At 42.1% G+C, this 144,179-nt stretch overlaps 5 protein-coding genes across 5 annotated transcripts; 2 read left to right on the forward strand and 3 right to left on the reverse strand.

The window, feature by feature from the left end:
• Positions 1 to 491: 491 nt before the first annotated feature.
• LOC132900698 (protein naked cuticle homolog 2-like) lies at positions 492 to 16,822 on the forward strand. The gene is made up of 10 exons (XM_060942954.1): positions 492 to 675; positions 801 to 827; positions 922 to 1,004; positions 11,142 to 11,202; positions 11,380 to 11,471; positions 11,544 to 11,639; positions 11,736 to 11,868; positions 11,963 to 12,029; positions 14,136 to 14,263; positions 15,824 to 16,822. Exons 1-10 carry the CDS (start codon positions 651 to 653, stop codon positions 16,258 to 16,260), a joined length of 1,149 nt encoding a protein of 382 aa, XP_060798937.1. The 5' UTR covers positions 492 to 650; the 3' UTR covers positions 16,261 to 16,822.
• A 2,323-nt stretch (positions 16,823 to 19,145) lies between these two features.
• Positions 19,146 to 25,264, forward strand: lrrc14b (leucine rich repeat containing 14B). Its single transcript, XM_060942955.1, has 3 exons — positions 19,146 to 20,102; positions 23,287 to 23,646; positions 23,721 to 25,264. Exons 1-3 carry the CDS (start codon positions 19,198 to 19,200, stop codon positions 24,034 to 24,036), a joined length of 1,581 nt encoding a protein of 526 aa, XP_060798938.1. The 5' UTR covers positions 19,146 to 19,197; the 3' UTR covers positions 24,037 to 25,264.
• A 109-nt stretch (positions 25,265 to 25,373) lies between these two features.
• On the reverse strand, positions 25,374 to 34,520 carry LOC132900700 (cytochrome b-c1 complex subunit 7). The gene is made up of 4 exons (XM_060942956.1): positions 34,461 to 34,520; positions 26,060 to 26,125; positions 25,794 to 25,960; positions 25,374 to 25,551 (listed from the first exon to the last, which is right to left on the reverse strand). The coding sequence occupies exons 1-4, from the start codon at positions 34,477 to 34,479 to the stop codon at positions 25,474 to 25,476; spliced, it is 330 nt and encodes a 109-aa protein (XP_060798939.1). The 5' UTR covers positions 34,480 to 34,520; the 3' UTR covers positions 25,374 to 25,473.
• A 3,787-nt stretch (positions 34,521 to 38,307) lies between these two features.
• On the reverse strand, positions 38,308 to 61,772 carry mterf3 (mitochondrial transcription termination factor 3). Its single transcript, XM_060942957.1, has 7 exons — positions 61,087 to 61,772; positions 48,367 to 48,519; positions 48,087 to 48,276; positions 43,324 to 43,471; positions 42,923 to 42,994; positions 41,905 to 42,066; positions 38,308 to 39,704 (listed from the first exon to the last, which is right to left on the reverse strand). The coding sequence occupies exons 1-7, from the start codon at positions 61,430 to 61,432 to the stop codon at positions 39,510 to 39,512; spliced, it is 1,266 nt and encodes a 421-aa protein (XP_060798940.1). The 5' UTR covers positions 61,433 to 61,772; the 3' UTR covers positions 38,308 to 39,509.
• A 4,227-nt stretch (positions 61,773 to 65,999) lies between these two features.
• rad21b (RAD21 cohesin complex component b) lies at positions 66,000 to 85,114 on the reverse strand. The gene is made up of 14 exons (XM_060942958.1): positions 84,958 to 85,114; positions 82,483 to 82,671; positions 82,211 to 82,340; positions 81,413 to 81,512; positions 81,186 to 81,292; positions 75,855 to 76,064; positions 75,622 to 75,747; positions 75,399 to 75,530; positions 72,522 to 72,745; positions 72,129 to 72,279; positions 71,276 to 71,418; positions 70,833 to 70,994; positions 70,265 to 70,348; positions 66,000 to 67,303 (listed from the first exon to the last, which is right to left on the reverse strand). Exons 2-14 carry the CDS (start codon positions 82,624 to 82,626, stop codon positions 67,112 to 67,114), a joined length of 1,905 nt encoding a protein of 634 aa, XP_060798941.1. The 5' UTR covers positions 82,627 to 82,671; positions 84,958 to 85,114; the 3' UTR covers positions 66,000 to 67,111.
• Between the last annotated feature and the right edge of the window lie 59,065 nt (positions 85,115 to 144,179).

Raw genomic sequence — 144,179 nt, forward strand, 5'->3', positions numbered from 1 at the left:
AGGGTCCAAATGACAATGCCCCTGTGCACAAAGAGAGGTCCATGAAAACATGGTTTGACAAGGTTGGAATGGAAGGCAGATAGTGGCTTTCACAGAGCCCTGACCTCAACCCCACTGAACACCAGACTCTACTTCTTTGTGATGGAACACCGACTGCACTTCAGGCCTCCTCACCAACATCAGTGCTTAATCTCACAAATGCTCTTGTGGCTAATTGAGCACAAATACCTACAGACACACTCCAAAATCTAGTGGAAAGTCTGCTCAGAAGTGTTTAGGATATTATAACAATAATGGGGGAATAAATGTGGAATGGGATATTCAATAAACACATATGGGTGTGATGGTCAGGTGTCCACATGCTTTTGGCCATGTAGAATACGTAGGCTCCAGTTGCTGCTGAATAACCAATGAATGAAGAGAGGCGTGTCTAGTGAGGAGGGCGGGGAGCTTTCACAGATTTAAGATATGTGTTTCTGCCTGAAGTGGAACAGTCCCATGTAGGAATCATGGACTTCAGTCTGTTACTGTTACTGATGGTATGGACAATCCCAAGTGCAGCCCTGCCTCTGTAGTCGTCCTCCCACAGTCATGGCAAAGAGAAGCCTTCAGATTTTCCTAACAGGTTAATAAAATCATTAAAAAGGAAGATGGGGCTTTTGCAGTCGAAAAATGGTAAGATTTTTTTTTTGAGTAACATTTACCTGAGATATAGCTGAGTGTAGGCTAATTATATCATCTATAGTGTAAAGTCAGACTTTGTTATATCTTGCCTCACACATCTTTTCTCTTCTTTTTAGCATGTAAACGCAGGGAAAGTCCAGAAGGTAAGCTGTGTGAGTTTCAACATTCTTTCAGAGTTTATTGTGGATATTTTTTGTGTTGTTGAACAATTTTTTTGGGACGTTTCTGTAATTTTAGGTGGCACTTTGGCAACGGGCTTTCTGCTGCTGCAGGGAGAATCGATGCATCCCAACGATTCAGATATGATCCAAAACAAGCAGGTAAGAGTCACACACGGCCATTCACATTCAGGACTCCCCTTAACAGCATCCGGTTCTTATTTACGCATTGTGAAGAAGATAAAGGCCAAAAAAATGACTAGCATATTAAATCTTTCTCTCTCACATGCAAACCGACTATATGCTATATAAAAAATTGATGGGATAATACTCCTTAGGAAAGTTCCTAGGGAGTATTATAGTGAAATGGAACCTATGTGTAATCATTTCTATGATCCTCAAAAGTTCTTCAGACTGATTTGTTTGCCATAAATAACTGTGTAACTTCAGTACACTAGTTTTTGCCCATATAAGTGCTTTCTTGCATGTATACAAAATACCAGGCAGCAAGCACTTGTTTCAAATACAGTGCTTATTGCTTTTATCACCAAACTTTGGGTGCATTTGTGATTTTTTTTTAAAGCTGAATTTTCAGCAATTTATGGAGACCCTAAAATCCCAAAAGGTGATTTATTTTTTATTTATTATTTATTTATTTTTAAATATCATGCGAGCAAGTTATTATCTTATGTGCACAAGATAATAACTTGGGCATAGAAGGGGAAAAAAATCACCTTTATTATTATATTATAATATGATAATTATTATATTATCTTATTTATTAGAAGATAATTATCTTGTGTGATTAAGATTATAACTTGTGAGTACAAGGTAAAGAAAAATATCACCTTTTGGGACTTCAGGGGCTTCGCGGCAATTTCAAAATTTACAGTTTCTTTTTTCGGTAAATGCTATGATTTGGTTGCTTTAAGTACATTATATTGGACACGCTATATGATTTAGTACTTCTTCAGCATTGATATTCAACTGTTTTGCACCCTTTTCTGTTGTTTAACCTATTGTCAGCTTTTCATGATCGAATATATTCTAGCATTCTGCTCTTCTGCCACAGTGGATTTTTCAACTGGACACGCTTTGTAAAGCTTAGTCCATTTTCACCAATGGATAAGACACTTTTCCAAGTAGTTTTAACTCTAAACCTAAATTAATTACACCCAGAAACCAACTCTGTGCAGATGGAATAAGCTCTTTAATGGTGTTTGGGAAGGGTGCTCTTTCCTGTCTCTCCTTTCCTCTCATTTTCTCAATTGAGCCTGGAACCTTCATCACAGTGTGAAATGCATGTGGCTGGCAGCCAGAAGAGCAGGGCCCTTCAATGCAGCTCCACTGCACATCTGGTACTGGTTTTGAAAACAGAGAGGGGCTGTCCTGGGAAAATCGGGGGAAGTGGTTGGAGGAGGAAGAAGGAGGTGTAGTAAGTGGGAGGAGTGGCATGATAAAGGCTTGTGGGAGACCACTTATGAAATGGAGATGACTGAACTTGGGGAGTTGGGATGAGTGGCCTGGGGTTCGTGAGGATTCCTCATGCCCCAGCTCAATCAAGTCAATTTATTTGTATAGCGCTTTTAACAATAGACATTATTGAAAAGCAGCTTTAAAGAAAAATAAATATTTTAAACATAGGAACGAATACATTTATCACTAATAAATTTATCCCTAATGGGCAAGCCTGTAGTGGCAAGGAAAAACTCCCTGAGACGACATGAGGAAGGAACCTTGAGAGGAATCAGACTCTAAAGGGAACCCATCCTCATTTCAGTGATAACAGATAGCATGATTGTAAATAACTCACTTGTCATATGGTTAAAAAGTGCAACTGTGTAAACAGGAAATTCATTATAGTTTTAACATGAAGTCTATTTTGTTGAAGTTATCAACTGTTCATTGACGGAGACTTGAGTGCAGAACTGTTCATGACAACAGCAGTCCTAAAGTTATCATGGCGATTGTTGTCCTAAGCTCAGTCTCAGTCTATGAAATACCTGTTTCTGCCCTAAAATGTTATAGAATAGATAATTATGACTGAGGTATCTGACCAGGGCTAGTCCAAGAACTACAGTGCAAAATATCATACTGGCAGTATTTTTCTGCATTAATTTTGTGAATCACACAGGACATATGAAATCTTTTGAATTTGTTTGTACAATTTATTCATCAAAAGTAATGTGCGGGCCAGTTTTAACAGAGCTGGGGTTTTCAGAAGAACATTATTGACTACTTTTCTTTCAGTTGAAAGACTGCTTTCTTTCTTTCTTTTTCTTAGTGTGTAAATGCAGAACGTACAGATAGAATTAATCAAATTTGTTACATTATGGCTCTGATTTATATGCACTTTACTGTCATTAAATTTGTCATAAAACAAATTGGCAAGTGATTAGCTGGTAATAGTAATATTAATACTCCCAATTTCTGAGCATACTGTGTAGTTTCACAAAAAATATTAGTTTATTGGATTTCATGTCTTCTGGAGATGGGATTAGCATAGATGATCTGTGCGAATCTCTGGGTCTAATTATAACATTTCCTTTTTATGTGAATCATAAAGCTGGGGACACTTGAAAGGGCCAGACTCACTGTGCTCAAAGCATCCAGTGTTTTCTTGTAGAAGCCTGGAAGAAACCCCTCTTTCACCCTTTTTCCGCTCCCAGACGCACTTCAAAGGCCAGGGGGAGGGGCGCGTGTGCCATGGCCACTGAGCCGTGACTGTCTTGGGGGAATAAGCTTGGAGTTGTCCATAACTTTTTACTCAAATGGTTCAAAATATAAGCAGTCAATTTGGACGTGTAGCACATGATTTCTGTAGAACTAGAACCATTCAACCTACTATATTTTTCTCAAATTGTTTCCTTGCAGTAAAGCAAGTGCTAATACAGTTTGTTAGGAATTTGGTCAAATTGTTTGTGTAGTTAAGCTAATGTCCTTCCAGTTTCCTTAACTATTCTTTAAATATTTACCTGTTGGGCTTTTGCTCAATAAAAGAAAAAAAAAACCCCAATCTTTAGAAATTACTTCACAACATAGCAGTAAGAGCATAGCTGTATAGCTAGATACAGTGTTTGTATTATAAACAAAGCGGTTGTTTTTTTCCTTTTATTAAAGGGAAATGAGATATACTGGTTTATGGATTAGTGTCGATGTCCATATTCTTGACATCCTAGCAATGCTCTGAAGTCTCCCATCAACACTTCTGTAAAGTAATGTGAGTCATGCTGAAGTACTGATACTCACCAAACAGAATAACAAAGGCTCCATTCACTACAAAACCTGTTTGCTTTGACAGACTTGAAGAATCCTGGCATTAAAGACAATGGCATGGATTCTATTTACTGTGTAGTGAACTACAGAATATTTAATACCAATGTCTATATTGTTTACAATTCAAAGCCGAATCAAGTAATCCATTATTTTTCTGTAAGCAGTGACAGAGGAAAAGACACTGTAGTGTGATCTTCAATGCACTGTTGTTTATCTGACGTGTTTATCCATTTGCTTGTCTGAACACAGCAAGTGAAGCATGGTTCAGGTTTGCACGACAGTTTAGGGCACAAAATCAGTCAGGTTTAAACTCCACATCAGTGGAGACAGTATATCAGGACGTTTTAGCGTACCATAGCCCCTGACCGTATCCTAACCTGCTTTGGCTGAGTGATGATGCAATGACTGTGTTTTTTTTTCCTCCTCTCCCTCATCGTGTAATAAGGCTTTAGTCCAGGTGTTTGGTGACAGGAAGTGAACTGAAACAAAGCAGACCACTGTTCCCAGCACTGTGAGTGGGTTCAGAGAGTGGTGTGTGTGTGTGGGTGGGTGGTGGAGAGGAATCAGGGTTGGTGGGGGTGGCTGGTCTCGCGACACCCAGTGTAGGGCAGGAAAAGGCCCCCCTCATGTTGGTAACATGAGCACACATGAAAGGCCTACAGCAGGCCGAGCGTGGTAGTGGCTTGGCTGTGATGATGGGAGAAATCACTGGCAGAAAGGCCACTCACTCACTGCACTCGTCTGCAAAGAGCTTTGTTCTCCTGCACTAGGCCACAATTTAGACCTGTGCAACGGCAGTATAGGTTTTATGGTCATCCATTGTCCTTGCTCTTTGCTACCAGTCTGCATTATATTATCCTCACTGAGATGTAGCAATTCACTGTTTGTTTGAAGTTTAATTTGATGCAGGTCACTCATGTGTATGACAGATGTTTCCACAGGTTCTTGCCTCTTTTCATGGAAAGTGCAGTTGTGTTTGCAAAACATATGCCATGCATGTATTGCCCTTAAATGAGAGCATTCTGGGTGGTAATATTTACTTGGAATATAAGTGACTTAATGAGTTTGGTTTTATTGTACAGGCTGATGTAATGTCTGCCAGGAATGGTATAGCATTTAACATGCAGTTGTTTTCTGTAGAAGCCCTAGTTTTATTATTCTCTTTAACGCCGTATTGCATATGTTACAAAATTAATTAGTACTATTAGCATGAAGATCTGGATTGATTGTTGATCTGTTCTTTTTGATCAAACAATAGAGTGTATATTTGCTTTTACCACAGTGCCACTGAATGTATGATCCTGAGCATTATGTTTCCGAAAAGCACAAAATTTAGGAAATCTTAACTGGGTGTTCAGTGTGAGAGTGTTCAATGTGATGCTCACTCTACCATTTAACAGTTGTTAAATGGTAGATCTCTGTACTGCGATGTGTTTGGGAAACTCAACCCTTGATTGGTTGATTGTTGATTAATTCTCTATAATGGCAGCTCTGACTGTAGTTCCAGCTTTAAGGTTTATATTAAGGTGCTCATTCTAATATGTTATTTGTTTTTCAGTACAACTTACACAGGAATTTGTATGGACATGCTCATAAGTGGATTTAAAACGTATGTAATTGTGGATGTGGTAAAGTTTTTGCATTTTCGCAATTTAGTATTACTTTGTAATAGTCACCGTTAAAGCCAGTCTTTCGAGTCTTCTGATGTGGGAAAGTCTTCAGGACAGAGGGCTTTATGTTTTTGTAAGATGACAAAATGCATTTTTTATCTTATTAACTTTCAAGAGAGAGGAAAAGTTTAGTCGGTGGTGGAATCAATGTTTGTTTATAGCTGCTGTTTCATTCATATTCCAGAACATGAAATGTAACTATAAATGGAAATATAATGTATGATGTGTAAGTTTTCAATAAATAAACAATAGTTAGCATTGGCAAATTTTTGTAGTATAAGAGCAACAAGATACTTCAGGACATACTGATATTGGAAAATAATCAACTTCCTGGTGGTAACATAATTACACCACCCTGTTGTTTATGTACAATCTATGGGCATCTATAATAATTCCTGTGGATCGGCGTCTTTCTTACTGGCAAAAAATACAAATGCATCCATAGTATGTATGTAAACATTAATGTAACTGATATTTACAAATTGAATGCTACATTTTAAAGGAATGGAAAAGCCTGGATATTTATGTCACTTTATCACTAATCACTAAGTTATCACTAAGTTTTTAATCTATCACCGGAATTAGAGGATGTCTCATATTTTAGAAATTACACTTGCTTTAATCAACAGAAACCTATAGATTAGAAACACTTGTATACAGCATCCCTCCGAAGAATCGCCACCTTAACGTGGTGGAGGAGTTTGGGTGTCCCGGTGATCCTCGGAGCTGGATTGTCTGGGGCATTAGCCCCTGGTAGGGACTCCCAAGGCAACATTGGTTCCAGGGGAGGGGCCAGACTAAGAGCGATTCAAGACTCTAATGAAACGCCAAAAAAGGAGCTACAGCACCTTGCCTGGGAGCGGGAAACCAGGGCCTCCTCCTGGAGCCAGACCTGGGAGGGGAGCTTGCCCGTGAGCGTCTGGTGGCTGGGCCTTGGCCTGTGGGGCCCGGCCGGGTGCAACCCAAAGAAATGGAGCCGCTACCATGTCGGCTCACCATGCACAAGGACAGGCACTGGGGTTGGGTGCAGTGTGAGCTGGGTGGCAGGCAAAGGTGGGAGCTTGGGCATGCTGATCCTTGGCAGTGCAGACTAGTGATTGGGACATGGAATGTCAACTTTCTGGCTGGGAAGGAACCGGAGCTGGTGTGGGAGGCAGAGCGGTACCAACTAGATATAGTTGGGCTCGCCTCCATGCATAGCACCGGTTCTGGAACCAAACTCCTGGAGAGGGGGTGGACTCTCTCCTTTTCTGGTGTTGCCCAGGGTGAGAGGTGCCTGACAGGTGTGGGGATACTCATGAGCCCCCAGCTGAGTGCTGCTGTGTTGGAGTTCTCCCCGGAGAACGAGAGGGTTGCCTCTATGCGACTGCAAGTTGCTAAGAGGAAAACTGTGACTGTTGTTTGTGCTTATGCACCAAACAGCAGTGCAGAGTATTCGGCCTTCTTGGAGTCACTGGGTGGTGTCCTGGAAGGGGTGCCAACTGAGGACTCCATAGTTCTCCTCGGGGACTTCAACACTCACATGGGCAATTGATGGAGAAACCTGGAGTGGGTGATTGGGAGGAATGGCCTGCCTGATCTAAACCTGCGTGCTGTTTTGTTGTTGGACTTCTGTGCTTGTCATGGATTGGCCATAACAAACACCATGTTCGAGCATAAGGTGGTGCATAAGTGTACCTGGTAGTTTGCACCTCCGGCCAAAGATCAATGATCGACTTTGTGGTCGTATCATCAGGTCTGCAGCCATATGTCTTGGACACTTGGGTGAAGATAGGAGCAAAGCTGTCAACTGATCACCACCTGGTGGTGAGTTGGATCAGATGGCAGGGGAAGCTGCCAGACAGACCTGGCAAACCCAAGCGTGTAGTGAGGGTGAACTGGGAATGTCTGGTGGAGTCCTCTGTTCATGAGGTCTTCAATTCCCACCTCCAGAAAAGCTTTTCATGCATCCTGGAGGAGGTTGGAGACATGGAATCCGAATGGACCATGTTCAAAGCCTCCATTGTAGAGGTGGCTGGTAGGAGCTGTGGCTGAAAACTGTGGCTGAAAGGTGCCTATCTTGGTGCTAACCTAAGAACCCGCAGGTGGACACCGGCGGTGGAGGAAGCTGTTAAGCTGAAGAAAGAGGCCTTTTGGGCTTGGTTGGCCCAGGGGTTCCTTGAGGCAGCAGGTAGGTACCGGGAGGTCAGAAGGGCTACAGCTTCAGCAGTTGCTGAAGCAAAAACCTGGGTGTGGGAGGAGTTTGGAGAGGCCATGGAGAAGGACTTTCAGTTGGCCTCAGGGAAGTTCTGGCAAACTGTTTGGTGACTCAGGAAAGGGAAGTAGGGCTTGCCCCAGGCTGTGTGCAGCCAGGGAGGAGAACTGCTGACCCGACCTGGGGATATTGCTGGGCAGTGGAAGGAGCACTTTGAGCAACTCCTGAACCCATCCTACACGTCCTCCATGGAGGAAGTGGAATCTGAGGACTCAGAGGAAACTTCACCCATATCTCTGACAGAGGTCACTGAGGCAGTCAAGAAGCTCCTCAGTGGCAAGGTGCCACTGAGGTGCCTGAGATGCTGAAGGCTCTGGACATTGTTGGGCTGTCTTGGCTGACATGCCTCTTCAGTGTTGCATGGAGGTTGGGTACAGTGCCTTTGGAGTGGAAGACTGGGGTGCTGGTTCCTATTTTCAAAAAGGGGGACCAGAGAGTGTACTCCAATTATAGGGGTATCACACTGCTCAGCCTCCCTGGGAAAGTTTATTCCAGGGTGCTGGAAAGGAGACTCTGACTGATTGTTGAACCTCAGATTCAGGAGGAGCAATGCAGATTCCATCCTGGCTGTGGAACAGTGGACCAGCTCTTTACCCTGGCAGGGTTGTTGGGGGATTCATGGGAGTATGACCAGCCAGTCTACATGTGTTTTGTAGATTTGGAAAAGGCTTATGACTGTGTTCCCCAGGGGCTCTTGTGGGGGGCACTGCGGGAGTATGGGGTATTGGGGCCGTTGCTATAAGCCATCCGGTCCTTGTACTACCAAAGTGTGAGCTGTGTCTGAATTCTCGGCACAAAGTCAAACACGTTTCCAGTGGGCGTTGGACTCCACCAAGGCTGCCCCTTGTCACGATCCTGTTTGTGATATTCATAAATGGGATCTCAAGGCGCAGCCGGGGTGAGGAGGGTGTCTGGTTTGGGAACCTCAGAATCGCATCTCTGCTTTTTGCAGATGATGTGGTTCTGTTGGCTTCTTCAGAGTGTGACCTTCAGCAAGCACTGGGATGGTTTGCAGCCAAGAGTGAAGCAGCTGGGATGAGAGTCAGCACCTCCAAGTATCAGGCCATGGTTCTCTGCCGGAAAACGGTGGAGTGCTCCCTCCGGGTTGGGAGTGAGTTGCTGCGCCAAGTGAAGGAGTTCAAGTATCTCAGGGTCTTGCTCACGAGTAATGGTAAAATGGAGCATGAGATGGACAGGCGGCGTCAGCGGTAATGCAGGCATGGTACTGATCCATCGTGGTGAAGAGGGAGCTGAGCCGGAAAGCAAAGCTCTCGATTTACCAGTCAATCTACCTTCCAACTCTCACCTATGGTCATGAGCTTTGGGTAGTGACTGAAAGGATGAGATCACAGATACAAATGGCTGAAATGAGCTTTCTCTGTAGGGTGTCTGGGCTCACCCTTAGAGATAGGGTGAGGAGCTCAGACATCCAGAGGGACCTCAGAATAGAGCCGCTGCTCTTTCATGTCGAAAGGAATGAAGTGGTTTGGGCATCTGATTAGGATGCCTCCTGGGCGCCTTCCTTTGGAGGTTTTCTGGGTACATCCAACTAGGAGGAGACCTCAGGGTAGACCCAGAACACACTGGAGAGATTATATATCTCATCTGGCCTGGGAGCACCTTGGGATCCCCCAGGAGGCACTGAAAAGCATTGCTGGGCAGAGGGACGCCTGGAATACTCTGCTTAGCATCCTGCCACTGCGACCAGACTTCAGATAAGTGGAAGAAAATGGATGGATGGATGGATTGTATACAGCAATGATGTGTACTGTAGTAGAGAGCTGTCAGTGAAAAAGTGTGGGTTGAATGTAAACTAAATACTTCTTACAAAAGTAATGGCAGATTTTTTTACTGACTATTCCCATATTACAAATAATGCTATAATTTTTAGTCAGATTCTGATGTTCTTCTATTTAAAAAAAACTGATGTCAGTAAAATTAATATTTCTCATTTCAGAAATCTTACTCATGTGCCATTGTATAGTGACTTGAGATTATTTATTTACAGTCATTTAATCAACTGCTGAACAATCACCAGTCAGTTTAGAAGAATGATACAGATCTTTTTTCTGTTTTCCAGTGATAACCAAATCTACTTACAGAAAGATAATGAAATAATAATCTGGTTTATTATAAACTGGTTTAATATAAAACTGATGGTGTAAAGTCCACAAATTCCACCAAAATCACACAAACCAACACAAAAATACCCATTTTCCCCTAAACATTGCTTATGTTATGACTGCTTTCATACCTTTTATTTCGTGCACATGAAGGCAGCAACAAATATTTGCAGCTTCATCGCTGGATCACACAGTATGGCCTTTCTGTTCCGTAGTTTGTAAGTAAGATCTTTAGACCACCCTGTTTTGTGTTGTATAACTCTGGTTTGAGGCCAGAGAGTCAGCTTTCATATCTGAGGTGACCTGCGGGGATTTGAATCATCTTTTGCATCTTTGAGGGACACATGAAACAAATTACGACAAAGAGATTAGTTAAGATGGCAAGCTGTTTTGCACTGTAGGCTGTTTTACTTCCTCCTGCTAACATCAACAGTGCAAAGAGTCTGGAAACAATTGTGCTTGAGACCACAGGAGTGCAAAGAATGAAGTTAACTTTTTTCTTCACTTCATAGAGATTACATTAGGGGGTTGATTGTAAACTAAGACAGACAAAGTGCAGCAAGGTTGTGCGCATACTTTACATGTCCCAAGCAAAGACTAGGAAGACAGATAGATTTTTATCACTTAAAAATTAAATAAATAAACAAATAAAAAAATACAGCTTCATTGTAGTGTCTTGTGTTATACAAGAGGCAAAAAGTTATGGAAGATATGTGTATGTGTCTAGAAGGATTGCGTTTCAGAAAAAAAATGTATGTTTTCACAGCATTTTTTAAAATAGACATAAAATTGGAGCCCATATGAAAGAGCTGTCTTAAGCGTTGAGCCTCTCACATTGATATACAACAACTTTACAGATGTGCTGGATTCTCCAGTCCTCTCATCTGTTCGGGTCCCTGCCAGAGAGGCAGACAGACCAGCCAAACATGGTTATTTTCTCACTGTTTCTCCCACTCCTTCTGTCTTTTCTGTGCAGGATGTGTGTGGTGCAGAGCTCAGGGATGACCACTTCTTGGATCATGACTGCCCTCTGGAGGGTAAGTTTAGAAACCTGATGGGAGTGTTTTGGAGACCCTCTGTGTTACTGCAAGTTGTAAATCCATTATTTTAGTACTGGCAATGGTGTGGTTCCAGCTATGCTGTTTGAATCATTTGGACATAGAATATATGCTATTCAGTCAACTGAGCATTTTTGGCCTTGTTTTTATTTGCAGTGATCTTGCCACCAGAGAGAGCAGCTGAATGCCAAAGTTATAATGTTTCATCAGAAAATGGAGATCACCCGAAGAGGCATGCAAAAAATGATGTGAGTGAACGCCCTGAAAGGATTAGAAATGATTGACGTTACGACAGTCAAAATGAGAACTTTCTTTTACAGGATATGGAGTGTAACGTGCCTGTTGTGGATGAAAATCAGCAAGAGTGGGTGTTTACTTTGTATGACTTTGACAACAGTGGCAAAGTAACCAAAGAGGTAATGGCTATATTATTAACCTGTATGACTTTGAAAAATCCCCCCAAACAAACAGCACAGTGTCTCAAAGTTTGTGTGTGTTGTTTGATGCTGTAGGATATGTCCAGCTTGATGCATACCATCTATGAGGTAGTGGAAGCATCGGTCAAACAGTCTGCACTCTGTGACAGCAAAACACTGCGTGTCAAACTGACTGTAACACCTTTAATATCCAGTAGCAACAGAAGAGGTGAGTCTTTCCTCATGTTAATTTAGAACAGATTTTTCATTTTTAATGTGATTGAACAAAGTATTGATCAGGTACAACTTTAATCCCCTGTTAGAGCTAGATATTGGCCTTCCACAGAACAAGCAGGACCACCTGGACGAAAACCACCCGATTCACATCAGGTCAGCTCATTATTTAAAGTGTGAGTTCCAGCTTGAAGAATATGTGTTAAAAGACTTTTTGAAATGGGACTAAGTTGCCCATAGGTGTGAATGTGTGTGCATAGTGCTCTGCAGTACACTGGCATCCCATCCAGAGTGTGTTCCTGCCTCAGTATCACTGTTCTCAGGATAGGCTCCAGATCCACTGCCACCACCTTCAGCTGTTACTAAAGATATACAGTACATATACAGTATATACAGTACAAGTCAAAAGTTTGGCTACACCTTCTAATTCAATGGTTTTTCTTTATTTTTATTAATTAAAAGGCACTTCATGTCTTAATGATGCATGTCGTTTCTCTTTCCTTAGTTGAGCGGTTCTTGACATAATATGGATTACTACAGTATAATACAGAATAGGGCTATTTACTGTATTTTTATTATTTACTGTTTGATCTCAAACATTAAGAAGGCAAGAAATTGCACTAATTAACTTTTGACGAGGCACAACTGTTAACTGAAAAGCATTCCAGGTGACTACCTCCTGAAGCTGGTTAAGATAATGCCAATAGTGTGCAACAGTGTTGTGCAAGTTCACACTTTTTTTGAACTAGTTCAAGTTCAGTTCAAACATGTTAAAAGTGAACTGGTCACGTTCATAGTTCACAGTTTTAATTCTGAACTAGTTCAAAGTTCAGTTCATTTTACTTTTAGGCGGGATATGAAAATAAAGACTAAAATCATATGCTACATTCTAGCTCAAAACTGCTCACATATTATAGATATTATATTCTATCACACAAAATGGAAGTTATTGTACATACTATATATGGAAAAAGGACACTTTGCTTAGTGGTTGTAAATCTTCCACAATGTAGTCAATAATCAGTTTATCTACCTGCTGCTGGGAGACAGTGGTACTCTTGAAGGCTGCAGGCAGTGTGACTTGGATTTTGGGATTTTGGCAGGGGATCTTCTTGCCCTTTCCCTTCTGATCCTCGAGGACTTGCATATATGCTTTGAAATTGGACAGATGCTTCAACTCAATGTGTCGTTTCAAATTTGAGAACGACGTTGTCGATGTTCTTACTTGTTTTTTCAGAGCAGGTGGACAGAGCTTACACAGAAAGGTAAGGTTTTTACCGTCTGAGTCTTTGTGTGAAATTGTGCAAAATTGCTGTAAATAACCATGAGGAGAATCCGTCTCATCTGTGTTCTCCGTGCCGCTACTTGAACTTTCACTGGCCATGTTGCTGTGAGTGTGCGCCGGCTGTGGTGTGCGCTGTCTGCTGCCTGTAGCTAGGGAACGCTGGGTTACGCCTACTCTGCTCTGCTGCATCATGGGTAACGTAGTATGGAGCCAAATCATAGAGCCATCCACTATCTCCGGCTTCACACTACGTTATCCATGATGCATTGCACACACGCGGCACCTCAGGGCAGTGAGTGACAACAACATCAGACTGACAGTGAAGTAGTAGAACGTAAAATATCTTGCAAGTAGACGTGCCACTCGATTCATCAGGTTTCATGTTTCGTTCATCTTCATGTTTGTCGTTCATGTCGCATAATTTGAACGAATTCACGTTCAAGTTCTTTCATTACAAAGTTGTTGCGTTCAGTTCAAAGTTCATGGAAAAACGAGCGTGTTCAGTGAACGCGTTCTTTTGAACGCGTTCATGCACAACACTAGTGTGCAAAACGTCATTACTTTTTACTTTTACTACACTGGCTACTTTGAAGAATCTAAAATATGAAACATTTTGTTTTTTTAAACACTTTTTTTGTTTATAACATAATTCCATATATTATATGGACATGAGTGTTGTAAGTGGGAAACACGGCACTTTTATTTTTCATATTATTCATTTGAAGAATCTAAAATATCAAACATTTTGGGGGTGCTTTAACATTTTTTTTGTTTATTACATAATTCCAGATATGTTCCATATGTTATTTCGTAGTGTTGATGAAGACAGTACTGTTCTACAATGTAGAAAATAGTCAAAATACAGAAAAACCTATATTTGGGTGTCCAAACGACTGGTGTTGTAGCTGCAAAAGGACATGTCCATCTTGTTACAGTGTATTAGATGATATTTTTAGACATACTTTTTAACCCTGCAGAGGACAGAGCACAGATCCTGCTGTCAGCTCTGAGAAGAAACTTTACCGAATCGATGAGAACACAGAACGCAGAAACCACTATTTAGACCTAGCTGGGATTGAAAACTACACCTCCAGATTTGATGCAGGTAGGTTAATAGGACTTAATAAAACATTTCATGTTTGTCTTGAAAGAAGAACTTTTAATTCAAAGAACCTTCAGAAAAACTCAGCACAGTGAAGCAGCACAACCTTTCTAATAGTTTGCGATGATTATTTCAGTCAGCCATGTGACTACACATCAGAATTATGATATCCATTCATTATCTCTAGCTGCTTATCCTGCGCAGGGTCGCGGACAAGCTGGAGCCTATCCCAGCTGACTACGGGCGAAAGGCGGGGTACACCCTGGACAAGTCGCCAGGTTATCGCAGGGCTGACACATAGACACAGACAACCATTCACACTCCCGTTCACACCTACAGTCAATTTAGAGCCACCAGTTAGCCTAACCTGCATGTCTTTGGACTGTGGGGGAAACCGGAGCACCCAGAGGAAACCCACGTGGACACGGGGAGAACATGCAAACTCCGCACAGAAAGGCTTCTGTCGGTCACTGGGCTCAATCCCAGAACCTTCTTGCTGTGAGGTGACAGCACTAACCACTACACCACTGTGCTACCCCAGAATTATGATCAATCAGACTAAACAAAGTGTATGTAATGTCACACACAAAACGTGTGTATATATAGAGCCAGTCAAAAATAAGGACATTTGTGGATGGTTTTTTTTTTTGTGTGTGTGCTATTTTATACATTTTAGATTAAATTACACAAGTTATAAATAAGTTAAAATTATATGTTCTGAATCACATTCTTGGCATTATCTCAGCAGCATAGAGCAGCTCTGGGGAACCCTGAGACTTCTCTGTCGAACCCTACACCAGATTATTTTTCCTCCCAGAAAGGGCTCCTAGCAGTAGGGTGGCGCAGTGGTTAACACTGTTGCCTCACAGCAAGAAGGTTCTGAGTTTGAACCTAACTGCTCCCCAGGCTACTCAGGGTATGTTGTATGTCGCTCTGGATAAGAGCGTCTGCTAAATGCCTGTAATGTAATGTAATGTAATGTTCTCCCCGTGTCTGTTTTGGTTTCCTCTGGGTGCTCTGGTTTCCCCTACAGTTCAAAGACATGCAGATTAGGTAAAAATACCCAACCACTGCGGTTGTAGAGTGCATACTTAGTGCCAGTCTCAAGCCTGGATAGATTGGGGAGGGTTGCATCAGGAAGGGCATCCGGTATAAAACCTATGCCAGATCAAATGTGGTACAGAGCCGCTGCGGCGACCTCTCATGGAAGCAGCCGAAAGAAAAAGAAAGGGCTCCTAGCAGAAACATTTTAGGAAGGTAAGAAACCCTAGTTGTTGGGGATCCCTATTTTAGAAATATGATGATGTCTTTAGAAGCAAATTTCAAACATAAAAGCCTTTAGATCTTTTGAAATCTTGAATTCATTACATTGTCATTTGACTGCATTAAATACACTAATTACTTTTAGTAGCTAGCATAGCATTTTATGTATGTATGTATGTATGTATGTATGTATGTATGTATGTATGTATGTATGTATTCAAACAGCTATTCCAAAACATTTAGGAGAAGCTTTACAGATTGTCTCCTAATTGGTGATTGTTAATATGTATCTGATTTCAGACCACACACTCCAGTCACCCTATGAGGAGCAGTGTAAGGACAGCCCCGCACATGGCACCCGCTCTGTTCATCATCGATGGCCTCAGATTGATCGTGACGGTCTGTGGAAGTCCGGTGGCGGTCACCTCCCTTTTCTCAGGTCTCTGCGGAGCCGCAGCAAATCAAACAGGCTTCACGGGCATCACCCAGTTAGCTGGTGCTGTCCTCCTGCTCCACAGCAGCAGCCTCTGCACTATAGTCACAATAAACGTGTTCATGCTAGGCCTCGTGATGCCACATCAGCTTCTGTGCCTCATCCAGGGCTAGACTTGGAGCTGCAGCCTGGAACAGGCATTTCTTCTGGTGGGTTCATGCCCATGGCTCAGAGGCATGAGCACCATCACCTCCATGAGCATCACCACCACCATCACCACCACCACCATTACTATTCCTCCTGACTGCAGCCTCTCACAAAGAGAGACAGACTGAGAATGCACTTTTTTTTCTTCATAAATCACATCCAGGATCATGGAAAGGGACACTATTTCTTCATATTTGAAAGAAAAAAATTTGTCAACTGTCTAAGAAAGGGGAAAAAAACAAACTAACAACTATACAATATTGGGTGCTATGTGTAGTAATGCATTATTTGCTTTTTTCCATTATCTACTATTAATAAATATGTATTTTATTAACTTTCTTTATAAAGTTCAATAAAATAAGTTCCAATACATTCTGATTAAACCCCCCCCCCCCCCCCCCCCCCACCTTCTCCCTGTAAATAGAATTGTGCAGAGTTCTGTATTGGCATAGAATGTAATACATTAATGTATATTTCCTTCTGAAAAGTAGCTGATATGGCTGTTGTTTCAGAGGTCAACTCACTTTTCTAAGCCCAGAAGACTGATCGGAAATCTCTCGATTTTCTATAGAAATAACCACTCTTTTTTTATACAACCTGTATTTCTAATGTATGTTGAAATTGTTCCATATGTGTGCATTAAAATATATAACAATCAATGATTCAATAATCTTTTAACATTCATATAAATTGCGGGAAATAATTTCATAAATTGGAATTTTTTTTTTAAGAATTAGACCATCCAGGCTAGGGCGAGTGTATATTTTAGCATATAATCTGATTTTTATACACAATGGCTGATAAACTATGATGTAATATACAGTATGAAAATTATATGATAGTTGTGTAACACTTTTTAAATTAGGAAGGATGTGAAAATGATATAAACACAAGCACAGGGAATGAAATGGTATCAATACAATGTATAATTGACAATGTTATACATGAATTGCTCCTTAAATTGGTTTACAGAGCAGATTATATTATTACATGTATAGTTATTGAAAATGCATAGCTTGAGTTGCTGTTAAAATGACAGAATGCTCTCAGATATAATTTCATCTCATCTCATTATCTCTAGCTGCTTTATCCTTCTACAGGGTCGCAGGCAAGCTGGAGCCTATCCCAGCTGACTACGGGCGAAAGGCGGGGTACACCCTGGACAAGTCGCCAGGTCATCACAGGGCTGACACATAGACACAGACAACCATTCACACTCACATTCACACCTACGGTCAATTTAGAGTCACCAGTTAACCTAACCTGCATGTCTTTGGACTGTGGGGGAAACCGGAGCACCCAGAGGAAACCCACGCGGACACAGGGAGAACATGCAAACTCCGCACAGAAAGGCCCTCGCCGGCCCCGGGGCTCGAACCCAGGACCTTCTTGCTGTGAGGCGACAGCGCTAACCACTACACCACCGTGCCGCCCTGATATAATTTATTAAGGTAAAATCTGCAAATGTGGAGAATGTGACAGGTACAGCATTTCATTCTGCATACATACTATTATTAGTTACTGTATATAGTAGTTGCAGTTGTAGAAAGGAAAAAATATCTCTGGATTGGCCATGTGTTCTGAACATTTAAGGGGTTAAAATACAAAAACTTTTAATCATCATTCATTTGGCAAATATATTTATGTTTAATGTCATATAGAAACTGATGGAGATTTAAATGATCCATTCTTTAAAGGTTACAAACATCCATCCATCTATTATCTCTAGCCGCTTATCCTGTTCTACAGGGTTGCAGGCAAGCTGGAGCCTATCCCAGTTGACTATGGGCGAGAGGCGGGGTATACCCTGGACAAGTCACAGGGCTGACAGAGACAAAATTCACACTCACACCTACAGTCAATTTAGAACCACCAATTAACCTAACCTGCATGTCTTTGGACTGTGGGGGAAACCCGGGGAGACCATGCAAACTCCACACAGAAAGGCCCCCTTTGGCCACTGGGCTCGAACCTAAAACCTTCTTGCTGTGAGGCAACAGTGCTAACCACTACACCACCGTGCCGCCCGGCAGTATTATTCTTTGGTTCATTCTTAATCTTGCATTACCTTACATTATGTATATAGTGCATACAGTATACAGTAGGTAAATAAGGAAAACTCAAATAAGTCTCTTCTACTGCTTGACCTAGAGAATCAGAAATGTTGCTTGTTACCATCCTGTAGAAAAGCTCAATTTTATTCAAGTGACATTGGGCATACCTAACAACCTGTGTTCCTTCCCTCCGGTCTGTCCCTCTGAGTTACATGTTAATCCTGAGATCAAGATTCTCCTCTTCGGACCTGCCTGATCCATCCTGATGCCCTGTGTCTGGTCGGAGTCCCATCACATCGCTCCTGTGGAGGACGGCCCCATATGGACAGTCGAAAGTCACACTTGGAAGATGCTCTGGACACTTTCAGTAATGCTTTTATGGTTGAGGACTATAGTTAACTTGCTAACTTTAGGACTGCAGTTGTCATGAACAGTTTTGCACTCAAGTTTCCATCAATTGAGTTATTACATCAACGAAACTGACCATGTTAAAACTGTTAATGTTGTAATCATGTTGTCTGTTGTTGCCCAAATGAGGATGGGTTCCCTTTTGAGTCTGGTTCCTCTCGAGGTTTCTTCCTCATATCGTCTGAGGAAGTTTTTCCTTGCCACCGTCGCCACAGGCTTGCTCATTGGGGATAGATTAGGGATAAAATTAGCTTATGTTTAAAGTCATTCAAATTCTGTAAAGCTGATTTGCGACAATGTCTATTGTTAAAAGCGCTATAGAAATAAACTTGACTTGACTCAATGCAAGTCATAGTTTCAAACAGAATGATTGCCTGTGAGTCAGGTTGTGTCTGAGGCCACGAGACAGCTGATGCTAAAAATAAATCCCTCTCAACAACCACCTCCTCACTCCCACAGCCCAACACAACTTGACACATGCGAGTATAACGAAAAGGGGAAAAACACCTTCAGTAATCTTTCCACAAGGCCGACACGTTTCAGAAGAACGAAAGAGTTGCCAAAAAAACAGCATGAAAAGCTTAACATTCTTGGCAGCAGAGGGTTTCGTTCGAAGTGGTCCATGTGTCGGTAAGAATCTCAGTTACTTGTCTTACAATCTCTACCCAATCCTGTTTAAGGCAAGCTACTTGCTAGAAGAGGCAGATGTGCTCCATAACTTGGTCAAGACGTGGCCTCTCATTGAGCTCAATCTGCAAAAATTACTGGGAAAAACTCCAGACTGCCAGACAGATCTCACCTCGCGCACCTGCAGCCTCTGTCTCAAAGCCCTGCTGATGGGATTGAAGGACTATGTTCTTTATGAACCAACCACATACGCCAAAGTCCTGCAGGTGGTGGATCTGACTGGGCTGCAGGATGTCGAGCACCAGGCCTGTCCATGCAGAAGCTCTCTGGGCCGCTGGGCTCGCACCGAAATGCTCACACGTATGTGCTATGAGACCATGGTGGCCATGCAGGCAGATCAGGTAGCAGCATCTGCATGGGGTGTGGAGGTGGACATCCGACTCAACACCTTCGTTACAGGAAGAAACTATGAAATGGTGGCACAGGCACTACTGTTGCTCAGGCACTGCCCGTTGAAATTGCGCTGTGTGGGTTTGCGTGTGGACTCACTTCCTGTGAAGAACCTCTTCTATTTGCTGCACCTGGTCAACACTGAAAGCCTGCAGAAGTTAGAGGTGGTGCATAATGTACATCTGGAGGCTCCACATTTGGAGGTGATGCTGTCACAGCTTCATTTTCCTCAGCTGCGCTCACTCACATTACCAGCACAGGCACTGGATGTGCGAAAACTGACTCGAGGTGATGAAGACCTCCTCACAGTGCTGGGAGAACTAATGAGCAAGATGGGAGAGCTGAGAGAGCTCTACCTGGGCTTCTCAACCCTTACAGGACAACTGAGACGACTGCTCAGGTGAGGACGTAACTTTTATCCCCTGCTGTCAGAAAGGGGATTCGATCCAATCAAACAAATCATGCATTTGATTTTTTTTTTGCATGCTAGTAGTAAGACGTATCCAACTTTTAACAAATGCCAGTAATGCTACACCATTTAAAAATGTGTGAAACATAAAACATAAAAACATAATTGATTTTATTACTTTTGAATGGAATGTCAGCAGTATTAATATGCATATGTAATAAAGTTAACAGTTAAGATCTGGATGGGATCAAAAGTTTTCACTTCCCCTTTTAACCTATTGTGCATACATTTCTCTGTAAAGACCGACCATCCGTCCGTCTGACCTACTGACTGCCCACCCACCCGCCCGCCCGCCCGCCCTTCCTTCCTTCCTTCCTTCCTTCCTTCCTTCGACAAGCACACCTTCATGAAATTGTGAAAGTACAAGGTTATTAATCAAGGGCCACAACTCTGGTAAAATGCAACTGAATTGAACAAAATGACAATATGCATACTACCGACATATAACAATGCCTTTTGCCAAGTTTGGTGAAATTCCTCCAAAAATTGTGAGAGGAGTTGATTTCAGAAGGAGAAAACACTCTCGCGAAATTGTCAAAGTATAATTTTGGTAATCAAGGGCTGTAACTCTGGTAAAATGCGACTGAATTGAGCGAAATTACAATATGTGTACAACTGACATATAACAATGCCTCTTTTCAAGTTTCATGAAATTCATCCACAAATTGTGAGAGGAGTTGATTTCAGAAGGAAAACATGCTCTCATGAAATTTTCAAAGTATAATTGTGTTAATCCAGGGCTGTAAGTAAATGTGACTGGATTTTACGAAATTACAATATGCGTAGTACCGACATATAACGATGCCTCTCGTCAAGTTTCGTGAAATTCCTCCAAAATTTGTGAGAGGAGTTGATTTCATGAAATTATCAAATTATAATTTTATTAATCAAGGGCTGTAACTCTGGTAAAATGTGACCGAATTGAACGAAATTACAATATGCGTACAACCGACATGTAACAATACCTCTTGTCAAGTTTCATGAAATTCCTCCACATATTGTGAGAGGAACTGATTTCAGAAGGAAAACACACTCTCATGAAATTGTCAAGGTATAATTTTGTTAATCAAGGGCTGTAACTCTGGTGTGTATGCGATTTTACAAAATTACAATATGTGTAGTACCGACATATAATTTTGTTAATCAAGGGCTGTAAGTCTGGTAAAATGCGACAGGACTTAACAAAATTACAAATATGCGTAGTACTGACATATAACAATGCATCTTGTCAAGTTTCGTGAAATTCCTCCAAAATTTGTGAGAGGAGTTGATTTCAGAAGGAAAACACACTCATGAAATTATCAAATTATAATTTTGTTAATCAAGGGCTGTAATTCTGGAAAATGTGACCAAATTGAACGAAATTAAAATATTTGTATGAGCGACATATAACAAAGAATCCTGCCAAGTTTCATGAAATTCTTCCAAAAATTGTGAGAGGAGTTGATTTCAGAAGGTGAGCACCCTTCCTGGGATGGACGGATGGACGGACGTAATAACAATCCCCACAACATAATCTCCCTTTGGGACTTTCGGCCAGCGGGGGATAAAAACAACAACAATGACCTATAAATATTTTCTCCAACACAAAAATGCTTCATAGAAGAGAAACAATAGAACACAATGCAATACGTCATTACAGATGAAGTAATGAGGAAAATATACAGATGGGGTGTAGTTACTTTTGGATCTAAGGAGATGATTGGGGGCGGCATGGTGGTGTAGTGGTTAGCACTGTTGCCTCACAGCAAGAAGGTTCTGGTTCGAGCCCAGCGGCCGGCGAGGGCCTTTCTGTGTGGAGTTTGCATGTTCTCCCCGTGTCCGCGTGGGTTTCCTCCGGGTGCTCCGGTTTCCCCCACAGTCCAAAGACATGCAGGTTAGGTTAACTGGTGACTCTAAATTGACCGTAGGTAGGAATGTGAATGGTTGTTTGTCTCAATGTGTCAGCCCTGCAATGACCTGGCGACTTGTCCAGGGTGTAACCCCACCTCTCGCCCATAGTCAGCTGGGATAGGCTCTAGCTTGCCCACGATCCTGCACAGGATACGTGATTACGGATAATGGATGGATGGATGGATGGATGGATGATGATGTGTCCCACTTTTTTGGCATCAGTGACTTGTTACTATATCTTCAAAATATAAAATGTTTACACCAAAGGTTTCCTTCTAAACTGCTCAGCTGGTCATTATTTGGTCAACTGTCTGTGCCAACCATGAATCATTTTTAACTCACTCAAGCTCCATCCATGTAGTATCAACAGTATTTGTAATTGTTATTGGTTCATTCTTTAAAAAAAAAAAATCTATTACTGCAAGCTATCAAATTGTGCACAACATACTGTACATTATTCATAAGTTTCCCCACTAGACCATTCAATACAGACAGTTAACCTAGATAATATATCATAAATTATAAAAGAAGTAATACAATGTACAATTATACATATCCTTCTATACTCAATTATACATTGAGTATAGAAGGAGTATAATAATGACTCCTGTTGGACTTTTTTCCCCATATCTTATTCTTTTTTATATTTGTATATGTAAATACTTAATTTAATTTATCTAGAAGTTTTCTCTATTTTTTATTCTCTGCTTATCCTGTAATGATGCTGGAATTGAAGGAAAATCATCTTCGACATAGTAAAGGGTTTCACCCCGACATGGATGTTGCTCAAATATCCTTCTCGTCTATCAGTGAAGCTACCCAGCACTCCTATAACCATTGGGCTGATCTCCTCCCAAAGGGATCAATAAAGTTCCATCTAATCTAATCTCATCACCTTAGTTGTTTATGTCGGACAAGTCAGTTATTACAGTAGTTTTGTCCGACTGTTAGATTCCGGCAGCTGTTCCATGCTAAAGATAGATGACTCTGGCATCCGTGTGAAATCACTCTTAGTCAAAGGTTTGCAAAATGTGAACTCGGTAAAATAATAAATATAAAGCTGATAATAAATTTAAAGTAAACCGGAGGTTAAGACCTGGGAAGCTTGAATAACAACAACCTTCTTTATGCTATTCTTACTCACTCAAATTCTTTGCCTGGTATTTAGGACTTGTTATTGTATCATAATGTTATACAAGTGACCTATCTGTATTGTCCTCAGTCCACTGAACACTCCACTGCAGTGTATAGAGCTGGCGAACTGTTCCCTCAGCCCTGTGGACATGGCTTATTTGGCTAACAGCCTACACAGCGAGTTCCTAGTAAAACTGGACCTGAGTGGCCATGTGGTGTCTGATCTCTTCCCCAACACCTTCCGTAAACTGCTGCATCGCTGCTCAGTTACACTCAGCAGTCTGGGATTGGAGGAGTGTGGCCTTTCGGAAGAAAACCTGGACCTCCTCATTCATGCACTGGGACCTTGTAATGCCATACAAGAGCTTAAGATTCTGGGCAACCCACTGAGCACAGCAGCCCTGCGCCAGCTCTTTAACATGCTGGCACAAGGCTATCCAGCTCTGAGGTAAGGGCATCTACCAAAGAACACTACTTATAAACATATCGAAGCAGGTGTATACTGTTTTGTTTTGCTGCTAGGTATATAGAGCTGCCAGTGCCTCGTGACTGCTACTCTGAAGATGTAACCTACCCAATGGATGATTCCACACTACTGAGTTATGATCGAGAGAAGTTCCACCAAGCCAGAAGTGAACTGGTGGCCATTCTGGAGCGAGCTGGGAAAGGACATATTGAAGTATGCACACCGCTGCTTGGTGTCTATGATCCTGACATCCATGAAACAAGCAACGAGCTTGGGATTTCTATGCTGCACTCGTTTAATACAGTAATAGGGAACTTTATACACACTGTGACAAGCGTGACTGAACGGAGAGAACACCGCCTAAATGAGTGAGATCACGGATCCTACTCAAGATGCATAAACAGATCAGATTAAACTTGCAATTTGAGGTGCAAGAGCTGTAAAATATGGGAAGAGACAAAGTGCAAGGTGAAGTAAACGGCCGGAATTGTGCAATATGGAACTAGATTTAGATCATTGACTCATTAAGTGATTATGCAGATCGTAAATATCTCAAAAGAATTCTTGGTTTCGTTTCACATAGAACCAGTTATACACTCACCGGCCACTTTAATAGGAACTTGTTCTTGATTCTAAGATTCCTGTTCTTGGCTTTTAGGAGTGGAACCCAATGAGGTCTTCTGCTGTTGCATGTGGAGATGCTTTTCTGCTCACCATGGTTGTAAAAAGAGTTGCTATACGCTTCCTGGTAGCGCAAACCAATCTGGCCATTTTCCTCTGACTGCTGTTATCAACAAGACATTTCCACCCATGGAACTGTCGCTCACTCTGTTTTTTGCACCATTCTGTGTAAACTCGAGACTGTTGTGTGTATGAAAATCCCAGATCAGCAGTTTCTGAAATACTCAAACCAGCCCATCTGGCACCAACACCCATACCACAGTGAAAGTCACAGAGATCACAATTTTTCCCATTCTGAAGTGAACATTAATTGAAGCTCTTGATTTGTATCTGCATGATTTCATGGATTGTGCTGCTGTCAAGGGACTGGCTGATTAGAGGACTGCATAAAACAGCAAGTGTATGGCATTCCTAATAAAGTGGCCAGTGAGTGTACACACGAGTCAACAGTGCAAACAAGAAAATTCTGACAAGCGGGGGGGAAACAAAATTTTAGCCTCACTAAAAACACTACATTCTACATACTTTATCACTGTGGCAGTAGTAGTATCTTTCACCTGCAAAAACATGTCTTCCACATAATTGCAGGAAATCATAAATGCTATAGGTAAACTGGAAATGTTGGCACCTTTGCATAAGTAACCAGCCTTCCCAATACTAGCTTAACTGCTTTGAACTCTGATGTTCCGAGCATTTCAGTGGTTTATTTTTTTGAAGAAACATGCAGAACACATGAAAAAAAAAAGTTTAAACTTGTGTACAATTAATTAATTTCATTCAGATGCATAACTGTAGGAAAAACTTGGTGTTTTGTAAAGCTTGGTCTTATGTAAAATGCTGGGATTTGATGTCAGTTTATTTACAACGTATCCTACTTGAACAAATCCGTGATAAAGCGTTTACTTATGACATTTTATATGATGGCAAACTTTTTTTTGGGTGTGTAGAGAAAAATCTTCAAACAACTGTTTAAGATAATTCACTTTCTACTTTTACTTTCAAAGAAAGAGACGTGAGGGGGAAAAAACTTGACAGAAATCAAATTTAATAAGTACATGGACATCACATTTGATAAACTTTATCTTAAATACAAGCGAGCAGCCACCATCTCAAACAGTCCCCTTGATTCTATTTCTTCTGCCACTCTTCCCTTTCTTTTCTTTCACGAATAACCTCTTTCACGTAGGGCTCAAGGTATGGCACATCCTACAGGGCAAACACACAAGCAGCAGTTTTCAGTTATGGATATTAATATTGTTCCAACACGTTCTAGGGTCACTAACAAGGAATAAACTAAATCAATACTGTATGTGGTGAAGCCTAAAAGGTGTAACCCACATCATTTTGTTGGGGGATCACTTCAATTTTTTCACATTCAAGCTATTTTATGTGACAACTTAATAGATACCATCCCCAAGATTAATCAGATGCAAAGGTTTATTTCTTACTTCCTCAAATTTTGTCCACTGGTCCTTGGGAAGAATTTGATGCTTCAAGGAGAGATCAAGGGCTCTCTTTATGCGGAACATTCGATCGTTGTAGACTGGCTCTGGAAGCCGTTGAATGGCCTCCTTCACATCTGGGCATTCATAGATAGTGTCATCTCGCATCAGACCTGAAAGACACAAAACAAGATCGGGATCATGACTGGAGTATTTCCAATGTGAGCAAATTGAACATTGGTGCATTTTGTGAGCTTACACACATTACTCACCGAGCTTGTTGAACCCGGCTGCATTATAGTACCACTTCTTGAAGCCCAACAACAACCTGCCAGTCGCTATAGTATTTAGAGAAGGAAGCAGAAATAAAATGTTCAGTTAGAAAATCAAGATGATTTATGTTTGATAATGTTCAGAATTGCTTCATTATGACTATAATAAATTCATAGAAATCACTGTAATCAGTGTAAGACTATCACTCGGGGGGGTGTAATGCAGTCGATATGAACTACCCCAAATTCCTACAGAATAACCCAGAGAGATGGGTTAGTCACTGACATTATAACTAACCTGCTGGGAGAACAACAACATGTATTTTATTACCTGAATAAACAAGAAAACAAGCACTCACCTTAGACAATTCAACTACTGATTTATAATATGCAGACAAGCACTTTGGACTGTAACAGGTAATTAGCTACAGCGCAATATCAACAAGATATGACAAGAAGAACTCATTTCACTAAACATTCCCCTGTCATACACCTCTGACTTTTCTGATTCAAACCATCATCACCAGAGGTGGACAAAGTACCCAACTTCATTACTTCAGTCAAAGCACAGATGCCACTGGTCAAATGTTACTCCGATACAAGTGAAAGTTGTACAGTCAAATTTTTACTTAAGTACTTGCTTTTAAAAATACCTAAGTATTAAAAGTACATTTTCTGTCAACGCATCGTTGTATTATTGCCACAACGCTTACAAAACCTAATGCCGTTACCAGAGACAGAAATGTGAATTCACAAAATGAACGCATGCTGTGCCATCATGGTGGTTTAACGTTAAGCTAGCTCAGGGTTTCCGCTATGTACAATTGGCTGCAGCGGGCCACCGCACCTTGATTTTTGCCGCCGCACCTTCAGGAATTCCGTAGCACCCCTAGGCAGGGGCGTATCACCCGCGGGGGATGCGTATGTTTCATCCCCCCCACTTTTGTTGAAACACAATTTCATCCCCTGCACTTTTGTCAGATTAAAATGACATCATTATGAAAATTATACAGCTACTATAAAATGTGTAACAAGGAAGTAAACTATTGCCATAATGCATAGACCGCGGAACCGCCCGGGTCGGGGGGCAGTGGCCCGGGTAACTTTTTGAAAATTATTTAAAAAATAGGCTAAACCAATATTTTTTGACGCTGAGCGGACTCGAGCCTGGCATGAACCGCTCCGACGCGCTATAATGACACCAATCTATCACCAGCCAATCAGGAGACTTAATCAAACGCATCCCCCGCCCACCAATCTATCACCAGCCAATCAGGAGACTTAATCAAACGCATCCCCCGCCCACCAATCTATCACCAGCCAATCAGAAGACTTAATCAAACGCATCTCCCGCCCACTTGTGTCTGCGTCTGAGACGTTGAATTTTCACAGAAGGAGGGAAGAAGTTGACTGAGGTAAGACTGTGTGATAAATTAAACGAATAAGAGAGGAATTTCAACATATAGGGCTTAAGTTTGTTAGCGTTAAATAAGCATTGCTTGTACAGTAGCGTTATGTCGTTACAACGTTGACCCACTTTTAATGTGCCGAGTACCGACTGTAGCCGCTAACATGCTAATTAGCTTGCTGTCAAAAGTGCAAAGACCTTAAATTGCTCTGTGTAAATTAGAAAATGGCGCAACTTCCTCTGTAGCCGTCAACTCAACTTGTCTTGAGTTTTGAGCCAATCACAACAGGGCAGCACTGTGGCCTGAGGTAAAACATGATAGTTTTAGTTTGTTTAAATTACAAAAATGAGTACACCCAATGACTGTCTCATATACTCTTCATATACTCATACTGTTTAAGTAATGCAATAAAACTAATCTTTAACCTCCTAAGACCCAAGCTGTTTTTTTTACATGCATTTTTAATTTCTTTTTGCTATTTGGGCTTATTAGAACCTGATTAGAATAAAAACTAAGCATCATCTTTGATAAGATGTACTTTTTGAGAAAAAGTATGTCCACATATGTGGATTCTTGTTCTGAATTTCTAAAAAGTGCTGTCCACGTATGTGACCGCTAAGCCCTAGGAGGTTAAAAGTGGTATTTACTCAAACTGTTTGCATAGAATGAACTTTGGGGTTAACAGTGTAATAGTGTTGCGGTGTTCTGCAAATTTGCAATTTAATATTTCAGATCTTGAGACATGAAAGTGCTATTTTAAAAAATAAAAGGTCAGAAATGTTTTCTTTGTCGTCTATTTAGTTCATTTTATTTCCTCAATAATTTTCCTTGATTGAGAAATCGGTCTGGGCTCTTACGGGTTAATCAGTAGCCTGCATGCTCATATATGTTCCATTTACAGTCAAACATTTTGATGGACTCCTGGCTCAATTTTGATTAATCAAAAATCTGCGTAGTAGTACAGTCTGAAGATGCTCTTGCACATTTGGTGTCAATTGAACAAAAATTATGGGAGGATATAGGTTTAATAAGTTTTACAATTTTTGAAGTGAGTGATGGATTGATAAGTTTAGATGTGGTCAATATTTTCTTATCTTCAGACATAATATTGTAGATGTTTCTTTACCTGCTTGATAGTTTTGACCGGGACTCCAATCTTCCTCAGAAGAGTCATTAGTCCTTAAATTAAATTCATTATAGACATGAACTTAAAATCATTGTTTTATTTTATGGCCTCAGTGCCCTGGCTTTTGGCCTTCGTGCCCTCGGCATCAGCAGAGCGTTCGTTTTCCACACTTCGTCGACTGAAATCATACCTCCGATCCACAATGACACAAAAGAGACTGAATGACTTGATGAACTGCCATATTCACCGTGACATTCTGGAACAAACTGACATGACAGCCATCGCAAAGGAGTTCGTGCAGGCCAATGACAGACGCAGGCAGGCCTTTGGGAAGTTTTAAGGGTAAGTCATTGGTTACTTCTATTAGCACCGCCGAGTGCAGTGCTTCCTCTGTTTTCAATGTTTCTATACTGCATTGGTACTGATACAAGCAAGTTGTTTAAGTTGAGTTAGCCTACTACCGAGGTGCTTTTGTTGTGTACTGTTGGCTGTTTTAGCATTTTATTCTGCGCAGTTATGTGCTGGCATGTTGTGGGCTAAAGTCATGACCGATGGATTAATCTATGTATAGCCTTCTGTGCTGTTGGCTGTTTTTATCCTCGTACTGGGGTGGGACGTCTGAGCGCAGGTCTTGCCACCGCACCTTCAAACATTTTCTAGGGGAAACACTGTAGCTAGTCAGTGAAGCGCCACCTGACATGCTAGCAAACTCTTTTCAAACTCGAAATCATATTGGGTAGCTAATGCGACTAGAAAAGAAAGATTTCTACATTCTGTTCATTTGGCAAGATTATGCTAAAACATTTCTGAAAGGACTTAAGATAATTTAACGTTATTCATGTTAGCGTAACTCTGTTTTTACATGCTAACTAACAGTGTCCAAGTGAACTAGCTATGTGCAAACATGTACAATGATGTATGTACAAATATGTACAATGATTTAGCATCAAGGTCTACTGGAAACCCACACACACAGACCAGTACCTACTCTTCAACTCACACCACCCACTGGAACACAAATTGAGGGGTCATTAGGACCTTGCAACACAGGGCTCAGAACATTCCTTCAATGGTAGAGGGAAAAGAGAAGGAGCAGAACCACATCAAGAAAGCACTTCAGAACTGCGGGTATCCCAACTGGGCTTTCTTCAAGAGCAGAAAAAGGAACATAACAGACAAGGAGGATAACAGGAACAAATGCAAGAACATTGTCATTCCCTACATTTCTGGTCTATCTGAGAAACTCAGGAGGATCTTCTATAAACACAACATTCCGGTACATTTCAGACCCAGTAACACCCTGAAGCAGAAACTGGTCCACCCTAAGGACAGAATAGCCAGACACAAACAGGACAACGTAGTGTATGCAATTCAGGACTCGTATATTGGGGAAAAAAAAACAACCGCTTCACAGGCGCATGGCTCAACACAGGAGAGCCAGTTCCTCAGGCCAGGACTCTGCTGTCTGTCCTCATCTTAACAACAAAGGACACTCATTTCAGGACTGCAACGTACACATTTTAGCCAGAGAGGATCGTTGGTATGAGCGAGGAGTTAAAGAAGCCATTTTTGTCAACCTGGAATGGCCATCACTGAACAGAGGTGGGGGTCTAAGACATCATTTATCAGCCACCTATGCCGCTTTTCCACTACAAACGCGGCTGAGTCGGGCTGAGCCGTGCCGAGTTGGGCTGAGTCGAGCTGAGTGGGGCTGTTGGAGTTGCATTTCGACTACAACCGCGCTGAACCGTGCTGGCTGGAAGTGGGTGGACACATTGGGTGGAGTTAGCGAAAGTGGGTGGACGTCACGTGATGTCGTTAAGCGGCGTAAACAGTGACATCAGTGACCTTTTAAGCGGTAGTCTCACGACCCAGATAGTAAACAATAAACATGGAGGACATGGAGTCGTTAGTGTTGCTGGTCTTGGTGCTGTGGCTTGTTGTCACCGACAACGCCAACAGATACTGGCAAGAGCGTATAGATGAGGCGAGGCGCATAAGGCTACAGAAATTCTCGTAATTCTTCTTCTTCCAGGTTTACGGTGTTGACAGATCCCAGCGTGCTCGCGGGGCGTGTGGGCATGTGAGGACACTCCTCCTCACCAATCAGTGCACAGGGGAGTGTCTGCTCAAGCCCCCAGCCTCACTCAGCTCGGTTTGGCTCGCTTCAGCCCCACTCCAAAACCGTGCAAGTTTTGGGTGCTAAGCAGGGCTGAAGCGAGCCGAGTCGTGCTGTTTTGAGATAGTCGAAACGCGAGCCGTGTCGGGCTGAAGTGAGCTGAAGCGAGCTGAAAAAGGGTAGTGGAAAAGGGCCACTACAATGCAGTCCTTGGCACACTTCCCAGACAACTGAATGCACACCAAAACCCAGCTGTTTTCAGTCAGTGCGTTTACATGCACATCCAAATCGAGCTACTGTCGGTAATCGAGCTAAGGGTCCCAGCAGGGGTGCCAGAGAAATCCAATCCTACATGCACACAAGGAAATCGAGCTATTGTATGAGGTACATTGTGCACCCGAGCCACAGGTGGCGCTACACGCTCCATCGTGTTGGTACACTTCCGGTTGTCGTCATGAAGAAGAGCTATTCAAGAGTATAAACAAAGTTATCAGTTCCATGTTCACAAGAAGAACGACGACAGCAACATCAAGAGAGAGAAGATGGACAACAACGAAGCAGCTCAGCACTTGCTGAACATTCAGTACACCATCGCGTTGTACTTGAACTCACTCGTCACTTCCGGAAGGGGCAGTGCTGAAGTAAGTAGCTCGACTACGTAGCTCGATAGGGTTTACATGCACTAAGTAGCTCGGCTACAATCGCATAATCTAGGTCGTGTAGCTCGATTACGAGAAATCCAGTTCGGTTCGATTTCAGCCGAGCTAAGGTGTTTCCATGGCATTTAGAACTTCGATTTCAGTCGAGCAACGGCAGAAATTCGATTTTCTCTATGTGCATGTAAACACACCGACTGACTCAGGCCAAGTTTACATTAGACCGTATCTGTCTCGTTTTCTTCGCGGATGCACTGTCTGTTTACATTAAAACGCCTGGAAACGGGAATCCGCCAGCGTCCACGTATTCAAATCAAATCAAATCAAGTTTATTTGTACAGCGCTTTTAACAATAAACATTGTCGCAAAGCAGCTTTACAGAATTTGAACGACTTAAAACATGAGCTAATTTTATCCCTAATCTATCCCCAATGAGCAAGCCTGTGGCGACGGTGGCAAGGAAAAACTCCCTCAGACGACATGAGGAAGAAACCTCGAGAGGAACCAGACTCAAAAGGGAACCCATCCTCATTTGGGCAACAACAGACAGCCTGACTATAATATTAACAGTTTTAACAGGTATAACCCTCAACTGTCCTCATGGGGCCCGTCCTTCACAGGAGTGGGGCGATAAAACTCCGACCAGACACAGGGCACCAGGATGGATCAAGCAGGTATTCAATCCAGATCGTGTCAGCTCCGGTGCTGTGTAAACATTGAGAATACGCGGATACGCTGTGCTGAGCTCTAGCTGGCGTCGTCATTGGACAACGTCACTGTGACATCCACCTTCCTGATTCGCTGGCGTTGGTCATGTGACGCAACTGCTGAAAAACGGCGCGGACTTCCGCCTTGTATCACCTTTCATTAAAGAGTATAAAATTATGAAAATACTGCAAATACTGATGCAAATACTGCCCATTGTGTAGTTATGATTGTCTTTAGGCTTGCCATCCTTCCACTTGCAAGTGGTAAGTGATATGCGCTGGGATCACACACACAGCGGCTCAGTCCCGAATCATTGCTTGTGCGCTTCACTCACGCGCTCTGTGAGCTGCGCAGGGCCGGAGTGCGCACCCTCCAGAGGGCACTCGCTGTTCAGGGCGGAGTGATTTGGAGCGCAGGATGCCTGCGGAGCCGAGCGTATCCGTGTATTGGTGTTGCTGTGTGCACGCAAATCGTGTATTGGTGTTGCTGTGTGCACACTAATCGTTTTAAAAATGTTAATTTGATGATCCGCTGATACGGTCTAATGTAAACCCCACCTCACAGGAGGACAGACAGAACCAACAATCCATTGATCACCCCAACGACTCTAGGCCATTCACACCCAGCCCCCAGTGACCCACTCCAACAGGATGACTCGACGACACCTTAGGATTGCTTTTCATTCATGAGAGGATAAATACCTGATACTCCCTATTAAGGCCAATTTATGCTGACAACGCAGTCCTCGCAGATGGCATCGCAGATGGCGTCTGCGTAGCCCCCCCACCTTCTCAGACGCTCTGCGCGCACCTCCCAAAAATTGTGACCACCGCAGAAGCCTTGCAGACAGCGTCGCAGACAAGAGGGCTCTGATTGATCCACTCTACATCCGCTGTACATGCACGTCCGCTTCCCTACTTTCCCGGTTTGGTTTGTTTTCACGACCACCATTTTTAAAAACACGAGCGAAGATGGAGCAGCACGAAGAGTGGTTGATCGAGGAAGTGAGGAAGTACGTACATCTATACGACTCCAGTTCCAGTCATTATAAGTAACTGGAGGATTAAACATTCCACTAACCACACCCACCAACTACTCCTAGCGATTTTGCGACTTCGCGCCCCCTTGCGTCGTGGCAGTGAATAACATCGCACACGCCTATTACTCCCCACTCAACGATAAATTACAACTGTCTGCGAAAAGCTATCTGCGAAAGCCTTGTCGCAAGAGCATGCAGAGGCCCTTAGTCAGACAGAACTGAAGAAGCCTTTCGGATGAGAGGTGAAACGTCTTCAAGAATCTTCAAGCAAGTCCAGTTGCTCTCTTTTACCACCCTCTACGTGCAAACGTTAGCCGTGGACAAGGCGATGGCATCTTGATGGGCAAATCCATAGAAAGTCATTTGACGAACCAGACTGCATAGCTATTGTAGTGTTATCGGTAGCTCTAAAAGCACACACAACTTCACGGCAAGCTTTCTCTTGGAATAAAAATGTTTACATCCCTCAATATGCTTCCACAGGTTGGATGGCAAGTTTTTGTAGGCTGTGACAAACAAAGCAAACATTTAAAATGAAACAACTCTTTATTCCTTTCAGAAAAATGAAACAGGGGTTCTAGGTATGGTCATGAGGGCACACATTCTCCAGAAGAACCATCTTCTTCCATCGTGTTCATATAATACTGCTGAGAAATTGAACTTGATTTTATACAGTCTATGGACGTGATGTGATCCTAGTGATTACTGATAGGCACAGTGTCACCTGGGAAAAAGCCAACCATGTTTTAGAAAAGAAAAAACATCCACTTTCAAATCTGCTTCATAGTAATGAGTAACGAGGACCTTGAGAGAAATGTCTCATCTCATCTCATCTCAAGCCGCTTTATCCTGTTCTACAGGGTCGCAGGCAAGCTGGAGCCTATCCCAGCTGACTACGGGCGAAAGGCGGGGTACACCCTGGACAAGTCGCCAGGTCATCACAGGGCTGAGAGAAATGTAGTGGAGTGAAAAGTACGATATTTGTCTTTCAAATGTAGTTTAGTTAAAGTCATAAGTTTCCAAAAAATACTCAAGTAAAGTACAGATACTCAAAGTGTACTCAAGTAAATGTACTTCGTTACTGTCCACCTCTGTGGTACAGAGGCAGATTAGCCTCAATGCTGAGCGGGGCTCATTACTTTAGCCTGTTAGCTCGGTAAGCTAAGGGACACTGAGGCTAGAGGACACTGAAGTGCAGCATCAAACGAGCAAAAAGCACACAATAAACTACAGGACAAAACAAACAGAATGACCAGAAACTGCAAACACGTTCATTACAAAGTTTACGGAACATTACTTCGACTAACATTCTTCAAAAACAACATAAAGCTAACAGTTAATTACCTGGTGCCTTCGACGCCATTTTCAGTCTCAGGGACAGCCGCAGAGGATTGTGGGTACTGTGATGTTTCAGACTGCGACCGAGTTCATTACGCAATCATTGCGCGACTAGTGAAAGAACTCATACAATGTTTTGATTCTGTAAACGATTTTAACACAGTGGATAAGAAATGCAAAAATAATTTTATATGGCAGCTAAAAGCATTCCTGTAGCAACCTAGTAAAGTCAGAACTGCCACCCCATCTAATGATGCTCATAAATAAATGAAAAACTGTATAAGAAATTTGATTATAATACTAGCTCAAAATGACATTTCTAGAAACTTTACATAATTTTGAAATCTAGTGTTTACACTGTTTATATTGTCTGAGTGTTTAGTCTATGTCTAGTTCTTATCTAGTGTTTATACTATTTATTTATACTGTTTATATTGTTTGTCCGAGTGTTTATGTCTAGTTTTTACTAGAATTTACTAGAACAGTAAAAAGTTACTGGTAAAACCTGTTGTTAAAACAAAGTGTGGTGAAGCAGCTTTTAGCTACTATGCAGTACAGCTATGGAGCCAACTCCCAGAGGACATCAAAAATGCTCCTGCTGTTGGCAGCTTCAAATCTAGACTAAAGACCAAGCTGTTTTCAGATGCTTTCTGCTAAATTATTAATATTCCCATCTCTACATGTTTTAAACTCTTTACTTTTACAGTCTCTCCATGTTTTAAATTTTACTTAACTTTTATTCTATTTTATTCTGCTGTTTTTTTTAATTGAACTTTTGTCTCATTTTATTTTATTTCTACTATTGTTTAATTCTTATTAATTTTCTTCCCCATTTATTTTATGTAATTTTATTTTCTATTGTTTACTGTTTTGCTTTTACTTCTGTAAAGCACATTGAACTGCCACTGTGTATGAAATGTGCTATATAAATAAACTTGCCTTGCCTAGTTCCTATCTAGAGTGTTTATACTGTTTATATTGTTTGTTTTTTTCAATTATTCTATTTTTATTTTTTGCATTGCCTGTTTGCACCGTGGGCCAGAGAGGACTGAAATTTCATCTGTGCTGTATGTCGAGCATGTATAGCATATTTGACAATAAACTTGACTTGACTTGCTAGTTTTCCCACCCTGACCTACAGTAATAGTTAAAAACAACAACAAAACCTCTCCAACACGACATCAATTTCTGAAAATCCTCAAGGAGACGTCAATCTACAAGAGAAGGAAATTAGTTTTCAAGTTTATTTTTATAGCACTTTTAACAATAGACATTGTCGCAAAGTAGGGTGACCAGATTTCCCTAGTCTGAAACCGGGACACTTTTGCGCGCGACCATGCTCGTGCACGCACAGTTTTTTTTTTACATAAACGTGACACTCAGAGAGGTGCTCTTATTTTGTTGAAGCTCACATTTATCAACATCTCACATGAAATAAAACAAACAGGCATTTTGTTATCTAGTAGCATAGTGCTATACAGATCAGTTAAATTATGGTCAGACAACAGATTTTGTAATGGCTGAGAATAGGCCAGGCTATGTCCATAGGCCAAATTTAAACTGATTTATTCCACCTGTTTGTGAGAACACCAAGAAGAATGCATATGCACATGTAGGCTATATCTCTAAAATTGTATGCACTATAGCATGAACTTAAAAAGTAGATATGTGACCTCAACATAGCCTAGGTCAGAATCAACCTTACTAACCATTCCCCACCACTGAATGAATAAAGCAAGATGATGTGTACAAAAGTGAACACTTTAATGGAAGGTGCAACAAGCTGTTCAACACAGCAATATGGCCAAACTGTCAGAATGGTATGTTAAACAGAAACAAAAAAAGAGACAAGTGATTTGAGAATATATACTACGGAAGCCGAGAGAGGCCCTTCATATACGGTAATCCTTTTTTTTTATTCACCTTGTTATCCCGAGATAACGACATAATTAATTCAGGATCTCGAGAAAACAACACAACTAATTTGAGATCTCGAGAAAACAAAATTATTTCATGATCTCGAGTAAACAGCTGAGAAATGGTTCATTCAGGTGCGCCAAGAGACTTGTGATATGCTGTTGACACAGGGAGAGATTGCATTAAGTCTTTTAATAAGAGATAATTTCAAAATTAGTCCGCGGCACCTCCGCAGAAGACTGGCCCGGCTTCGTCTCTACTGACGGAGATACAGTGATCCAGCTGAGATCATGAAATAATTGTTTTGTTTTCTCGAGATCTCGGAATAACGGTTTTGTTTTCTCGAGATCTCGAATTAGTTGTGTTGTTTTCTCGAGATCCTGAATTAATTATGTCGTTATCTCGGGATAACAAGGTGAATAAAAAAGATTATATGAAGGGCCTCTCGCGGCTTCCGTAAATATACACTCAAACAAAACAGCAGTAAAGGAGGAGAAGGGCGACAGCCCGAGGAAAGCCCCCACAGGAGCGCACATCATTTGCAACATAGGCTGCCCAACTCAGTACAAGAACAAAACACTTACAGTGTGTGCAGTAGGCTTCGTGCGCATTGTTCTGCACCTCTCGGAGGAAGGGGTAGGTGCCCTGTAAACCTTTGGAAAAGGTACATTTTCTTTTCGGCATAATTGCTGCGGCATTACTGCTGCTAGCTGCTAGACAAAGAACATTCGTGCCAGTTAATGTTTATTTTATTGTTGCATGGCAACACGTTCTGTTGTCTGGAATAATGTGGCTAAATAAACACCCATGCCACAGGGCCAGGGGGCAGTAACCAGGGAAGTTTGCGATTCCTGTCAATTCATCAAAATAGTAAATGCAGACATTTCTCCGCTAATGATTCCCACGCTGCTCAGTCGCAAACGTCGCGAGTGGCGAAAACCGGGACATATCCATGTCCCGACAGACTTTTGTCGGGACTCGGGACACACAACCCCAAATCGGGACTATCCCGGTAAAACCGGGACGTCTGGTCACCCTATCGCAAAGCAGCTTTACAGAAAATTAAAAACTTTAAACATGAGCTAATTTTATCCCGAATCTATCCCCAATGATAGGCCTTAGGTGATGGTGGCAAGGAAAAAATTCCCTCAGACGATATGAGGAAGAAACCTCGAGAGGAACCAGACTCAAAAGGGAACCCATCCTCATTTGGGTGATAACAGATAGTGCGATTATAAATAACTTGCTTCTATAACAGTGTCCTATTGTATACACAATAGTATTCACAAAGTATAACTGTGAAACCAGGAAAATCATTATAGCTCCAGCATGAAGTCTGTTTTGTTGAAGTTATAAACTGTTCACGACAACTTTAGTCCTCAGACATAAATGTATTACTTTAAGGGTCCAGAGCCATCTTCCAAGTGCAACTTTTGACTGTCACTATGGGGCCATCCTCCACAGGAACAATGTGATGAGATTCCAGCCAGACAGAAGGCATCAGGATGGATCAGGCAGGTCCACGGAGCAGGATCAACATGTGATTCAGAGGGACAGAGTTAGAGGTTTTCTAAATCATTCTAAAGAAGCAAAACTAACTGACCAATTTTAATGATGTCTGGGAATTTGGACTACATATTTTCATTGGTTTAGACCTTTACTTTTATCCTAGTGACATGGTGAAACAGTTTACTTCTACTTTTATACTTCTAGGCTTCATTTCTAAAAAATAAAACAAGATAAAATTTTCAATATTTTCTAAAATTCAACCTGATCAGAACAAGTAAAAACCACAGCAGAAAATCTTCTACACAGTAGAAAGGTAAATACGTTTTTTTTAAGACACAGGCAAGTCTTCACAATGAGCCTTTGTGAAATGCATTTCTGTAAAATGACAAGTTACTGTTTCTTAAAAACAGAGAGCGAGCTCAGAAAATGACTTAAAAAAAAAAAAACTTTATTCGTCACATGCACACTTCAAGCACAGGGAAATTCATCCTCTGCATTTAACCCATCTGAAGCAGTGAACACACAAGCACACACACCCAGAGCAGTGGGCAGCCCAGAGCACCTGGGGAACAGTCAGGGATTAGGTACCTTGTTCAAGGGCACCTCAGCCCAAGGCTGCCCCACGTCAACCTAACTGCATGTCTTTGGATTGTGGGGGAAACCGGAGCACCCAGAGGAAACCCACGCAGACACAGGGAGAACATGCAAACTCCACACAGAAAGGCCCTCGCTGGCCGCTGGGTTTGAACCTGGACCTTCTTGCTGTGAGGCGACCGTGCTAACCACTACACCACCGTGCACCGTGTTATAAATGATAACAGGAACAAAATTGTCTTACAGATATTCCACGCTATTAAAAGGATGTAAAAAATGGACTAAAACATATGAAATGTCATCCTTGAATAAATAAGAATAGTAATCCTTGACAAATTGCTCTGGTACAAGAGGAATAAAACACATGGGTCATGTTGTTATTGGAAAATTATTATTTTGGGAGTGGTAATCACCCAGTCTCATTATTTTCCAATACAACACATCTCATTATATATTTTACTTCTTACTTGTTATACTTCATATAAATAGATTAATTCAGTATATAGTAGCAGCATGCAAAGGCCAGTTCTTATAATTTCTTTCCCTTTAAAGCTGCTCACTCACAGCAAGAGCGTAGCTGGTCAAACAAAATGATATTAATTTACCTTCCTATCTTGCTGACTGTTTTGGAATGAGTAATTTACAATTGTAAATTTATTGTAAGTTTCAAACATGTTTCTACATCATTGCTTGAACTTTTTTTTTACATAAATATATACATGAACATTATATCTAAAAGGGACCCCCCCCCAAAAAAAAAAAAACCCAAACAACAACAACAACAACAAAACCCCCAACAACCTTGGCATTCACATCAAGTCTTTAGGTATAAATTTATGTATCCATAAATCATGTACACTCAAATATATGCATACTGAAATATGACTATCAAGTCAACAAGACAAGTTTCGACTCTGACCCGACTAAAACTCTGTTTCTTTGCAACTAAAGTCCTGCTTTTATGGATTCTTAATATGAGACATTCAAAATAATTCAGACACCCAATCCCTCATAGACACAATGATACTTTTACTACTACAGAGTTTTCTGAAATTGTTCAAAATCATCCAGAGAAGCTAATGCTACTTTAGAGCAGAAGGTTTCATCAGGCAGGGCCACCAGGCACTCCAGAGAGATGTAGTTTGGATGAGTGGGTTCATAATGAGCACGGCCCAAGTACTCAAGAAACAGGTGTCGTTCTCTTATACGAAGAAATTTTGCATTCAGCACCTGATGAAAACCAGAAAATAAGTCATGAGATTTCATGCTACATTTTTTCCCCTTTAATGACAAGTAAAAAGCATTTTTTTTATTCCAACAAGCAACAAGTGGCTTGGAATAAGCAGAGGTGGGTAGTAACGCGCTACATTTACTCCGTTACATTTACTTGAGTAACTTTTTGGATGAATTGTACTTGTAAGAGTAGTTTTAATGCAGCATACTTTTTACTTGAGTACATTTGTGAAGAAGAAGCGGTACTTTTACTCCGTTACATTGGGCTATATTCTGCTCATTACTCGCTACTTTATTTTTATTGATCCGTGCGATGCGTGGTCTGTTTGTTTATGTTTTGTCGAGACTTCCAGCAGAGGCTCTGTCACATGACAGCATCTCACTGATCAAATGTAGCAGCCAGAGCCATAGTGGGAGGAGCTATGGTTTAACTCCGTTTCGCCAATCTAAAAGAGCCAAGCCGCCACGCGCGCCCACACACAAAATTCCCGCGGCAAGACCAGCCCAGGTGGAAAAGAGCACGGAAGCAGAAGAAAAATGGCAGAGACAGCGACCGGCGTTTCTCATCAAGCTGAAGAGGCACACCCCTGGCCACACAGACAAACCATGTTCACTCTCCAAACAACAAAAAATAATAGTTATGTTATGCGGTGTCACATGTGTCTCCCCAAACCAGTGGACGTTTCAGCTTATAAAAACTCAACGTCGAATTTGAGGAAACACATTGCGGTAAGTAGGCTATGTGCTTTTGGCTCTCTTCGTAGGCAGATGTTAGCCCTGTTGTAACATCATAAATAACTGTAAAATACATTGTTTTGTGGAAACGTATTGACGCACGGCGGCCTCAGACGGCAAGATAACACCCACCCACCAGAGAACCAAGAAATAAAACTACAAAAAATCTTCCTAACAATCACTTTTTATTGATGTGAAACCAAAAAATGCTCATGAAAATAAGGTTGCTCGCCTAATGTCAGCTCCTCAATAGCATTACAGTTGTACACGGCTCTGGTCAAAAACTGGGAATGGAAGACTGGTGAAAACTTACTAAATAAAACGCGTAACATATCGTTTGTGAAATCTCCATTTTTCAAGCTACTGTATTTGTTGTGGATTAGAGGGATTTGTGAAGACTTTAGGTGTTTTTTTCTGTGAGATTTGTTTTATTATTTGTCTGCAAGTGCTTGTTCACAAAAGGAAGGGCATTAGCTTGACCGCTTGCTAGCAATCCCCACCACCACCCAGCCAAGCTGGGCACTGGCAGCTAGTTAGCAACCTTTTTGCTTGTTACTTCCACTTGCTAACTCCTCTGCGAGATGGAGCCAGTAAACAACTTTTTGGAAGATGAAAGGATTAACATCGTTGATCGCATCTTACAGGATTATTTCCAGTCTTTTTCGTATGAGGAGATATTACGCTTGATGTTCAGCTGCTGTTAAAGCTGAACAGTCACACATGCACGTGCGCGCACACACACACACAATGCTATGGTTTATGTGCAGACTGCCTTTTTCTTCTTTTTCTTTGTAACCTCCACCCATTGTTTTATTATGTTACTTAGTAAAGATTTCATTAATTAATATTTAATTTATTATTGTTTTCACCTGTTCACAGCTAAAAGGTCACAGCTTCACAGTGCAAAATTGAGAGCCAGCTGCTGTTAAAGCTGAACAGTCACTTCATGGAGTGAACATGCACGCGCGCGCACACACACAGTGTTATGGTTTATGTGCAGACTGCCTTGAGCTTCTTGTTGTTATTAATACACAGAACTACACACACACACACAGTTTATATGTGTGAAATATATATGAAATCTCTGCCTGTTATGACATCCTGATCAATAAACAAAGAAGTTACTCAGCAGTTACTCAGTACTTGAGTAGTTTTTTCACTTAGTACTTTTTACTCTTACTCAAGTAATTAATTGGACGACTACTTTTTACTTTTACTTGAGTAATATTATTCTAAAGTAACAATACTCTTACTTGAGTACAATTTTTGGCTACTCTACCCACCTCTGGGAATAAGTTACATCAGTGGAATGAAGTTTTGATTAATAAATTCTCAAAAATAACCAGAAAGCTCTTGGGCTATAGAATTTAGTTAGCAGGACTACTTCTCTCCATTTCTTCACTCAGTTCTCTATTACACAGTAATAGTCCTTTAATAAGGAGGTGGTACAGGAGTTATATACCTGTGGGAACTTTGTAATCAGAGAGTGAGGTACACCCATAGTGTTGTGGACAAAGTCAAATATCTGTGTCAGTTTTCTTTTATTAGCTGTTAACACTTTTGGAACCGCAGTGACAATATGCTGGATTTCATTTCTGCGAAACCCGAACTCCAGTTCACAAACCTGAGTTAAAAAACAAAACAAAACCAGAAAGCATTTAAATAAACCTAAGAGTACACAAAAACTGCCCAGATTGTTTAAAGGAACAGTCCACCGTACTTCCATAATGAATATATTCTTTTCTGAATTGAGACGAGCTGATCCGTACCTCTCCGAGCTTTGCGCGACCTCCCAGTCAGTCAGACGCGCTGTTACTCCTGTTAGCAATGTAGCTAGGCTCAGTATGGCCAACGGTATTTTTTGGGACTGTAGTTAGATGCGACCAAACTCTTCCACGTTTTTCCTGTTTACATAGGTTTATATGACCAGTGACATGAAACAAAGTTCAGTTAAAAAAATTGAAACGTGGCGATTTTCTATGCTATGGAAAGTCCGCATTATAATGACAGGCGTACTAACACCTTCTGCGCGCTTCGACAGCGCATTGATACCGTCACTCCTGAGTGACGGTATCAATGCGCTGTCGAAGCGCGCAGAAGGTGTTAGTACGCCTGTCATTATAGTGCGGACTTTCCATAGCATAGAAAATCGCCACGTTTCAATTTTTTTAACTGAACTTTGTTTCATGTCACTGGTCATATAAACCTATGTAAACAGGAAAAACGTGGAAGAGTTTGGTCGCATCTAACTACAGTCCCAAAAAATACCGTTGGCCATACTGAGCCTAGCTACATTGCTAACAGGAGTAAACAGGAGTAACAGCGCGTCTGACTGACTGGGAGGTCGCGCAAAGCTCGGAGAGGTACGGATAAGCTCGTCTCAATTCAGAAAAGAACATATTTCATTATGGAAGTACGGTGGACTGTTCCTTTAAGTTAAACTAATCGCTCATATATTTGCTATAAGCAATGCACTGTACCCTTAGGTTCTCTTTTACTGGCTCTAAACTGCCACACAGTAACCTTGGCAGACGAGTCACAATATCTCGGGTCTGAAAGTATAAAGGAAATATTTACAAACACCAATATAAATAATAAAAGTCAGGAATTAACAAATAAAATACAAATGTGTTCTTATAGATGAGCACTTGGAACTGCAACAATATTACAATTATTTACTTGGAACTGCAATAACAGTACAAGTCTAATAATAATTAGACTTCCACAAAACTAAATTACCTACTGAAATGCATATTCATTGGTGTTTTAGGTTTACACACTGAGTTAGTACTAGTGTGGATGTAGCATTTCCTTTCATGACTGCAGCATTTACTTATATTTTCTATTTATTTGATGTCTGGAAAACACACAGAAGCCTCACCTTGTGAGCACTGAGGCCCAGCTGCTGCTGGAAAAATCCCAGACGGTTGTCCAACCTTTTCACACTGAAGTTCAGTAAATATGGAGCTTTGCTCACCATCACAGCAACAGACTCTGAACTGAATTTCTTCGACTTCAAATATGAAACCCTTTTACAGAAGCAGTAAAGAAACTGATAGGTAGATCATACAAAGTCAGTTACAGTTTCCAATTCACAATTCATACAGTGGTAATGGATAGGCATCAAACCCACAGTACCTTATATGAAAATCACATCATAACAATACCATTCTACAAAGTAAAAAGTTAAGAATCGGTATTTAACAACACACTTTATGACTGGATGTAAAATTCAAGTGTAGCTAACACACGGTAGCATTACCAAGTGTTTCGGCTTAGGCCGGTCACTGATATTACGTTATTTTTAATCCTAATTTTTTTTTAACGAGTGCTCTTCTCAATGAGCTCGTCAGTGTAATCAAATTGCTGTGCTAATGTATATAAGCATTATTCTTGGTCAAAGGCTTTGATCTATTACAAAATACAGTGTCCGGCCCAAAAAAAAAGTTGCAGTTTGGATTTAAATAAGCAAATATTTAAGAACATTTGATTAGATCATTACTGCACTGATTAATGTTTCAGCTGGCAACAATTTTTAACCCTAGATAATGCAATGAGTAGCTTCTCATTTCTTAAACTACCACGTCCTAAGATGTATCCCGTGGTTATAGAATAGAGGTTACTGTGTTTCAGAAGGTCAAATTATTGGCCTGCATCAAGCAAAGAAACCAACTAAGAAGGTTGCTGAAATGACTGGAACTGGGTTAAGAACCCAGTTAAAATCTGGAAGGATAGTGGTGAACCATCAACTTCATGGAAGAAATGTGGTCAGACAAAAATCTTAACTGATCATGATCAGATTACTTAAATGTAGTCGAAATATATATATGTTTTATAACAAAACCCAGAGAACAGAATTCATGTTTGTTTAATAGTGAAATTAAGAGCATTTCCACATGCACAATGCAACAAGAACTCACAGGACTGGGACTAAACAGCTGTGTGGCCATATTTAAAAAACAACAACAACAAAAAACCCATTTGTTAGTGAGACTAATCAGAAGAAAAAGCTTCAATTTGCTTGGGAGCATAAAGATTGGACTCTGGAGCAATGGAAAAAGGCCATGTGGTCCAGACTGACCCTATTCCTGAGTTATGGGTGTGTCAGGGTAAGAAGGGAAGCACATGAAGCGATGCACCCATCATCCATAGTGGCCGCTGTACAAGCCTCTGGAGGCAGTGTTATGATCTGGGGTTGCTTCGGTTGTTCAGGTCGAGGCTCAGCAACATTGTGTGGCAATAAAATGACGTCCGCTGACGACCTGAATGTACTGAACGACCAGGTTATCACAATGGATTTTTTTCTTCCCTGATGGTACGGACATAAAATTAGGGTTCAGATTGTAAAAGAGTGGTTCAGGAAGCACGAGGAATCATTTTTACACACAAATTGGCCACCGCAGAGTCCTGAACTTTAAAAGTCTTTGGGATATGCTGGAGAATAATTTACAGAGTGGTTTGACTCTCCCGTCATCAATACAAGATATCAGTGAAAAATTAATGCAACTCTGGATGGAAATAAATGTTGTGATGTTACATAAGGTTGGTGAAACAATGACATTGTGAATGTGCTCTGTAATCAAAACTAAAGGCAGTCTAATAAAATATTAGTGTGTGACAATTTTTTTTTTGGCTGGGCAGTGTATTTGTCATGTAACAAATTAATATTTAGTAAAGTCATAACTGTTGCTAAAAACTACAATGAGTACAAAACAGTAAGTTATAGATTTACATGTTTTCTGCTGTTGTACACTGTTTATTGTCCATTATACCACAATGCTGTTACATGTACATTATGTTATGTCTTATCCACACTGCATTGGCTCCCAATCAAATTTCGTATTGATTATAAAATACTACTATTGACCTTTAAAGCACTGAATGGTCTCGCACCACAGTACCTGAGTGAACTTCTGCTCCTCTATGACCCGCCACGCCTACTTAGATCAAAAGGTGCAGGCTATCTGCTGGTACCTCGTATAGTGAAGGCTACATCAGGGGGCAGAGCCTTTTCTTACAAAGCCCCACAGTTATGGAACAGCCTTCCAAGTAATGTTCGGGAATCAGACACAGTCTCAGCATTTAAGTCTCGGCTGAAAACATATCTGTTTAGTCAAGCCTTTTGTTAATGGTGTTTATGAGGTAAAGGTGTAGATCTGGAGGGTCCTCAGACATGGAGTGTTTTGGTAAACTGGGATGTATGGATGCTGTCAGTCCCTACTCACTTGCTCACTCGAGTTTGTTGACGGTGTAGTGGCTGCTGCTTTATGTCCCGGGGCTCCCTCATGCCTGTGTTACCTTCTGGCTCTCCCCTTTTAGTTATGCTGTCATAGTTAGTTTTGCCGGAGTCCCTGCTTGTACTCAGCGCAAAATGTATACTGTACCTACTTATTCAGGTGACACTGGGCATACCTAACAACCTGTGTTTTGAGTATTTGTATAGTGGACTTTACTAGTAAAAGGATGTCGTGTATATTTTTTTAAAAATACTTCACAAAGAGAGGGAACTGTTTCTAACTGCTATAACATAAGCAATAATAGGAACTCACTTTTCTGGCAGATGTTTCATAAAATTAAACGCAAGAAATGGTTTAAAAAGTTGGACATGCGAGTCACTGATAAATTGAAAATCGTAAGCACTGGCAAACTGATGTGGTGGAAGAGGAATAAACACTTTGGCACATGCTGGTTATAGAAGAATAAACAACTACTAGATGGTAATAAACAGCTTTCAGTTGGGCTGTATCACACAAATTCATCAGTGATAATTTTTCTATAACTGCATACCCCATTGTATTTTATCTCTTACGTTCCTATGCTTATTTCAGTAATAGATTTTTTTTTGGTAATAAAAGGCAAACTGAAATTTACTTTGTTGTGATAAACAGGCATGTACAGTGGTGCTTAAAAGTTTGTGAACCCTTTAGAATTTTCTATATTTCTGCATAAATATGATCTAAAACATCATCAGATTTTCACACAAGTTCTAAAAGTAGATAAAGAGAACCCAGTTAAACAAATGAGACAAAAATATTATACTTGGTCATTTATTTATTGAGGAAAATGATCCAATATTACATAACTGTGAGTGGCAAAAGTATGTGAACCTCTAGGATTAGCAGTTAATTTGAAGGTGAAATTAGAGTCAGGTGTTTTCAGTCAATGGGATGACAATCAGGTGTGAGTTGGCACCCTGTTTTATTTAAAGAACAGGGATCTATCAAAGTCTGATCTTCACAACACATGTTTGTGGAAGTGTATCATGGCACGAACAAAGGAGATTTCTAAGGACCTCAGAAAAAGCGTTGTTGATGCTTATCAGGCTGGAAAAGGTTACAAAACCATCTCTAAAGAGTTTGGACTCCACCAATCCACAGTCAGACAGATTGTGTACAAATGGAGGAAATTCAAGACCATTGTTACCCTCCCCAGGAGTGGTTGACCAACAAAGATCACTCCTAGAGCAAGGCATGTAATAGTCAGTGAGGTCACAAAGGAACCCAGGTAACTTCTAAGCAACTGAAGGCCTCTCTCACATTGGCTAATGTTAATGTTCATGAGTCCACCATCAGGAGAACACTGAACAACAATGGTGTGCATGGCAGGGTTGCAAGGAGAAAACCACTGCTCTCCAGAAAGAACATTGCTGCTCGTCTGCAGTTTGCTAAAGATCACATGGACAAGCCAGAAGACTATTGGAAAAATGTTCTGTGGACGGATGAGATCAAAATAGAATTTCTGGTTTCAATGAGAAGCGTTATGTTTGGAGAAAGGAAAACACTGCATTCCAGCATAAGAACCTTATCCCATCTGTGAAACATGGTGATGATAGTATCATGGTTTGGGCCTGTTTTGCTGCATCTGGGCCAGGACGACTTGCCATCATTGATGGAACAATTAATTCTGAATTATACCAGCAAATTCTAAAGGAAAATGTCAGGACATCTGTCCATGAACTGAATCTCAAGAGAAGGTGGGTCATGCAGCAAGACAACGGCCCTAAGCACACAAGTCGTTCTACCAAAGAATAGTTAAAGAAGAATAAAGTTAATGTTTTGGAATGGCCAAGTCAAAGTCCTGACCTTAATTCAATCGAAATGTTGTGGAAGGACCTGAAGCGAGCGTTCATGTGAGGAAACCCACCAACATCCCAGAGTTGAAGCTGTTCTGTATGGAGGAACGGGCTAAAATTCCTCCAAGCCGGTGTGCAGGACTGATCAACAGTTACCGCAAACGTTTAGTTGCAGTTATTACTGCACAAGGAGGTCACACCAGATACTGAAAGCAAAGGTTCACATACTTTTGCCACTCACAGATATGTAATATTGGATCATTTTCCTCAATAAATAAATGACCAAGTATAATATTTTTGTCTCATTTGTTTAACTGGGCTCTCTTTATCTACTTTTAAGACTTGTGTGAAAATCTGATGATGTTTTAGGTCGTATTTATGCAGAAATATAGAAAATTCTAAAGGGTTCACAAACTTTCAAGCACCACTGTATGTGCATCATTACACTACTGTTATGCATATGCGAATAAGAGCGTCATAGAATCAACAGAACATACAAATACATCATAAATTATAAAAAGCTATTGTGGCTTGCATAATTAAGGTATGACAGACATGTAATTAGTTCTGACCTGGATTGCAGATCTTCCAAGCTCTCAGTGAATAAAAAGGGGTTCTTCGTGAGCATCGGGCCCAGCTGAAAGTCCTGAACTCCCAGATCTTTCAAGAAAAGGAGCCGTGGTACTACGTCTTCTTGGAAGTCCAGCCTCACCAGCATAGAGCCCACATTAGGTCGTTTCTCTAGTTTTGACAGATCAACCCCTAAAAAAAACCAAAAAAACAACAAAAAACGGCATGGTCACATATGGGCTCACATCATATAAACATGTATTTACAGCAGGAAAAACATACCCAAGTGAACCAGATTTGTTAGGGTCTCTGATTTGTCCACATAATCTCTGAGTGTGAATGTGGTGGGTGGAAGGTTGGGAGGCACAAAGATCTGTATGGCATCTTCATCACTAATTTCTTCAAATGGAGATGGACAGGATAGTGCATCCAAATCTGTTCAGAAGACAAGATCAACACACATTAGGAGGTCAGCAAAACAGTTTGAGAAGTTATGCTTTATAAAACGAGGGTTATGTATATAACCGCGGTTCTATGAGTTTCGGATGACCGCCAGAGGCGGTGCTTTCAGCACATGGATATCCATCACACGAACGTGCAGGTCGAGTAATAGTAACAAAGTCACGTGTGACCTGGGTGATGTCACCCCGTGACCCCGGCATAAAGGACCGGTAAACCCAGGAAGTGACCTCTTGGCAAATCTTCTCGTGTACACTCCGAGTGACTGCCAAGCTCTGGCGGTCATCCGAAACTCATAGAACCGCGGTTATATACATAACCCTCGTTCTATTTCGTTTCTACTGACCGCCAGAGGCGGTGCTTTCAGCACATGGATGACTAATACCAACCAGGTCATGAGGAGTGCCTACCCGTACCCAGTGCTGCTGCGACGGGCCTGGAATGACAGCCGTCGCCACAGGATTATGTGGGACGACATTAAGACGGTAAAACCTGGTGAAGGTGCAGCTGGAAGCCCAGGAGGCTGCGCTGCATATGTCTGAAAGGGGCACGCCCTTCAGTGATGCCCATGAGGCCACCACGCCCCGTGCAGAGTGCGCCCTGACAGCCGGAGGAATCGGGAAGCCACTGTGCCTGTAGGCATGTAATATGGCCTCGACTATCCACTTGGATAGCCTCTGCTTAGAGAGCGCCAGACCCTTCGTCGGTCCTGTGTGGCACAAAAACAGGGCGTCACTCCTACGGAAGCCCTCTGTACGCGACACGTACACCCTGAGGGCGCGAACTGGGCACAAAAGTTCTGACCTCTCACCATGGCCCGCCTCGAACGCCGCAAGGCTAAGGGGCTGGTTGACGAAGGTAGCAGAGAGGGTCTTCGGGAGGAAAGAGGGGTTAGGCCACAGGGTGACCCCACTGTCGGAGTGCCACTGCAGGCACTCCCCGACAGCGCGTGTAGTTTCCCGACGCGCCTCGTCGATGTAATGGCCAGAAGAAAAGCAGTCTTCAGGGAGAGCCATGAAATGTCTGCCGTGAGCAGGGGCTCAGAACGGTGCGTCGCAGAGAGCCTGCAGCACCAATGAAGGTCCCATGTGGGTACCCGGCTCCGTCGGGGGGGTCTCAACCGGAGAGCACCCTTCAAGAAACGTGCCACCAAGGCGTGGGACCCCACGGTCCTTCCCCCAACTCTGGCATGCTGAGCAGAGATGGCAGCTGCATAGACCTTGATGGTGGCAGGGGTAAGACCCTTATCAAAGCAGAGACTGGCGGAACAGTCGAATGGTCGGCAGGGGGCAGCATGTAGGCTCCTCCCCCCGAGTTAAGCACCAGTTGGAGAAAAGCCTCCATCTGTTGGCATAGAGGGCATTGGTGGGGGGTGCCCGAGAGCTTGCAATGGTGTTGACCACTGCCGGCTCACAAGGACCTTGCAGGGGGTCCGGCCCTTCAGCGGCCATACCCAGAGCTGCAGACGGGCTGGATCCGGGTGCCAGATCTGCCCTCCCAGCTGTGATAGCAGGTCAGTCCTCACTGGCAGGCACCAGGGGTCACCGTTCAGAAGTTGCAGCAACTTGGGAACCACACTCGGCCCGGCCACCGGGGGGGCGACAAGCAGCAGCCCGTGGCGGTCCATCGCAACCCTGTGTAGGGTTGGCACGATCAGCAGCAGAGGGGGGGAGGCATACAGCAGTTGCCTCGGCCAAGCATGCGCCAGCGCATCCTGGCCCAGGGGACTGGGGCCGTGGAGGCTGAACCACAGAGGGCAGTGTGTCGACTCCTGGCAGGCAAAGAGGTCCACCTCTGCCCTGCCAAAACGTTCCCAGATGGCGAGAACCACCGCTGGGTTGAGTCTCCATTCTCCGGGATCGGGGTCCCGGCGGGACAGCAGATCTGCTGCCCTGTTGGCAGTGCCTGGCAAGTACATGGCACGCAGGCTCAAGGGATGTCGATGGGCCCACCGCAGAAGTTGGCCAGCCACTTCCAAGCACTGGAGGGACTTTGTGCCTCCCTGGTGGTTGATGTAGTACACTACCGTGGCGTTGTCCGTCCGCACCAGAACGTGTCTGCCGGTCAGGCCTGGGAGGAAGTGCTGTAGGCTGAGGAACACAGCCCGTAGCTCCAGCACGTTGATGTGCTGTGCCCGTGCAGCACCGGGTGGAGGTGGAGACCGTTGAACCACCTCTGAAGCGGCGTAAGTCCAGAAGTCCCAGCGGGACCAGAGAGGAGGCTGCCGTAAGCATGCCCAGCAGGCGCTGAAAGGTCTTCAGGGCGAGTGACCTACCCCGTCCGAAGCAGCCAAGCAGTAGGCGGATGTTGTGGATCCTGGTCTGGGAGGGAGTTACCATCAACGACCTCGAATCCAGGTGCATGCCCAAGAAAGTCGTCTCCTGGCTGGGCACCAGCGAGCTCTTCTTGTAATTCACCCTGAGCCCCAGCTCTACGACATGCGAGAGCACAGTCGCAATGTTGGTGCGGGCCTGAGCTGCTGACCGTGAACAGACAAGCCAGTCGTCCAGGTAAGGCAGGACACGCAAACCCCTTGCCTGAAGTAGTGCCGATGCCGCACACCCGGTGAACACACGGGGTGCCAGCAATATCCCAAAGGGCAGAACATTGAACTCGAAAGCCTGGCCCTCGAAGGCAAACCGCAGGAACTGCCTGTGGTGTGGCACAATGGGAGCATGGAAGTAGGCGTCTTTCAGGTCGAAGGTGACAAACCAGTCGCCTGCCTGGATGTGGTGTAAGACATCCACTGTACGCAGCATGCGGAATCTCATGGTCCTCAAGTGGGAATTGAGGGACCTCAGGTCGAGGATCGGGCGGATACCGCCGTCCTTCGGAACCAGAAAATACCTGGAGTAGAACCCACCTTGCTGTCTCTGCCTGTCGACGGGAGAGACTGCTCCTTTCTCCAGGAGGGTGGCGATTTCCTGCCGGGGGACGAGGGACTTCCCCGGATGGCTCACGGTGGTGTGTTTGACCCCATGAAACGTGGTGGACGGCGGCAGAACTGGATGCGGTAACCCTCGGTGAGGGTCACCAGCACCCAGGGGTCAACGCTCTCCAGCTTTGGAGCTGTTCGCTGGAAAAGCGGCCGACCGCCGGCGCGCTGATGTCAGCGCCGTCCAGAGCGCCCCCGTCGGTCACCATGGGGCGACGAGGAGTGGACTGGGTGTAGGGGGCGGCACCGCGGGTCCGGGAGGTGGTGGGGCGGCGAAAGTCATCAACCCGTCTGGTCTCCTGGCGGGTGCGTGGCCGAGACAGAGTCGGTGTGGGCCCCCTGAAGGACTGGGCAGCATTGCCATGGTGGTGGGCCTGGCGGGGGCCAGCGAACTGCTGTTACGCCTAGATGACCTGGGCACTCCGATCCAGGGCTTGCTGAGTGGCTTCGCCAAACAGCTCCCCGGGGACAACAGGGAGAGAGTGCAGCACACGCCGGTCGGGCTCGGCCAGAGGGGACTGTGCCCGCCCTATCTGCTGGCGGCCGAGGGTGAGATACGACATCAGCCGGCCCAGTTCCCGCGACGAGTAGGCAAAGGCCTGGAGCCGCGTCACACAGCTCCCGTGATGCCGCGCTCGTCCCCTCCAGCGTCTGGGGGTCCATGACACCTGGCTGGCAGAAGGGAACTTAAATAGGGCGAGAACGCTCCAAGTAAGTAGCCCAAAATAAACTATCAGGCGGAAATAAAAAATAAACGACCGGGCGAACACACCCGTGGTCAGGAATATTAACAAGGATGGCGCCGTGCGCTACAGAACTGATAAACAGCGGCGAGAAACACCGCTTTAATTCAAATGAATGAAAACCGCTTACCTGAGCGACAACAAACCGGCCTCCAGCAGCGAGGACATGCCTCGGGGGGCTAGTCAGCTAACTCCACCGAGCGAGAGCGCTCAGCTTAACGGAGTAACAAACAATACGAATAAAACACACAAGACAGCCGGCCCGTGAGCAGGCCGGAGACAAGGCTACACAAAACAAGCGGTTGATAATATTAACAAGGATAGGCACTGTGCGCCACAGAACTGATAAACAGCGGTGAGAAACACCGCTTTAATTTAAATGAATGAAAGCCGCTTCTCAATGTTGGGCATCTGCAGGAGGCCATAGGTAGGGGTGTCCTGCATTGCCGCCAGGGCCCTGCAGTCACTAGGGAGGTGGGAAGGCATCTAGGGTCCGCCCAACACCTCTGTAACTCCTCGATGTATGAGGCCGAGGGCGGAACAGACAACGAGGAAGGCTATGTGGGACCTCTGAAGGAAGCGCTCTGATGCTGGGCCACCGGAGTGTGTCCAACCCCAGACGGGCCAATGCAGCCCTCAGCGTTGGCTGGATGGATGAGCATCCGCCTTCCGACGCTGCCACGGTGCCATGGCTGGTGGCCTGGGAACCGGCCGGAGAGGTGGAGCCGTGACCATCGGACCCACCGCAGTCAAAGCTCTCCGAAGCCCTGGATCGACAGTTCATCCAGGCCGCGTGCATCAACGGCCGGTGACAGAAGCGGTGGTGATGGTGAACAGTCGGGCTGCCAGGCAGAAGGGGTGGCTGCGGGAACACTGCCCCCTGTGGCGGAGGCTGAAGATTCGCCAGCAGGGCCTTCATCTCCTCCAGCTCGGTGGACATCACCTCCACCTTCTGAGCCAAATCGCCCGAGCGCTTCTTTTTCGCCTTAGAAGCGAAGATGTGTGGGGGAGCCCACGGCGCTTGCTGGGCCCCGCTGCTGCAGCCGACACCGTGTCCTGTCCCCCCGAGGCCCGGGGGATGTCAGACGGAGAATCCAGCCGAGCCAGCCTGGCGGTCCGCGCAGCCACGCTCAGGCACATGCAGTCTGCGCAGGCCATGTCCGTCAGCCCCTGCCGCAGGTGATCAATACCCAGGCATGAGGGGCACTCGCGGTGGCCGTCCTCCGGTTCGAGGGGGACCGGCAGTTGGCGCAGCGAGAGAAGAGGTCCATGACGCCTGGCTGGCAGAAGGGAACTTAAAAAATAGGGCGAGAACACCCCCAAGTAAGCAGCCCAAAATAAACAATCAGGCGGTAATGAAAAACGACCGGGCGAACACACCCGTGGTCGGGAATATTAACACGGATAGGCGCCGTGCGCCACAGCACTGATAAGCAGCGGCGAGAAACACCGTTTTAATTTAGATGAATGAAAACCGCTTACCTGGGCGACAACAAGCCAGCCTCCAGTGGCGAGGACACCGCCCCGGAGGGCTAGTCAGCTAACTCCACCGAGCGAGAGCGCTCAGCTTAACGGAGTAACAATACGAATACAACCCACAAGACCGCCGGCCTGTGCGCAGGCCGGAGACAAGGCTACACAAAATAAGGCGGTTAATAATATTAACAAAGATAGGCGCAGTGCGCCACAGAACTGATAAACAGCGGCGAGGAACACCGCTTTAAATTAAATAAATGAAAACCGCTTACCTGAATGAGGACAAGCCGGCCTCCAGCGGTGAGGACGCCGCCCCGGAGGGCTAATCAGCTAACTCCACCGAGCGAGAGCGCTCAGCTTAACGGAGTAACAAACAATACAACACACAAGACCGCCGGCCTGTGAGCAGGCCGGAGACAAGGCTACACAAAATAAGGCGGTTAATAATATTAACAAGGATAGGCGCAGTGCGCCACAGAACTGATAAACAGCGGCGAGAAACACCGCTTTAAATTAAATGAATGAAAACCGCTTACCTGAATGAAGACAAGCCGGCCTCCAGCGGTGAGGACACCGCCCCGGAGGGCTAATCAGCTAACTCCACCGAGCGAGAGCGCTCAGCTTACGGAGTAATAAATCAATACGAATACAACACACAAGACAGCCGGCCTGTGAACAGGCCGGCGGCGAGGCTACACAAAACAAGGTGGTTAATAATATTAACAAGGGTAGGCGCCGAGCGCCGCAGAACTGATAAACAGCGGCGAGAGGAACGCCGCTTAATTTAAATAAATGAAACCCGCTTACCTGAAGCGAAAACAAGCCGGCCTCCAGCGGTGAGGACACCGCCCCGGAGGGCTAATCAGCTAACCCCACCGAGCGAGAGCGCTCAGCTTACGGAGTAATAAATCAATACGAATATAACGACAAGAAGAAAAGAGTTGGTGGACTTAGCGCAGTTTCTTGGAGGGTGCATAAGCACAGCCCCAACCCTACGGGTAACGAAACTACCACAGCGCTTTGTCCAAATTTCAATCCAACTCGCAACCTGCAAACGCGAGAAGATGTAAGAGGTCACTTCCTGGGTTTACCGGTCCTTTATGCCGGGGTCACGGGGTGACATCACCCAGGTCACACGTGACTTTGTTGTTACTATTACTCGACCTGCACGTTCGTGTGATGGATATCCATGTGCTGAAAGCACCGCCTCTGGCGGTCAGTAGAAACGAAATAGAACTGATGGCAGGTGTTGTTTGAGCACAATATATCAGCACATAACGCACATACATGACTTCAACAGTTTTTATTTCGAACGGTGCTGTGGGTATTGCTGCCTCACAGCTCCACAGTCCCGAGTTCGGGTTCTCCGGTTTTCTCACACTTCCCAAAACATACACGCCAGTAGGTGTTTTAGCTACTGAAACTTATGTGAATGCGTGTGTAATCATAGGTTTATATACTGTATGTGAGTGCATGGTGCCCTGCGACAGATAGACCAGAATCCCATCAGGGTATATTCCAAATTCACGTCCAGTATTCCTGGGATAGGTTCCAGGTTCACAGCAACTATGACCAGGATAAAGCGGTTACTGAATATTATTCTAAGTAATAACATAGTTAATTCCCTTGTAAACATCTTAATAAGACCACAGCAGAGTATAAATATACATTGGGGTTCAAAAATCTGAAACCACATTGAAAATCCGGGATTTTTAAAAAAATTAATTTTAAAATTGGAAATAAATAAACAGAGGGTTTTAGAATTTTGAAATATTTAAAACAAAGAAAGTAAATATTCAAGATTTTGCACTATTTCTAAGTCCCTGTTTAATTGTAAGCAAATCTCTGATATTGACCATGTTAACTGCTTAGGTCAGATTTTCCTCATATTATACCACAGCACTGGTGAATTCAGGAATCTAATTGGTCAGTAGGTCTTGATTCATTTTCTGGAACAGCGGTTTTGACAGTAGTGTTGGCTGTAATGCAAAGCATTACAGATTTGGGGACTTGTATAGCTGTTTTTTTTTTAAACATTAACTTCAAAAGATATATAAATCAAAAATCAAATTAATTTATTTGTATAGCACTTAACAACAGACATTGTTGCAAAGCAACTTTACAGAAAAATAAAAATTTTAAACATACGAGTTAATAAACGTATCCCTTATACAGTATCAGACAAAAGTTTGGACACATTTTCTAATTCGATGTTTTTCTTTATTTTTATTAATTAAAAGATGCTTCATGCCTTAAAGTAATGATGGATGTCGTTTCTCTTTACTTAGCTGAGCGGTTCTTGACATAATATGGATTACTACAGTTGTGGAATAGGGCTATTTACTGTATTTTTATTATTTACTATTTGATCACAAACACATTAAGAAGGCAAGAAATTGCACTAATTAACTTTTGACGAGGCACTTGTTAATTGAAAAGCATTCCAGGTGACGACCTCATGAAGCTGGTTAAGATAATGCTAATAGTGTGCAAAGCATCATCAAGATAAACACTGGCTACTTTGAAGACTCTAAAATATGAAACACATTTTGTTTTGTTTTTTTAAACACTTTTGTTTACCACATAATTCCAGATATGTTCCATGCGTTATTTCATAGTTTTGATATCTTCAGTATTGTTCTACAATGTAGAAAATAGTCACAATACAGAAAAACCTATGAATGAGTAGGAGTGTACAAACTTTTGACTGATACTGATATATATCCTCCTAAGGCCCAAGCTGTTTTTTTTACATGCATTTTTTATTTCTCTTTGCTATTTGGGCTTATTAGAACCTGATTAGAATAAAAACTAAGCATCATCTTTTGATAAGATGTACTTTTAGAGAAAAAGTATGTCCACATATGTGGATTCTTGTTCCGAATTTCCATAAAGTGCTGTCCACGCATGTGACCGCTAAGCCCTAGGAGGATATATATAAAAATAAAGGTCAGATTTTCCTCATGTCTAATCTCTTCTATTGAAGCACGTGTTCTGATGACACTCCTTTGATCTAAAATGGACCATAAGATTTTGCAAAAAATGTGTCATAAAACATGCCATACACTTTTCAATTATGTTATATTATCCTCTGAGATGCTTTTGTAAAAGTTTGAGAGGTTTTTTTTTTAAATTAAAATATGCCTTGGTTCTATTTCTCATGCTGTATGAAAACCCTATAGAATAAGACGGTGATATTCTGGCTGTGCGTTTAAACATTAACTTTGTAATTAGCTTTGCTCTGATTGGATAATATCTTTAACTGAGAACTCTGTTAATCACACCCACACCACGTGTGGAATTGCAGTTAAACTCTGAGAGGTAAGCAACGGCTTCTGTACCAGGATTACTGCCTTAGAAGTATGAACCTGAGTCAGTAGAAGAAAATAAGGGAGCAGACACTGAACCAGTGCCACAACCAAGACTACAGAAGCTCTTCTCCTTGGAGACCTGCTGCTGATATGGGTACGGTCTGGCATGAGATTTACACCCCTTCCTCTGGGTTATCAAGCCAGTGAGAGCTCACCAGACGCTTTGGAAGAATATGCAGACTCTGGTTTCCTTTTGTGCATCCTGTTGCAGCACACTTGTGCTTTCTCCTTGACATCTCTGCTTGTTCCTTCCAGGTATGTTTTGCTGATGGCTCCCTCTTCTTGATTCAGATTGCTATGGGAGTTCATATCTTAATGGCGGAAGGGGTAGTATCATAAAAAAAGAGAGTTGCTTCGATGTAAGATTACATTACAAGCATTTCACATCAACAATTTTTACCGAATCTGCATGTCTTTGAAATGGGAGGAAACCCACGCAGACACAGGAAGAACATGCAAACTCCACACAGAAAGGCCCCGTCAGCTGTGAGGTTCGAGCCCAGAGCCTTCTTGCTGTGAGGTGACAGTGCTAACCACTACACCACCATGCACAGATGCATGCACTTGTGTAACTAGCCTGTTCTCTTTCTCTGGCCATTACAGACGGAGAAGGGGAAGTACTGAGCCACTTTGAAAGGCTCAGTAACTTCCCCCAAGTCACATTGACAGAAACAACAAGATCAGTTTTTGAAACTGATGTCCCTATAGACCCCTTCGCAGTAAACGTCATTCATACATAAGAGGAAATTGCGCGCGCAGCCTGGACTCAAAAAAGACTCAGCAATGCCTAGTTGTTGTGTTGTCGGGTGTCAGAATCGTAGCAGTGATGGGGTTAAAATGTTCAGAATTCCAGCAGGATCTCGCCCATTCCAAAAAAAAATCGCCGACGTCTATGACTACAAGCCATCAAACATGTAGACTGGGATGAAAGCACCATCAAAAATGCGCGGGTTTGCAGCGCCCACTTCATCACAGGTAAGATCAGGCTATTTATTAAATCTTTCTTTTTTATTCTTTCTAGTCTTCGTTTACTGATGTAGCAAAATACTTTGGTAACATTTGTCTGATTAGCTGGGTCATAGTTACACAATGTAATGAATATTGTTAGCATGTTAACTTAGCTTTGCATGCAATTTTGTTTGTAGGAGAGGTCTCGCTTGACTCAAGCAGTCCAGATTTTGTGCCATCATTATTTGTGTATGCCGAAAATCACAATTTTAAAGCAAGGATGGAAAGGTAAAATTGTGTGCCCTCACTTTAAATGCCAACTTACGTTGACTGCTCTAACCTAGCTCCCGCCCCGTTCAGTTTCATTTCTGCTCTCTGCCTCTTGCTTTTTACGCAGCTCTGATTTCTCTTAGCTGCACTCTTTACACTATCATTCCTTTCATGCCATTACCTCCTGCAAATTGCTGTTTAGTGTTGGTATTTGCTGTTGTAGCTAAAGCCACATTGCCATCACATCACTGGCATAATTTGATTAAAACAAAATGAATATGAATGTCCCATTGTTAATCGAGTTGTACATGCCCGCACATAACAATCATATGCGTCTAAAGACTTGTAGGCACGAAGTTTTTCGTGGGTGTACACTGAAGTCTTGTCAATAAGGTACGAGTATATATCTGGCCATTGTATACCAGGGAACTTACTAACATCGTCCGTCCACTCTTTAATTAAATACAGATCCGGTAGGCGATGTCCACTTGTTAGAGTTAACTTATTTATGTAGCATTCTCGATCTTGTAACGACAATTGTTTGGCATAATCTGACAGCTCATAATGCCGGTCTATGGGCAGCGCCATTGTTTCTGAGTCCAGGCTGCGCGCGCATCCTGGCAACGGTCGGTTTGTTTACAAACATGCGAAGGGGTCTATATACTAAAATACTGGAATTCATGTAAATATCTCAAAACTTTTCACTCAACATTTTCTAATAATATAACTTGTAATGAAAACTGTTGTATTAAATTGATCTCTGTGTACGTGGTTAGCACTGTCGCCTCACAGCAAGAAGGTTCTGGGTTCGAGCTCAGCGGCCAGCGAGGGCCTTTCTGTGCGGAGTTTGCATGTTCTCCCCGTGTCTGCGTGGGTTTCCTCCAGGTGCTCCGGTTTCCTCCACAGTCCAAAGACATGCCGTTAGGTTAATATGGGACGGCCTTGGGCTGAGGTGCCCTTGAGCGAGGCACCGAACTCCCACCTGCTCCCCGGGCGCTGTTAGCATGGCTACCCACTGCTCTGGGTATGTGTCTGTGCTCATTGCTCATGTGTGTGTTCACTGCTTCAGATGGGTTAAATGCAGAGAGGAATTTCACAAGTGTGTGATTAATAAAGTTGTGCTTTCTTTCTTTCTTAAATATGACTGAAGAAATGAAATAAATCAGTATAAAGCTCTAGTGTTAGAGCTATAGTGGTGCTTGAATGTTTGTGAACCCTTTAGAATTTTCTATATTTCTGCATAAATATGACCTAAAACATCAGATTTTCACACAGGTCTTTAAAGTAGATGAAGAGAACCCAGTTAAACAAACGAGACAAAAATATTATACTCGGTCATTTATTTACTGAGGAAAATGATCCAATATTACATATCTGTGAGTGGCAAAAGTATGTGAACCTTTGCTTTCAGTATCTGGTGTGACCCCCTTGTGCAGCAATAACTGCAATTAAACGTTTCCGGTAACTGTTGATCAGTCCTGCACATCGGCTTGGAGGAATTTTAGCCCATTCCTCCGTACAGAACAGCTTCAACTCTGGGATGTTGGTGGGTTTCCTCACACGAACTGCTCGCTTCAGGTCCTTCCATAACATTTCGATTGGATTAAGGTCAGGACTTTGACTTGGCCATTCCAAAATATTAACTTTATTCTTCTTTAACCATTCTTTGGTAGAACGACTTGTGTGCTGAGGGTCGTTGTCTTGCTGCATGACCCACCTTGTCTTGAGATTCAGTTCATGGACAGATGTCCTGACATTTTCCTTTAGAATTCGCTGGTATAATTCAGAATTCATTGTTCCATCAATGATGGCAAGCCGTCCTGGCCCAGATGCAGCAAAACAGGCCCAAACCATGATACTACCACCACCATGTTTCACAGATGGGATAAGGTTCTTATGCTGGAATGCAGTGTTTTCCTTTCTCCAAACATAGGTAATGCTTCTCATTGAAATCATAAAGTTCTATTTTGGTCTCATCCATCCACAAAACACTTTTCCAATAGCCTTCTGGCTTGTCCATGTGATCTTTAGCAAACTGCAGACGAGCAGCAATGTTCTTTTTGGAGAGCAGTGGCTTTCTCCTTGCAACCCTGCCATGCACACCATTGTTGTTCAGTGTTCTCCTGATGGTGGACTCATGAACATTAGCCAATGTGACAGAGGCCTTCAGTTACATAGAAGTTACCCTGGGGTCCTTTGTGACCTCGCTGACTATTACACGCCTTGCTCTTGGAGTGATCTTTGTTGGTCGACCACTCCTGGGGAGGGTAACAATGGTCTTGAATTTCCTCCATTTGTACACAATCTGTCTGACTGTGGATTGGTGGAGTCCAAACTCTTTAGAGATGGTTTTGTAACCTTTTCCAGCCTGATGAGCATCAACAATGCTTTTTCTGAGGTCCTCAGAAATCTCCTTTGTTCATGCCATGATGCATTTCAATAAACGTGTTGTGAAGCTCAGACTTTGATAGATCCCTGTTCTTTAAATAAAACAGGGTGCCCGCTCACACCTGATTGTCATCCCATTGATTGAAAACACCTGACTCTAATTTCACCTTCAAATTAACTGCTAATCCTAGAGGTTCACATACTTTTGCCACTCACAGATATGTAATATTGGATCATTTTCCTCAATAAATAAATGACCAAGTATAATATTTTTGTCTCATTTGTTTAACTGGGTTCTCTTTATCTACTTTTAGGACTTGTGTGAAAATCTGATGATGTTTTAGGTCATATTTATGCAGAAATATAGAAAATTCTAAAGGGTTCACAAACTTTCAAGCACCACTGTACATACCTATGGAGGTCTGCTGTGCAGGAACTGGTCCTGATGCTCTGGAAGCGTGCTGTAGTTCAGAGTTGATCACTGGCACTAAACTGTGTTGAGGCTTTTCCTGCTCTCTGATCCTGCTGGATGTGTGACTTGGTGGTGACTCGGTTCGCTGGTCACTGAAGTACCGAACCCCAGATGGTCTCCATGTGTTCTGAGAGCGGTCCTGTGAGAGGCTGTGATGAAGCAGGGCTGTCGGGATGTCACTCGTGTTTTTAGGGAGACGGCAGAGTTTAACGACTGGAACATGCTGTGCTTTTGCTAACAATAGCCTCGACTGCAGATACATCACACATCTTCCACAAAGATACATGACTAATTCACTGGGAAGTAATGATGGGAAGCAGAATATAAAACTACCAACTATGCCTAGTTATACATGCCATACTGTGAAACACTGGCTGATACAATAACAGTTAGGACACCAGAACTACTGCACATGGACCCAAAGAAGCGTCATGAAAAAAAAAAAAAAACATGATCACAAATAACGTCTTCACAAAAACACAAGCTTACAGCCTTAAGCTCTACACCGGATATGGATGAAGTGAATCCATTTTCATTTTTTCATCTCTACAACCTTTACACCACTAAGAACTAATGAACCAACTATTCTTGTGCTTGAACTCATGCTGTCTCACGTTGATTTTATTTTTCTTCTGCACTGTCTAGTTTCTAACACATATCCCAATCCCTCATCACTGCCCTCTAGCGGCCCGACTTGAACACGACTTTCCTCCTCCTCTTCTTCAGCTGGCATCCACAATGTTGCATATTACTGCCATCTACAGTTTCTTTTCCTGCATCCTTGTCATCTCATCTCATCTCATCTCATTATCTCTAGCCGCTTTATCCTGTTCTACAGGGTCGCAGGCAAGCTGGAGCCTATCCCAGCTGACTACGGGTGAAAGGCGGGTTACACCCTGGACAAGTCGCCAGGTCATCACAGGGCTGACACATTCACACTCACATTCACACCTACGGTCAATTTAGAGTCACCAGTTAACCTAACCTGCATGTCTTTGGACTGTGGGGGAAACCGGAGCACCCGGAGGAAACCCACGCGGACACGGGGAGAACATGCAAACTCCACACAGAAAGGCCCTCGCCGGCCCCGGGGCTCGAACCCAGGACCTTCTTGCTGTGAGGCGACAGCGCTAACCACTACACCACCGTGCCGCCCTAGACCAAAGTCATATAAATAAAAATTGATGGTGAAAGTAAGAAATACCGGTCCCGACTTGCTCAACTAAGACTGATTTGACTTCATTGATTGTGGGTTGACTCTCATTAAAACAGGATAGGTGTTATAACTTATGCAACATACATGTACATGCATGCATTTTCACTGATAAAACGTAAAAGGCTAATTAAATAATCAGATGAACTGAGACAATCACATTGTGAAGCAAATTAAATAATCTTATACCCATAACTTAAACACACAAGTTACATGTATTACTATAAATACAGGTAAACAACGAGTGTTGTTGTTTTTGTTGTTTTGTATCCAAATGAGAGTCGGAGCTTACCTGTCTGTGTTCTCGCTTCTTGAAGGCTGATCTTATGGCTGATTATTCTGAAACAATCTGACTTTCAGTTGTTCGTTCAGTTCTCCGTTCATTCACTTCTTCCACGTAGGGGCGAGATTTTGCTCCTGAGGTAAGCATATCCAGCGGAGAAATCAGACGGCTGCTCTACTCATTCTCCATTTTCTCCATACTGAGTACTCCGCCATTACTGCTCAGCTCAGGCAATTACTAAAACCCGAGACGGGACATCACCGGTTTTAGCAACAACCACGGAGAGGTCACTGCCCGAGTGATAATATGTCACGTCCCGTCCCATCCCATCCTGTTCCATCCCGGGTTTTACCAACAACCCTCGGCTCACACTCCGGGAGAACTGGTGCAACTGAACTTACTTTCCTTTTCTTGTAGTTTTCTTTTCCTTTAATTCTTGGTACTACACCTTCTTTCAATACGGGCTTATTGCCAACGCTCCTCGACAGATCAGAGGTCTCGTACGAGTCTTCAGTAAAATGTGCAAAGCAGAGGAGAGACCACTTCATAGGCGCCCAATGTGCCCGTGAACTTCTCGCAAACCGCGTCTAAATCTTTGCAGTTTGAACATTCTTGGGCCATGAATGCAGTGTAAATCCACCTTCTGTCGTGTTGCTGCACCCGCCAGCAACACATCTACGTGGCATGGTGATAAATTAGCTCAAAATGGAAGCTCGAAGTTGCAGTCAGCACTGTGTTTTAGTATAACGAAAATGGCAATGAGACCGATAGCCTTCCTGCGGTGATGTCACAGATGTCAAGGTCATTCACTCAGACCGCTACCTATATGAATCATTTTAATCATAAAAATTATGATATTAGATTTATTGTTAATGCTTAAAACTATTCCTATGCCATTCTTGAGGTCTCAAGGCATTTATAAACAAAAAGTGAGGCCATGGTTCTGCATATCTCCTTTAAAAATGTAAATAACCATTTCCTCCCCTTAGCAGTGTCTCCATATTTTAATATACTTTTAATCAGTGTTGGGCACGTTACTTTCAAAAAGTAATTAGTTATAGTTACTAGTTACTTTTCCCAAAAAGTAACTGAGTTAGTAACGGAGTTACTTTGTCATGAAAGTAACTAATTACCAGGGAAAGTAATTATTCCGTTACATTTTGTTCCCCCTCAAAAAAAATCAAATTCAATTAGTGTAATCATAATAAAAGTGAATGTTAAATGTGTTTAATGACTGAAATGGACACTTAACAGAACCAATTAGTAATGTTATCTACACTATATTAATATTTTTGTGGGACAATGTGAGATAAGACATCTATCAAATGTAATATATTTTTGTAGTTATTAAAATTGTTACTAATTACTGGCCACTGACGAGGACAAATGCTTTGTTCCTCGACATAATGTGCATTGCACGTAAACACTCTTGCCTTTTATTTCAAGTAATGAAAAGTAATGGCTGTATTTCCAGTGTGAAAGCGCAGTGTTGGGCTGACCGCTCGCCATCGCTGGCTCTTCCGATTAAAAGAGCGCGCAGTCGTGCAGTAGGCGTGGCCTACCTACGTATGTTGTCCAAATCGACTCTGATTGGCTTACTGTGCCGTTGTCTCGTGTCTCCCCGCCCCACACGAAAGCAGAGTAAAGAAAGGCTGAACGAGCAGCATGCCAGATGAGAACAGCTTTAATAAAGTAACGCAGAGCATTTTATTGTAAGTAACGGGAACGGCGTTATAACGATGTAAAAAGTAATTAGTTAGATTACTCGTTACTAAAAAAAGTAAAGCCGTTAGTAACGCCGTTATTTCTAACGCCGTTATTCCCATCACTGCTTTTAATACTGCCCTCTTCCCATCCTATTTTCTGTAGCTCTGTCATCATTTCTTACCTCTCATACCTAAATTTCTTGCACTATGTAAGGATATGCTCAACTGTCTCAGCTTCATGGCATTGCTCATAGAAACCCATTGGATGTTAAGTGTACTGTTAAGATCGCTGTATCTGATGCTTAGTCTTCTTCTTATTTGCTCTTTCTGGTTTGATCCCCTACCTCTCAACATACCTACTTTGTTTTGGATTGAGTGCAAATATCTCCTTTTTTCATTATCCCATTGCTGTTGCCACTGTTGGTTTACCTTTCTCCACACTATGCTTTTCCCCTCTGATTTTGATAATGTAACACTTCCATTATTGCACATCAGGTTATATAGACCAGGGGTTTGTGGACACTTGACCATCACACCCATATGTGATTCTTCCTCAAACTGTTGCTACAAATGTCGAAGCACACAATTGTATAGCATGTCTTTGTATGCTATGGCTTTACACTTTCCCTTCACTGGAACTAAGAGGCCCAAACCTGTTCCAACATAACAATGCCCCTGTGCATAAAGTGATCTCCATGAAAACATGGTTTGCCAAGGATGGAGTGGAAGAACTCCAGTGTCCTGCACAGAGCCCTGACCTCAATCCCACTGAACACCTTTAGGATTAACTGGAACACCGACTACACTCCAGGCCTCCTCACCCAAAATTATTGCCTGAATTCTTGAGGCTGATTGAACACCAGTACCAACAGCCATGTTTCAAAATGTCGTGGAAAGCCTTCCCAGAAGAGTGGAGGTTATTATAAGAGCAAATGGAGAAATCTGGATTGGGATGTTCAACAAATACACATGGCTGTGATATTCAGGTGTCCACAAACTTTTGCTAAAGAGTGTAACATTTACAAACCAGCAAAACTAATGTCAGGGGTACCTTTTAAAAAAATAGGTTAAAAAAAGTTTAAACAAATTAAATAAAGGGGCGGCACAGTGGTGTAGTGCTTAGCGCTGTCACCTCACAGCAAGAAGGTCCGGGTTCGAGCCCCGTGGCTGGCGAGGGCCTTTCTGTGCGGAGTTTGCATGTTCTCCCCGTGTCCGCGTGGGTTTCCTCTGGGTGCTCCGGTTTCCCCCACAGTCCAAAGACATGCAGGTTAGGTTAACTGGTGACTCTAAATTGACCGTAGGTGTGACTGTGAGTGTGAATGGTTGTCTGTGTCTATGTGTAGAACAGGATAAAGCAGCTAGAGATAATGAGATGAGAAATTAAATAAAGTCCACACAACTTTCATGTTTCTACATTTTGAAGTAGTCTGAAGATACACCTATCTATTCTGAAAAGGTTCCGACGTGGGACTCTTCCCAGATAATTTTATTCTTTGTGTATATAATAAAAAAACAGTTTAGTGATTTGACTTTGTCTTTTTCTCAAAGTACATAGCGACTTCTAGTGCCATCTTTTCCTCAGGTAAGTGGTGCACACGCACCCGGCCACTTTCAGATATTACCATATATTCTAATAATGACCAGTAAAATATTTGAATTTTCTTTCCAACATTTTATTACAAAAATTAGATAACACATATGTATCAGCTTAGGGCTACAAGCAATAATATCAATAACAAACTGTGACTGTAATACTTAGTATTTTCAACAGTTTCCATATAAACAAGCAAAATGGAAACTTACTAGCAAATACGCCTAAATAAAAGGCAAGTTTTCATAAAAGATGTATTGTAACAGGACATGATTACTTATATCACATAAGAGAAATATAAAAATGAATAGTTGCCATTTCTGTAACGTTTATGACCTACTAGCCTTTCATACACAGGGCTTGCAACAGATGACAACAACAAATGCTTGCACAATGGACGAGGGAAAACATGTTTAAAGTAAATGGCACAATATCAATATATAAATTAATCTAATATATATCACAGTTAATAACTATCAGTCTCATTTCAGCTTTGTCTACATGACAATATTTGAAGCTGCCCTTTGTTTACATGTTCAGAACATTCCTGCTCTGGGAGCACTGGGGCAAGGACCACTTTTGAAGGGAGAAAAATGTCCTCTCTTTTAAAAGCCCATACAAAAACATGGGCATATTGTTTCCATGCTAGAAACACAAATGTTTCAGTACATAGTCAATTCGTGTTATTATTTTGGTGTTAGAGCACTTGTTAGCTTATACAAAGGTAAAATTAGTGGTACACTAAATGGAAGGACATTTATCTGTCAGGTGATATTCCATATGAAGCATGCAAAATGAGTGGACTTAATACATTCACACATGTAAATTAGAAATTAGCTGACAAATCATTATTAGTTAAGGAAAGAGACTGAAACCTCTTTAAAAAAATGAATATCAACTTTCATGAGCGCTAAAATCCACTACTACTTTTGCTCTGTAGTTATGCAATGCAACTTCAACATGATTCTATATTAAACCGAAGATCCAAAACCTCATCAGAAGAGCCATAAAAATTTATCTTCTACTTGAGATACAGATGTCACATACTGTATATGTTACATAAAATACAGACAGAGAAATGTAACACATCATTTACGAAAAAAAAAAACCAACAACAAAAAAACGAACAAAACCTGCCAGTGTAATGTCATTTGACTGTATGGTGTGATGGTTTATATGATGTGAAATCTGGGACCAGGAGTGGCAATGATGTCGCTGTAAGGCTCTGCCTGTGTCAGCTCCACTGCCTGCTGCTTTTTCAGCACAAGGAAGCTGTAGAACTTGGCTGCTGCCTGCTTCCTGTTGTTGTTCCTGCAAAGTTCTAGCAGGCTGACTGATTCTGCTCCTGTCTTGGCAAGCACCCTCTATATAGACAGAGCATGATGAAGGCATTTTCATTATGAGGGAAATTTATATGTAAATGAAGGAAAATAAAACAGTGGCCTTCCATGTTAAACTATTTGAGATAAATCATTATATATTGATTCATTATTAGGAGGAACAAAGTAATGTCAAATTCATTCTCTGTCATTTCAACTATGTCTAAAACATGGATGAAATGAGTTTGAAAGTGAAATGGTTTTAAAATGAAAAATAAAATCCACACCAACCACAAAAACCTATTAACTTAATAACTATATTGTGTAACAAACAGGAATCTTTTGTGCTTTTTAAAATTTTTCTGTCAACTCATTAATATGACCCAACAGCACCTTCATCTAGATTGTTTTAGTATGACAGTTTTCACATGGTTCCATGGCATTGGGGGGGAAAAAAATGTATAGGAACAAATAAGTGTCAGTTTTGTTCCTGAACCATTATGAGACTTAAAATCTTTTGTTTTTCAGTTAGGTATTTCTACTGTTGCTGTTAATTATATCGTGAAACTGTGTACTTATGACATACCTTGAAAATGCTGATTAATTTAAGGATGATAATGGTTTCAGGAGTAGCCCGACTCACTGGATACCGCACTTACATTAGCTAGCTATCTCACTTTGTATTGACTTCCTGTACACTTGAGCCTGAGAGGCATGGCCATACATGTCAACCTTTGGTCAATCAAACCTGTAAAACCAACCTCCAAAATCCTTATTTCCCTTATAAAATCCTTATAAGATGCAAATTAAAATAATTTACCTAAAATTTGAATGATAATTAACAATGATATATCCAAGTTAGGCGGCATGGTGGTGTAGTGGTTAGCGCTGGTGCCTTACAGCAAGAAGGTCCGGGTTCGAGCCCCGGGGCCGGCGAGGGCCTTTCTGTGTGGAGTTTGCATGTTCTCCCCGTGTCCGCGTGGGTTTCCTCCGGGTGCTCCGGTTTCCCCCACAGTCCAAAGACATGCAGGTTAGGTTAACTGGTGGCTCTAAATTGACCGTAGGTGTGAATGTGAGTGTGAATGGTTGTCTGTGTCTATGTATCAGCCCTGTGATGACCTGGCGACTTGTCCAGGGTGAACCCCGCCTTTCACCCGTAGTCAGCTGGGATAGGCTCCAGCTTGCCTGCGACCCTGTAGAACAGGATAAAGCGGCTACAGATAATGAGATGAGATGAGATATCCAAGTTACTTTTTATTCAATATTAATAACAATAAACCTTCAGAATGAATACAAAGCTCCAATGTTTGACAAAAACACAAAGTGTCACTCTAATGTTCTGAACTGTACTCCATGACAGCTTTTTTAGCACTCTGCACCAATACCTCACTAGGCTGCACATCACAGCAAGTGTCTGTGTTGATCTTACACTGCAGTAGGCCAGGTCAGTGTGTCTGCATTCAGGTTCTTTCTGCTCTCTGTGTGTATCTTCCTGACTTGAGAGAAAACTCTCTCACAGTCAGCATTACTGTGGGGTAAACAGAGCACTGCCTAACTTGAACTAAAACGCCCACTACCTTGTGTTTTCTGTCTTTTCCAGTTGTTGGCATATCAGTTTTTGAGCGCGCAAATACTGTCATCAGTGGCTGATTTTGCCTTTGGCTTGCATTCCGCTGATGTAGTTTCAATTTGAAATGTTCTTTCACATCATACACTCACGATGCTGCAACTTTGATGTCACGCACACACAGTGCGCAGTGTGCGTATTCTTCGTTTTTGGAGGCTGCCGGTTGGATTATGCCATTGAAAAGGTCCTTCCATTCATGGAAAAACCTACCGCTGTACTGTGTTTTGAATTTCTTTGCCGGAGTGCTCATTCAGAATCTTTTCAGTCGCTATTGAAAGTCGCTCAGGTGGAAATACGCTTTTCAAACAAAATGTTACTTCACAGTTGGCGGGATTCTCGCAATGCGGTGTGCGCATGATCAGAAGTGGAATGAAGTCTCGCTACCACGAGATAATGCGCGATTTCATAAGACTCTTTAATGGCTGTCTGTGCTTTCTGTGGTGTACAGTACGTTTGTAAATGTTATGCGCTCTTTTATCATCGTGGGAATTGATTATAGCTCTAAATAAATATTGAAGTTTTTTTTAAAGAATCCGTATAACTTTATTTGTATGCCCGTATACTACGTTTATTGAATCAAATCCGTATAAAATACGGACATTCCGTATAGGTTGACATGTATGCATGGCGTTCATGTCTGGTGCTGGTTGTGTGTGGAATACAGATAAAATCACAGTCTTCAGGAGAATCCACTTTGGTTGCCTAACTATATATCAGTTTTTCTTCAGAAAAATTAAAAGACTAAACTGTATTCGCTGTTTTGCTAACTTCCATTTTTTTTGTCAGGGAAACAGTGAAAAATTATATCTTTAACCTCCTTGGTGCACTCCATACACTGCAAAAAATGATGTCTTAGCAAGTGAAAATATCTTGAAAATAGTTGAAATGATCTAACATTTCCTATTAGAAGAATACAAGACATCAATTCTGAGATTATTAAACCTAGTTCTAGATTGCAACCAACTTATTCTAAGACGTCTTATCAAGTAAAAATATCTGTCCATGCAGCAAGATGCTTTCACTCGTATTAAGCCATTTTTTCCTCAAATTCAGTTTTCAGTTTTTTGTAGTGCAAGCATTCTTGTTATGTTCAATACAGAAAACTGTTATTTTCTTATTTCCTTATGAAGTAAGCTCTGTACCAATAATTCTAAGGTGCTAGAATTGGGTGACTGATGTGTAATGACTATGATGTAGTTGCATGTATTCCAGAATTCACAAGTGTGAATTGTGTGCTACAGAATACAACCCAACATGACCAATGACCGCATTAAATGCTAATTTATATGAGAAGGTCCTTTGAATATTCAAATAATGCGTTTAATAGTTGGGCAATTTAACAGAGAGAATGGCTCAGATTAGACAAACCCTAGCCATACCTGCAGGCCATGTAGCATCTGCTGTGTCCTCTTATTCCATCGCCTCTCCTCCTGATCTAGGTCTCCACCTTGACCCTCCTCCTCCTAATAATAACAACAACGAGCATCAAGGCTTTCAGTCAAAATTCATTTATGCACACTGCATAACACAAAATTAGTGGAACACACTTAACAGACCAAGAAAAATCTTCCAATAGCACACAGTTAATCTTTGCCTGAGTTAGCAATGTTGCAGAATAAAATAACTACCAAATGACACAAATATGCCTATTTATTGCTTTTATGTCTATTTATTGTGTTTCTTTCTGTGTTTTGTTCTTGTGTCTTTTTTTTTATTCCCTGTTCCTTGCATTTTGCACTGCCAGTACTGAGAGCTGCTAAACTGTGTTTCATTGTTTCTAAAACAATGACAAAGTTTGATCCATCCATCCATCCATCCATCCATCCATCCATCCATCCATCCTCCAGTTGCGGATTTACCAACATTGATTCTTCTTCTAAAACTGTTGAAATTTTAATGAAACTTAAAGTTCCTCACCATCAGACTCTACAGTATAATAACACTCACCTCCTCTTCTTCTTCATCATCCTTTTTCTCCTTGGTCTTCTCCACAAGCAGGTCGAGCTCAGGGATGAGCTGGGCAATGTTAGGTGGTTCTTCTGGAGGGAGCTCGACTTGTTGCACATTGAGCCGTGAGGACACGATAGAAGAACGGTCATCCTCCAGCATCTATCAATAAATAGACAGAAAGAGACACAGAAAAATCACAACAGTCAGGGATCAGTATGACACCCCCATTGCTAGCCACTGTAACAACATCTATGTAACATTCCATGAAAATGATAAACATTCCCAACTCCCAACTAGAAATTAAATAGTCTTAACTGTATCACAGCTGCAAACAACTAGTTCACTGAACATCTGAGAAGAAGAAATTTAAAGTGTGGTATTTTCTGAGTGATAATTAAATAAGGGCAGTCACAGTGGATTCTGAAGGCAGGGACACTCACGGGCAGAGCAGGCTCTGTGTCCTGGACCTTGCGCTTCTGGCCGCGGTGGCTGGAGGGAGGAGGCATGACTGACTCGTCCTGAGTGCGACTGCCCTCCATGGCAGAGGCCTGCAACACACTGGGCTCCTCGAGGATGGTCTGGTCTGAAGTCACACGTACAAACAGCTCAAAGTCAAACAATACAGAGCCTTAAGGGTGAATTGTACTGGCTTTTCACTATGAGAAGTCGTTTGGAGCCTTGCTTGTTCATGTCATTAGAAATGAACACTTTGTGTTTGTGTGGTGCAATATACCAATGTAAATAGTGTGTGCAGGTTTGCAACATGTGACACTGTGTCTGCAACTGGCTAGGTTTGAGGTTTAACATGGAGCTCATGACAGCCGTAACGACAATGCTCTGAATATTATAGTTTGACTTGGAAACCTGATGGACAGGGACATTTTTGCCTCCAATGTGCCATCTAGTGGATGTTGCTTTTAATCCTTCAGATACATAAAGTACACAGGTGAGTATGTGAACAAGGCTGCTGCTTCTGCACATCCACACAGTCATGCATCAAGCACAAATCAGCTTTTAATTATAGTACAATGAGCTTGAAAAATAAACCTAACTTTTGGTAAGCAAGCCAGTCCAGATTGATCAACTGGCCTGATTCAGGTCCATCTACATTCTGTCCAGCACCTCTCTTACAATGCTATGCATGAACTATCACAACTCCTTAAGCTTCAGGTGACTGTGTGAACAGCAAATGCGATTTCAGTGTATGCCCAATGCTGGGACCAATTCATTTATATATATAATTTTTTTTTTCTTAATTTGAGGGAGTCAAAAATACACTTGCTAGTGTCTTACCAATTATGTCTCTCTGAGCCAGAGCTTCCTCTCGAGGCACCTCTGGGTTCTCCAGGTCTTTGAGAAATTCATCTAGGCTGTCAGCCTCTCCTCCCTTCCTCCTCTTCCTCAGCTCTTCTGGCACGAGAGGAGTCAGGCACCGTGTAAACATCTACAGCAATAACAATGCAGGTATTTCAGATTAATATCTGTGTTTTACATTAAATAAATGCTATATAAAAGGAAATTTACTAAAATCCACCTCCAAAGCTTAGGGAGAGTCTGTGCTATTAAGCTTCATGGCCACTGCAGCCATGACAGTTGTGGGGTTCAGTCCAACTTCAGAATAAATATTGCAAGTGCTAAGACAGTGCATAATTCCATATGGGACAAAATAATCAGGATCATCCTGACCTTAAGGAGCCTGCTATTCCACAGTGGCTGAGCAGGCAGGGAGAAGAGCTTCTCCACCCCTCCTGTCTCCTTCCACATCATCAGCTTCTTAGTCGGGGGAGCCAAGTCCAGAGTGGTGACAATGTCCGAGTAGTCACTCAGCTGAGCTCGGATGGTCTTACTGTCTAGTTCCTTTACACTGTCCACAATCAATTTCCTCTTCCTCTTAGCTTTGGTCTCCTTCACTGAGATATATAATGTTGGGGAAGAAATTGTGAGATGAGCCTTGTCAGTAACTAGGGATAAAATGGTTGCTAGGTTTATGGTAAACTGCGGTAAAATTTGATGGATAGTATTAGTGTTTCAAATTTTAATTATCATTAAAACTGGGGTTGATTACCATGGTTTGAAAAGTTCACATTAAAGTTGTGTAAAGCAAATTCAGAGAAAACAGATGGTAGAAAATAGTTGATGAAAACGTGAAAATCCTCAATTATGAAGTACTGAATTGTGGAGTTAGACTGTTAAACAGTTTTTCATCATTCAAGTGTGTGTATCAGTGCTTTCTGAACATTTTCAGGACATTTTAACAATACAGCAATAAAACGAATAACCGTGATAATTTTCATCACTATAATAATGATATTAAAGTATTATCTTTATCAGTAACATACAAATGTGAGAACTTTTCTTCATTTGACCAAATTATTTAAAAAGTGAAATATTCAAAATTACTAACAAATAATCACTACTTACAGACAGGGCTGATGAGCTGTTAATTTGTTTAAAATCATAATAAACATACAAAAATATAAACATGTGTTTTCACTGGTTGATAAAATAGCTGTGTGTGTGTGTGTGTGTGTGTGTGTGTGTGTGTGTGTGCTTTTAATCTGCCTCTTTGTTCTGCATGAAAGAGTGCAAGATCCCTGCTGAACCTGCAGATCTGGGGCTGGAGAATGTGCGGAAGAATTTTGTAGAAAAATATGTACAGTGGGGCAAAAAAGTATTTAGTCAGTCACCAATTGTGCAAGTTCTCCCACTTAAAAAGATGAGAGAGGCCTGTAATTTTCATCATAGGTATACCTCAACTATGAGAGACAGAATGGGGGGAAAGAATCCAGGAAATCACATTGTAGGATTTTTAATGAATTAATTGGTAAATTCCTCGGTAAAATAAGTATTTGGTCACCTACAAACAAGCAAGATTTCTGGCTCTCACAGACCTGTAACAACTTCTTTAAGAGGCTCCTCTGTCCTCCACTCGTTACCTGTATTAATGGCACCTGTTTGAACTCGTTATCAGTATAAAAGACACCTGTCCACAACCTCAAACAGTCACACTCCAAACTCCACTATGGCCAAGACCAAAGAGCTGTCAAAGGACACCAGAAACAAAATTGTAGACCTGCACCAGGCTGGGAAGACTGAATCTGCAATAGGTAAGCAGCTTGGTGTGAAGAAATCAACTGTGGGAGCAATTATTAGAAAATGGAAGACGTACAAGACCACTGATAATCTCCCTCAATCTGGGGCTCCACGCAAGATCTCACCCCATGGGGTCAAAATGATCACAAGAACGGTGAGCAAAAATCCCAGAACCACACGGGGGGACCTAGTGAATGACCTGCAGAGAGCTGGGACCAAAGTAACAAAGGCTACCATCAGTAACACACTACGCCGCCAGGGACTCAAATCCTGCAGTGCCAGACGTGTCCCCCTGCTTAAGCCAATACATGTCCAGGCCCGTCTGAAGTTTGGTAGACAGCATTTGGATGATCCAGAAGAGGATTGGGAGAATGTCATATGGTCAGATGAAACCAAAATAGAACTTTTTGGTAAAAACTCAACTTGTCGTGTTTGGAGGAGAAAGAATACTGAGTTGCATCCAAAGAACACCATACCTACTGTGAAGCATGGGGGTGGAAACATCATGCTTTGGGGCTGTTTTTCTGCAAAGGGACCAGGACGACTGATCCGTGTAAAGGAAAGAATGAATGGGGCCATGTATCGTGAGATTTTGAGTGAAAAGCTCCTTCCATCAGCAAGGGCATTGAAGATGAAATGTGGCTGGGTCTTTCAGCATGACAATGATCCCAAACACACCGCCCGGGCAACGAAGGAGTGGCTTCGCAAGAAGCATTTCAAGGTCCTGGAGTGGCCTAGCCAGTCTCCAGATCTCAACCCAATAGAAAATCTTTGGAGGGAGTTGAAAGTCCGTGTTGCCCAGCGACAGCCCCCAAAACATCACTGCTCTAGAGGAGATCTGCATGGAGGAATGGGCCAAAATACCAGCAACAGTGTGTGAAAACCTTGTGAAGACTTACAGAAAATGTTTGACCTCTGTCATTGCCAACAAAGGGTATATAACAAAGTATTGAGATGAACTTTTGTTATTGACCAAATACTTATTTTCCACCATAATTTGCAAATAAATTCTTTAAAAACCAGACAATGTGATTTTCTGGATTTTTTTTTCCTCATTCTGTCTCTCATAGTTGAGGTATACCTATGATGAAAATTACAGGCCTCTCTCATCTTTTTAAGTGGGAGAACTTGCACAATTGGTGACTGACTAAATACTTTTTTGCCCCACTGTAAATACTTATAAAAATGTAATGCCTTTGAGGCCTGCTTTCAACAGGATGTGAAATACACACCATTTTTGTTTCACATCAAGTAGCTAAGTTTGCTACTGTTTGAATGGTGAAAAACTGGTTACACTTAAGTATTAAAAAAAATAAAACCTGGATATGCTTAAGTGTTGTTTATTGCCTCTGCTTTAAGCCTTGGTTTGAGATATCAGTTTAAATGGCTAGTCTCTGGAATTATTCATTCTTTTCTCAAATCCAATAAAATGATAATCTATATAAAACATTATGGTCTTGCCAAACTGACCTGTGATGTCGATAGGCTCTAGGGCGAAGGCCTCCTCTTCGTTGTGCACCAGTGTGGTCTGCTCTGTCTGGTCTGTCATGGTGGGAAGCTGCTCCACAGGCCCAGAGTCTGGACTGTCTGGACCTCCTGCTGCTGAACATGACACACCCAAATACACTCAATTATTCTTACGACAGAACACCTTAAGCACACTTCATCAGGAAATACATTTCATATCTCTTACGGGACAGGTTGTCAAAATCATCGTCGTCATCTCCACCATGATCCTGTGGCATCATGACATTTTCAGTAATGGCAGGTGGGTCATCGAAAATGCCACCCCCATCCTCATTACTGAGGAGCTTGTCCACTGAAAGAAGTAGTAGTAGAAGAAGAAAGTTCAATTTTTATGCTTAATCACAGACCAATTATTATATAATCTCATGCATAATAACAGCTCACACATGGTACACTTACCTAGCATGCCTCCCTCGGTGCTCTCCATTGGATTGTCCCCAAAGTCGTCTTTGTATTGGTCATACTCCAGGTGGTTGGATTTATCTGCCATCTGACCGCTGGCAGACTCTGGTTCCAGCAGCAGGTTGGAGGCAGAAGCTCCGTGGATGATGTCCACCTCAAACGCACTCTCCTCCCGCATCATCTCTCGATCGTCCATTCCAAAATCAGCTGAGGATTTAAAATTGCAGTCTCATGGGTGAACACTTGAAAGTTTTACTAGCAGCTTTTTGCATTTTTACAGCTGTATAATCTTAAAAAAAAAAAAAATAACCCAGGTTGAATCTCCATGTAGATGTATGAGATTGACAAGCAATAACAAGTGTATTACAGTGATATTTTTCCTTACTAAGTGCTCTGTACCTTTAGAAATTAAATGTAAAAAGTGCAGACTGCTGATTGAGCAAATGCAATCATCTCAGAATTTTGACTTGAATCAGAAAACATACTATATTCAGAACTGATTTTCAAGAAGCTTTATAAAAATCCAGATATGGATATATATTTAGATCCCTAATGATTTACCTCAAAGTATTACCACTGACTGAATTCTTCTTTTTAATTAACATCTTCCAGAATACTTCACCAAAACAATATTTAGATTTTTTTTTGCTGGTGGTGGTAAATAGCACTTACCCCCCCCCAAAAAAAAAAAAAAAAACACAAAAAAACCCATTTACTGTTAGGCTTAAATTATGTGAGCATCAACCATACAAGTATGTTGCTACTACAGAAACGATAATGTATTAAAATAAGCGTAAATTAATATACACTCACTGAGTACTTGATTAGGAACACTATACTAATACTGGATAGGGCCTTCTTTTGCTCTCAATTCTTCATGGTATGGATTCCACAAGATGTTGGAAACATTGAGATTCTGGTCCATTATGGCATGGTTGCATCGTGTAATTCCTGCAGATTTTTCATTTGCACTTTCATGCTGTGAATCTCTTGTTCTACCACATGCCAAAAGTGCTCTACTGGATTCAGATCCAGTGACTGGGAAGGCGGCTGAAGAGCACAGAACTCCTTGTCATGTTCATAAAACCAGTTTGAGATGATTTTTGCCTTGTGATTATGGTGCATTATCGTGCTGGAAGTAGCCAGAAGATGGGTAAATTGCGGCCATTAAGGGATGCAAGGGAAGACTCAAATAGGCTGTGGCATTCAAGCAGCGATTGATTGGTACTAACGGGCTCAAATGGCCCTTTTCCACTACCCTTTTTCAGCTCACTTCAGCTCGCTTCAGCCCGACACGGCTCGCATTTCGACTACCAAAAACCAGCACAACTCAGCTCGCTTCAGCCCTGCTTAGCCCCTAAAACTCGCACCGTTTTGGAGTGGGGCTGAAGCGAGCCAAAGTGAGCCGAGTGAGGTTGGGGGCGTGAGCAGACACTCCCCTGTTCACTGATTGGTGAGGAGGAGTGTCCTCACATGCCCCGCGAGCGCGCTGGGATCTGTAAACACCGCAAACCCGGAAGAATAATAATTACGAATTCTGAGAATTTCTGAAGCCTTATGCGCCTCGCCTCATCTATACGCTCTTGCCAGTATCTGTCCGCGTTGTCGGTGACAACAAGCCACAGAACCAAGACCAGCAACACTAACGACTCCATGTCCTCCATGTTTATTGTTTACTATTCGGGTTGTGAGACTACCGCTTAAAAGATCACTGATGTCACTGTTTGCGCTGCTTAACGACATCACGTGACGTCCACCCACTTTCGCTAACTCCACCCAATGTGTCCACCCACTTCCAGCCAGCACGGTTCAGCGCGGTTGTAGTCGAAATGCAACTTCAACAGCCCCGCTCAGCCCGACTCAGCCCGACTCAGCATGGCACGGCTCAGCCCGACTCAGCCGCGTTTGTAGTGGAAAAGCGGCAAAAGTGTGCCAAGAAAACATTCCTCACACCATTACACCACCTCCACCAGCCTGTACTGTTGACACAAGGTAGGTTGGGTCCATGGATTCATGTTTTTGGTGCCAAATTCTGACCCCACCATCTGTGTGTCTCAGTAGAAATCGAGATTCATCAGACCAGGCTATATTTTTCCAGTCTTCAACTGTCCAGTTTTGGTGAGCCTGTGCCCACTGTAGCTTCAGCTTTCTGTTTTTGGCTGACAAAAGTGGAACCTGACGTAGTCTTCTGCTGTTGTAACCCATCTACCTCAAGGTTCAACATGCTGTGCAGTCTGAGATGTTTTGCTGCTCAATACAATTGTACAAAGTGGTCATCTGAGTTCTAGGAGCCTTTTGGTCAGCTCGAACCAGTCTGGTCATTCTCCATTTACCTCTCTCATCAACAAGGTGTTTCCTTCTGCAGAACTACCGCTCACTTTCACATGCTGGTTATTTGGATAGTCTCTCAGTTTAGAAACTATTGCATGTCAAAATCACAGGAGATCAGCAGTAACAGAAATACTCAAACCAGTCCATCTGGCACCAACAATCATGGTCAAAATCACTGAGATCATATTTTCCCCCATTCTGATGGTTGATGTGAACATTACCTGAAGCTGTATCTGCATGATTTTATGCATGCACTGCTGGTGGCTTACCTGCCTGTCTACCTACCCATCTGCCTACCTGAGTGCACTCTACCCATGCACTCATTGCACATGACCAGAATCTTCCATCAGGCTAGGCAGACATAATGCTAAAGCTAGTTGCACAAGAATGGTAGAGAAAGCGCAGCCAAAATTTCCTGTTACACATCATGTTATTCCTACGACAGCTTACACTGCTGAATAAGGCAAGAAAAGAAAGACTGAAGTAGAAAAGGATATGATGAAAAAGAAGTTGGATAAATGCTGCCTTCACATGCTACTGGAATTGTGGTAAATCCAAGTTGTCGACTTAGAAGCTGCACATGAACTCGGGGAAATAATTTTGATACCCGAATTCTTTCAACGTGGTGGTGGACAGTTTCAGTAGTGGATGGCGTGTAATTGTTTATTTTCAGCAATGCAACTATCGTTAGCTGTTGCCTGTATAAATAATCTAATCTGTAATCTGTGTACATTTTACTTGACAGAGAACAATGCTATTTAGTGCATTATGGAATCAACACAGGATTTCCCCAAGAAACAAGAGTTTCTGCTATTTTTCATTTCGCTCTGACAACAAAGCACTTGAACATGACATGTAATTCCGACTTCACAAGTGGGAAGTAGGACCTTATGACCAGCATGTGAAAGCAGCAAAAGCAAGAGATCAAACCAAAGTGAACATCGGTATGGCTTTTCATCGATGGTGACAACTGAGAGAGTTATCTGGTTTGTTTGGGGTTTTTTTTTGGGGGGGGGGGAGAGTTGTGTTATTTGGATATGAAAATGATGCGTTGTGCTCCTCTCCCCGTATACTCTCTGTCTCATGGACTTGTCCTCCAGCAGTAATCTGCCAGTGAGCACGCATGTGTTTTAGAGGAGCGGCTTTGGAGGGAGTGGGATTTTTTTGGTTGGACACTTTCAAAATCTCGCATACTTTTGCTGGTTTCTCCAAAATTGCCCACTATGTCTTAAATAAACAGATCCTCCATTTCCCCCCTTTTTCATACAGACCAAAGAGAGTTTTTTCCCCCAGCTTATTTGCTGAGCAATTTTTATTGACTTTTGGTTTGTTTTTAGGACCACAATAGAAATGTGTTTTACACTTTGTTGTGCTATCCTTGGTTTTAGTTTCATGTATTTAGTTCAATTGTACATTAGTATATTCAGGGATGAGAATGAGAAATTGTATTTTCAGCTGAAAATTTAATCGGGGGTCCAGGGGGCCAAAGGCCCCCGGAAGCTAATGAGTTTTATACATTTTAGACCACTAGAAATGGTCTCAGATTGCTCAGTTGAATAATATTTTCAGTCCAAAGAAGCTTGAGTTTTGGACACTAATAAACAAAAATAGTCTCAATAATGCTCAGCTAAAAAGAATTTTTAACTTCATGCTAGAATGAAAGGAATGATGAATATAAATTAAATACATAAAGACAGAATATTTGACATAATCCTGTAAATGTTTGTTACTTTATTAAAGAATGCAGTTACCTCTTTTGCAGTGAACTTGTCTCAACAGAAACACAATTTCCCTGTTGAACAGTTCTCTCAGCTCCCAAAGTCACAATCACATATAACTAGCAACACTACTCTAAGTTTTCAACATATTTACAAAGTACTTGTTCTTTTTCTAGGAATGCTTCATTGCAGAGATGTTTTTTTCCTTTTAGCAGCTAATCTGATGAGCCTTTCAGCAGCCTTTCTCTTTTCTGACTTGTTGTGAGCCAATCTATCTGAGGTTGATATACCTGAATAAGCGATTCGTTTTCTTTTGTGATAATTTTCACCATTTTGAAGCTCTTATTCGCTGTTACATCCTCAATCTCCGGCCTCGTGGAGCACCATGTTGAATGAGTAAGAAAGCGAAATGCGAAGAACCAATCAGAACGAAGCTTACATATGACATTTTGGCCTTTCCTATCTATGGTCGTTTACCATTGGTCAAATCGCGATATTTCTCTCTCAATGGCCAATCAAATACAGTGTACGTTCTGAACTGCCGATGTAAACAGAGGCTTGTTCCCGATGGTTGACCGGGTCAACACATACCTAACCCCCCCTAAATATTTTCTGCTCGGATTTAGACGATTCACAAAAATGACCCCTGGGTTGATAAAATCCGCAGAATTCTGCGGATCTGCGGAAAATTCCCATCCCTGAGTATATTGTCCTACTTGCATGTAATTTTACCTTAATAAAAAATCTATCTATCTATCTATCTATCTATCTATCTATCTATCTATCTATCTTGATGGCTGCAGTAGCTGAAAAAGCAGAAAAGCATATACTGTAGTTTTCAGGAGTCTCCTATACTGCCATAGCAATGAGTCAAAAAATCATATATGCTAGAGTTATACTATCTATTGTCACCTCTTCCTATTAAGTAAACATGTGACAGTGTCATGCATATTTTAATGTAAAAGTAGTTCTCTCTCTCTTTTTTAAAGATAATTAAAATAATCCTTTTAATTTTGTTTCAGGAAAAATTTTGTATGGCACTTGGTACTTTACTAATCCAAAGTACTTATAGTACATTAATAATCCTTTAGATGGGTACAAAATGAGTAAGAATGAGAATTCCTACTCATGCTCATCACTTGCCAGGAGCTTGCAAACTCCTCCTACTTTCAAGGGTTCTGCAAAACACATGCAGGAACTTAACCAGGACAAGGACAGTTCTGGATTCAGACTTGCTGTTAGAAAGCAAGGCAGATAAGAAAATTACACTGTGCCTTACCAAAGTCATTTTCTTGCAGTAAATTCAGGTTGCCCACCTCCTCCCGCATGGTGATTTCCTCCACACGAGACTGATTCAAGGTAAACTGCTGGGCAACATCGATGTCACTGTAATACACAAAACAGATCAATTGCTGTCACTCTACAATAGTATTAAAAACTTATAGAACTGCTGTATTAAAATAAATACAACTGAGATGTATTGAGCTGCACTGAAAAAGCGCTCACTCCAGGTCTGGAAGCGGCTGGTCAAAGTCATGGAACTCCTCAGGTAAGGTGATGGCATTATAGGCTGCTTCCCGGTTCTCCTCAGGCAGATCCACCACACCTATGCCAGAGAGAGTCACATGTAAACAACCTGGATACAAAATACTGACTCATTTAAAATACCAGGAACACATGATATAAATGTAATGCATGCTGTAAAAGTAACAAGGGCCTACAACATTTGCTTCTGATTAAACTACATTTTGATGAGCCTACAGTGGTGCTTGAAGGTTTGTGAACCCTTTAGAATTTTCTATATTTCTGCATAAATATGACTTAAAACATCATCAGATTTTCACACAAGTCCTAAAAGTAGATAAAGAGAACCCAGTTAAACAAATAAGACAACGACATTATACTTGGTGATTCATTTATTATGGAAAATGATCCAGTATTATCTACTTGTGAGTGGAAAAAGTCTGTGAACCTTTTCTTTTTCAAATTAACTGCTAAACCTAGAGGTTCACATACTTTTGCCACTCACAGTTACATAATACTGTATCATTTTCCTCAATAAAAATGGCCAAATATAATACTTTTATCTCATTTGTTTAATACGGTTCTCTTTATCGACTTTTAGGATTTGTGTGAAAATCTGATGATGTTTAAGATCATATTTATGCAGAAATATAGAAAATTATAAATGGTTCACAAACTTTCACCACTGTATGTTACATGGGTTATTTTACATTTTTATGTATTAACATTTACGTTATATTACTAATTTAGATCTTTGGGTTATTTTTTTGAGTAGTTTACCTGGACGAAAGGCCATTTTGATCTTTATAAAAGCTTCATTGCAGTCAGCAAGCAGGTATTTGGCTTTTCTGTGATATATCCGCACAACGCCCAGAAGTAAGTGACCAGATGTGCGCAGAGCCATTTTCACCTAATCCAATAAAGAAACACTAATAATATGTTTGATCCTAGTATTGCAAAGAATATTGCTTAATTATTTGATTCGTCTATACTCCCATTTAACTGATCTGCATGACATATTGTATTATCACACTGTATTCTTTCACCATTACCTTTGGTGATATGATGCTCTCGACACTACTCTCCAAGTTGCACTCAAACACATGTGCCTTGGTCAGCTTCTTGTCCCAGTGGGCCGCCAGCCAGATTTTGGCCAGAGGCCCACGTTTACTGAGGACAAAGTGGGCGTAGAACATCGTCCCAGCACCTTCTCACAAGTGAGGTGGCGGGGGACGCCAAACCTGCAAGTCAAAAACAGTGTGATATTGGACAGTTTGTACACAGTTATGATTTGATTTCATTAGCTCAAAAGGATCACAAACATTCATCACGGTATGTAGTGAACCAGCTCTTGAGTTAGTAGTTAGTCAACGGCTCGGTCTTTCAGCCTTTCATGTGCTAAAATGCTCTTTGTTCTTACACGTGGTAACCTAATGCAATGAATCAATAACATACTGAAAGCAAAACAGGCTAAATCGGACCTTGACAACAAAAGTTAAACTCCTTGATACGTTTTCGTTCTTCTATGGATTTACTACTGTATTACTTCAACAACACCTCTAATCATAGAAGAATTATTTTACATTGTATGGCTTATTGAAGAGAAAAAGGATACGTTGACCGTGTTTTTTTAAGTATCACATTTATTAAGTACAATACATAGGATTCACATTTTAGAAGTCTCTCTCTCTTGCATGGTGGTGTAGTGGTTAGCGCTGTCGCCTCACAGCAAGAAGGTCCGGGTTCGAGCCCCGTGGCCAGCGAGGGCCTTTCTGTGTGGAGTTTGCATGTTCTCCCCGTGTCCGCATGGGTTTCCTCCGGGTGCTCCGGTTTCCCCCACAGTCCAAAGACATGCAGGTTAGATTAACTGGTGACTCTAAATTGACCGTAGGTGTGAATGTGAGTGTGAATGGTTGTCTGTGTCTATGTGTCAGCCCTGTGATGACCTGGCGACTTGTCCAGGGTGTACCCCGCCTTTCGCCCGTAGTCAGCTGGGATAGGCTCCAGCTTGCCTGCGACCCTGTAGAACAGGATAAAGCGGCTAGAGATAATGAGATGAGATGAGGGGTGTGTTTGGAGGGGCGGCATGTTTTTATGTGTTATGGCCCTTTTCCACTACCCTTTTTCAGCTCACTTCAGCCCAACACGGCTCGCGTTTCGACTACCTCAGAACAGCACGACTCAGCTCGCTTCAGCCCTGCTTAGCACCCAAAACTCGCACGGTTTTGGAGTCGGGCTGAAGCGAGCCAAACCGAGCCGAGTGGGGCTAGGGGTGTGAGGAGACACTCCCCTGTGCACTGATTGGTGAGGAGGAGTGTCCTCACATGCCCACACACGCCCCGCGAGCACGCTGGGATCTGTAAACACCGTAAACCCGGAAGAAGAAGAATTACGAAAATTTCTGAAGCCTTATGCGCCTCACCTCATCTATACGCTCTTGCCAGTATCTGTTGGCGTTGTCGGTGACAACAAGCCACAGCACCAAGACCAGCAACACTAACGACTCCATGTCCTCCATGTTTATTGTTTACTATCTGGGTCGTGAGACTACCGCTTAAAAGCTCACTGATGTCACTGTTTGCGCCGCCTAACGACATCACGTGACGTCCACCCACTTTCGCTAACTCCACCCAATGTGTCCACCCACTTCCAGCCAGCACGGTTCAGCGCGGTTGTAGTCGAAATGCAACTCCAACAGCCCCACTCAGCTCGACTCAGCCCAACTCAGCACGGCACGGCTCAGCCCAACTCAGCACGGCACGGCTCAGCCCAACTCAGCCGCGTTGGTAGTGGAAAAGCGGCATTAGTGGCTGTACCAATATCTGACACTTTGACACTTTTCACATTGTGGGGACATTTTTTTTTTGGACACACACACACAAAAGCCAAAAGGTTACAGAAGGCTAGATTTAGGTGTAGAAGAGCATTAATTTGCAGCATTAATAATTATATCTGATTGTATGAGTGGAAGGTCCTCACAAAGCTAGTAAGGCACGTGTTTGTTTGTGTGTGTGTGTTGGACCTGTCAAGCTCAGCACGGCCTGACACACACAGAGCTGCAGTGATACACAGTGTTATAAAAGAGCTGCACACCTTGCAACTAACCTTCCACTCAATTTTCCTCTGCTTTAGTCTATAAATAAACACTCCTAAGTGCAGAAAACTCGTACAATCACACTGCAGCGGTTTGTATCAGTGTCCGTCTGCACAGAAACCTCTACAGCGTCATTTATCCATTTCCAAAACATGTTCAGTTCACACCGCACTAAAGCTAGCGCTGTGTATTTTTGCTGATGGAAACCAGATCACTCATCTTATAACTGAAAACACAGTTACAATACAAACCCTGACAGCGTTTTTAGCGTTTCTACCTCGCCAGTTAGCCGACATCCAGTAGCCTAGCCTAGCTCTTATAGGGAAAACACCGCAGATCTGTAGTTAGCTGGCGTTTAAAGCAAGCGCGTATGTGTAATTATTAAACACATGCTGCTACGGCCAACTGATTGCGATTACGCAACGTTACTTACAAAGAAACGCTCCTATCGTAGCTTTCCTTATTTGGCCACCGTACCCAGGGTTCTCTCTCTCTCTCTCCTCCCTCCTCCTACAGTAAAGCTAGAGTTTCTATAAAACAAACAAAATGGCGCCGCTCTGTCTGTCCGCTCTGTCTCCGCGCGTGCACCATGTTTACACTGAACACTGCATCCACGGTGGGCGGGGCCATAGGCAGGCAGACAGACAGACTAGAAAAAAAAGACAGACAGAGAGGGACAGACAGATAAACAGATAGATGAGCAGAGAGAGAGAGAGAGAGAGAGACCAACAGACAGTGGGTAGTAAAAAAGAGCAACTGGACTTGCTTGAAGATTCTTGAAGACGTTTCACCTCTCATCCGAAAGGCTTCTTCAGTTCTGTCTGACTAATAGGGAGAAGAGAGCAACTGGACTTGCTTGAAAAGTCTTGAAGACGTTTCGCCTCTCGTCCGAAAGGCATCCATCACTGAACAGAGGTGGGTGTCTATCACTACGTTCACACTGCAGGCTGAAGTGACTCAAATCCGATTTTTTCGCCCATACGTGACCTGTATCCGATCTTTTATTGACAATATGAACGACACAGATCCGATTTTTTCAAATCCGACCCAGGCCGTTTGGATATCTCATCTCATCTCATTATCTCTAGCCGCTTTATCCTTCTACAGGGTCTCAGGCAAGCTGGAGCCTATCCCAGCTGACTACGGGCGAAAGGCGGGGTACACCCTGGACAAGTCGCCAGGTCACCACAGGGCTGACACATAGACACAGACAACCATTCACACTTACATTCACACCTACGGTCAATTTAGAGTCACCAGTTAACCTAACCTGCATGTCTTTGGACTGTGGGGGAAACCGGAGCACCCGGAGGAAACCCACGCGGACACGGGGAGAACATGCAAACTCCACACAGAAAGGCCCTCGCCGGCCCCGGGGCTCGAACCCGGACCTTCTTGCTGTGAGGCGACAGCGCTAACCACTACACCACCGTGCCGCCCCCGTTTGGATATGTGGTCCTAATTCCGATTCCTATCCGATCTTTTCATATGCGACTTCAGTCTGAACCGCCAGGTCTTATTCATCCGACTTACACGTCATCAACAAGCCACAAACGTCACTATTCTGCGCTGAAGTAGGCGGCGGGTCTCTCAAAATAAGTTAGAACAACATGGCTTTGATGTTCCTTTGAACGGAGGTTGCAGTCACTACCCCGCAGAACGCCTGAGCCAAAACCCTTGCCCTCTTCCTTCTCAACCTCCTCCTTAACATCAGGCTATTGTGCATGTTCTGGCTCCGTCGCAACAACAACTGCATCATCGCCAGGTACTCCATGCTGGCTACTGTCATACACAGGAAACTTTAGGTTACTTCCGTAAACACTGGCCATGCTCACTGCGTGTGACGTCGTCCTATCCTGCAATGCGCATGCGGAACACTTTTAGGTCGCTTTTCGTTCATACTGAGGATCACATACAAGTCGCATATATTTGTTAATGTGAATGACCTCACAAAAAAAATCGGATTTCACAAAAAAATCGGAATTGAGCATTAAGCCTTGCAGTGTGAACGTAGTGTATGACATCTATCAGCCACCTACAATGCAGCCATCAGCATTCTGATTCGGATTCTATGATGATCCATGAGAGGATAAATACTTGATACTCCCTATTAGACAGACAGAACTGAGGATGCCTTTCGGACGAGAGGCGAAACGTCTTCAAGACTTTTCAAGCAAGTCCAGTTGCTCTCTTCTACCAACCACAGATTACTATGTACCTGGATGACTGAGTATCTTCACAGATATGACTAATAGGGAGTATCAGGTATTCATGGATGAAAAGCAATCCTAAGGTGTCGTTGAGTCATCCTGTTGGAGTGGGTCACTGGGGGCTGGGTGTGAACGGCCTAGAGAGTCATTGGGTGATCAATGGGTTGTTGGTTCTCTCTGTCCTCCTGTGAGTCACTGAAAACAGTTGGGTTTTGGTGTGCATTCAGTTGTCTGGGAAGTGTGCCAAGGACTGCATTGTAGGTGGCTGATAAATGGTGTCTTAAGCTGGGCATACACTGTGCGATTTTTTCAATCGCGGTATTCAGCTGCTGCTCACACTGTATGAGTGAATCACAGGGGTAAACAGCACGCAGCTTACGATTCTTGTTCTCACACTATACGATCCGATGCTCGGATGCGATGCTCGGATCCGATGCTCAGGATTTCAAACAGGTTTGATTTTCATCTGATCGATCGGGAGGAGGTCATGAGGTGTTAATCGCTTGTCGTTACCCCATGTATACTACACGATCCGAGACACACGATTGAGCCAAAACTCGGCCCGATCTCCAAAATAGTCACACGAGTGAAAATTGGGCCAAAAATCAGTGTATGCCCAGCTTTAGGGCCCGTCCACACGAGTACACGGCCTCACCCAATACGCTGTTGTTTTGAAAAAAATCTCCGTAAACACGGCGTCGTTTCCAGAAATATCTGCGTCCACATGGATTCACTGGAAACGACCCAAAATGCTGTAGTACATATGCCAGGCCTGTATGTGGCACTGTGACGTCGCCACACCAATACACTAAAACCGGAAGTGAAGCCATGGAGCATGCGTATAAAGGTCACATGCTGTTTACAAACAAGCTCATAACATGAGAAGAGGACGATCATGGCCAGTGCAACTCTGAGAGAAAGAGGAGAGTCTTTTGTGTGGACCAACAATGAAGTGGAACTTCTACTTCGTGTCACATTGGACATTTCTGCAGTACAAGCACAAGCCTGTAGTCCGCCATTGTTGTTGTTATGACGCGTCTAGCGGCGGCGGCTGAGGTTAAAGGTTAGAGAGGCGGGGCTTATACGTCATCGTTTCTGAAAAAATCCGCATTCGCCGTCCAGACGACTCTGGGCTATCCAGCGTTTTAGGATTTTCCCACTCTGGGACCCGTTTTCAAAAAATACCAGTTTCACACCTGGAAAAAGCCAGATCCGTCTGGACGCGAGGCCAAAACGATAAAGTATTTATGCGGATTCGACAAAAACGTACTCGTGTGGACGGGCCTTTAGACCACCACCTCTGTTCAGTGATGGTTGTTCCACCCTGTACACCGCAGACTTCTGCTACAACTTGCCACATTCAGACGTTCGTCGATGACACAGCCATAGTGGGGTGTATCAGGGACGACAGAGAGGAGGAGTATAGGAGCCTGGTGATGGACTTTACCGTTTGGTGCAATAGGAACCATCTGCAGCGCAACACCTCGAAGACCAAGGAACTGGTCATTGACTTTGGGAGGTCCAGACCAAGGTCACGACCAGTTCTGATCAAGGGAGTCAAGGTGGGGGCTGTGAATTCCTACAAGTACCTCGGGCTGTGGCTGGACAGCAAGCTGGACTGGACTTGCAACACCAACCACCTGTACAGGAAGGTACAGAGCAGGCTATATTTCCTGAGGAGGCTGCGGTCCTTTAACATCTGCAGGAAACTCCTGTGGATGTTCTATCAGTCTGTGGTCGCCAGTGTCCTGTTTTACACCGTGGTGTGCTGGGGGGGCAGCACATCCAAGAAGGACACATCCAGGCTGGACAAACTGATCAGGCGGGCCGTCTCTGTGGTTGGCATGAAGCTGGACTCTATGGTGACGGTGGCAGAGAAGAGGACTATGGACAAACTATTGAACATCATGGACGATGTTAGTCACCCTCTGTACACCGTCATCAGCAACCATAGGAGTCTGTTCAGTGACAGAATGCTCCTTCCCAAGTGCAGGACTAACAGACTTAAAAACTCCTTTGTCCCTCACGCCATCAGACTGTACAACTCCTCTCTGGGGGAGTAACAGGAGGACAGAGTACGGGAAGGAGCAGTAGCCTAGCCTGACAAAAAGCAATACTGGACAATGTGCAATATAAATGTACAATATAATGTGCAATACCTCTACTGCTGGACTTTTTTCATATTTTATTTTTTATATTTGTATATGTTAATACTTAATTTATCTAGAAGTTTTCTCTATTTTCTATTCTCTGTTTATCCTGTAATGATACTGCTGGAATTTTAATTTCCCTAAGGGGGCCCTCCCAAAGGGATCAATAAAGTTCTATCAATCAATCAATCAATCAATCAATCAATCAATCAATCAATCCAGGTTGACAAAAATGGCTAATTTAACTCCTCGCTCATACCAATGATCCTCTCTGGCTAAAATGTGTATGTTGCAATCCTGAAATGAGTGTCCTGTGTTGTTAAGATGAAGATAGCAGAGTCCTGGCCTGAGGAACTGGCTCTCCTGTGTTGAGCCATGCGCCTGTGAAGCGGTTGTTTTGTTTCCCCAATATAAGTGTCCATGCATTCCTCACTGCACTGAATTGCATACACTACATTGTCCTGTTTGTGTCTGGGTATTCTGTCCTTACACTCAAAAAAATGTTCTATTGGATTTAATTAAAAAAGTTATGTCAAGTGGTAGGCGGCATGGTGGTGTAGTGGTTAGCGCTGTTGCCTCACAGCAAGAAGGTCCGGGTTCAAGCCCCGTGGCCAGCGAGGGCCTTTCTGTGTGGAGTTTGCATGTTCTCCCCGTGTCCGCGTGGGTTTCCTCCGGGTGCTCCGGTTTCCCCCACAGTCCAAAGACATGCAGGTTAGGTTAACTGGTGACTCTAAATTGACCGTAGGTGTGAATGCAAATGGTTGTCTGTGTCTCTGTGTCAGCCCTGCGATGATCTGGTGACTTGTCCAGGGTGTACCCCGCCTTTCGCCCGTAGTCAGCTGGGATAGGCTCCAGCTTGCCTGCGACCCTGTAGAACAGGATAAAGCGGCTAGAGATAATGAGATGAGATGAGATGTCAAGTGGTTCCACGAAACTGTGTTGCATAGCTTCTAAGATACTGTATTCTTTAATTTGAGCTCAATGAAATGCAGTAAGTCATACACGAGTGAGTTGAGTATATTCAAAGTAACTTGGTTAGTTCATCTGTATTAAATACTTTTATGTTGAATCAAATTAACGCTCCCCTCCTAGAACTGCCACCTTATTGTGGTGGAGGGGTTTGTGTGCTTGAATGATCCTAGGAGCTATGTTGTCGGGGGCATTACGCCCCTGTCAGGGTCTCCCAAGGCAGACAGGTCCTAGGTGACAGGCCAGACCAAGAACAGTTCACCAAAACCCTTATGGAGAATCAATCAAGGACCGTGACGTCGCCCGGTATGGCGCAGCCGGGGCCCCACCCTGGAGCCAGGCCTGGGGTTGGGGCTCATATGCGAGCTCTTGGTGGCCAGGCCTTTGCCCATGGGGCCCGGCCGGGCTCAGCCCGAAGAGGTGACGTGGGCCCAACCTCCTGTGGGTTCACCACCCACAGAGGTAGCCGTAGGGGGCCGGTGCAGTGTGGATTGGGCGGCAGTCGAAGGCAGGGGCCTCGACGACCTGATCCCTGGACACAGCGGCTAGCTGTTGGGACATGGAATGTCACTTCACTGGGGGGGAAAGAGCCTGAGCTTGTGCGGGAGGTTGAGAGGTACCGGCTAGAGATAGTCGGGCTCACCTCCATGCACAGCTTGGGCTCTGGAACCCAGCTCCTCGAGAGGGGCTGGACTCTCCACTTCGCTGGAGTCGCCCATGGTGAGCGGCGGCGGGCTGGTGTGGGCTTGCTTATAGCTCCCCGGCTCAGCCGCCATGTGTTGGAGTTTACCCCAGTGAACGAGAGGGTCGCCTCTCTGCGCCTTCGGATTGGGGAGAGGGCTCTTGCTGTTGTTTGTGCCTACGGGCCGAATAGCAGTATAGAGTATCCGGCCTTCTTGGAGTCCCTGGGAGAGGTACTGAGAGGTGCTCAGACTGGGGACTCCATTGTACTACTGGGGGACTTCAATGCTCACGTGGGCAACGACAGTGACACCTGGAGGGACGTGGTTGGGAGGAACGGCCTCCCTGATCTGAACCCGAGTGGTGTTTTGTTATTGGACTTCTGTGCTAGTCATGGTTTGTCCATAACGAACACCATGTTCGAGCATAGGGGTGTCCATAAGTGCACGTGGCACCAGGACACCTTAGGTCGGAGGTCGATGATAGACTTTGTTGTCGTTTCATCTGATCTCCGGCCCTATGTCTTGGACACTCGGGTGAAGAGAGGGGCTGAGCTGTCAACTGATCACCACCTGGTGGTGAGTTGGATCCGCTGGCGGAGGAGGAAGCCAGACATACCTGGCAGGCCCAAACGTATGGTGAGGGTCTGCTGGGAACGTCTGGCCGAGCACTCTGTCGGGGGGGTCTTTAACTCCCACCTCCGGGAGAGCTTTTCCCAGCTTCTGAGGGAGGCGGGGGACATTGAGTCTGAGTGGACCATGTTCTCTACCTCCATTGTAGACGCAGCTGTTCGGAGCTGTGGCCGCAAGGTCTCCGGTGCCTGTCGTGGTGGCAATCCCCGAACCCAGTGGTGGACACCAGAAGTAAGGGATGCCGTCAAGCTGAAGAAGGAGTCCTATCGGGCCATGTTGACCTCCGGGACTCCTGAGGCAGCTGACGGGTATCGGCAGGCCAGGCGTGCCGCAGCTCGGGCAGTTGCGGAGGCAAAAACTCGGAACTGGGAGGAGTTCAGGGAGGCCATGGAGAAGGACTATTGGTCGGCCTCAAAGAAATTCTGGCAAACCGTCCGGCGCCTCAGGAGGGGGAAGCAGTACTCTGCCAACACTGTTTACAGTGCGGGTGGGGAGCTGTTGACCTCGACTGGGGACATTGTCGGGCAGTGGAAGGAATACTTTGAGGATTTCCTCAATCCCATCATCATGTCTTCCATTGAGGAGACTGAGGCTGATGACTCAGAGGTGGACTCGTCCATTACCCAAGCCGAAGTCACTGAGGTGGTTTGCAAGCTCCTCGGTGGCAAGGCACCAGGGGTGGATGAGATCCGCCCTGAGTATCTCAAGTCTCTGGATGTTGTGGGGCTGTCTTGGTTGACATGCCTCTGCAACATCGCGTGGCGGTCGAGGACAGTGCCTCTGGAGTGGCAGACTGGTGGTCCCTCTTTTTAAGAAAGGGGACCGGAGAGTGTGCTCCAATTATAGGGGAATCACACTTCTCAGCCTCCCAGGGAAGGTTTACTCCAGGGTACTGGAGAGGAGAATTCAACCAATAGTCGAACCTCGGATCCAGGAGGAACAATGCAGTTTTCGTCCTGGTCGCGGAACACTGGACCAGCTCTATACCTTTCATAGGGTGCTCGAGGGTTCATGGGAGTTTGCCCAACCAGTCCACATGTGCTTTGTGGATCTGGAGAAGGCATTCGACCGTGTCCCTCATGGTATTCTGTGGGGGGTGCTTCGGGAGTATGGGGTTCAGGGCTCTTTGCTAAGGGCTGTCCGGTTCCTGTACGAACGGAGCAGGAGTCTGGTTCGCATTGCCGGCAGTAAGTCAGACCTGTTCCCGGTGCATGTTGGACTCCGGCAGGGCTGCCCTTTGTCACCGGTTCTGTTCATAATTTTTATGGACAGAATTTCTAGGCGCAGCCAGGGGCCGGAAGGAATCCTGTTTGGGAACCACAGGATTTCATCTCTGCTTTTTGTGGATGATGTTGTCTTGTTGGCTTCTTCAAACCAGGACCTTCAGCATGCACTTGTTGCAGTCGAGTGTGAAGCAGCTGGGATGAGAATCAGCACCTCCAAGTCTGAGGCCATGGTTCTCGACCGGAAAAGGGTGGCTTGCCCTCTCCAGGTTGGTGGAGAAGTCCTGCCTCAAGTGGAGGAGTTTAAGTATCTCGGGATCTTGTTCACGAGTGAGGGAAGGATGGAGCGTGAGATCGACAGGCGGATCGGTGCAGCCTCCACAGTGATGCGGTCGCTTTACCGGTCCGTTGTGGTGAAGAAGGAGCTGAGCCAAAAGGCGAAGCTCTCAATTTACCTGTCGATTTACGTTCCGACTCTCACCTATGGTCATGAGCTTTGGGTAATGACTGAAAGAACAAGATCGCGGATACAAGCGGCTGAAATGAGTTTCCTTCACAGGGTGGCTGGGCGCTCCCTTAGAGATAGGGTAAGAAGCACAGTCACTCGGGAGGAGCTTGGAGTAGAGCCGCTGCTCCTCCACATTGAGAGGAATCAGCTGAGGTGGCTCGGGCATCTTTTTCGGATGCCTCCTGGACACCTCCCTGGGGAGGTGTTCCAGGCATGTCCCCCCGGGAGGAGGCCCCGGGGAAGACCCAGGACATGCTGGAGGGACTATGTCTCTCGGCTGGCCTGGGAACGCCTCGGTGTTCTTCCCGAGGAGCTGGCCGAGGTGTCTGGGGAAAGGGAAGTTTGGGCTTCCATGCTCAGACTGCTGCCTCCGTGACCCGGCCCCGGATAAAGCGGAAGAAGACGAGACGAGACAAATTAATGCTGTTAGATTTAATCAATTAACCTTTCACAGATAAGTAAAACACAGTCAAGCTAATTTACTTTAAAGTAACACAGTTGCGTGGAACCACACTTGACATAACATTGTTATGTAAATTCACACAAAACACAGTATTCTTGTGTAAATCCAAGTAAATAAACTGTAGAAGGAAACAACATTTTCAAAATAAACCTGCATTTATTCAGCCGTGTATATTGATTTCAACAATTTTAGTTAAACTGAATATTTAGTTTCTTTACACACAACAACAGTTCAGAAATACACAATTTTCAGTTCCATGAACCTGCAGTTGACCATCGTAACTGTAAATGATCTGTTAAGGACATATAGGAACTGTCCTAAGTAGGGATGTTAACCGATGACCGTTTGACCGGTGGTTGACCAAATCAACGTCAACCGGTTAAATTTTTTTTGGTTGTCGGTGAAAAAAAAAAAAATCAATCGTTTTGAAGCTGCCGATTTTGGAGCAGAGAACCTGCAATTCTGTGCTGTAAACGCTTGGGGCATGCCATGCAGTGTAAGGACGACAGCTGATAAATCAGAAACACCCATTCAGTCATGTCCCGCCCTCCCGCCCCAGTTAAAGACCGCTGACAAATCAGAAACACCCATTCAGTCATGTCCCGCCCTCCCGCCCCAGTTAAAGACAGCTGACAAATCAGAAACACCCATTCAGTCATGTCCCGCCCTCCCGACCCAGTTAAAGACAGCTGACAAATCAGAAACGCCCATTCAGTCATGTCCCGCCCCAGTTGAACACAGCTGCCACTCGGCTAAAGAAAAAAGTGTAGACACAGGCTTTTTAGCTTACAAATTACTATTCTGTTTTTTTTAATTATTATTAGAAGGCACATCGAGTTTAGCCCTACCTTGGCCAGTGCATTCTGAAAGTATGTTTCGGTCTGTAGCCAACAATGCATGTTATTGCAGATCATATCTCTCCACACAAACTAAAGGCGCAGATGCCGACTTTTTCACGTCTTTTTCATGGACTGTAACGGCATTTGCTTATGTAGTAATTTTAATACAGAATTTACTCTGATGAAATTATTCAGACACTCCAACGCCCCCCCCCAAAAAAAAATCGAATCTGCACGAGCCGTGAAAAAGGCGCGCCGTTTGCATCCCTGTAATAAACTCATAGGTTAACTGACTTTAACCGGCTAATGAGGCTCGGTGGTCGGTCAAGATTTTTTTTAGTTTTCGCCATCCCTAGTCCTAAGGCAAAATGGCGGAACATCATTGCGCAGCAAATTTCTCTGAAGAAACTCAAGGAGATACGGCATCAACAGAAGGACAAACGTTGTTAACGCTGAATGTAATATGCATTTTATTTAGAAAGGTTGTATTGATTTAATGACATGTTGTTGAGTTAATATAAAGAAGTCTTAATCATAATTGAAATAAAGCAACTGACTTAATTACACCTTAAAAAGTGACTTTGTTTGGTTAATCCAACAAAAGAGGATTCTATAACACCAGCAACAGAGTGAGTTCATTTTTTTTCAGTGTAGGGTGGACCAGTTTCTGCTTCAGGGTGTTACTGGGTCTGAAATGTATCAGAATGTTGTGTTTGTAGAAGATAGGCAGATAGACACTTGAGCAGAGATAGCTAGCTGCCGAGAGAGACAGACTAGAAAAAAAGACAGACAGAGAGGGACAGACAGATAAACAGATAGATGAGCAGAGAGAGAGACAGAGACTAATAGATAGACACTTGAGCAGAGATAGGTAGCTAGGCAGACAGATAGAGAGACAGACTAGAAAAAGACAGAGAGGGACAGACAGATGAGCAGAGAGAGAGAGACTAACAGATAGACACTTGAGCAGAGATAGCTAGCTAGGCAGACAGAGAAACAGACTAGAAAAAAGACAGAGGGACAGACAGATAAACAGATAGATGAGCAGAAAGAGACAGACAGACAGACACTTCAGCAGAGATAGCTAGCTAGGCAGACAGACAGACTAGAAAAAAAGACAGGCAGAGAGGGACAGAGATAAACAGATAGATGAGCAGAGACAGACAGATACTTGAGCAGAGATAGCTAGGTAGATAAAGAGAGACAGACACACAGTCAAAGAAATGGATGAGCAGAGATGGATATACAGATAGAGAGATAAAGAGACAGATGGACAGACAGATGAGCAGAGGGAGATAGAGAGCGATAGACAGGTAGATGAGCAGAGATTTATAGATAGACAGATTTTTTTTCTGTTTATGCTATCTAACAACTTTTGCTATCCAAATTGTGCAGGTACACCTGAGGATGGGTTTCTTCATTTACATCTAACATTTAGTCGATGCAGTTACCCAGAACTTGCATATTTATATTCTGCACAGGCTTAGATAATAATATTATTACATAGTAATAAAGGATGGAATGTTAAACTGAAGTCAGTGCATGTACTTTTTTGTGGCTTATATCCAATAATCACAACCTAAATATAAATTGGCATAATGGCTTTAACTACTAAACATGATCTACCTATCTAGTATATTATTACAGTGACATGGCCGCTCTGACAGCTCCAGCCATCAAAGTTTCCATCAAAGGGAAGAATTACAGTAGTGGTTTCCTGTTGGCTTCTACTGGATTATTATAGAGGTTTTCTTCTCTCAACCATTCACACCTATGGGCAATTTAGAGTAGCCAGTTAGCCTAACCTCATGTCTTTGGACTGTGGAGGAAACTGGAGCATCCAGAAGAAACCCACACAGACACGGGGAGAACATGCAAACTCCACACAGAAAGGCCCCTGTTGGCCACAAGGTTTGAACCTGGAACCTTCTTGCTGTGAGGCGACAGTGTTAATCACTGCACCACCATGACACCACTAAACATGATAAAGAGTGTTAAAACAGTTAGGAGTTTCCAGTCTTATCCAAAGGTATTTCAGAAAGCAGGTTTAGCAGATCTGTTCACGCAAAGTTCAAGAAAATCTATTAATCCTAGAGGCTGAGATCCTAATTTGAATTGACCTAATTGAGCTAAATGATCCTGATTCTAATTAACCATATGAAAACTAGTTAAAGGCAGGACTGGTTGAAAGAAATTAAAATATAACTACTTTACAAAAGTAGTCAATTTCAAGTTACAGTTGATGATCTATGGCCTAAGATTTTGCCAGACATTGTTGCAGATTGTTTTTTAAATAGTGGAATATCCATAGATATGTAAATGGCCTCAGAAATGGGCACACCTTATATTTGTCAGTTGTTATAATGAGCATGCCCTTTATTAAAGGATTTGATACACAGCTTTTGGTTATTGAGAATACTTCATTGAAATACTTAATGATAATATATATACTCAATACCCATAAGGACCCAGTGTTACATGGGTGTAACATGACATTTGATGGTCTAGAATTTTCCATGAAAACTGCTATCTGTAATTTTTTTTTTCATTAAGTCCCAGTGTGGCACCTGTATAACGTCCTGGGTGGTCATGTGTCCAGTAATGTGACTTTTATTTGGTGAAAAAAACATTCCAATAATGGCTGACAGTAAGGGGAGACATGCTGGTCAGAGCAGCTCATGCTAAAAAGTATTTTTTTTTTTCATTTTTAAGGTAAGTTTAGAGTCATTTAACAATTGTAATGAAAATATAAGACATGCTGTTGTAAATATTTGGTGTCAGAATTATGTTTACTGTGTGTTTTCATATAGAACAGGTAATAAAAATATCGTTGTGACATATATGTAACATAGGGACTTCAGCCTCAAAACCGCTGTGAAAAAAACAATGTAACGTATATGTCACATTTAGGCAAATATCACAGTATTTTCAGTTAATATGATGATGTTAAAGTAAGAAACTATTTTGTCTTAACTTGACACAGTGGCGTAAGAAGCTCGCCGCGGGCCCCGGTGCGACGTGTGGAATACGGGCCCCCTAGTGGGCATAGTGACACTTAAGGGAGGATTTAAGACATGCAGGTTAGGTTAACTCATCTCATCTCATCTCATTATCTCTAGCCGCTTTATCCTTCTACAGGGTCGCAGGCAAGCTGGAGCCTATCCCAGCTGACTACGGGCGAAAGGCGGGGTACACCCTGGACAAGTCGCCAGGTCATCACAGGGCTGACACATAGACACAGACAACCATTCACACTCACATTCACACCTACGGTCAATTTAGAGTCACCAGTTAACCTAACCTGCATGTCTTTGGACTGTGGGGGAAACCGGAGCACCCGGAGGAAACCCACGCGGACACGGGGAGAACATGCAAACTCCACACAGAAAGGCCCTCGCCGGCCGCGGGGCTCGAACCCGGACCTTCTTGCTGTGAGGCGACAGCGCTAACCACTACACCACCGTGCCGCCAACAATAATAATAACATAATAATAATAATAATACTGTTTTCTTCAGTACCACTGGTACTTGAGCTTCTTCAACGACAGATCTTCTACACAGGTACACTTCACAACAATCGGTTGGCTGGTTGTGAGCTTGAGGATGAGAAAAGTCTTGCCAAGAGAGGCAGAGGGTCCTTTGACATGATGGTGGAGAGAGAAGACCGGGTGGCCATTGTCAGGTGGCATGACAACAAGTCTGTCACTATGATTTCATCTTGCTGCGGAGCTCTACCTGAAGACACAGCTCGCCGGTGGAGTAAAACAGCAAAAGCATTTGTTGAAGTCCCCAGACCTTGCATAATCAAAGAGTACAACACATTCATGGGGGGTATAGACCTTCTTGATGCATGTGTTGCAAGGTACAAGTACAACATGCGGTCACGGAGGTGGTACTTGTATCTCTTCTGGCAAACCCTAATGCTTGGCCTTGTTAATGCATGGTTGATCTATCGGCATGATTGCAAACTACTGGGGGTAGAAAAGCCACTCAAACAAAGAAGTTTTCAGGCAGAAGTTGCAACCAGCCTTATACTTGTGCAAACACAAAGGGGCCGCCCATCAAGCTCATCTCCACCACCACCACCAAACCCCTACAGAATCCATCCTGGGCTTCCACGTGATGTTCGCCTAGACCAGGTTGGTCACTGGCCAGTGAAGTGTAAGAAGCGTGGCTGTTGCAAAATCTGCAAGAAGAATGTGACCTCCACCTTGTGTGTGAAATGTGATGTGCGTCTGTGCTTCACTGAAGACAGAAATTGTTTCAGAGAGTATCACATGCCGTAGTCTAAAAGAGCAATGATATGGGTTAAACGTAGTGCTCTGTTATAACAAGCGTTTTGCACTTTTTGTTAAGCAACTGTGTTTTGGATTTGAAAACTGGATTTTGTTCATTAGTATTCCAGAGTTACACTCAGTTTTTTCAAAGACCTCTAACATGAGGTACCGTTTGTGTTCAGTTTACATTTTTGTGCAATTATACAAGAAAAATGCAAATATATGCAAGGTATATAAGTCTACATTTTTGTTTATTACTGAAGTGAAGATGTACAATTATAATGTTATGTTGATGCAAATAAAAAGGCAGCTTATTTGGTTTCAGCTATCAGTTGCATTCATTCACATTAGTAAAATAAATGTATCTTAAAGACCCAATGTGACATATATGTCACATTTCAGATCTACATGAAGGAAGGGTGCCATTGAGAAAAAAAACGCTAGAATTGTGTTCTACAGGGTCTGTTTAGTCTGTTACGTCCCCCATAATTTTCCTTAAAGGGGTTATGGGTCTGGGTCTTTATGGGTTAAAACAAAATGAATTTTATTTAAAGGTGCTGACTGCAAAGTTGAATTCTGGGCAAAATGTTCTATGTCTACAGCTGTTGGAGTTTCAAGATGTTGCGATGCTACACACACTGTGTACCCCATGTCACTGTTTTGCCGAGATAAAATGTGTCCTGCATTTTACTATTCCAAAAATTGCTGAAGCAAGTCAGCAGCAATATCATGTGACTGCCATGGGGCATATTTGACCAACTTTTAACCAAAACAAGTCGATGTGGGCAAACATGGCAGACTCTACTCTCGCATGAGCTAAAAGCCAGTGGAAAAGAAAAGGAAAGCCTGCCTAATGAGTGCAACTGCAAGATAGAGCAAGATTAGATGACGTCATTTTTCTGGACAGATAACTAAATCATTCTAGCTAGCACTTAGCTATCTTAGCCTTAGAATGTATGGGCTCAACTCCACAATAGCAAGTATGGAGTTATAGAGGCCTTTAACATGACCTCTTCGTAACTGCGGATTTGTTTATCTGGCCAAGCTTTATGTTTGACAATGACTGGCACAAGTATACATAAGTGATTGTAAGCCCAATTCAGTAAACATCTACAGATAAACTTGTAGAAGTTCCATTTAAAAGAACAATGTCAGAGACCTGTAGTGCTTTTGGTTGTAATAACAGACGTGGAGATAAGCCTGGTTTAACTTCTCACCGCTTCCCAGCGAACCCAGAAAGATGAGAAAAATGGCTAGCTGCAGTTACTGTAAACAGAAGACTGGATGCCAACAAAGCATTCCTGTGTGTGTGGAGAACATTTTATATCAGGTTAGTGTGAAAGCTGTGTGCAATGTTAAAATATATACCTGGATGTGGGCTTTGGACATGATTATTAGACCCAATGCTTGGTGAGACTAGCAGCATGTTTGTTACATACTGATCATGTAGACTCAGCTAAACACCATAAAATATACTAGATCTAGGCCCATGGCTTGTTTATTACTATTAGAAATCCACGTTTGAGTTTACCATTGTCATAATAAGGCATTTTTCTTTATCGGGAATTTCTCATAATATTCTGGCATGCATGAAACTTGCCTTGAAATATTGGCAGGCAGAGGTGGAAAGTAACGAATTACATTACTCGCGTTACTGTACTTGAGTAGCTTTTTTGTGTACTTATACTTTTTCAAGTAATTTTTAAAAAGTGTACTTTTACTTTTACTTAAGTATGTTTTCTTTTAAGTAGTGTACTTCAGTACATTTTACATCACAACCGTTACTGAGTAAAAAAAATAAATAAATAAAAAATAAAAAAAAGCTAAAACGGAGAAGGGGAAATGCGTTCTGGAAATGAATCACGGGAAGGACAGTTGTCGCGCGCGCGAGTCTCACACAGACGATGGCGGACATGCACCGGCGCTTTAAGGGGGGGGGGCTTCAGGGGGCTCAAGCCCCTGGGCCACAGCCAATCAGGGGCCTTGTAATATTAATAAAATAATAAACTGTCGGAATCGTGGGCCTACATTAATGTACGGATAGAAATAAGGTTAGAAATAAATGAGTGCACAGTAGCCTGCTGTAAGAGACATGGTGGATGTGGTTCGCAAAACGAACACCCACAACTGTACCAGAATAAAATGTAACAAAATGTAACGTCATGCACGAAAGCGCGCCAAAGACTGCAGACTACAGAGACACAAATTTAGAGGCTTTGAAAGATGAAGCGTTCACATGTTAGCAGGGTGCATAAAAGGAAAAAAGAGAGAGATGCAGGTAATGATAGAATTGTTGCCTAAAGTCACAGACTTTTTTAAGGTAAGGATCACCAATCTGTTCAGAATATCAGCTACTTATCAGTTATCAGCCTACCAGCAGCTAGGCTATGTGTAGCTAGGCTAGATATGCTATGATCTGTCCAACAGTAAAATAAATCAGTTGTGATTTGAATATGTGTCGTGTGATTTGAGTTATAATCCTGTTAGTATAATAGCATATTTCGATGGGGATAATAAAATGTCTAAAACGGCATCTACTGAAAAAATTGATGAAAAGATTGTAGCCTATAATGTTCACAGTTCGGGCAGCAGACAGAGTAAGCATACTGAGGGGAATAGCAATACAAAGCTAGCGCAGATCCACATTTCTCGCTAGCTGTGTTGGGTGTGTTGTTAACTCGTGTGGATTTAAGTGAAATACTTGAGAAGTTCTGTGGTCAAGACAGCGTTTTAAGGTAAGGACACTTGATTATTAATGTTTGCCCGCCGTGGCTTGTTGTTGACGAAAGGCCCACATGATTTTGCCTTATGCAGCTACTGCTAGCGTCATGCTTTGAACTAGGTTAAGCTCATTTGCGCTAAAGGATGGGTTTATTGAAGGACTTTGATGTAGCTAGTTTCTTTTTAAAAAATCGTATGCTCAAAACAGTATGCCCGTGTTCATCATGTTTAACTTTTTTCTTGATGGAGTGCGTGAAATATTGTTGCAAGTGGTATTTCGATGCAGTCATGTCAAAAAGGCAGTTGAATGCACGGTCTTATTCAAGGAGAAGGAAGACTTGCATGATGCTTGAACATAGATCGGTAAAATAGACCCTAGTAGGACTTGGTTTCGTGTATTTCGGTCTGTAGAGTTATGAGTTTGGCCGCTGTCCATGGTGTTTACGTTTCATGCGGCTGCCGAGCCAAGTACCTTGACTTGCAGTGAATGTTTATTTTCATGCCGCCGAGCTATTTTTATGTATTTTATTTTTTTAAAGGACTTGTCTGTAGGTGTGTGTGTTTAATGTTTACAACACATAGGTCTACATTAGCGCACACGCGCTTGTGTGGTTATCTCTGGCCATGCCCCTGCGTGAAAGTTACGCAGTATCACTGTCCTGTCCGTGGTAATAATCAGAACCGGCTCTGTAATGATAATGCGCGCGTTCTTCTCTCCCTCTGTGGTCGGATGTGTTGAGCGATGTGAGCGTGGGCCTTGCGCAGCTACGCTGAGCCAAACGTAACCTATCGTAGGCTTCTAGGCTAATTACGCACTTACACTGTAAATGCTTGACACGTATTGCAAATAAAATAAGAGTGTTTTCCTGGCCAACGGTAAGGGTAGGGTTGACAGGTAGCCTATGAGGGGCCTAGCCCCTGGGCCACGGGTGTTGATAAAGCGCCCCTGCGGACATGGAGGAGACCGAGGAACCTGTGGTGGACGACCCTGCAGAAAACGCAATTTCTTCCAGTAATGAAGTGCACCCCTGGCCCTATATACGTGATCACTTCAGCTTCGTAGAGAAAAGGGGTGACAGTTTCATTATGCAATGCAGATTATGTGTGCCCAAGAAGACAACCATTGCGGCATACAAAAATTCGACGTCTAATCTGCGCAAGCATGTTGAGGTAAGTATTGTCATTGGCATCATAATCACGGGCGCAGATAGAGGGTGGGACGGGTGGGATTCGTCCCACCCAGATTTAAATTCACCTCGTTCGGTCCCCCCCACTTATAGGGAGGAAAAAACGTCTATGCTGTCTTTCTTTGCATAGGGCAAACCTCACGGAAAAATCAAAAGACTAATTACCATTCGGTTTATTGAGGTGCACAGCAGTGTATACATAGTTGCAACAACTCACATAAAACAAAACAGACTGATATTCGGTTGGTTGAGCTGTGCAGACTGCACAGGTTGCGAGCTCGAGCTTGGTTGCTATGGTTACCCACAACAAGTTTGACAGGCATATCGGGGTTGGGGTTGGTTTGCTGGCAGCTTTGTCCCCCCCAGTTTTTTGTCCCCCCCAGTTCAAAAAACGTATCTGCGCCCCTGATCATATTGTTTCCTTTCCATAGTAAAACCGACAATAGGCTGGTTATATTCCAAAAATAGTGGATGGCATTGCTAATGTTGAAGTAGCAACCTGTTGGTACTGTAACATAACGGTAACTAGTCTGTTATTCGGTTGGCTAATCATGCAAGCAAGTTAGCTTGCCAACCTGATGTGATCAGTCCTCCTACCATTCTACATCCAACAGGCCAGAAAGGAATACTAAGCAAAACAAATAATGTTTGAATTGAATTGTTCAATAACACACAGTGCACACAGGCAAGCTACGAGATTTCGGTGCAACATTTCACTTTCATATTTCGTGTACAATGCTTTGTGTGTGGTCAGGGCGATGTAAACGACATGACTGTGTGTACTGACCTTTTTTGTTTGTCTCAGTTTTAATGCAGCATTATCCTAAGCATTCAATTTGATACACTTCCTTTAAATAAAACATCTGGGTTGAGATGTACATATATCCTTGTTTCCTCTTCTTTTTCATTTTTGCACAACACAATGGAAGCAGAAAACACCCATTGTTAAAAGTAACGTTTTACTTTTACTCAAAGTACATTTTAAATGATCTACTTTTTACTTTTACTTGAGTAGATTTTTTGTCTGGTAACTTTATTTGTACTTAAGTAAAATTTCATCAGAGTAACAGTACTTGTACTTGAGTATAATATTTTAGTACTCTTTCCACCTCTGTTGGCAGGTATCTGTACTTTTGTAAGCCTTTAGCATCTCCGGTGTATTTAGAAGTCCCAAATACTAAATAGTTCAGGATGTTGTAGTATCTCAAATCTGGGAGCTGGTTTTTCGGACACTTTTCAAGTGGAATAAATACATTTGTGAGTAAATTAAGAAGAAGAAGCCTTTATTCTTTTCACATGTACACTCAAGCACAGCAAAATTCCTCCTCTGCATTTAATCCAATCTGAAGTCGTGAACATGCGCACGGTGTGACACACATGCACACAGACAGAGAGAGAGAGAGAGAGAGAGAGAGAGAGAGAGCACAGAATAAATAATAAATAAATAAATTTGTGGGTAAATTATATGGATCTGTGATGCCTGCATGTTTCAGCTGTCAGATGTCATGCAAGCTGCTGGTATAATCTAAATTTTTAATTGGCATGATGTTTTCTGCACAGTACCATCTTGGTGTGATACAGTTCCATAGTTATGATAATTAGTTAAAGCTCCTCATGTTAAAAAAAAAAAGCTCCTTGCATTGAGCTACAGTATTTCCATAGGTCCTTCAAGAGGTAGGAAAGTGGTCCCAAAACGGAGAAAAGCAACCCTCAGCACATCAAAATGATCACATCTCATCCACATTATATTTTTCTTGCGAGACATAGGAAAATGTCATGCACAAAAAAAAAAAAATTACAATTTCAGATGAATTTGCAGTCAGCACCTTAAAACTTATATTTCATTGCATGCATTCAAACTTCATTTTCTACCACTGAAACTTTAAAATTATAGTTGTAAATGTGGTTCTACAACTGAGTGGAGGACCATCAAGGTGATTTCTTTCATATATAGTAAAGTTTTCCAATGTGCTTATTTTGTTTGCCAAGTACTAATAGCAACTCACCACCTCCTGACCGTGACCTTACATGTTTAGCCTGTAAAAGAGGACGCTCATCCTCTGGCCATTCTCATCAACCCAAGCATCCCAGGTGGCCCTGCTGGTCCTCCATTCAGTCACAGAACCACGGTTACATAAAGTAACCTTCTGTTCTATTTCCTGTTTTTCTGAAACACCAGGATAGTTTCCCTTAAAACTAGTGGAGGTTGCATATCAAAGTCATCACAAGGTTTTAAACACATCCTGGTCCCAGCTCACCAGACAAGAACAGACAACACTAATAAATTGTGCAAATATCAAACTTCACTGAGACTAAGAATCAATCAAAATGATTGATTTATACTGTTCCACATAATGCCCGAGCACCCTCACTGGACACAATGTTCATCTGGTTACATTCTCATCTGCGGGAACAGAGAGTTTAATAGGTTTACTGATATACTACAGCATCATAGTTTTGGCAGAAAAGCTGGGCTCAGTCACTGTATGACATGCTTGAACTCCAGTCCCCAGACTCTATTTGCTGATAAATAATGTATGCTGTTTGCATACTTGTTTGACTGTTATTATGTCCAGAAAAAAACTCTGTCTTATAATTATCTTAATCACTCACTTTCATGAGACAGGAACACCTTCAATGGGACACCAGCAGGGCAGCATACACACATTCACAAACTCGTTTCTACCAAGGGGCAATTTATCAGTTTATCCACTTTTGATATGTTTAAGGAAGATGGGAGGAAAACAGAGAATCCAGAGGAAACCCACATGGACACAGGAAGAACATATACAGAAAATAACATTGAACTCAGGCTTCCAGTTTGTTTGGGGAACTGAAAACATGGCAGAGTCTAGCAAGCTCCCATTGCAGATGGATCTTTTATTGTAACCATAAAACATACCATATTTCAAAAAAACCCAAATGACAAGAAAGGTAGAACAAGGTGCATCTAGAATAAATATTGGTAGTGCTTTCCTAACATGGAGTAATTTATTACTGATAAAGGGAATACTGGGCGGCACGGTGGTGTAGTGGTTAGCACTGTCGCCTCACAGCAAGAAGGTCCTGGGTTCGAGCCCCGGGGCCGGCGAGGGCCTTTCTGTGTGGAGTTTGCATGTTCTCCCCGGGTCCGCGTGGGTTTCCTCCGGGTGCTCCGGTTTCCCCCACAGTCCAAAGACATGCAGGTTAGGCTAATTGGTGACTCTAAATTGACTGTAGGTGTGAATGTGAGTGTGAATGGTTGTCTGTGTCTATGTGTCAGCCCTGTGATGAACTGGCGACTTGTCCAGGGTGTACCCCGCCTTTCGCCCGTAGTCAGCTGGGATAGGCTCCAGCTTGCCTGCGACCCTGCAGAAGGATAAAGCGGCTAGAGATAATGAGATGAGATGAGATAAAGGGAATACTGCAGAATTAATAACAGGCCTCCTGGACAGTTATGCAAACACAATTTAAATAGGGACTCTTGACCATTGTTGCAGCAGCAAATCAGTATGAAATAATTTCCAGATATTTATAGCATTAAATTCAAGCAGTTGCATGGCCGAGTAGGCAAAACCGTATCACAAATGAGGGTAAAATGCAGACACAAGATGCAAGATTTTGATGCCTACTCTGGCAAAAACACAGCTTTACCAAGAAGAGTACTTGAGTAACATGATTAGATGATAAGTTGTCCTGATATAATGTACCCTATAACAACACAAATGTGAGGTATGTTATTCTCTTTGACACTGATCACCCATAAAATTAAAAACACTGACATGTAAAATGAGTAACATTGATTATGTTGTTACAGTGACACCTGTCAAGGGGTGGGATATGTTAGGCAGCAAGATAACAGTAATTTCTCAAAGTCGATGTGCTGGAAGCAGGAAAAACGGGCAAACGTAAGGATCTGAGTGACTTTGACAAGGGCCAAATTGTGATGGCAAGATGACTGGGTTTGAGCATCTGTGTGGGATGTTCCTGGTATGCAGTGATTACCGACCAAAAGTGGTCCAAGGAAGGACAACTGGTAAACCGGCGACAGGGTCATGGGTGCCGAAGGCTCACTGATTCGCATGGGGTACAAAGGCATATATATTTACTCTGTGAGGTAGTAGCCACAAAAATGAAGCGTAATCCAAAAATGAACAATTTAAAAAATCACAGAAGTAAAATATACCAAGTGTATGTACTTTACATTATTCTACTCTTATCTCTTACAGTTTTCGAAACTGAAACCTCCGAACCGAGGCTGACATGCACAAGCTGTCGCCATGACCGAAACTCTTATTTCCTGGAAATGGCCTGGTGCTAGAGCTCAATGGAATGCACTTTCCCTCTGTAATAAGCATAAACATGTCTGAAAGCAATTTCTTTAGTCTAGTCCATTTATTTTGAATGGTGAACTGAATTGTATACACTCACCGGCCATTTTAATCAGAACACATGTATGTGCATGTGCAGTGCGCTATTGTTACACTCTTACATTCTTACAGCATAATGACATAGTGGCTACCACCTCTATATGAGGCAGTAGCCACAACAAAAACAATTTTGACCTTTTTGGTGGCCTTGACTGGATGATCCTCAAAATGTTGGAAGTTCTATTTGAGACCAATGCCCATCTATCCTGAAGTTTCATGAAGATTGGTCCAGCCATTTTCACATATCGTTACTAAGAAACAAAGAAAGAAACCTGACAGAAAACAATACCTCGCCTCCTGGTGGACTCCATCCTGGGTGGGGTAATAACAGTGTAATTACAGGTTTAATAAGCAGTGTAATAACTGTTGTAATAACCTGTGTAATAAGAGGTGTGATAATGTGCAATAACAGGTTTAATAAGTGATGTAATACAATGTAATAATGTAATAACAGGTGTTATAAGCAATGTAATTACAGGTGTAGTAAGCATGTAATAACTGTGTAATAACAGGCATACTAACTGTGTAATAACAGGTGCAATAACTGCATTGTCACTCATCCAGCATGGTATTGATATCACTGCCCACTAACACAGCCATCAGTACATCAAACTTTTTCAGAGATAATGCACAGCACACTGAAAATGAAACTGAGCAAGCAAAAGAACAACTGTCTCCCTCTCTCTCTGTTTCTCCCTCTCTCTGTCTGTCTCCCTCTCTCTCTCTCTCTCTTTCTGTGATGATGAAAAGATGACAAGCTGCTGTTGCTGAATGCCAGAGGTAATCACATATGTGATGAAGGCTTGTTCTCCCATGTAAATACACCATGTGTCATTTTTGATGCAACCCTCCCCAATCTATCTGGGCTTGGGACCAGCACAAAGTATGCACTGGCTTATGCAGCCCCAGTGGCTGGGTATTTGACCTAATCTGCATGTCTTTGAACTGTGGGGGAAACCGAAGCACCCGGAGGAAACCCATGCAGACACAGGGAGAACAAGCAAACTTCACACAGAAAGGGCCCTGTCAGCCATGAGGTTTGAGCCTGGAACCTTCTTGCTGTGACATGACAGTGCTAAAATAAACATCTATAACAGGACTTGTGAAAACCCCCCAAACCTTTTGCACAGTACTGTGTATACAACTTGTAGCAGATATCCAAAACACACTCACACATAACACCTGGGCTTAAAGAAATGATCAAATATATAATGCACAGTAAAGCTATTAAAACAGAGTAATATACAAGATAAAATAAAACAGGGGAAAAAGGCAGAATAAGCATACACTTTGCAAAATAATGGTATGGGTAATTAGCCAATAAACATTTGGTTGGTCTTGTCCAAATGTGACCGCTCGCCGAATCCAGGGACACATGTCGGCCGAAACAAATCCGAGATAATCGCAAAAGAAGCATTTTTTTTTCGAAATTTGTGATTTTTGTTTTTTTCCATCATGTGCAAGTTGAGATCTTGAAGAATGCAATCAGTATTTCAGATAATAGATTGTTTTGTTGGAAAAGCATACATTTTTTGTTGCAAATTGTCTCGTTTTTGTCAGGACTGTAGCCTGCTGGGGGGGTGTGGGTAAATTACCATATGGGCCATTCACATGAAGATTTAAAGTCATTTGGGTTTTTTTTCCGCGAATCAGCTGTATGATCCGAGTTGAGCGCATGGCTACTTAACCTGCATGCAGGCGTGTGATTTCACTATGGAATGAGTTACTAAACAGAGTGCAGAGGAGGTGAAACACCGCAAAGCAAACAGACACACGGTATTTACATCGGAGATCACCATTTCTAGCAAAAAACCCCGCAACCTCGTTTTCCAGATTGAATGGAATACTTGAATGATTGGATGATACACAGACTGTTCTAGGATTATATTCCATCGGCGGCATTGGTGTGTGCAAGGCGCCGTTTCTCTTTCTGATGGGGTAAGTTTATTAATCTAAGGCTGTGTGGTTATTTTTGCATGTAACGGAGAGTGTTGTGGTTTGGTTAAGCCTAGGTCACAACCGGATGTACAATTTTTTGGCCATGTGATTTTTGGCGTTTCTCAAATCGCTGCGGTTTTTTTTGTTCACGGAGAAAGACGCGCGTTGGCCGTAAGTTTGTCTTGCAACCTGAAAAAAACGTAAGCGCCTGTAGAGTTTGTTTGACATGACAAAGAACCTCTGCGGCCGGTCTGTGGCTCGAAAATCAGCACGTCACACGCGCTCTCTCGTGCTTTTCACACGCACGCTCTCGTGCGTTTCATGCGCGCTCTCCGTGTGTTTCTTGCGCGCTCTCCGTGTGTTTCTTGCGCGCTCTCATGCGTTTCATGCGCGCTCTCCGTGTGTTTCTTGCGTTTTTTGCATGTAGACCGGCCGTAGGAGCACGTACTGTACGGCTGGTTGTGACCGAGGCTTTACATGAAACTAGTGTTGTGTTAGTTGTGTCATCATCATGCTATCTTTCTTTCTTACGGTGTGAGTAATTTTTCAACCACAAAACGTTAAAGTATACTTTAGGACTTATTTTTGTACTTCATAATTGTGTTGGGCATACTTTGCATGGAAGGAAAATTGACGTAGTGATCTTTGTTTACATGAAAGTAGTATCATGCTAGCTCGTAGGGGGTAGAGCTTTCCTTAATGTCATGCAAATGAGCACCATTATGTTCCCGCCCTACACCCAGAGTAGCTGAGATGGAAAACTTTGAGGGCGATTTTCTCCCTTTTCTGTTTTAAGAAGTATACACTTTCAAAAGGCCACACATTCTTCAAATATTGTCAGATCTCCACATGGAAGGCATCATTGGAAAGCTTAGAAACTGTACTTTCTGAATCTGTCAATAACTCAAAATGCCCCCGGGCCGACATGTGTCCCTGGATTCTGTGATCTGCCACAAATAGTCTCTGTGTAACCAAGAGAAATTCAAAAAGTGTTGAACCTTCCCCAGTCTCCACTACAATATATAGCAAGAGGGAATGAAACAAAATTAGTGTAGGTACACTTGACAAAATAATGCACTAAAGTGTAATTCAATTTTAATTAAAAGTTTTTATTTGACACTATATGCAATGTAAGAGCTCACCAGTGTTAATTCTACATTGTACATAATTAATTAAGCATGAGTTTATTTGATGGTATAAATAATTTTATATAAATTATTTGCTCACTAAGTTAATTAATAATCAGTGCAATAACAGTGTAATAACAGGTTAATAAGAAGTGTAATAAGTTTAATTACATTAGATTACACTAATGGCATTTAGCAGACACTCTTACATTACATTACACTAATGGCATTTAGCAGACACTCTTATCCAGAGCAATGTACAACATACCCAGAGCAGCCTGGAGAGCAGTTGGGGGTTAGGTGCCTTGCTCAAGGGCACTTCAGCCATTCCTGCTGGTCCAGGGACTCGAACTGGTGATCTTTTGGTCCCAAAGCTGCTTCTCTAACCATTTGGCCATGGCTTTCTCATGGCCGAATGGTTATGGTTATGTAATAAAAGTGTAATAACAGGTATAAAAGTGGCACAATAACAATTTAATAACAGGTGTAATAACAGTGTAATATATGAAATAAGCTGTATACTAACAATGCAATAATAAATGTAATAAGCAGAGTAATAACAATGTATAACGTGTGTACTGACAATGTAATAACGTGTAATTAAAGATGTAATAGCACATGCAATAAGCAGAGTAATAATGTAATAACTCATGAAATAATAGGCGTAATAACAAGTGTAATTAAAACCACTAGCGGCCTTGACGGGCCCTTGCATGTGTGGTTCCGCAACCCAGGACATTCTGCCACCCAACAAAACAGTCACATGTCATATATTCATCAAATGTTCAAAGGTGATGTGCATGTTGCAAATGCCATGACTGCTTGACGGATGAGAGATAGACAGACAAAGACTGTAGGTGTGTGTGTTTCTGTGGTGTGAAAATGTACATTTATATATGTACACAACTATACGTGTCTCCTCCTTATCTCTATCTCACGCTGTAATCTTAAGTCATCTTAGCTTTCCTGTGTCTGCAGTGTGTGTGTGTGTGTGTGTGTGTGTGTGTGTGTGTGTGTACATGGAGAGTTTTCATATGTCTGCAACAAAATGCACAATGATGGCAGGTCACTAATATATAGATTTAGGCACTGCCTAAAAGCAGCGCTCCCATCTGTTTCTGGGTTGTAGAATTTTCTTATATCATAGCCAGTCTCTTTTGTTTTATTTCTTTACTGGCTAGCACTGGCCACTAGGTGGTGTGTATGACTGGAAATTACTAACATTGGCCACTAGGCGGTGTGTATAACTGGTAATTACGAACACTGACCACTAGGCGGTGTGTATGACTGGTAATTACTAACACTGGCCACTAGGCGGTGTGTGAGAGACTGGTAATTACTAACACTGGCCACTAGGCGGTGTGTGTGAGACTGGTAATTACTAGCACTGGCCACTAGGCGGTGTGTATGACTGGTAATTACTAACACTGGCCACTAGGCAGTGTGTATGACTGATACTTACTAACACTGACCACTAGGCAGTGTGTATGACTGGTAATTACTAACACTGGCCACTAGGCGGTGTGTATGACTGGTAATTACTAACACTGACCACTAGGCGGTGTGTATGACTGGTGGTACACATACACGGACAAACCACAAAAAATTGACTCGATGGGTTTACCATTTTTTCTTAGGTATGGTGCTCCACTGGAGCTCCGCTATCATTGTGTGTGTGTGTGTGTGTGTGTGTGTGTGTGTCTGTTTGTCAGAGGGAGAGAGAGAGAGAGAAAGTGTGTGTGTGAGAGTGTGCTCATAGATGTTGCGTATGCATGTGAGTGCATACTTGTGAGAGAGTGTATGTATGCAGAAATATGCATATGATTGTGTGTATATGAGTGTGCACAGAATTGTATATGTTATATCATCAGACTCATGATATCCAATATTTTGTAAAGTTTCAGATCAATCCATCAATGAATTGAACATTTTTCCCCATTTCCTGCTTGGCCAGATGGTGGTGCTGTGCTAGGCATCTGAATTACACATGTGAATATCATCACAATCATAATACACAATATTTTGTAAAGTGTCAGATCAATCAGTTAAGGCATTGCCAATGTCTGGCACATTTCCTGCTTGGCCAGGTGGTGGTGCTATAACAGGCAGGCCCATTGGGCGTCAGGTTATCATAATAATCATAATATCTATTGAAGTAAGACGTGTCTGACCATACAGTCAATGTACTGTGGCTTTCTGACACGTTTCCTGTTTATGTGGCAAGATATTAAAATCATAAGGCCATTTCAACATATTACAAGATATCAAAAATCCCTTTGCAATTTAATAGCACCGACATCTTGGTATCACGTATAACAAATTTCACATGAATCTCATGAACCGTCTAGGAGGAGCATGTTAAAATTCATCATGTGTCAAAACACACATATTCAAAACCCTATTTTTTCCTTGGCCAGTTGGTGGCACTATACCAGACAGGCCCATAACAGCTAAAGAGTATCAGAATCAGAATCGTATTACAAGATATCAAGTTCAACATTCAGCAATATCTTGGCATATTATATGTTATAGTATTTCAACATATTACAACATATCAAAAATCCCTTAGCAATTCAACTTCAGCAATATCTTGGCATCATGTCTGCCAAGTTTGACATGAATTTGATGAACCATCCAGGAGGAGTATGTTAAAAATGACCATGAGTAATTTCACTCCAAATGGCCTTATGACATCATCATTCCAAAGTTCTACCCATTCATTTCAATGGGAAATGGAAAAGGGACACTATGAAGTCCCTGGGCCATGCTCGGGGCCAAAAGTCTGTGGCTGAGTAGCAGTGACAATGACTGATGCATATGCCAAATTTCATGAGTTTTCGTGCATGGGAAATGCCTCAAATAAGGCCAAATACGGCATAATAATAATAATAATAATAATAATAATAATAATAATAATAATAATCCTTCGAAAAACAATAGGGTCTCGCACCGAACAGTGCTCAACCCCATTGTTTTCCTTCGAAAAACAATACCGTTCGGTGCTCGGGCCCTAACAACAATGTAAGGTGTAACAATAGCAATGTAATAAGCAGAGTAATAATGTAATAATAAGCATTGTAATAACTTGTGTTTAAGTGGCATAATAAAAATGTAATAACAATGAAATAATATTGTGTAATAACGTGTAATATCAAGGTACAAACAGGTGTAATAAGCACTGTAATAATAGATGTAATAACTGGTGTAATAACAGGCATAATAAGCATGTAATAGAGGCATAATAAGCATGAAATAAAAGATGTAATAACAGGTGTAATAATTGCATTGTCACTCAGCCATCATGGCATTGATGCCACTGCCCACTGTAACATACAACATCAGTAAATTACACTTTACTTCAGAGTTATTACACAGCACACTGACAAACTGAACTTATCAAGGAAAGGAACAGCTGTCTCCCTCTCTTTCTGTGTGTATGTGTGTGTGTGTGTGTGTGTGTGTGTGTGTGTGTGTGTGTGTGTGTGTGAGACAAACAGTTGACAAGCTGCTGCTGCTGAACACCAGAGCAAATCATGTATGTGATGAAGACTTGCACTCCCCTACATGTCAATTTATACGGTTTCCCCGTATTTTGTACGGGAAAATGCAATTTTTGGGTTAATACAGCGTACACTGATTTTCATATGGGAATATTACATTTTGTATCATCTGAGATTTTTTCTGTTACCCCGAGAAAATTTTCTTTGCATCCCCCATTTATTTTTTCAAACATGCATGCCCAATGAAATGTAACTATTTTCGATTTGTGTTTTTCTTGTTGCAAGTGGTTTTCTTAGTCATTTGTGGTTGAGCAATCCTCATGTGCACATCAAATTTGACAAGTTTTATCTTTTAAAAATAGTATCTGGAAACGCAATGGCAAAGAGAAAATGTGCTGGAACTGGAAAACATCTGAAGGAATGGGAAACTCTGGATGGAGAATACAAAGGATGGATCCAGGCGTCTTCGAATGGCCCCCAATATTCGCTGTGTTCCGTGCAGAAAGCACATTAAAGTGGCAGCTTCAGGTTTTTATGGCCTGAAATTGCATTTTCAAACCAAGGCACATAAAGATGTTGAATGCAGGACCTTCAAGTCTATGTAGCAGCATTTTGGCGCAAGTACATCGGTTCGGACTGCCCAGACTTCTGTGACGGCTGCAGAAGTTATGTTCTGCCAATTTCTTGTGGAACCCAACATCCCCCCGACTGTGGCTGACCATTTTTCGGAGCTAGTGAAAAAAAAATTCCAGATTCAAAGACTGCACAGGTAAGCATTTGTGTGGTTTTTTTTTTTAGTTTTTACTGTTTGTATGTAGGAAAGCTTCCTCCATTATCATGATAATTTAGGGAGGTGATACTGGGAGGCACCGTTTATAGAACGGCAACTGTAGTTACCCAGCGATTTCGCTTCCTTAAACATTTTAATTGCTGATAGACATTTTATCCTCCTGAGAACCAACCCATAGACTTGTGTCCTCTGTAGTTGACATTTGTTTTGCATGCACACCCTCTTACTCTTTCAAGCTGTTCACTTGAATCCTGGTGTCTTGTAAAGAGTGCATCCTTTTAAAAAAAAAAATCTAAATTGTAAGTTTTTTTTAACCCTACCTAGTAAGGAAATCACCACAAAAGAGAAACTGAGAGACACATTTTTTCTTGGTTCCCAGGAGGATATGTAGACACAGATAACCAACACTTGTTACTACCATCAGTCATCAGTAAACAGGAAAAGTATTGAATGAAGAGTAATGGTGGTAATGACCATTAGTAACCTGTCTCTTAAATGTGTAGTAGGGGATGGAAGCAATTTAACACCATCGACATGTTTGCCGTGCTCTGATTTTCTTTTATTGACGAGGAAAATAATCTGTACTTGCCAGTTATGTACGTAGACCTAACCTTTTATTCATTTGTTGTTCACCCAGGATTTTGCATGCAAACGAACAAAAACGACCATGGTCATCAAAGGAAGTTTAGCCCCTGCTTATACAAATCCTTTCGTCAAAAAAATGCGCCAGCAGCTGTTTCGCCTTATGATAGATGAGAGCAGCAACAGAAACAGCACCAAGTGCTTGGTCATTCTGGCACGCATTTTTGAAGATGTTTGTGTAAAAACAAGAATGCTGGATTTACCAGAACTTAAGCTTCAGCAATATTTGAAGCTGTTGACAGCTTCATGAGGTAAGAATTTATTCTTTAAATTGTAAAACGGTGTGCCAGTTTGCTGAATCTGTATACCTGTTTAACAATCTAGACTGGAAGTGTGTAGTAATATGTATAATATTATAAATACCTTTGTAACTTTTATAATTACAAAATGAGCACCAATGCATAATGCATATTTTCAGTGAAAATGACATCCCCTGGGCCAACATGGTTGGGTTTGCAAGTGACAATTGCAACACCATGATTGGCAGGAAAGATTCTGTTTTGACCGTGCTCCAAGCAAAAAGTCCCAAGATTTTTAGGTATGTTTTATGTGTCATAAGTTTATATATGTGCACCAAAATTTTATCAGAATAGTACTCCAGTACTGTACTTATTCTACTGTTATTTCTGTTTCAGCATTGGCTGCATTTGCCACTTGGCAAATCTTTGTGTGAAGGCCGGTGTGAAGGCACCGCCATTTAAAGTAGATGACCTTCTGGTGGATGTGTTCTATTTTTTCCACCACAGCTCAAAGCGCATTCAGGACTTCAAAGAATTTCAGCAGCTTACAGACCTATCGTATCACTAAAACATAAGGAGTCTTTGAGATTCTCTTCTGGTAGTCTTCCAGCTTTTCCTCAATTAATTGTTCTAAAATAAATTCTAGGTAGAGGGGCAGCAGATCTTGAAGCACTATCCTACCTGTTGGTTGTCCCTAGAGAAAGTCTGCAACTGCCTGCTGAACCAACTGCCGGCTTTGCGAAGCTACTTTGCTAGTCATAAAGATGTTGAGAAACTGGGAAAGTCAAGTCGATAAATGACAGGCTACAGGAACCCCTGACTGAGCTGATACTGTTGTTCCTGCAGTACATTATGTCAGTGCTCAGTCAGTTTAACATCCTTTTTCAAGGGGAGGATTGCATGGTTAGCAGTCTCCTCCCTGAGATGGACAGGCTTCTACGGAAGTTTGCTGTGAAGTTCTTGGAGCTGAAGCATGTCACGTCCTGCAGGAACCTTAGGGAATTTGATGTGGGCAACCAGGAGCTGTAGCAGTCCGATGACAAGCTGGCAGTGGGGCCTGCAGTCAGATCTCGCCTGGTGGAGCTAGAGGAAGCCCTGGATGCAAAAACTGTCCAGGTCTTCTTCTCCTCTGTCAGAGGATTTTATGAGGCTGCTGCCAGGAAGATGATGGATAAATTTCCATTTGACAATGAAGTGTTGGTCAATCTTGCAGTGTTAGATCCAGCTAAAAAGGATGACCTGGACTATAGTGCTGTTGTCAATTTAACTTCCTCTTTTGGCTTTGACCTGGACCTGGAGCAGTTGAAGGAGGAGTGGGAGGACTTTCAGCTTATGCCAGATGATGTTGTGCCATGCAGGGCAAATGATGCCAAAAAAGTACCAATAGATGTATACTGGGGAAAGGTCTTCGATGTAAAAACTGCTCTGGGTGTTGCCAGGTCTCCAGTGCTGAAACAACTTTTTACTGCTTTGCTGTGCCTCCCACATAGCAATGCAGATAGTGAGAGGGCTTTTTCATTGGTTAGGAAAATTCATACGGAGTACAGAAAAAATCTGGCTGCAGACACATGAACTGCATATCTGCAAATTAAAATGAACTGTGATGAGGAGCTACGTACAACTGCTACCCAAGCAGTGATATTATAGCTAGTGCCAAATCTGCAACATCTTTGTACAACAAAGAACACTCCAAAAAGGAATAAGATTCAAATTCTTGTGATAAATTACTGGGAAGAGTTTCAATTTAACTTGATTACTTATTAATATTTTCACTTATCCTTGTTTACATAATATACTTGATGTGGTTCAGTCATCTTTTGTTGACTTAATATTGATTTAATATTAATACATTTTATTTGCAAAATTTACATCAATAATTCTGGTATTACTGGTACAATGTATATTAAATAATTAAGTTTATAGTTCAGTCATTCTCTTTAGGAGATAATTGTTTACTTGACTGTACATACAGTCCTTTTTAATTCAGTTGTTTTCTCTGGGATCTAAAATTTCTTTTGATTCAGTACATGCTTATTTGATCCCTTTAACTTGATGCAGTGTGATAAAGATGCCTGTTACAATAGGAGTGTATAATGCGGAATAAAACAATTGGGGCTTTGGATATTGGATTTTTTTCTCGTGTATAAGGGCTCATGGGTGTATGTAAGGGAAAAGTACAGATTTTGTAAGGGCATGGGTAACTAAAGGTTGACATGTATGCACTCCCATGTCTTCCATGATACTCTGCATATCATTGTTGATGGTGTTCATTTGGGAGATTTGGAATGAATGAATAAATATAAATAAGGCTTGTAATGTGAATGTAGCTTTAAGTCCATGGCTTTGAGTCGTTGTCATATGCAACTACTTCTTGTCTCATTCACATGTAAGAAAACATCTAACATTATCAAAATGAATGTAAAGCATAAACATGGCTATTGTTTGTATTCATAGCTTTTGACTAACTCACTAGCTTTGGCAATAAGTCTGTAATATGTCTGCCTTGCCTTGCAGAAGGTCACAAGCAATGAGTGCATGGGCAGATTGTGCACAGGTAGGTAGGTAGGTAGACAGGCAGACCATCCAATTATTTCATTTGGACTGAATTAAATGATTGGATGGACTTTTTACAGCTCTGTGACTGCCACAGATGACAGATTTTTTGCTTCTTTTTATTGTCAGAGCATTTGATTTATTCATTGCTGTCAGGCTGTGAAGAGAATTTCAAGAAATATAACAAAAATACTTTTAAAAAAATTACCTACCCTAGCTTTAAATTGAATGTCTAAAATGCTCATTTATTCATCTTCAGTAACCACTTTATTCTGGTCATACAACCAGGAAGAGGATCAAATAGTATGCATCTTGGATTAAAAAGTCTACAGGAACTCTTTCTTCTCTGAAGCAGCCACCAAAGTCTCTTCATCCTCCTGGATGCAGGCTGCTTAAAGCCACTGGACAAAATCATATACAGTGATATATAAATGTTGGAGGGCCTGATATGGGAGGCAGTTTGGATGGTGATGGGATTTTGCCCAAATTGAAGATGAATGTCTTCCAGTAGATGTTCCAGCATACTGGGGCTCTAAAATGAAACATGTACACTGCTCTGTGATAGTACCAGCTCCTCTGCTTGTGTGAGCTGTGGTGATGATAACCTGTTTTAACGGCCTTCTTGTTGAATAAATTAATAAATAAAATAAGAGAATAAATTATCCCTGCTGTCATTCTTTCCCATGCGTACTTCCTTTTGTCATATATTGTTGCATGCAGTTAACTCTCTCTCAAGATGTATTTCATTTTATTCATATGAAGCTCGTGAGTAATTCTGTCCCTCTCGCTTTACCCAGCTTTTGTGTAATCTTTTGTGATGGATGAAATGACCTTTATCAGTAACAACGTTGAGAGCGCCAGCTCAAAACAGCCTCCAAACACGGCCAATCTAAACTACAACTCCCAAGAATCTCAGCGCCCCCGTCTCCTGCATATTAATTACATCTGTCTCTCATTTCCTCATCAATTAGCTCCGTTACTTAAACCCCTCTCTCACTCACTCCAGTTGCAAAGTCGTACCAAGCCATTTACTTTCTGCATGTCTTCTCATTATCTCGACTTTGTTTACATTCTCTTCGACCTCATCTTCTCGTCTCAGGCTGCTCTGTTTGCCAATTGACTGACCCCTCCCTGTTACTCTGACTACAATTCTCGTCCTCAGATTTGGTTTTGTTTCCAGTTTGCTTCACCTGCTCTCCCCTGTGCCTGCATCCGTAAATGTCTGCACCCTGACAGGATACTTTGCCGATATGGATGCAGCAGAGGAGTATGTACAGGAGGCTCTGAAGCAGGGTTACATTCGCCTTTCCACCTCACCGGCCTCAGCTGGCTTCTTCTTTGTGGAGAAGAAAGGGGGTGGTCTCCGACCCTGTATTGCTTACAGGGGCCTCAACCAAATCTCAGTGAAATACCCCATCCTCTTCCACTGGTGCCCTCAGCCCTTGAACAATTACATACGGCCAAGATCTTCTCCAAGCTGGACCTATGTAGCGCCTACAACCTGATCCGAGTCTGAGAAGAGGACGAGTGGAAAATGGCCTTCACCACCACCGCTGGCTATTTTGAGTACTAGGTGATGCCATATGGCCTCTCTTTGGCACCAAGTGTGTTTCAATGCCTGATTAATGACGTGCTCTAAGACCTGTTGGGAAGATATGTCGTAGCCTACATAGACAACATCCTGATATACTCTCCAGATGAAGAAAGCCCTCTCGGACATGTCAGATCGGTACTCACCCGTCTCCTTAAGAATCACTTGGATGTCAAGGCTGAGAAATGCGACTTCCACACACGTCAGATCTCCTTTTTGGGGTATATCATCAATGCAGAGGGAGTCAGCATGGATCAATCCAAAGTGTCCGCCATCACGTCCTAGCCAGTGCCCACTTCAGTCAAAGAATTTCAGTGTTTTCTGGGCTTCGCCAACTTCTATTGTTGCTTCATCAGGAAGTCAGTGCTAAAGTTAGCATTATTGCTGCACCACTGACTTCCGTCTTAAAGAAAGCACTCTGACGCCTCCAGTGGACTCCCACAGCTGAAGAGGCCTTTGAGAAGCTCAAGACAGCATTTACCACAGCCCCCATACTTCAACATCCCGATCCAGCCAGATCATTCACTGTTAAAGTAGATGCCTCCAAGACCAGTGTGGGAGGTGTCCTCTTCCAGTGTTTCAGGGAGAAGCCCAAGCTCCACCCAGTGGCGTTCTTTTCGAAGAAGCTCACACCCACAGGGATGAACTATGATATTGGCAACAGAGAATTACTAGCCATTAAGTTAGCCCTGTAGGAGTGGAGACACTAGCTAGAGGGGGCCACGCACCCCTTCATCATCCTCACGGATCATAAAAATCTTGAATATCTCAAGAAAGCGAAATGGCTCAACCCACGCCAAGCCAGATGGGTATTATTCTTCATGCGTTTCTGCTTCACGATATCCTATTGTCCTGGTACTAAGAACACCAAGGCCAACGCCTTGTCCAGGATTCACAGCTCCTCTCCTCACAACCCTGAACCACATCCTATCCTAGCACCCGAATGCTTTGTTCAGGCAATCACTTGTTCAGTGTATAATGTTCGAGCTTGCATACATGTCAAGTTATACGGTTTTCCCGTATTTTGTATGGGAAAATGCAATTTTTTGGCTAATACGGCGTACACTGATTTTCATACAGGAAAATTACGTTTTGTATCAGAGATTTTTTTTCCGTTACTCCGAGAAAATTTTCTTAGCATCCACCATTTATTTTTTCAAACACGCATGCCCAGTGAAACAGAACTATTTTCAATTTATGTGGTTTTATAGTTGCACGTGGTTTTCTCGGTCATTTAAGTACATCAGCTTGGACTGCCCAGACTTCTGTGACGGCTGCAGAAGTTATGTTCTGCCAATTTCTCATGGAACACAACATCCCCCCCCCCCCCCCCCCCCCCCGACTGTGGCAGACCATTTTTCGCAGCTAGCGGGAAAAAAAAGTTTCCAGATTCAAAGACTGCATAGGTAAGCATTTGTGTGTGTGTGTGTTTTTTTTTAATAAAGTTTTTACTGTTTGCATGTAGGAAAGCTTCCTCCATTATCATGATAATTTAGGGAGGCGATACTGGGAGTCGCCGTTTATACAATGGCAATTGTAGTTACCCGGCGATTTCTGGTTTCGCTTCCCTAAACATTTTAATTGCTGATAGACATTATATGTAGACACAGATGACCAACACCCGTTACTACCATCAGTCGTCAGTAAACTGGAAAAGTATTGAATGAAGAGTGATGGTGGTAACGACCGTTGGTAACCTGTCTCTAAAATGTGTAGTAGGGGATGGAAGCAATTTAACACCATCTACATGTTTGCCGTGCTCTGATTTTCTTTTATTGATGAGGAAAATAATAGATGTATTATGTATATGTAGGGGAACGGTCTTCGATGTAAAAACTGCTCTGGGTGTTGCCAGGTTTCCAATGCTGAAACAACTTTTTACTGCTTTGCTGTGCCTCCCACATAGCAATACAGATAGTGAGAGGGCTTTTTCACTGGTTAGGAAAATTCATACGGAGTACAGAAAAAATCTGGCTGCAGACACATGAACTGCATATCTGCAAATTAAAATGAACTGTGACGAGGAGCTACAACTGCAGCCCAAGCAGTGATATTATAGCTAGTGCCAAATCTGCAACATCTTTGTACAACAAAGAACACTCCAAAAAGGAATAAGATTCAAATTCTTGTGATAAATTACTGGAAAGATTTTCAATTTAACTTGATTACTTATTAATATTTTCACTTATCCTTGTTTACATAATATACTTGATGTGGTTCAGTCATCTTTAGTTGGATCTAACACTGCTTGCGGTGTCAAGACTTTTTTCTCAAATGGAACTTTTACTAACCTTCATTTACTGTTTGACATCTCATCTCATCTCATTATCTCTAGCCGCTTTATCCTTCTACAGGGTCGCAGGCAAGCTGGAGCCTATCCCAGCTGACTACGGGCGAAAGGCGGGGTACACCCTGGACAAGTCGCCAGGTCATCACAGGGCTGACACATAGACACAGACAACCATTCACACTCACATTCACACCTACGGTCAATTTAGAGTCACCAGTCAACCTAACCTGCATGTCTTTGGACTGTGGGGGAAACCGGAGCACCTGGAGGAAACCCACGCGGACACGGGGAGAACATGCAAACTCCACACAGAAAGGCCCTCGCCGGCCCCGGGGCTCGAACCCAGGACCTTCTTGCTGTGAGGCGACAGCGCTAACCACTACACCACCGTGCCGCCCTGTTTGACATGATTATATAAAATTTATTACATGTAACCTACTATTTTAATTAACATACCTACTTAGTACTGCTGTTATATTTCAAGTAATTTTCTTTGGTGGAATGTAATATTGTCGTTGATGTCAACACTTGTCAAATAGAAATTTGTGTAATTTTTATGAACTATTTAATATTAATACATTTTATTTGCGCGGCACGGTGGTGTAGTGGTTAGCGCTGTCGCCTCACAGCAAGAAGGTCCGGGTTCGAGCCCCGTGGCCGGCGAGGGCCTTTCTGTGTGGAGTTTGCATGTTCTCCCCGTGTCCGCGTGGGTTTCCTCCGGGTGCTCCGGTTTCCCCCACAGTCCAAAGACATGCAGGTTAGGTTAACTGGTGACTCTAAATTGACCGTAGGTGTGAATGTGAGTGTGAATGGTTGTCTGTGTCTATGTGTCAGCCCTGTGATGACCTGGCGACTTGTCCAGGGTGTACCCCGCCTTTCGCCCGTAGTCAGCTGGGATAGGCTCCAGCTTGCCTGCGACCCTGTAGAACAGGATAAAGCGGCTAGAGATAATGAGATGAGATGAGATTTTATTTGCAAAATTTACATCAATAATTCTGGTATTACTGATACAATGTATATTAAATAATTAAGTTTATAGTTCAATCATTCTCTTTGGTAGATAATTGTTTACTTGGCTGTACATCTCATCTCATCTCATCTCATTATCTCTAGCCGCTTTATCCTTCTACAGGGTCGCAGGCAAGCTGGAGCCTATCCCAGCTGACTATGGGCGAAAGGCGGGGTACACCCTGGACAAGTCGCCAGGTCATCACAGGGCTGACACATAGACACAGACAACCATTCACACTCACATTCACACCTACGGTCAATTTAGAGTCACCAGTTAACCTAACCTGCATGTCTTTGGACTGTGGGGGAAACCGGAGCACCCGGAGGAAACCCACGCGGACACGGGGAGAACATGCAAACTCCGCACAGAAAGGCCCTCGCCGGCCCCGGGGCTCGAACCCAGGACCTTCTTGCTGTGAGGTGACAGCGCTAAGCACTACACCACCGTGCCGCCGCTGTACATATAGTTCTTTTTAATTCAGTTGTTTTCTCTGGGATCTAAAATTTCTTTTGATTCAGTACATGCTTATTTGATCCCTTTAACTTGATGCAGTGTGATAAATATGCCTGTTACAATAGGAGTGTATAATGTGGAATAAAACAGTTGGTGCTTTGGATTATATATTGGAATTTTTTCTCGTGTATAAGGGCTCATGGGTGTATGTAAGGGAAAAGTACAGATTTTGTAAGGGCATGGGTAACTAAAGGTTGACATGTATGAGCTTGCTAACATCAGTTTCTACATCAGACAGTGTTACACATTCTAGGGTCTCTTGAATTCAAAGCAGAAAGTGAATGGTTAAGTGTGTGTGTGTGTGTGTGTGTGTGTGTGTGTGTGTGTGTGTGTGTGTGTGTGTGTGTGTGTGTGATTTGAAGTTATTTGCAGGGCAGAAAAAACTGTAGAACAGAAGGATGTAGATAGCTGTTTTGATGGTACTGAATACAAGATTTACAGTTTGACTTTTAAATTTACTACTTGAACTTTTGATAAATAGAGCAATTTCCTCTAATTAGCAGATGCTTGTCTGAGCCATATGCACTGATTAACTTTCACGGATGTCACTGTTTTGTTGAAAAATTGCCACACTCATTTAATTAAAATAATCATTATCGTCCAGTAGACCATATGGTACACCCTTGATTTCACTGAAATAATCAATAGCAAAAGGGACATTTAATTTTTTTTTAAGTTTTAGAATTTAATGTGTCTGAACAAACCAAAACAAGCAACATTTCGGCTATTTCTACAGGGTGCCAAAACATTCTGCACTACAACTGGAAAGTTCTACATTGTTTATCATTTGGTATCAGTAATTTTGTTCCTAGCAGGTAGCTTATTTGTCACCAACCTGTCTAAGTGTTATGGTAGATATTTTAGCTTAAAGTGTTAGTAGTAACAAAAGCACAGCAATAGGAATGAAAATTATGCATGCCAAATGATAAACCAGGAAGAAGTAATGAAACATACTTGTTAAAACAACAAAATGATGAGGCTAAACCAAAGTGGCTCAGTAATATGATGCATAATTGCCTGATTGACTAAATTACATTTTTCACACACTGTTCTTTGTAATAAGTATATTTGTGTTATGAACAACAAATGACAAAATGACACAACATGGTGATAAACGATAAACTTCTCTCATTTTATAAAATCTACACTGATTTAATCACAGCACCTTTGGATTTATCACATTAAGAGACTGTTTTTAATCAGTTTTTGAAAATTGATTGATTAATTTTAATAAACTTTTACATCAAATGCATTTTTACAAATCAACTAATAAGCTACTTTTATTGTTTATCCTATTAGTTATATTTTTATGATTGTATATTATATACCTGCTCTTATCACAACACGCTAGCCCTTTCTATGTTGTCCATCAGAGGAAGGGACTATCGTAGGAACATTGCTGACTGGATAATATTTGAGTGGACTATTCTTAGCACAGGACTGACATACTAGAATCATGGTATCATATCATAGTATAGGAGTAAGTCTCGTATATTGTCAAGAATTAAGGGGAAATACTTGGGCTTTCTCGTCCTATCTGAGAAAGGAAGACTTTTGGTGTACTTTGGATAGAAATTGTTCATCGGTTGTGTGAGGAGAGCAAAGTATTTCTGAAGCTGTATGTATTTAAAGATGTTTAAAGCATAACATTTGTTTTCTGAATGAGTGATGAGTTGCTTTATTAACATGGCAACAACTACCAATATGTTAACAGTGATGTCATAATCAGAATTTAAAAAAAATCATTACGATGCACAACAACATACCTTTCTCCAATATAGAGTAAGTTTTACAACCAGAACATGCCATGGTTACAATACAAAAGCCATGGTTCATATGGAATTTCATAGTTTTCCCATTTGAACTGAAGCTTCAATTCAAATTGAATTTAAACTCCATGTCATTGCCATAAATGTCCATCAGATGTCACCGTTGCTCCATCCCAGATTAAAAACTAACCACACCTTCTTCAGTGGAATGCACCCTACACAGAAAGTTATTAGCAGAATGAGCTGTGATAGTCAGGGTAGTACTGGGCCAAAAAAGTGTCTGAATACAAGACTAAAATCATTACATCCTAGTAAAGAGTGAAACAGACAGCACAGTGAAGATTATGTTCTTTGACTTCTCTCCTTTGCAGTTGACACCATTTGACGCCTTTGTTGTTTATGTGGGAGAAACTCTGGCTGATGTAGCTGGATGAATCCATTGTATCATGACTCGCAAAGCATTTTGTATTACTTCATGGCTGTGTGTCAGACATGACTATAAGCAGAACAGGTTCTCACTTAGGGACCGTATTGGCTGCTTTCCAGTGGAGTCTGAATACAACATCATCTTCATGTCATCTGCAGAATTTTTTTTTATAGTGGGGAGAGATGGTGGAAAATAAAATGGTGGTGTGCTTCAGGAGGTCTAACCCCTTGAACTACTGTTGCTATCTGTGGTGTGGATGTAGGTGTGGTGAAGATTTACAAGTAGCTAAAGGTGGTTGAATTCAATGGACTACTAGTAGGCATATCAGACGCTCACTGGCCATGCTGTGAAAATTGTGCCTGCAGATGCTCATTTAAGTTTCCAAATCTGTCATTGCTTAACTCTTAAATATTTTCTATCGTCAACACTATAATTAAAAAGCTTATCTCTGCTTTCCAAAGAAAGTTATCTCATTAAGGTCTGTTCAATACTTTGGGAGTAACGGCAGGTTGAAGTTGGTACAACAGAGTAAAAACTCTGCTCGCATGACGTCGGGAAACTGCTGGTGCTTTTTGAGTCACGGAAACGTGGTCAGGGTCTCTCTCTTCTGATCGGTTTCTGACTGGATTACTCGTGAAAATCAGTTGGATAACTTTGATAGGGATGTTCTCTAGTTCTTACTGTTTCTTATGAAGAATTCAGCAAAATTTTCCATCAACTAGTTTTGATCTTATGCTTCACAGGAGATTTTGAAGTGAGTTTTCATTGCTTTACCTACTTATTTTTTTTTTCAAATCAAACTGATTCATGTAAATAACTATTTTAGAATATAACTGATATAACTGTAGTTGTTTTGATGAAAAATATTGAGATCCTAGTGGTCAGAATGATAAAAAACTCGAAAGTCAGAAACGCGAGTGTCAATTTCAATTTAATTAACTGGAACTGTTTATTGGATGTGACTCACACAGGTTTTTTTCGAGGTTAGCCTTGAAAGCTGTGAATATTATAATTTATATTCTTTAATATAAACACAAATAGGTCCAACTTTTGAGAAATACAAAGGTCTGAAGAGCACAAAGAGGATATTAGAAATAATCTTTTATTCCTTTTTTACTGAGTGTACCGAGTTAACGTTTTTACCCAATTAGTATAATTAGTATTAATTTGCAATTAGTTTTTACTAATTTTTCAAACTTTGTATTCGGTATACAACCATCTATGTGCCTGCCAATTCCCATGTAAATATCTTGAAAAATAGAAAAAGTTATTAAAAAAATAATTTGATCTCATTCATTAATGAGACCCATTTTAGACCATGTGATCCTCAGACATAATATTATGCCAGTTTTCTAAAAACTAAGCCATTTTTTTCAGTCTTTGATTTGTAATATCTCAAGAACGTATAAACATATTTTGATTCTGTAAAAAGTATGTTGTTCTGCATTCAATTCTGAATTCAGTGAGAGCAGTTTCAAGCAATTTGGATTGAATTTGAATTTTCACCTGATATGCTGACTACTAGTACAGGCACTGTACACAAGTTAAACCTCTGTTTCTTGAGGAAACTAGTCTTTCTGATTATGTAGATCACTTTTGTGACTACTGTATCAACCTGTCTTAGGTAATGCAATTTTCTATGCAATAGTGTGTAGGGGCAACGGTATTAACATTGCTGCACAAAAGCTCAATGAACTGAAAAGGCCTGGGTCTGCCATAGAGATAAAACTGAACTCTAAACAGTGCTTCAAAATGTAATATGTTTGGAGCATCTTAAAAATGCACTGTATTAATTGTTTGCTTTGTAATGTTATTATTACTGTTGCTCACACAGTGTTCACAGTTAAACAGAACCTAAAGTTATGGGAATGTGTTTATTTTCCTTAAGTAAAAAGGTTGCAGTAACATCAGTGCAACATTTACACACATTCTCAGAACATCCAGATGGAGCATATTTAGAGCAACAGTTCTTATAAGCCTAATATTTAGAAAATGTTGTGCTGAAATAGAATTATTAGCAGGGCTTCTGTTTTCTGCATGACTTTTACTAAACAGAGTAGAAGCTTCAGTAATACAGTACTATATTTGAGCAGTGCCAAGCAGTTGCCATATTAGGCCTTTCCTCCCCATGGTAATTAGTAAGGAATAAAACACTTGGGGGCATGCTATGACAGAAAAATAATAAATAGGGTGGTGTAATGTGGCCTGATGCAAAGTGGATTATTTTCAAGTAATCCCGAAGTGTTTTATTCCTCTTATGATTGACAATTTTGAATTTATTATTGAGTGACACTTCAGACTTGTATCCACTGATAGTTGCATTTCATGTTATGGAATGTTTGCAAAACAAGTTATATAAACTGCCATTTCCTCACCAGCATCTCATTTTTTCATACTTGAAGTTAATAAGACAAAAAAAACCCAAAACCAGCCAACAAACCCTTACAGAAAAAACACATGAATTTCCCACGTATTTCACATGTGATCACATGTTACCACATGTGTTATAGTATCAGATTTTGTGACATGTGGAAAACATGTTACCACATGTGTAAAACATTCCCACATGTGATTCACATAAAATTAGGCTAAAACCACATGTTTCCCATGTGCAAAACCACATGTGGAATACATGGTATCAGATTTTGTAAGATGTGTTACCATGTAGAGCACATGTGGAAAACGTTTCCACATGTGGAAAACATTCCCACGTGATTCACATAAAATTGGGCCAAAACCACATGTTTCCCATGTGCAAAACACATTTTCCATATATTTCACATGTGAGAAATCACATGTGAAGTTCATGTGGTTTTTCTGTAAGGGAAACCAAAAAACCACCACCACCAACAGCAACAACAACAAATCACAGCTTGTCATGTAACCAAAACCACAAAGCTCAAAGTCCTGTCCTGAAGATTTCCCTGTTGCAGAAAACCTACTGATCATTACAAAGCACGGACACTGCTTCCATATATGTTAAGTAAATGTCTCCTTACAGAAAGTGTCACTATAACAATTATACATGCTTGTTAAATAACACTTTATTTACAATCCATTTCTTATTAGGCTTAGATTATATGTAGTGTCTGGAATACAAGTTTCTGTGAGTTGTTACTACAAGAACTATACTATAATGTATTAGATTGAGCATATTAATGTAAACCTGTTATCTGAATTATAGCCAGAAGTACCGTCAGAGGTTCTGTTATAGAAAATGAATCAACACTTTCTGAGCAATCAGATGTAAGAATTCAACAGCACTGTATTAGAAGACTTTATAAGACCAACTTGAAAGGAAAACACTGACCACCCCTTCTGTATGAACTGCAGTGAGTAGCATTGCACCGATGTTCTTTTTCCATGTATTATACTATTATTTTGACTCCATCACTTCACAACTACCACATATTCATGTGGCCAACAACTAAGTCTCACCATGACATTTTATTTCATGCTGCACATTATACACTGTAAATATTCAGTGACCATTGCTGCTGCTGCTGTGCTATGGTGACTTTTCTGAGTAAATTTCTCATGCTACATCTATGGTTAAAACACTTCAGAGGACTCTGAAAAACATCACAGGAAACCACAAGACACGCACCTGGATGTGGTTTCTTTGAAATTACCTTTTGACCGACTGAATTTGCTGAACTGGAGTTTCTGAGGAAGGAGTCCAAAGCCTTATTACATAAAGTTTACATCTATATTTCATCTCAGGTGTCTGCACAAGTGAAATTTGAAAGACTTTTTGGACTCTGTATTAATGAAAAGATGAGGGTTATCCAGTGTCATTAATAATAAGGAAAGTTCTACACATTCACATGGATGAAATCCTTGATTTATTTACCTATCGCTGTACAAGCTTAATAAAGTGAATCTTGTCAAGAAATGTACAAGTTCCTGAAACCACAATGCATTTTGATTTGCTTATCCTGTTTATTTTCGACTGGAACTCAGAAAGAACTGAGTGAAAGTGAAATTTTCTGCTTTAAGGACATTCTAACAGCATACTAAAAGCAAAGCAATGAATAAACAGGCACAGAAATTTGCCATCTGCTTTGTCAGGAGCAAATCTTCCCACTCCAAAAAAAGAAAACCCACTAGTGCAGTGGTGTAAAGAGTACTGATAAATGATCCTGAAGTGTAAGCATAGATAATGTGTCCAGCTAAAAGTATTCAGCAAAAGATCTACTCAAGTGAAAAAGTTGCTACTTTAAAATGTACTCAAGCATCAAAAAGTAAACATTTGTAACTGATTAATCGCAGGTGATGAGAAATTGACATGATTCTTGGTACAACCTTCCATCCATCCATCATCTGTAGCCGCTTATCCTGTTCTACAGGGTCTCAGGCAAGCTGGAGCCTATCCCAGCTGACTATGGGTGAGAGGCGGGGTACACCCTGGATAAGTCAGCAGATCATCACAGGGCTGACACAGAGACAAACAACAATTCACACTCACCTTCACAACTACGGTCAATTTAGAGCCACCAATTAGCCTAACCTGCATGTCTTTGGACTGTGGGGGAAACCGGAGCACGTGGAGGAAACCAACACAGACACAGGGAGAACATGCAAACGCCACACAGAAAGGCCCTCGTCGGCCACTGGGCTCGAACCCGGGACCTTCTTGCTATGAGGCGACAGTGCTAACCACTAAAGTTCAAAGTGTTTATTGTCATATGCACAGTAAGGACATGCCCACTTGCACAATTAAATTCTTAGTTTGCTGTCCGCCATGAATGCCAATTACAAATAAATAAATAAGCAGAAGAAGTAATACAAAGTAAGGCAATATAGTGCAAAAATAAAAGCAAAGAAAAGCAAAAGCAACAAAAAACAAAAGCACCCAGTATAGTACAAAATAAAGGTTAATCTCATCTCATTATCTCTAGCCGCTTTATCCTGTTCTACAGGGTCGCAGGCAAGCTGGAGCCTATCCCAGCTGACTACGGGAGAAAGGCGGGGTACACCCTGGACAAGTTGCCAGGTTATCACAGGGCTGACACATAGACACAGACAACCATTCACACTCACATTCACACCTACGGTCAATTTAGAGTCACCAGTTAACCTAACCTGCATGTCTTTGGACTGTGGGGGAAACCGGAGCACCCGGAGGAAACCCACGCGGACACGGGGAGAACATGCAAACTCCGCACAGAAAGGCCCTTGCTGGCCATGGGGCTCGAACCCAGACCTTCTTGCTGTAAGGTGACAGCGCTAACCACTACACCACCGTGCCGCCCATAAAGGTTAATGTAGTGCAAAATAGGTAGTGTATAAGGCAATGATCAGATGTAACAGCAGAAGGGAAATAATGTGCGAATGTGCAAACAATGTAACCAGATGTAAACAGTCAAGGAACAGCAGCAAAATGGCAGTAATGTGCAAATATGTGCAAACAATGTAACCAGATGTAAACAGTCAAGGAACAGCAGCAAAAAGGGCAGTAATGTGCAAACAAATGTAAACAGGTAGTCCATGGTTATGGACTCCTGTCAGCTGTTCAGGAGTCTGATGGCGGTGGGAAAGAAAGAGTTCTTTAGTCTGACAGTCTTACATTTCAGACTTCTGTACCTCCGGCCTGAGGGTAGGAGTGTGAACAGTCCGTGCTGGGGGTTGGGTGGGTTCTTTGAGGATGGAGGCAGCTCTCCTGTGGACTCTGCGGTGGTAGATGCTCTGCAGAGAGGGTAGTGGAGTTTTGGTGATCCTCTCAGCAGTCTTCACCACCCTCTGTAGGCGCTTGCGGTCCATAGCTGTAGTGCTGCCGTACCGTACAACCTCAAATCAGGAAAAGTTGGGATGGCATGAAAAATACAAATAAAAAAAGAAAGCAGCGATTTCTAAATTTACTTGTATTTTATTGCAGACAGTATGAACCCAAGATATTTCATGGTTTGTCTGGTCAACTTCACTTCATTTGTTAATATACATCCATTCCTGCATTTCAGGCCTGCAATACATTCCAAAAAAAGTTGGGACGGGGGCAATTTAGGACAAGTAATGAGGTCGAACAATTAAATAATGATGTGACTTGAAACAAGTGATGTCAACAGGTGATTGCAATCATGATTTGGTACAACATCAGTATCCATGAAAGGCTGAGTCTTTGAGAAGCAAAGATGGGCTGAGGATGTCCAGTTTGTCAACACATGCATGATAAAATTATTGAAATGTTTAAAGACAGTGTTCCTCAAAGAAAGATATGAAGGGATATTTCACCCTCTATGGTGCATAATATCATGAAACATTTCAAGGAATCTGGAGGAATTTCGGTGCAGAAAAGGCAAGAGTGCAAACCTAAGCTGAACACACATGATCTCTGATCCCTCAGATGACCCTGTATCAAGAACCGTCATTCATCTATTGCTAATATAACCACATGGGATTAGAATTACTTTGGCAAACCTTTGTCAAGCACTACAATGTGGAGTTATATCCATAAATGCCAGTTAAAACTTTACTGTGCAAAAAGGAAGCCTTATGTTAACTGTGTCCAGAAGTGCCGTCGACTTCTCTGGGCTTGGAAACATCTGGGATGGACCATCACACGGTGGTATGTAGTATGGTCAGACAAATCAGTATTCCAGGTCTTTTTTATTGAAGAAATGGACACCGTGTGTTCCGGACCAAAACCAAAAAAGACTGTTCAGACTGTTACCGGCAACAAGTCCAAAAGCTAGGGTCTGTCATGGTATGGGGTTGTGTCAGTGCCCTTGGCAAAGGTAACTTACACTTCTGTGATGGCAGCATTAATGCAGAAAAGTACACTGAGATTTTGGAGCAACATGTGTTGCCTTCAAGACAACATCTTTTCCAGGGATATTTCAACACAATGCAAAACCACATTCTGCACACATTACAAAGGCATGGCTGTGGAAGAAGAGGGAGCCTGTCTCCTCTGTCCCCAACAGAGAATGTGTGGTGATGACGATGACTCTGTACCGTTGCACACCTTAGGACCTGTTCGCAGGATGAATGGGACAAAATAAAACATGAAATGCTTAATCACTTGCTGTCTTCAGTCCATAAACATCTTTTAAGTGTTGTGAGGGGGAATGGCAACATTATAAAGTGGTAAAAGTTTTACCGACCCACCTTTTTTTGAAATGTGTTGCAAGAAACAAAATCGAAATGTGTTTATTTTGAAAAAAAAACAACAACAATACAATTCATGAGGTAAAACATCACATAATGTGCTGCTGTATTGTTTTGAGTAGGTCAAAGATTATTTACAAATCATTGTTTTCAGTTTTAACTTCAACATACCTTGCCAGCTTTTTTTTTTTCTGATTTGGGGTTGTAGTTTTACTACTTTGATGAATTTGAGTGGATGCTTTGCCTGTTCTTTTGATATATAGCATGCATCCATTGGATAGAAAAGAGAGCAAGATTTGAAAAGAACATACTGAAGTTCTAAAAATGTAAGAAAGTAAAAAGTAACATTTTTTATGTAATTAAGTAAAAGATCAAGTATTCAATTTCAAGTAAAGCATAATTAAGTGTAGTAACAAAGTACAATTACTCAGTTTTCTACTCCTGGTAGTGGACATCACATAAAGACAAATGCTATCTAGATGTCTAGGACGAATTGTATTTAAAAAAGTTTCAAATCAACATGACTTAAAATTAGCTCCTCGACCTTTATGTCTCAGCTTAAATGTTAATGCTGTGAGGTTTTTTGTTTTAACTATGTAATTTTATGACCATGATATAAAGAATATCTAAATGCACCCAGACTCCAACTCTCTCACAATAAATGACACATGAATGCCATTGCACCTTGTATAGACACCAATCAGTCATAACATGAAAACCACTTACCCAGTATTACTGTATGTAGGTTGCTCTTGTGCTGCCAAAACAGCTCTGATCCATTGAGGCATGGACTCCACAAGACATCTGAAGGTATGATGTAATATCTGGCACTGAGATGTTAGCAGTGGATCCTTTAAATTACTATAAGTTGCGAGGTGGGTCCTCTATGGATTGGATTTGTTTGTCCAGCACATCCCACAGATGCTCAATTGCATTGAGATCTGGGGAATGTGGAAGCCAAGTCAACACCTTGAACTCTTTGTCATGTTCAGTTTTTGCAGTGTGTCAGGAAGCATTATCCTGCTGAAAGAGGCAACCGCCATTAGGGAATACTGTTGTCATGAAGGGGTGTATTTGGTCTGCAACAATGTTTAAGTAGGTAGTATGTGTCGAAGTCATAGCCACATGGAAGCCAGGACTCAAGGTTTTCCAGCAGAACATTGCCCAGAGCATCACACTACCTCTGCTGATTTGCCTTCTTCCCATAGTGCATCCTGGTGCCATCTCTTCCCCAGCTAAGTGACACACATGGACCTGGTCGTCCATATGATGTGAAAGAAAATGTGATTCATCAGACCAGGTCAGCTTCTTTCATTGCTTCATGGTACAGTTCTGCTGCTTATGTGCTCATTGCTGGCACTTTTGGTGGTGTCCAGGGATCAGCATGGGCACTCTGACCAGTCCCATATGCAGCATGCTGCGATGCATTGTGTGTTCTCACACCTTTCTGTCTTTGCAAGCATTAACTTTTTCAACAATTTGAGGTACAGCAGTTCTTCAGTAGGACTGGACTAGACTGTCTAGCCTTTACTCCCCACTGGCCTTGGGTGCGTATAACCCTGTCACCAGTTCACTGGCCGTCCTTCCTTGGACCTCCTTTCGTATACCTCATTCCCACTCACACTGAAAACTGTATATTATTTTACCAAGTCAACTTAGTCTTTTTTTGCCATGGCTCCAGTGGGAATCAGAACTATCAGATTTACAGTATGTGCTGTGAGCACTTGCAGCATTGCTGGTGGTGACGTAAATGATGTAGTGATATTGCAACAGAACTACTCTTACTGCCTCAATGTAAAGCAACCGGCGGCAACCTCAAAACAACAAGCAAAGAAAACATCGACAGATACAATGGGACCACTGTATCAGCTGGGGATACATAACTGGTCTCGCATGGTTCACATGTTGCATGGAGGTTTGTTCTGTAGCATTCCGTTAAACACACTCAGGTGGGAATACACAATATCAGTTAATTTTCCATAATGGAAGACTGAGTGGGAATGAAAATTTGTTATCTATTCCATGTTGTTTTTACCTCATACAATAACAGATTTTATACATGAAAGGGGCTACAGATACTAACCCCTGCTTAACAAGAACAACCCACAAGACCTGCCGTTTTTGAGATGCTCTGACCCAGTCATTTACTCATCATAAATTGGCCCTTGTCAGAGTCTTTCAGATCCTTACACTTGCCCATTTTTCCTGCTTCCAACACATCAACCTTGAGAACAGACTGTCCACTAGCTGCATAATATATCCCACCCCTTTGGCAAATTTCATTTAATTTCATTTGTTTATTATACAGGAAAAGATTAAAAGTAACATTTCAGTTACAGTTAAATGGGCCTGACTCAGTTAAAACTGGTTTACAGTAGGTTCCTGTTCTGCAGCACATACAGTGTCTTGCAAAAGTATTCATCCCCTTGGTGTTTGTCCTGTTTTGTCGCATTACAAGCTAGAAATAAAATGGATTTTTGGGGATTAGCACCATTTGATTTACACAACATCCCTACCACTTTTAAGGTGCAAATTGTCATTTTATTGTGACACAAACAATAATTAAGATAAGATGAAAAAATAGAAATCTGGAGTGTGCATAGGTATTCACCCCCCAAAGTCAATACTTTGTAGAGCCATCATTTGCTACAATTACAGCTGCAAGTTTCTTGGGGTATGTCTCTATTAGCTTAGCACATCTAGCCATTGGGATTTTTGCATATTCCTCAAGGAAAAGCTACTCCAACTCCTTCAAGTTCAATGGGTTGCGTTGGTGTACAGCAATCTTCAAGTTATGCCACAGATTCTCAGTTGGATTGAGGTCTGGGCTTTGATTAGGCTATTCCGAGACATTTCAATGTTTACTTTTAAACAACTCCAGTGTAGCTTTAGCAGTATGTTTAGGGTCATTGTCCTGCTGGAACATGAACCTTCGTCCCAGTCTCAAACCTCTGGCTGACTCAAACAGGTTTTCCTCCAGAACTGCCCTGTATTTAGTGCCATCCATCTTTCCTTCAGTCCTGACCAGCTTTTCTGTCCCTGCAGATGAAAAATATCCCCACAGCATGATGCTGCCACCACCATGCTTCACTGTAGGAATGGCGTTCTCAGGGTGTTGGGTTTGCGCCACACATGGCATTTCCCATGATGTCCAAAAAGTTACATTTTAGTCTCATTTGACCAGAGAATCTTCTTTCATGTGTTTGGGGAGTCTGCCACATGCTGTTGGGCAAACTCCAAACATGGTTTCTTATTTTTTTTCTTTAAGCAGTAGCTTTTTTTCTGGCCACTCTTCCATAAAGCTGTGCTCTGTGGAGTGTACGGCTTAAAGTGGTCCCATGGACAGATACTCCCATCTCTGCTGTGGATCTTCGTAGCTCCTTCAGTGTTATCTTTGGTGTCTTTGTTGCATCTCTGACTGATGCCCTCCTTGCCCGGTCTGTGAGTTTTGGTGGGCAGGCTTCTCTTGTCAGGTTTGTAGTGGTGCCATATTCTTTCCAGTTTGCTATAATGGATTTAATGGTGCTCCCTGGGATATTCAAAATTTGGGATTTTTTAAAAATAATCCAACCCTGCTCCATACTTCTTCACAACTTTGTCTCTGACCTGTTTGGAGGCTCCTTGGTTTTCATGTTGCTTGCTTAGTAGTGTTGCAAAGTCAGGGTCCTTCCAGAACAGGTTGATTTTATACAAAGGCCAACTGACCAAGAGCGCATTGGCCCAGATGGAGGAGGAGCGGAGGGAGCATGTAATGAAGATGAAGAAGATGGAGGGTGAAATGGAGCAGGTGTTTGAGATGAAAGTCAAAGAGAAGGAACAAAAACTGAAGTATTCTGAGACATTGTGACAGCTCATGTGACACTTTGCACACAGGTGGACCTTAATCAACTAATTATGTGACTTATGAAGTGAATTGGTTGGACCAGCTCTTATTTAGGGTTTTCATATGAAAGGGGGTGAATACCTATGCACACTCCAGATTTCTATTTTTCGTCTTATCTTAATTATTGTTTGTGTCACAATAAAATGACAATTTGCACCTTTAAAGTGGTAGGCATGTTGTGTAAATCAAATGGTGCTAACCCCCCAAAAATCCAGTTTAATTCCAGCTTGTAATGCAACAAAACAGGACAAACACCAAGGGGATGAATACTTTTGCAAGACACTGTATATTATCATATTATCGTTAACTGCATTTTAAAATAATTTCTTACTTGACTGCTACATTGCATTGCAACTGACAGAAAAGGGAAATTCTGCATTTTCTATCCTCTAATATTTTCAGGCTCATAGAAAGGTGCTTGTCTTTTAGTCTCGACACAACTGAAAATCTCCATGAGCACTAAATTTAGCGTGTGATTTGAGTTGCATGCAGGTATATCAATAAACTGAACAGGCCATTTAGAAATTCAAGTTAAGCACCTTTGTAATTGAGTCAGAATACACAAAACTACAAATTGATAAGTTTTGGATTTAAATGGTCAATTCTGAATACAGCTCAAAAACAATCAAAAGGGAGGAGGAACACTGGAACTGTTTGAATGTAATGAGGTAATTTGCATAGTAATGAGCAATATAGCTATCTGATTTCAGTCTGACCAGAAATGCCTTTGACTGAAGTGTAAATGCATGGGGTAAAGTCTCAGCAGGATACAATGAGATCAAAATAATCAGAAACAAAAGCAGAATATGAAGGCAAAGGTGGTTTTTGAATGGAGAAACAGACAATTTAACCTCTATTTCACACATACAAAAAATTATAATAAAATAAAATAAAAATCCAGAATTCTAAAATTGGGGTGCATCCTTCGATAGAATAATAGTCCAAAGCATAATACAAAATCCACAGAAATAACTCTCTCTGTCTTCATACCTGATCTATGAAATCTTACAGTATTTACAGTACTGTGTATTTATAGTAGTGTGCAAAAATCTTTGGCAGCTTATTTTTTCATTCATACAAATTTTGTTCTAGATTTCTATTTTATGACTTCTACATTATCGAGTCAGTACAAAAACATTTTAGAGTTCCAAATGTTCTTTTTCCAGGACAAAATTAAATGTTAAAGAAAAAAATGTTTGTATCTGAGCAGTATATTACATAAGAGAGCACTTTTCAGATTAAAAAAAGAAAACATAATGAAGGCTGCTGGGTTTTGCTGCAAAATGAAGAATCAAGTGTGACAATCAAAGTGTCCAGAAGAACTGTGGCTGGTTCTGTAAGATGCTCAGTAAAACCTACAACTCAGTTCCTTGTAAAACTGCACTCATTGTACCAGAGACTACTATATATTTTTTTAAAGCAAAGGGTCGTCTCACACCAAATATTGATTTTGTTTCATTTATTATGCTTTACTGCTCTTTATAGTATTTTTTTTAATGTTCAAACATTTCATTTCATTATTTTAAACACTTCAAAAAATGATGTCTTAGCAAGTGAAAATATCTTGAACATAGTTAAAACGATCTAGCATTTCCTATTAGAAGAATACAAGACATCAATTCTGAGATGATTAAACTTAGTTCTAGATTGCAACCAACTTATTCCAAGATGTCATAACAAGTAAAAATATCTGTCCATGTAGAAAGATAATTTCACTAGTATTAAGTAATTTTCTCCTCAAATCCAGTTTTCAATTTTTTGCAGTGAAGCCATTTTTGGGGGTGGCACGGTGGTGTAGTGGTTAGCGCTGTCGCCTCACAGCAAGAAGGTCCGGGTTCGAGTGTGAATGGTTGAATGGTTGTCTGTGTCTATGTGTCAGCCCTGTGATGACCTGGCGACTTGTCCAGGGTGTACCCCGCCTTTCGCCCGTAGTCAGCTGGGATAGGCTCCAGCTTGCCTGCGACCCTGTAGAACAGGATAAAGCGGCTAGAGATAATGAGATGAGCCATTTTTGGTCTACAGCAGGGGTTTTCAAAGTGTGGGAGAGTCAGCCCCCCCTCGGAGAGCAAATAAACAACAGCGCCCCCTTACAATTTTTGTTGTTGCTATACTTAATGTTCCATTCGTATTTTTAAAAAATGGTTGTTGTACACATTTTTATTTTTTTATTTTTCACATTTTAAACATCTGTGCTTTTTAAAACATCTTGTTTTACACATTTTAAACATCTCATAGCATCGTTAGCTAGCACCTCTTGGCAGACAACACACTGTGGCAGTGGAGCATCTTCAGATCCAGTCCATGAAAATCCAAACTTTAAATAATCGTGGTCAGACTTCATTCTTTTTTCAGTCCCCCCAGGATTTCGCGGGCCTTTTTTGTGATTGTTGCGGGCTAAAATGTCTGATGTTGCGGGGGGTTTTCCAAAAAATTGCGATGAAAGTTGCAGTGTTTTTTAGGTTTTTGTTGCGATTACATTGCGGGAGGAAGTGAAAGTTGCGAGAAATTGTTGCAATTTTCTCTTTTTGTGATTAAAATTGAGTGATATGTTAAATATTAAGTTATTACTGAAAAACTATTGATTAAAAAAACAAAGACACTGAGAAATGGTCCTATAAACAACTTTACCAATATAAAAGATTACCAGGACTACAAAAATGCAGAAAAATAGGTTTTACTTATCCAAATGCACCTGTTGGTTCAAAAGTTAAAGTGCATAGAACCTCACAGCACAACATGAAGTTACCTTAAAATATAATATAAATGCCTCAGCTTTCATGTAAGAAAAAAAACTATTAATACTAGTACTGTGTGCAGGCAGTCTCTCCTAAAGACTAAATTAAACAATAATTATAAACTAATAAAATAAATGGCTCAGGCTTCATAGAAGAAAAAAAAACAATTTGAACAGAATCTCACAGTATGATGCTGAAGCTGCCTAAACAATGGAAAATAAAATACCATTTTGGCAAAAATGTTGGCATCCATTAATTTCTTGTATTAAGTAAAAAAAATAATGTAAAGTGCGCACAGTCCTTCACTATAAACATAACACACTTTCAGTAACAGAATTTAAGCCGACATAAACACTGACTCGCACATCATGCAATGTTGTGTTTTAATACTGCTGACGTTTTCCAGTCCAAAATATGTTCAAAACCCGCCAAAATGTACTTGAAACCGCCCAATCTGGCAACACTGCGCGCATGCTGCTTCTCTTGAACGTATACACAGAAGTAAGGCGGAAGGTAGTTTGTCGACATCACCTCAAGACGACGCCAACGATTGGTCAAATTTGCGGGAAAGTTGCGGTGATTGGATATAATTGCAACACTGCCCTGAATTTGCGGGGATTGGTTGAATTTGCGTTGAAGTTGCAAATCGCAACATCCTGGAGGCTCTGTTTTTTTGCTTGGCCCAGACTCTGTCTCCTCACTCACTGTAGCTTTAGGTACTAAAAATCGATCCATTTTGTCTCTGGTAAAGGCTAGCTGAAGTTCGCTAAATGTCCGCAATAGTAACTTATTCTGGTTTATTTTTCCTCACGTTGCGCCCCCCCTTAAGAACTCTGGTGCCCCCCAGGGGGGTGCGCCCCACACTTTGAAAAGCCCTGGTCTACAGCATTTCTTTACATGTGCGAAAGACTTTTGCACAGTACTGTATAACAAATATGTGGTAAGGAATTGCCATCAGTCAGGGAGAATATTTGGTTTGTGAGTAATGAGGAAATATAAATTACAGTGGAGACAAAGCTAATAAATGCCTTAATGTTATAATTTAGAATTATTTTGTCTCATTTGTTTTAATTTATTGGTGTTAATAAATTTGAGGTTTCCTCCCACCTCACAAAAACATGGTTATTTGAATTTAAAATGCCCTGTACATGTGAATGTGTGTACTGTATGTACTTCCTTGCAATGGACTGGTGGCCCATTCATGGTGTATTCTTGCCTTGCCCCCTGTGTTTCCAGGATAGGCATCAAATTCACAGTGACTCTGAACAGGATGAAGCAGTTCCTGAAGATCAATGAACGGATAAACAAACAAACAAACAAACAAACAATAAATAAATAAAGGCGGCATGGTGGTGTAGTGGTTAGCACTGTCGCCTCACAGCAAGAAGGTCTGGGTTCGAGCCCAGCGGCCAACGAGGGCCTTTCTGTGTGGAGTTTGCATGTTCTCCCCGTGTCCGCATGGGTTTCCTCTGGGTGCTCCAGTTTCCCCCACAGTCCAAAGACATGCAGGTTAGGTTAACTGGTGACTCTAAATTGACCGTAGGTGTGAATGTGAGTGTGAATGGTTGTCTGTGTCTATGTGTCAGCCCTGTGATGACCTGGCGACTTGTCCAGGGTGTACCCCGCCTTTCGCCCGTAGTCAGCTGGGGTAGGCTCCAGCTTGCGTGCGACCCTGTAGAACAGGATAAAGCGGCTAGAGATAATGAGATGAGATGAGAATATATTTCACTGGTACAGTTTTCTACAAATAGTTTAGCATTATACCACTGTTAACATCCCATTTACATAAAATGTCTCCTTACAACTAATGTAGTCAATCATCTCAAACACATTTGGTGTGTGATGATTTCAGCCTGCCTTTTGCATGATGCTAATTGGTCATAATCTTGTTAGTGCAGTAGCCTCATACCTCCAAGGCAAAACCAAATCCAGATTATGCGCACCGAACATTTCTTGGCTGCTTGACCTCATTTGAAAGATTTCTTTTCAAACGCAAATGTATAAATTGGATTTTTCACAAACCATCTTTCAAATATTGGACCAACTAATGTGCACTGTCTTTTTAATTATGAATTGATTTGAATAGAACATGGCTGTAAGCTCACACTTCTGGATGCATTCGTAATGTAATAGAACGTCTATGACAGAGACCTTTCATCTTACTGTTTGATGCATAGAAATCATCATTGGTGCCCTTATATTGTCCTTTGCTCCTAACTGCTTTGTGTTGAAGTATATTGCATAAATCAGTGCTTTGTGTAATGAATCGAAAAGGATATTCCAATCACATTACCTTTCATGTGAGGGGACTGGGAATTCGAGTATGTGAAGTTCCTGTATCCCCCACCTGACAACTGAATAGCTTACTTTTAATTGGAAATGATCACAACTCTCTTGTGAGCTTTACTGCAGAAGGCTTTGGCGCGCATCCATTCTTATATGGCACCCAGAATGAGACATCCATCAAATCTCAAGACAGGAGATACTTGCTCTCCAGTAGGCAGAAAGGAAAGTGACCTTCAACAAGGAAAGGGAAACTTCCTTCTCATATTCTCCACTACAGCTGTGGAATACATTGTTGGTTAAATGTCACTGCAGTTTGGACATTGTAGAGGGCCTGACCCATCTCAGAGGAGTATTACCGTATATGCCATATTATATCACACACCTCTCCAGGGTGGAAAGCCAGGGCAGAAATTGGAATTTTTTTGGAATTTTCTTATCAATGATTCTGAAGTTTGTTTTTCCATTGGATGAAGAAGGAATATTCTTGCACAACTGCACTGATGGTAATCTCTTTGATCTCTCAAGACTCAGGTCCAAGGATAAAGTTCAGAGAATCATGATTCATGAAGTGTTGTTTGCTGCTGCTGCTGCAGCACTGGCTGCCCACAGTGAGGCAGAACTTCAGATTCTCATCAACAAATTTTCTGTTGCATGTAAAGAGTTTAGGGCGGCACGGTGGTGTAGTGGTTAGCGCTGTCGCCTCACAGCAAGAAGGTCCGGGTTCGAGCCCCGTGGCCGGCGAGGGCCTTTCTGTGTGGAGTTTGCATGTTCTCCCCATGTCCGCGTGGGTTTCCTCCGGGTGCTCCGGTTTCCCCCACAGTCCAAAGACATGCAGGTTAGGTTAACTGGTGACTCTAAATTGACCGTAGGTGTGAATGTGAGTGTGAATGGTTGTCTGTGTCTATGTGTCAGCCCTGTGATGACCTGGCAACTTGTCCAGGGTGTACCCCGCCTTTCGCCCGTAGTCAGCTGGGATAGGCTCCAGCTTGCCTGCGACCCTGTAGAACAGGATAAAGTGGCTAGAGATAATGAGATGGGATGTAAAGAGTTTGGACTCACCATCAGCTTGAAAAAACAAACAAACAAACAAACAAACAAACAAACAAACCCAAAACCCTCAAGTTCTGGCACAGGATTGTGAAGAACCTCCCATGATTACTATTGATGACCATACCCTTGAGACTGTGCATAAGTTTACCTATCTAGGTTCCACTGTAACTGATACTCTGTCTCTCGATACTGAGCTAGATGCCAGAATAAGCAAAGCTGCTACTAGTATGCGCAGACTTCAAAAGAGAGTATAGAAAAATCCTAAATTGACTTAAAATACCAAGATCAGAGTGTTTGAAAGATGTGTCCTGAGTACTTTGTTGTATGGTAGTGAAACTTTGCTGATTTATGCAAGGCAAGCTAATAGACTTAACACTTTCTTTATGCACTGTTTGAGGCATATTCTTAGTATACACTGGACTGACAAAATACCCGACACTGAGATCTTGAACCATGCAAAGCTCACCAGCATTCATTCCACAGTCCTCCAGCGACGCCTTCGCTGGCTAGGACATGTTAGTAGAATGAAAGATGAGAGGATTCCAAAGGCATTTCTCTTCCAGTGGGAAGGCCTAAGCTCAGTTTCAAAGATGTTTGTAAAAAAGATCTTAATGTTTGTGGACTGAGCCCTTTTGAGTGGCAGGACGTTGCTGCTGATAGAGCTTTGTGGCGAATGGCAGTGCTCGAGGGGAAGAGAAAGAACGAAGAGGCTCATGCAGAACACTACCAAGAAAAGTGACATAGAAGACAGAATAGGCCCAGATCAACTGCTGATGAAATAGCAAACCAGGACTTTATCTGTCCTACAGTAACTGCAATCATCGGTGTCGTGCTAGAATTGGGCTAATTAGCCACATGAAAAAATGCCAACACTAAATTTGTCCTCCTCGAATCATTGTCTTTCGAGACAGACGGTGCCATAAATATTACACACTATTCAAGTGATCCAGCAAATACTTTTACACTAAAAAAAAAAAGGAAACTGGCTTGCTGTTACATTTACGTAAGTGTAGCATGTATTTTCTATGAAATAAATTCATGTTTCCAAGATGAACATGATTAAATCATGTTGTATTTGCATGAAATTCAACAACTTCACATGAATTAGATTAATTCCTGTTAAACTGAACTGAGGTTATCTGGTTTCAGCGCGTAACCGGGAAAATCAAGACCATTATCACAGAAGATATCACAAGAGGAGAAGGATAATAAAATAAGGGATGCAGTGTGCTCTATTATTTATCAGTTTTTCATAAAAAATGTAGGCACAAACTATTTATTTTTGTGTTGTTTGCAAGGAATTGCCAGTGTTAATTATTTTTGCACTATCATTGCCTAATTTGGGAAACAATTTTATGGCAACATCTTTTGTTTGTCTCGTGTTAGGTTTCCATTATTGATGCCAATCAAGCTGTAAACTTAATACTTAACACTTAAATTGCAGTCATTGTTCACTATAAATGTTGTGCAAATGTTCAAAGGGAATGTGATTACAAAGGCACTTTGTTACACTTAAATACAGTTACGGTTTTATTGCAAGATCTCCTGTTTGTGTTTTGTTTACACCCTTGACACAAAGCAGGATATAGATTTTGTTGTTTATATTCAAAAGTTAGGGTGGCACCGTGGTGTAGTGGTTAGCACCATTGTCTCATAGCAAGAAGGCCCTGGGTTCGAGCCCAGCTGCTGACGGGGGCCTTTCTGTGTGGAGTTTGCATGTTCTGCATGGGTTTCCCCCCATGCAAAACATGCAGATTAGGCTAAATGGTAGCTCTAAATTGATTGTAGGTGTGAATGGTTGTTTGTCTCTACAGTACGTGTCAGCCCCGTGATGACCTGGCAACTTGTCCAGGGTGTACCCCGCCTCTCGCCCATAGTCAGCTGGGATAGCTGGGTCCAGCTTGCCTGTGGCCCTGTACAGGATACGCGGCTAC

Source organism: Neoarius graeffei, chromosome 16 (genome assembly GCF_027579695.1).
Source record: "Neoarius graeffei isolate fNeoGra1 chromosome 16, fNeoGra1.pri, whole genome shotgun sequence".
In the NCBI taxonomy this organism is placed as follows: Eukaryota; Metazoa; Chordata; class Actinopteri; order Siluriformes; family Ariidae; genus Neoarius; species Neoarius graeffei.

Coding starts and splice junctions, on each gene's coding strand:
- LOC132900698 (XM_060942954.1), top strand. CDS start 651: ATGGGGCTTTTGCAGTCGAAAAATG. Junction 676..800: donor GCTTTTGCAGTCGAAAAATG/GTAAGATTTTTT, acceptor TCTTCTTTTTAG/CATGTAAACGCAGGGAAAGT. Junction 11,869..11,962: donor ATCCAGTAGCAACAGAAGAG/GTGAGTCTTTCC, acceptor ATCCCCTGTTAG/AGCTAGATATTGGCCTTCCA.
- lrrc14b (XM_060942955.1), top strand. CDS start 19,198: ATGAAAAGCTTAACATTCTTGGCAGCAGAGGGTTTCGTTCGAAGTGGT. Junction 20,103..23,286: donor CAACTGAGACGACTGCTCAG/GTGAGGACGTAA, acceptor TATTGTCCTCAG/TCCACTGAACACTCCACTGC. Junction 23,647..23,720: donor CAAGGCTATCCAGCTCTGAG/GTAAGGGCATCT, acceptor TTTTGCTGCTAG/GTATATAGAGCTGCCAGTGC.
- LOC132900700 (XM_060942956.1), bottom strand. Junction 25,961..26,059: donor AGCCGGGTTCAACAAGCTCG/GTGAGTAATGTG, acceptor TGTGTCTTTCAG/GTCTGATGCGAGATGACACT. Junction 25,552..25,793: donor AGTGGACAAAATTTGAGGAA/GTAAGAAATAAA, acceptor TTTGCCCTGTAG/GATGTGCCATACCTTGAGCC.
- mterf3 (XM_060942957.1), bottom strand. CDS start 61,432: ATGTATCTTTGTGGAAGATGTGTGATGTATCTGCAGTCGAGGCTATTG. Junction 48,277..48,366: donor AACAAATCTGGTTCACTTGG/GTATGTTTTTCC, acceptor GGTTTTTTTTAG/GGGTTGATCTGTCAAAACTA. Junction 39,705..41,904: donor TGATTACAAAGTTCCCACAG/GTATATAACTCC, acceptor GGTTTTCATCAG/GTGCTGAATGCAAAATTTCT.
- rad21b (XM_060942958.1), bottom strand. CDS start 82,626: ATGTTCTACGCCCACTTTGTCCTCAGTAAACGTGGGCCTCTGGCCAAA. Junction 81,293..81,412: donor CAGCCGCTTCCAGACCTGGA/GTGAGCGCTTTT, acceptor TGTGTATTACAG/TGACATCGATGTTGCCCAGC. Junction 70,995..71,275: donor ACACAGAGCCTGCTCTGCCC/GTGAGTGTCCCT, acceptor ATTTATTGATAG/ATGCTGGAGGATGACCGTTC.